Genomic DNA, 144,179 nt, shown 5'->3' with positions numbered 1-144,179 from the left:
AGGGGCAATAATCATCTTCACCAAATTAATTCTGCCCAAAAGGGACAGATTTATTTTAACCCAATTCTGCAACAGCGAACGGATGTTTTGAATCACTGGGGAAATATTTACTTTCATTATGTTGTCTAAACCAGGGGTCAATTTAATCCCCAAATAAGTCAGACCCTCGGGCTTCCACTTGAAATGCCATGAACTCCTCATAACAGGCGGACACAATTTAGAAATAGGCATAGCTTCAGACTTAGACCAATTTATAGTGTATCCAGAGATTACAGAGAAAGAATCAATAATTGAGGAAATTGCAGGAACGGCCTGTTCTGGGTTAGTTGAAATCAGTAAAATATCATCTGCATACAAAAAAGTTTTATGTTCTTCTTGACCCAAATCCACCCCTCTAATTTTCTTACATTCACGTAAAGCTATGGCTAAAGGCTCCAAAAACAGAGCAAAAATGAGAGGTGATAAGGGTGAACCTTGTCTAGTACCCCGACTTAACGAAAATGAGGGTGACATTATCCCATTGGTAATAACTGTAGCCATTGGATCTGTGTATACCACCTGAATCCACTGCCTAAAAAAGGGACCGAAACCAAATCTCTTCAAGGTATGAAACAGAAAAGGATACTCAACTTTATCAAAAGCTTTCTCTGCGTCCAAAGAGAAGGCAACGACAGGGTCTAGCTTAGTCCTGCTCTTCCAGAGTATATGCAATAACCTACGTAGATTATCCGCAGAGCTTCTATTTTTCACAAAACCGACCTGATCCCTATGCACCAAATACGGAAGAACTTTTTCAAGCCTAAAAGCTAATATCTTAGAAATAATTTTTTCATCCACATTAATTAATGAAATTGGGCGATAATTCCCACAATGCTGTGGGTCTTTCCCTTTTTTATGTAATAACGTGATCACTGCCGATCGCATACTAAACGGTAGTCTCCCTCTTTGAAACGCATCTTGATATACCGACAGTAGTCTTGGAGCTAGTTCGTCCACAAACACCTTATAAAAATCTGATGGAAATCCATCATTACCTGGAGATTTACCCACTCTAAGGCTGCCGATTGCCTGCTTAACTTCAATTAATGTAATCTTACCTTCTAATATACTTCTTTGATCTTCCGACAGGCTGGGAATTTTAATAGAAGAGAAGAAATCTGACAGCCTCTGTTCCTCCACCAGTCCATTAGAAGTGTACAGCTCCTGATAATATTTAGTAAAAATATCATTTATTTCTTTTTTACTAGTAGTCAACTTATTATTATTACTAGGATCAAAAATAGATGGTATAAGGTTACTAGATTTTATCTGCTTAACCCTGTGTGCCAACATTTTACCTGTTCTCTCCCCTTGTTCAAAGTACTTCTGATTTAGACAAAACATTGCATATTCCACTTTTTTCTCCAATATGCTATTCATCTCAAATTTAAATTTAATTAATTTGTTCCATAAGTCCCTCTCTGGGAGCAACATATGTTGTTTTTCAAGCTCCTTGATATCCTGTTCCAACTTCATCAGCTTATCCCTCTCAGCTTTTTTAATCAAGGAGCAATATTGAATAAGGCGCCCCCTTAAATAGGCCTTAAAAGCATCCCAGGTCATTCCAACGTCGTCAATAGAGCCCTCATTGTACAACCAAAACTCCTTTATCATTTCCCTTATACATTCGCAATGACCCTTATTCTTCAATATTGAGTTATTCAAGCGCCACCTAGGTGACGGTTTAATATTATCAGTGTCAGTAAGAACAAGGTCAATGGGAGCATGATCCGATATAGCAATGTTACCAATAGAGGACCCAATAGTTTGACTTGCCAAAGAACGGGACACCAAAAAGTAATCTATCCTGGAGTAGGTTGAATGAGGATGCGAAAAAAAGGTATAGTCTCTTTCTTGAGGATGAAGAAGTCTCCATATATCTACTAGACTCAGTTCCTCTGACATCACGTCCACCGCAGCATTTGTTGGGTCCTTGCTTAGTCCAGTACAAGAAGATTTATCCAATAAGACATCCCTGACCCGGTTAAAATCTCCCCCAATTACAATGTGTGTGTTACCTATAGTCCGCACCATGTTACAGACTTCATGAAAAAATTGTGGCTGAGGAGAATTAGGAGCATATATATTGACCAATGTCATTTTCCGCCCCTGTAAACATGCATCCAAAACCACCCATCTACCCTCCTGATCTGTATAATGCTTAAAGACCTGAAAATCCAAGTTTCTTCTAATCAATATGACCACCCCTCTTTTTCTAGCCGAAAATGCACTAAAATAAACTTGCGCCACCCAGTCTCTTTTAAGCTTTAATGATTCGGCCTCATCAAGATGGGTCTCCTGAATCAGGGCTATATCAGTCTTTTTCTGTTTCAGATATGTGAGGATTTTCTTCCTTTTAATAACATTATGACAACCCGCTATATTCCACGACACAATTTTACATAACTCCATCACACCATGTGAGCCGAATTATTATACAAATTTATCCAGAGGAATATCCCATTTACCCATATAACAACTCTTAGAGCCAGTAACATGAGACAACTCAATGATCCAAAAATTAGGTCTATACGGGACAGTTGGTACCATACCATCAAAACCAACAACAAAACCAAACACGAGAAAAGAAAAAAAAAAAACAAAAAAAAAAAAAAAAAAAAACAAAAGAACATGAAAACATAAAAAAAAATCGCAGGTCCGTGGCACTCAAAAAAAATTCCCAGATGGTGTCCCTCCTTACGTCTCCCCCCCCCTCAGAAGTAAACCAACCCATAGCTTATCAAATCCTCTTAATCTACATCACCCGGAATGTTAACCAAATCCAGGCCGCTTAGAAATTGCTTAGCCTCAGCTGGGTTGGAAAACTGATGATACTGGTTATCCACTGAAAAAGTCATAACAGCCGGAAAACGAAGAGAATAGCCAATCTTGTACTGTTGCAACAAGCGGCGCACCTCATCAAACTTCCTGCGTTTTTCTTGTACCTCCTGAGCGTAATCCTGGAAAAAAAGAACTCTCATGCCTTTCCAAACGATCTGCCCCTTTTTTCTGGCAGCCGCCAGCACGGACATCTTGGCTTTATCCCGTAGGAAGCGAACAATAATGTGTCTCGGTCTGGAGTCCGCCGTGGGCTTCGGAAAAGCTGGCCCCACTCGATGGATTCTATCTATTTCGTAGTAATCTCCCATCTCAATGTCCAGAGCCTCAGACAGCAGATTCTTCACGTAATCCTCAATATTACTGCCTTCGGATCCTTCTCTAATACCCGATATTCTAATATTCTGGCGCCGTGAGGAACCCTCAAGCGCCGTTACTTTTTCCTGCAGCCGCTGGTTCTGTATCTTCAAGATCTTACATATTGAGCTGGCTTTAGCCTCTTCGTCCTCCAATCGAGAAATTCTTGTCTCTGTTTCATCCACTCTCACACCCAAACTGTTCACAGCTTCCTTGAGAGACTCGATACCACCTTTCACCGCCGTCATGTCTTGTGCTACCTGCTCAAGCAGAGATCTTATAGAAGTCAGCTCGGCCGCCACACCATCTTGGGAAGGACACCTGGCATCGACTCCATCAGGTGTCTCCGCCATAGTAGTTAATGCCATTATACACACCTTAAAGTGAGAGCAGTGATTTCACTGAGATACATACGCATGTGAATTATGGAGACTTTCAATGCTGTGAAGCACTCTCTGAGTTATTTAACGGATTATGAACATTATTTCAGGTAAGGCTGTGGTATTAGAACATATCCGCAGCTGCAACACTGACCTGAAATCAACCTGAGCATGCAGTACAATAAATGACCACTAGATGCCAGTGCCAAAATATTTCTTCCATAGTCCATCTAATTGCAGATTTATGTTTTTGCTACCCATGTTAAACTGTAAACTGAAGTAAACATATTTACAGCCTTGTGCAAAACACGGTTTTTGTGTCTATATAAATGTAGCACAAAACGTTAGGAAATTTCTGTTTGGTTGACTGCTTCTTATCTCTCGTACCAATGGAAAGCCTGTTTATTTTCTCCTAAATGGTGACTGTAATGAAAATTTGTTTGTGTGTTGAGAAAAGCTTCTCTGCCACTGCCAAACAGCTCAGTCTGGTATTCAGTCTCCTGAATACCAGCAGGGATAGCCTACTCTGAGGAACCCCTGAGTAAGGTACTGTCCCAACACACTGTTCCCTAGATTGGTGGCTGCCCACTGCTTCACTGAGTGAATGGGTTAAATGCATAGAGGAATTTCCCCACGGGGATCAATAAAGTACACATTATTGTTATTTCCGTAATTTATTGGATTGGATAATTAAAGTCTAAAGAAACAAGACATTCCTGCAATGTAACAGTTTATTCGTTTAGCAAACAGAGGCCTCGGGAGTATGTGGAAGAACCATGCACAGCCACGACAGACTGGCACCTCCTCCTCATGCTGGTCACCAGCTTGGTCACACACTGCTGTGGGATGGCATCTTATTCTTCAACCAGCATCTGTTCCAAGTTTGTGTTGTTCTGTTGGTCACAAAATAGGCTGTTTGGCATTGGAAGAGATTTGGCGAGCAACCCACATCCTCAACTATGCTGCTCATTGTTTAGTTGTTTCCTGTTTTATTGTGACAGTGGTTGTTCGCTGTGTCACATGTTAAGGTTAACTTTCCCCAACTGCATATTAGGTTAATTGCCTGCGTTGTTTTCACTCAGGTGTTTTCAGTTGTTTCCTCCCCGTGCTTGTCTGGCATGCATTTATTGTCCCATGAGTGTATGTTTCCTTACCCTGAGTTCTCTGAGTTTTCTACCATTGGATTCCCTGCTTGCGGTATGAGTCGATCTTTCTCTTACCACCATTCTGGTCTACTGAGTCCTGCGTTTGGGTCCACACCCAACCTCCCACAGAGCCAATCATGACAGTTGGCTCCTTTTGGAGCATTTTAATATAATAATATGGATGCATAGTTAATTTTAAGTTTAATTTTCAAAAAATGTAAGTGCCCACCTTTTTAAAATGTAACCTGGAACTATAGATATAGTATTTAATGACTGCCTAACAGATTTGTTTTTATTTTACAACAAGAAAAACATGAAACAGGAGCAGGATTATCAGTTAAAACATATCAACCCCACATTTGAAGTAGATATTTATCCTTTATGTTAAACTGATTGTGACTGGAGGTGTTACTGTACAAACCTAAGAGTATGTCATTTATTTGCACATTTTAGTCAGGAAATATGGAGGAGTTGCTTCTTATTTCAGCAATTCCAACTATTCATGTGAGTGCAGAATAATCAAACTTCTGGTTTGACCCCCCCTCTGTGCCGCCTTTGTTCAAGCCAGACCAGTTGGAGCGTTAAGAGAGTTCACATTCTTCCATTAATGCCCAGGTGAAATTCCAGCTCTCAGTCAGCCCCTCTGCGCGTGTGCGAAGGAGAAAACCCCTCGGAAATCAAACATCTCTGCTGCTGTCTGGCAGCTTTGAGGAGGAAACTCTGCCACGTTGCCAGTTCCTCTCCACAGAGCTCGATCTGTTTACCACCGAAACCAACACAATACAGAGAAAATCACCAGCAGTACAAACAGGCTTGATTTCTAGGCTGTGTTTGAGTCGGTGCTTTTTTATTTATATCTGTGTGTGTGTGTGTGTGTGTGTGTGTCAGTCTGCATGTGGCCTGATCCGTGTGATTTCACAGCGCTACTTTTTGCGTTTGTGAAGTAAAATTGTATCTGTCACTTAATTTTTGACTAATCATCTATGAAACTAATCAATAGTCAGCACTGAATTGGTTTGTGTATTTTAATGCACTTCAGTTGTGTGCGTGTGAGTGAGTGAGTGTGTGTTTAAGTGTTAATCTAACCAGTATAGTTAATATGTTGTTCTCATACTCTATTAGCCACTGTTGACAGCTGATGATTGATCTTCTCATCATTTCTCCCTCCAACACCCTGCGGTGACTGTGTGTGTGTGTGTGTGTGTGTGTGTGTGTGTGTGTGTGTGTGTGTGTGTGTGTGTGTGTGTGTGTGGAAGTGAGAGGTGTGCAAGTGTTTGTGTGTATTAAACCTGACTTTGTGTCTGGTGTGCCTTGAATGTGCTCCTGCAGTCTGCTGGTTAAACTCATAAAAGTAGCTTATTTTTTCAGTGTTGTGTTGAAACCATGAGGTGACAACTGCTAACAGCTAAGCTAAAACACTGGACTTTAACAGTGTTAAACTTTTAAATATCTGCTGAGGTCCTTTGGTCTTTACCTGCGATATTCTTTATTAATACAGGACGCAAACAAAAAAAGATGGAGAACAGTAAGAATGTGATGCTAAGTTTTCCAAAAAGAGATATATGTAGCAAATTATAAAACAAGAACTACTGAGAGAGAGAGATGAAAATGATCAAAATGAGGTGTAAAATAACCAAATCATGTGACCCAAAAATGTTAACACACCCTCAGTGACCGTTAAAAAAAGGCACAAAATAATGCACTTTAAAACAAACACTACTGCTATCACTTAATTAATTAATTAATTAATCACTTAATCCCACAGCTATAAAAAAAAGAAGCCTCTGTCACACAGGCCTAGACACCTGACAGCAACCAGCACTAACTCGTGGTGAAAGAATATGATTCTTGGCCATTCATGCAGGTCTACAGACAACTCAGTGAGCTCCTGGTAACCACTGGTTGCTATGGTAAAAGTGTGTACTCTGCAACCGGTTGGTAAGTGGTTTCTGGCAGTGGTTGCCTGTTGCAAATATGAAACTGAGTGCAAAGTGATTACTGCAGCTGCCTGTAGCTTTTAATGGACAACAAAGAATTATCTGCAAACACTCTGTCAACTACTCGTCAAGCAGTAGTGAAACTACAAAAAGTGAAACTCAAACCAGAAACTGAGAATGTCGAGAAGCTGGTGTCTTCCATGCAAACTATGGGTAACTGTGGCAATCTGATAGCAACCAACGCATCACAAGGTTTTTGGTCCAGCACCCTCTTTACAGTTTCACCTGGCAACAACAAGCAGCCTCCAGCAACCACACACTAGCTGGTCGATGAATATTAGTGGTTGTCCGGAGGTTGCCAACTGGTCTCTTGGCCCGTGTGACTAAGACCAAAAGAGATCAAATGAGACAAAATAATCAAAATGTGAGACACAAAACTGGAACTTGATGTCGACACTGCTGGAGAAATAAAAAAAATAAAAAAATAAAAGATGAAATAACATCGAACCAGGTCGCTTTATTGCTGTCTTTATTACTGCCCCTCTTCTTACCACACACTCAAGCCCTAAACTGTACAAAAAAGTACCCTTTACTTGTCCTTGTTGGGAGGCGCAGGGAAGAATTTAAATCCTACCAACTATCTGGAAAGGTCATAATGATTTGTTAAATTATGGCATTACAAGAAGCTTTTACTACAATGCTGATGGATTTTGGCTGTGCATCTACAGGATGACTCTATTTAAGAAATAGAGTCATCCTGATGATCTTCTGGGATTTTTCCACAGGACTAGGGTTTACACAGAATGGCCCAATAAAGAGAAAGTATCCAATGAGCAGCACTTCTCTGGGTGAAAATGCCTCATTGATGTCAGAGGAAAATGAGCTGACAGGAAGGCAACAATGACTCAAATACTTGTTGACACAAGGTATTCAGAAGAGTGTCTCTGAACGCACAACACCTCAAACCTTCAAGCAGATGACCTGCAGCAGAAGACCACACTGACCACACAGCTAAGAATTGAAGCTACAGTTTGCACAGGCTCACCAAAACTGGACACAAGAAGATAGAAAAATGTTGCCTGGTCTCACGAGTCTCGATTTCTGCAACAACATTCGGATGGTAGGGTCATCCTGCCTTATGTCAACACTTCAGACTGCTGATGGTGGCATAATAGAGTGGGGGATATTTTCCTTGCACACATAGGGCCACTGAACATCATTTAAACTCCACAGGCGACCTGAGTATTGTTGCTGACCATGTCCATCCCTTTATGACCACAGTGTAGCCATCTTCTGATGGATGCTTCCAGCAGGATAACAAATCATGTGACAAACCTGAAATCATCTCAAACTGGTTTTGTGAACATCCCAGTAAGTTCACTGTACTCAGATGGGCTCCACAGTCACCAGATGTCAGTCATGTAGAGCACAACTGGGATGGAGCGAAACAGGAGACTGATAGCATGAATGAGGGTGATGCTGTTATGTCAACATGGACCAAAATCTGTGAGGATTATTTCCAGCACCTTTGTGAAGAATGTATATATGATGATTATATGAGATGATGTAGGATACAGGCAGGCTAGTGGAGACAGCTAGAAATAGCAGAAATGTGCACAAAGATGAGAAGCAGAAACACACATGAAACAAGGCATGACATACTTTCAAAATAAAACAGGAAACAGAGAATAAAGGTGTTGCTCTAAGTATTACAGCTCAGAGGAAAAATGTCCGGTATGATTTGGAGGTAAACTGTCCCTCTCAGTCTTGATCTGGGTTCAGTTTTGTTTTATGTAGTTTATATTTCCAGGTGTTTCACCTTTGAAATCCCCTGCAGCACTCCCTGAAAGAGGTAAGTGTGTGTGTGTATATTCCTCGTGTAATACGAATAAACAGGTGTTAGTGTGAGATCAGAGACTCTTTGTGATTCTCCTGCCGCACACTTGCTTTATGATTCCAGCCGATAAGACGGGCCACATTTTTTTACCTTAAAATCTCACCTGCCGCAGGTTTAACCTTCCAGCCCGCTTTGTTTTATGGAGCTCACCTTCACTGAGGCCTTGCGTGGTCTTGGGAAAGCCTTGGCAGCCTAACACAGCCAATAACTCACCGCAGCTCTTCAACAACGCCGTTAGAACTCAATTATTTTCCACCTTTGTTGAGTCCCGAGCAGCACTCGAACAACCCTCTGCAGCTCAAGAGACACGTGAAACCGCCCAAGTTTTGCAACCACGTAAAAAACGCCTTTTACATTCGACAGCTTAAAAACCCCTTCAAAGCGGATCAATCGCCAAATCCAGACTGGGGGAAAATTAAAGCAGAAACGCCTTGCGCGATGGCTTTCAAGTTGGCAACTGGAAAAAGTTTTCGGGAGGCTAACGAAGCTGTTATCTATATGAGAAAAGTTAAGCTATACATTGAAATGCATATCTGAGGCGATCGCAATTTCAAAGAGTCACTGGCGCTTATCCAATCACACAGCAGTCAGCCTCCCCCCTCCCACCCCCTTCTGTCTTTTTCCATTTTATCTATACCTCTCACACGTTCCCTCGATCCCACTCCCCTCGTCTTCTACTACTTCTTCGTCTCTGTTTCGGCTCCTTTTCTCTGAATTAGATCCATGTTTTCCTATCTCCCCCCCACCTCTCTCTCTCTCTTTATCTCTCTTAAAGAGTGTTGATCCCTTCCTCGCTCTAGAAACCTTGGCGACAAGCTCGAGAAAACACACACATAAGCACACGTGCACACACACACACGCATTTTAATTAATACATAGATTTAAATTGCGATGCCTGTGTGGTGAAGTGATATACACCCCCGCTAGTTAAAAGTCTTTTTTATTGCTTAATCAATGTTGAAATTAATATGATTTAACTCCCGACCTCTCGTTACACACACACACACACGTACGCACACACATACACATGTCTGCTGGGTTATTAATTATAACACTAATTAACCTACAACTAATGATTTGGCCTCTATGTGTGTGAGTGTGTGTGTGTGAGATGAAGATATTGCGCTTGCATTAAAAGTGTGTGAGTGTGTGTGTCCATGTAAATATATGTTAATTTGATTCCCTGATATGATGGATTACAGCGGCTTACGATAACGACAGTGAAACTTCTCTTCAAAGCTCCGGGTTCGTTTCCGTAATTCCGTTTGGCACCCGGATCAATAAAGTTTTCCGAGTCAAATTTAAAACCAGAGCCCTCGTCCAAATGCTTTTCATTCTTCCTGTGCCATTTCCCAGTCTCCCCTGTTGAATCTTTATTTATTTATTTAATTAATTATTATTATAATTTTTTTTAGGAACTGAAATCTGCAGCACCTCCTGGGGGGGACCCGGAGAGTAACCCCCCTGCCTCGGAAACAAACCAGCTTTGGTTTTGATTTTATTCGACTGAAGGTGGTTTCCTTTCAGATTTTACTCTTTAATGTTCACTTCTTAACTGGTGAACGACCGGCTCTCCTACCGCTACACTCGGGCTAAGTGCTGTCCTCGAGGGCATTGCAGAAGGAGTTTAGAATTTTCCCATCAAATACTTTTTTTTTTTTACATTTCAAAGCTGATTAAATGTTTCCCAGCTGGGATTTGAACCAGCAACAATCCAGCTGTGAGCTCTGACAGAGTTACTTTCTACCTAAAATCACAGTCAGTCATTACCGGGAACTTTTTGCAGTGTTTACATGATGACCTTTAAAAACCAGAGAAATCACAGTGTTGGTGTTGTCTTTGCATTGGGTCATCTTTTAGTATTTCTGTCAAAACAGAGTAAAAATTGTGGCACCCGCTCACACAGGAAGTGAGTAGCAGTGGAAACCGCTGACAGTGAATGACATTCAGCGATGTTACGTCCCAGATTACATGATTTAAAAAAACAGGTATGGAGGAGGGAACCCAGTACACAAAATTATGATTTGGGTCAAAAGAACATCTTTAACCAGTCATGGACGAAATAACTGCTAACCCTCTGGATCCGGAGAATCAGTTCAATGTAACTCTGAAGCTGGGTGAGAATTAGTTCATGTGCTGATTCGTTGGTAGCTCAGTGAGGCTGCGAAGCAAACTGAGGACTACCGACCCAAACTAAGGCTTTAATTCAGCTGTTTAAGAAAACATAGGTGCTCCTCACGTCACATCACGCTCACCCTACAGATACTAGAGCTTCTAGATTTTAGATTTTTAGCTCCCTTGTTGGACTGCGGGACCACTTGACGTGAACGTTTACAAGTTTAATGGCGTTTATGGAAAATTCAGTTTTACGCACTTTCTATCCATCTGCCTTTTCCTTCCTGCTTTTCCTTCCTTTGCTCACTTGCTTCATCTCCTTGCATTGCATCCTCTGTCCTTCGCCTTAGGACGAGGACTATTGATTTTACACACCTTGTTTAAATTGCGTCAAATACACACTCACAGTCTCTCACTTTCTTTATTTATCCCTCTCCTGCTGACACACACACATACACGCACACACAGAGCGGTGCAGTGTGACAGCCAGGCTGACAATAGGTGGCTGTCACAGTGATTGATGGCACTGATTATAAGTTAATAATGAAATAAACATTAAAAAACACATTCAATAAAGCTCCCCATTAATGAACCTATCTATCTATCTATCTATCTATCTATCTATCTATCTATCTATCTATCTATCTATCTATCTATCTATCTATCTATCTATCTATCTATCTATCTATCTATCTATCTATCTATCTATCTATCTATCTATCTATCTAAAGGAAAAGGTGTTCAGTGACACAGATGATATTTCAGTCGTGATGGTATTTTTTAGTGTTAATAATAATAAAAATATATGTTCTGATTGGCATCTGAGACTTTTTTCAAAGAGAAAAGACAGCATCATCTGTCATTTCACCAAATCTGTCAAAAACACATGTTTGCACTTAACTGATGAAGACCTGTAGCCTGTTGTAATTCTGACTGAGACAGACATAGAAAGTGTGGGGAGGCTGGGGTGGATGGATGGGTTAGGAAATAATTCTACTGTTACATGGAAGGTTTCTGTTTCTACCGACTGTGAGTGACTGATTTCAAAATAAAATTCAAAGAGGCGTTCAAATAAATGTTGCTGATGTCATAATTTAAAAAAAATTGAACTGATAAGATTAAAAGATAAAAGTTTGAGACTAAACATACTACTAACTCAGCTTAGATATTAAAATCTCTGCACCACTATGATGACATTAGCATGCAGATTATGCCAGCTAATGTCTCTTTACTAAAAGCTTTTTGCTAGCAGTTTTCTGTGGAAGGCACCTGGTGTGGTCTTCTGCTGCTGTAACTCATCTGCTTCAAGGTTTGCTGTGCATTCAGAAATGCTCTTCTGCATACTTTGGTTGTAACAAGTGATTATTCAAGTTAGTTTCCTTCCTATGAATTCAAAGCAGTCCGGTCAACATTCACAGTCACGTAAATCACCTTTTTCCCCCAGTCTGATGCTCAGTTTGAACTAGTTGCTGTCGTGTGGTTGGCTGATTAATACATCTACACTATTGGTGTGTAAAGCTATCACATATAGTTCAATTCTAAGAAGAATTTTATTTGGGTAAAGACTAAAAAAACAAAAAAAGGAAAACAAACTCTGCATTGCTTTGACGCACAATCATGTAAAAACATGACCCAGTAGGAGGGAGCTGACTTTCACATCAGCAGTTTCTAAATAAATAAATAAATAAATAAAGTTGAAAAGTTTTGAGAGGAGAAAGGGGGGTAGAGAGGGAGAAGTGCGCATTTTGGTAAAAACAGAAAGCAGGACACAACGGTAACCGACGGCAAGCATCATCAATCAGAGTTTGAAGACATCGCTGTTGGCAAAGACGACAAGAACAGAGAGAGAGAGGGTAGCATCAGGATGAAGGGATGTAAATGCAAAAAGAAAATGAGTTAAATATAAAAACAGAGAAAGAGGTGATGATGGAGGATGCTTTTAACCTTTATCCATGAAAATGGTGGGGATAGAGAGAGAGTAGAGAGATTGTGTGAGTATGAAAGAGACATGGGGAGAGACAGAGGCAGCTGTGTTTTTGGCCTCTTTAACTGTTTTAAAAGAAGAATTAGGACAATGAGCAGTCACCTTGAGACCTGCCCTCTCTCTCCTAATCTCCCTTTTTATGTCTCTCTTTCCGCCTCTCGTACTTGCTGCTGTTTTTTCCCTTTCTTTTATCTCCCACTGCCCAGTCGGATCAAAAAGTGGCACAGTGAAATTCCTTTGCAGATATTCCTGAGATAGGTGGTGCTGGGAGCTTACGTAGCTTGTAGTCCTGTTTTTGATCCTTTTCCGCCACTGCTGGCTGTGTGGTGCACGCATAGGCCATCAAGAGGAGGGGGTTAGACATTGTTCCCCTACGTGACACAAAAGTTCTTCAACTCTGTCAAGTTGCATGCTAAGTCAACCTAAAAAAAGCATTTCCTCTTGTTTATTCTGAGCTGCCACTGGTATTAACTACCTGACCTTGAGCCAAGACAGCGCAGAGATCCCTGTCCCAGTTAACACCACTGCAACAGGCATCTGGATTGGCGCCATTTTCATTCATTTTCATCATTAATTCTTTAACAAAAGAAACATTAAGTTAAATTGATTGGGGCAGATGAGACAAAGACACACTGTGGAAGTGAGTGGGTGAAATAGAAACACTCAGTGTATCATGGGAAGCCCCTAGCAGCCTACACCTATTACACCGTAACTAAGGGAAGATTCAGGGTCACCTGATCCAGCCCTAAATATATGCTGTATCAGAAAGGAAAGTTTTAAGCCTAATCTTAAAAGCAGAGATAGTGTCTGTTTCCTGAATCCAAACTGCGAGCTGGTTCAACAGAAGAGGGGCCTGAAAATTGAAGGCTCTGCCTCCCAATCTACTTTTAAATACTCTAGGAACAACAAGTAAGAGTGCAGTCTGAAAGCAAAGGTCTCTGTTAGGTACTTTGAGGTCTTTGAGATATGACAAGGTTTCAGTTGACCCAACAACAATAATAATAAGTTGTACTTAATTGGGAGAAAAGTTAAGCAAACTTTGTCTGGAATAAGCAAACAAGTTAAAAGTTTGAGTCCGGTCACATCAACATTTTCAACTGTGTGTGTGCACTAAATCCTCATATAAAGTTAATCTTTGCCCAGCATTTGTTAAGAGGTTGTGTAACTTTATTAAATATATCTGGCATAGTAAAACTAGCAGTACTGTAGTCCTGTGGCATTGGTGAAGACTCCCCTTTAGACACACGCCTAACCCTGTTTGTGTTTTGGTTTAAAGCCTTGTTTTAATTTATCTTATGTTAAAATCACTACATCAAACTGCAAACATAACATTTCCTGTAACCGTTTCAAATTAAAAGCCCCATGCATTTCAGTGGAAAGAAGTGCACTAATGAGCTTTAGAGATAAGCTTTCATTCATGTTTATGCTAAGCTAGGCTAATCACTTCCTGGGAAAACAAAAAAACAAAAAATTGAATCAGTGTACATCCTGACATGCTTTTTTTTAAAATTTTTTTTATTTTTTAACATACTTGATATCTTTATACAATCCACCAATTTTAGACTGTGCTGCAGCTCTCTTGTGGAGTAGTTTATACCCCAGGGAAGGAAGTTATATAAAATTAAATGGTGCGACACAGCTAAAATGATAGCTTCCTCAGTTTAGGACTCTCTGACTGTCAGTTCCTTCAGAGGTCAGTGTGGTTAAAAAGGTTTAAAATCACTCAGCAGTGCAAACTGTCTCACAATCAAGTTCACAAAAGCTGGATTTTAAACAGAACTGCAGGTTTTGAGGGCGACTCTATTGTCCCAGAACTTTGAAATTAATTAATCAGCACTGGACATTTTACTTTTTGCGGGACTGGGTCCTTAATTTTCCTTTCTCCTAAGTCTCCTCTCCCTCTGTCTTTTCATCCCTCTGTCCTCCCTCTTTCTCTATCCTTGTCTCCATCCCTCATTCATTTCTCCCTGTCTCTCTCTCCTCCATCCTCCTCTAAACTCTGTTCTTTCTGGATGAGCAGGTTTTATGAGTGGAGTGATAAAGAGAAAGGGGGGGATGAAGGGCAGAGAGGGAAGGAGAGGTGGAGGACAGAGAGGGACGGAGGTAAAAAAAAGAGAGGGGGGGGGAGAGAGAGCGAGAGAGAGAGAGAGAGAGAGAGAGAGAGGGAGATGGGGATAGAAAGAAGTAGAAACAGGAATGAGCTCAGTCTTTATTACACCAGACTGGATATTGCCCAACATTTTTTATGGCATAAAATGTCTGTCCCTTCCTGTCTCAAGGTTCATTCTGATTTGAAACTTTTAAACTCATTTGTAAAAAAAAAAAAAAAAAAAAAAAAAAATCACAGTGGTACCTGAAACGATCTCAGCATTCAGTAATACTCAGATTTCAGTAATACATTAACTCCTTCTATTTTGATTTTATTTCTTTTTGATGAAAGCTATATTTTCAGGTACAACACAAAGATTTGTAGTTAATTCTATGAACTGACTTCATAGCATATATTGCAGATTACTGCATTCGCTCTGTGATATTTGTTGATGTTTTCTGGTTACGATCAGGCTTGGTTTGAGTTCAACATGATCCAACTTGATTTGGGACAGGACAAAAGTGTGGGTTGTAAAAAGCGTCCAACAGGAAGCCAAATATCAAAGATACTGAGTTTAGTAATGTCACTTTTAGGGCTGCTGATTGGACTTCAATTCATAGATTAGCCTTATTGTCCCAAGGAGTATGTGCTTTCACAGCCTTCATTCATTCCACAAAGAAACATCTGACAACAAGTAACAACACCTTCCCAGCAACCTTACATTATGACATTATGGCCCACACATTGAGTGAAGTCATTTCAACACCTGTCTCACAAGTGACTGGAGTAAGTGAATGTTTTCACTCGTAACAAATGAGGCAGCAGACACCTGCGGACCAGCAGCAGTGCAACCTGAACTGTGCAGTTCCGGCAGATGCGATCTTTTGTTTTGTTTTGTTTTGAAACATTTTTTGGGGGCTTTTTAGTCTTATGTCAAGGACAGTGGAGAGAAGAGAGGAAAGCTGGGAGAAAGCTGAGGGGTAAGACACACAAAAAATGGCCCTGGGGCACATTCAAACCCTTATATCATTTAGGTCGATTGCTCAACCCAGTGAGCTAAACCGGCACCCCTAGCTGGGGCAGCCTAATGACTGTCTCAACTTCTAGGTTGTTTAGATCCAGCTCCTTTCTGAGCTCGAACTCCTGGTTCCAGATCCCGGATGAGCCCCCATTTGTCACAGTCCCCAGAAAATCCAAGAGATGCCTGGGAGTAATCATAAAAGTACCCAGGCTGATAAAGGAGAGAAGAAGATAAAGTTGTGAACATAATTAGAGAAGTGAGGTGGAGAAGATTTGGACATGTACAGAAGATTGTGATTGTGAATATTGTGAATATATTGACAAAGCATATTGAAGATGAAGCTGCCAGACAGGAGGAAAAGCGGAAGACCTCAAAAGAGGATCATGGAGAACATTCAGAGGGTTGGTGTAACAGAGGAGGATGGTAGAGATTGTGTGAGATGGAGGCAGAGGATTTACTATGGTGACCCCTAAAAAGAGCAGCAAAAAGAATAATAATAATTAATAATTAAACTTAAAAAACAAAACAAAAAACAAGCTGCTATTGTCAATTTAAAAAAGGAAATACAACAAAACCAGGAAGTTGGTCAAAACAAAAGGTCACATCACTCGTCACCCAAACACAAAGCAGCGTATACCAAGCACTTTAACCCTTGTGTGGTGTTCGTATTTTTGTTACTCAGCCAGTGTTCATGGGTCTGGTGGACCCGCTAGAGTTTTGGCTTTCCAAATTAACACTATCAAACAATTTTATGTTAAATTACTCAACAGATGTTTACTTCATCCCAATTACAAGACATATGAACAGCAAACATGGTTAATTTTTTCCCTTTACCTTTGTTAGATCACATTTATGAATTAATGTGCTTCTCGTTTTTCTTTTATATAAAATGTTATAAATAAATCAGTTATAATCAAGTGGAGTGAGTGGAAAGACACAACACATTTACACGTGAAAAAATAATTAATTGTTTAATTTTTCTTTTGAAAAAAACTGAACACGGGTCTCACAGACCCGAACACCATACAAGGGTTAAGCTCATTTTACATCGTACAGTCCACTTTGATCTTAAGTGGGCCAGACCAGTTAAACTCTCCTGTCATTGTAAGGAAGTTTAACTAAATATTTAATCTCAGAGATTCAATAAAAAAAAGAGCAATTTCACCAAAATGTCTAATTTTTTCAACATGATAAAGAGATGCTGCTGTAGCAAAGAAAGAAATCTGCCAGCACGACTCCTTGAGCTTAAACTGTAATAAATAAAGTGTAAGAGTAGGAAAAGTACAAGTTCTGGTAGCTCATTAAACAGACTGTCCTGTAATTATATAACAGGAAGTTCTAATTCACAGAAAATTTGTTTTTTTTCCCACTATGGAAAGTGACATTTCTATAGTAGATGATAAAAAAACGAACCTTAAGTAAGTGTAATATAAATGGCAATGGTAGCGCTGCTGATAGTTGCTGTTAGCCCCTGATAGCTGCTGTTAGTTGATTCCAACACTGTTACACTTTCTCAGTCGGAAAAGATAACCTATGAAAATACAATTAAATGTCCAAAATGTATTCCCTCCTTCACCTGTTCCAAAGTCATCCTGTGGACCGAATTAGAATCTTTGCTGGGCTGCCTTAGATTTGACACCCCTGGCCTAGAACCTAATTACTCCTTTGCCTAACCACTGAGTTAAGTCAGCTGTAGGTTCATCGCAGTAGGCCTGTAGCACTGTAACATCAAATATAACATCACTTTACTTTGTCCTTTACCCCTGCTGTTACTACAGACAGCAGAGGGCGCTTGCTAGTGTGCACACAACCTTGAGAGGTCATGTTACAATAAAATATACGTCTAAATTTTCTGGGTTGTTTTAAGGGTAAGACTGATAACTTTGTACAATTTGCCTCTTTTATTCTAAATATACAGCTCCAGAATTGAGTGTTATTTCTCCTTTAATAATGCAGTTTCCTGAATCTACACAACTTATTATCTTAAATGATGCATTGCGTTATTTTGGGAGGTTAAAGAGCTTTATTCCAAGGAGCAACAAAGCCATGTAAGTGCCAAAAAGTGACAGGTGAATACTTACTTTTTGATAAATACACCCTTTCCTATGATGTTTGTCAGGGGGGAAGAAAAAAAAAAATTTAATGCATCAAGCTTATATTGAATGGTTTCACTATCGACGGATCTATTTTCCACCTCATGTGAGCGTAAAACAAGACAGGGATTTTTATTGAGTATTTGGGCCGTCCATTGAGTTTTAATTTAGCTGATGAATGTTGCTTGTGGAAACAAAGCATCGCCGTCGCTGCGCCCCGGCCCCGAGATGCTCACACTGCAGTTTGACACTTGGTAATTGTGTTGTTGAATTAGATTATTAAAGAACACAACTTGAGCCGCCGTCGTCAACATCATTGCTGGAGGTACAGCCGAGGATGATGGGAAAAACAAATACAGACACACTCACACACATACACACTCACGTGCCATCCCGTACTTACTGTAGATCATCACAAACTTGCCTGTATGCAAGCAATGTCATCTACTGCGCACACACACACACAAACACACACACACTGTAATGGCAGCTGGGGGCTGTTGTGTGTGAGATGGATGGTTTGACTTTAAGCTTGTATAAATAAAAGCTAAATAAATCCTGATGGCCTCAAGTGATGGCTCAGATATAGCAGCAGTGTGTGTGTGTGTGTGTGTGTGTGTGTGTGTGAGTGATGCTCAAACACTTTGGTCAAAACCTGAAGTGCTTGTGTGTGTGTGTGTGTGTGTGTGTGTGTGTGTGTGTGTGTGTGTGTGTGTGTGTGTCACAGAGACAAGAGTTTGCAAAGACACACACACACTCACACAGCCCGAGGCTCTTTCTCATTCATGTTTTTGTCCCAAAGTGAAATAAAAAAAGAAAATTATAAAAAGCCGGCAGACCAATGTCACCCAGCACTGGAGTCTAAAATATTCTCCCTTCATCTTTCTCTCATGTCCTCTTTTCTTTTCTTCATCCTTTTTCTTTTCATCTCCCTCACACACACAATCTTTGTTGACTTGTCCATCCACTTTGGCCACTTTGAATTTTGCTTCATTATTTGCATGGCGAGCAAACCTATGGAGCAGTTTGAATACAGATTGTCACTACACAAAGACGTGTGCTTTAAAATGCTCTTGAAACAAAGTTTAGATGCAACCTAGGTGTTTGTTATCTGTAAAGAAGACCCCAACAACTCTTCACTCTTTCAAAGGGAAAACCTTCCAACTTTTCCCACCTAGCGAGTTATCATTTTATTAAATGCTGAGGTAATAACAATGAAGTTCAGTTCAAGTCAGCTGATACAGACAACTCAATCAAAGCAGCCCGTTCTCACTCCCGAGGCATAATATAATGACGATTTGTCGAGTCCGGCTGCTTTCCTGAGGAACGTGAAAGGTGACCGTCCGCGTTCTTATGCTACACGCCGGGTTATGAATGAAATCCAGTAGAATGATGCTCCTGCAGTAATACACGTTCCAGCCATGTATTCCAGCCCTAACCCTAACCTTATCCCTAACCCTAACCAGCCCTTTAATGACGTTAGATAGTGTTTTCCAAAGCATTTTAAGTAAAGCGAACGTACGTGTGTAGATTCATTCCAAACGGTTCTCATGTTTCCTAATTTTTCCGATCTCGTAATCTAGGCACATGTTGGGTGCCCGGAAGCGTAATATATCGACGATTTGTCACCTAGCGTAAAATGTTATGCTTTGGGAGTGACAACGTATTGGTCAAGACAGGTCTCATGGTCCTGTGCTGAGGCCAGTACTGTGAAGCAGGATTTTATCTTATTTATGTCAAGGTATGAAATCACCACCAAACTACCAAAGAACTTTTGGGAAATATTATATGCACTTCTGAAGCATCACCTGGACCTCTGTGTCTATAAGAATCAAAATATGATCATCAAACAGGACACCTACACTGTAGTCACTGACATCATGCCAAATTTGCATGTAGACCAAGAGTATGTTTCAATTCTGTTTTTAGGGCCTGAACACTATAAGTACAAAGCTCCTTGTGTATCTGCTCTGTTTATTATTATTCAGGCAAATGCAGGGATAGCGCACTTTCCCCAGAGATGGACAGCCCCAAGAGCCGGCAGCTAGTCACATTTTTGAGGGTGAAATCAGGCTCAGAAATTTTGCACACACATCAGGTCTCGTGAAAATGTACGTATTTCATTGGACTTGTACATAAGTGCTGCTTACTGGAGCCTTCAATTTTCAGGCCCCTCTTCTGTTGAACCAGCTTCCAGTTTTGATTCGAGAGACAGACAGTATCTCGACTTTTAAGATTAGGCTTAAAACTTTCCTTTTCACAAACCATATAGTTAGAGCTGGATCAGGTGACTTTGAATCCTCTCTTAGTGACGGTGCAATAGGCGTAGGCTGCTGGGGGATTCCCATGATGTTGTTGAAGTGTTTTCTTCTTCAGTCACTGTTACGGCTGCTGTCACAGGCTGAGGTTCTGAAATGTAAATTTGAGTGTGCAGGTGCACCTCCAGGAGTGGTGGATCCCGAAGATGGTGGGCCCGGATTGGATGATGACCTGGAGGCGGAGTATATGACGGCGCGGTTGAGGATGGCAATCCATCCAACCTCAGTTTAACCCAACCTGCTGGGGCTGCAACATGCTCTGTGTTGTTTTGTGAATCCAGGGGGAAGTAGGGGTGGATCGCCTTTTCTGAGTCTGTTTCTGCTGAATGGTTCTTCCTGTTAAAAGTGAGCTTTTACATCCCACTGTCGCCAAAGTGCTCATAGTGGGTCATATGATTGTTGAGGTTTTCTCTGTTTTCTGTAAAGAGCATTCAAGAAACTGTGATTTCTTTCTGCCAACTATGATTTGGCATTATATCAATAAAATTTAATTGAATGGAATTAAATTATAGTGGTACCAATAAAGTTGGAAAAGGTAAGCGCCACTGCTGTATTTCACATACAGATATGAAATTTGGTACACATATTAAACATCCCAAGATGCACAAAACATCCTCTTGGAGTTATCCCCTAAAGCCAAGAGGAAGTCTGCCATTTTGAAATTATGATGTAATTTTGGCATCGTTGTTGAGATTTCCGGTTGTTGTACTTTTTCAAACTGCTCCTAGGGTTCTAATGGGATCATTTTAATTTTGGGTCAGTAAGAACTACAGATGTGGGCCATGCTAAATTACCAAGCTTTTGAGTTTTTGTTGAAGGGTGTGTCTATGACACCATTGCGAATTTTGCTCATTCGCCTTAAAAGTTTAATTTGCTGTCATTCACACATACTTTATCCAGTCTGGACTAAACTTCTTGTGTGTGATAAGGGCCCACCCCTGAACACATCTGTGTGGAAATATTTAATGATAGTCAGAACACCACCTAGGTACAGAAGGAAATGTCATGTTTTAAACTTTGAGGTACAGATTTACCGTGGTTGAGAAGAATTAGTTAAAATTACATCAGGAAAATCTTAACGATCTTTACTTTATTTTGAAAACAAATTTCAATGCATCACCATAAAGCATGAAATGACTGTAACTCAAAGTCACATTCTTCAGTCTGGACCAAACATCACAGCATTGATAAGAGTTACGGTCCAAACTGTTCAAATGGCTCGATCAGCTTGAACCCAGTACACCCTCATTTGCACTCAGGTATGAGGGCCCTCTCATCGTTGCTTGCAGCTTTAATTATATTTATTCTTTTTCTCAAACTCTTAAACAACACTGAAGCTGCAGCTGAAAAAAAATTGTTCTTTAAACATTTATTTAATGGGATAATTAATAATAATAATAATAATAATAATAATAATAATAATAATAATAATAATAATAATAAGTAATTAGATTGATTATAATCATCACCCATCATTTAGTTAAAGTCTGTGGTACTTTGTTTATCAACAAAAACATTTTTATAATATCGTTAAATGTAAGGTAGCCAAACACGAACACAGATTCTTTTTGTAACCACAGCTGTCAAACTTTTCTGATGTCTTCTTTGGTTCAGTTAAAACCCAGCAAACTTCCCTCAAGCATACATCATTGTCAAGTGGCATCGTACGACCTGCTGCCTGCATGGGAGTTTCTCTTTTCACTGCTGCAACTCATGTGGTTAAACAGATGTTTCAAGGAACAGAGTCCTGGATGTAGGAACGCTGACTCTGCCTAATGAATCCTGACAAACTTTGGCGCAAAGATGCACCTGTTGGCTGCACTGTGTACTGTTTGTCACACTCAGAAAATATAAGACCACATTGTGTTTAAATGAAGATAATGACTGAGTGAAAAAGAAGCCTCTCATTAATAATGTTATAGTTTTTAGACTTTTAAGAAAGCACAATGATACAATAATGTCACAGCCACATAAGAGTGTAGTGTCATGCTGTGACTCAAATACTCCAATGAATATCACAGTATGAATATATTAGAATTTTGCAAATATATACATGAAACCAAGTTTTGCATTACTTACTTTCTAGCCTTAGGAAAAACAGCACCTGTTCACTTCAGATTGAATAAGGGATCCGGTAGGTTATGCTAAGAAGGTCTTCATTGTCACTTTGCAGCACAACAACATTCCCCAGTATGACAAAAAGATGTGTACGGTCTCCATGTAAAATATTTCCAATGTAATATATTTTAGATTTCATGCTTTGATGTGTAAATTATATTTTACTTTGTGCATTTACCTTATACTTCATGCACAGTCCTTAGGTCCTATATTTCCTTCCCTCCTTGTCCTGTACCTTTAATGTTGATAGTGTTGCAGAGATCTGGTGTTTCATAGTTTTTATCTTTCTCTTTGTCTTGTCTTAAATATCACACACCTTGTAAGTTTTTCCAGCTGCAAATCTATTACAATGACAATAACTTGAATTCTTGAAGTTCTTCTGAAGCCAAAAAGCGACAAGCATATCACACACGCCTCCCCTCTGTAACTTTATCAGCAATCGCCAGCTGTTGGGCTGACAATGGGCAGTTGTGAAATGTTAACATGGTGGTGTTTTTTCTCGTTGGTGGAGAGCAGTGTGACATCATCCATGAAGGTGAATGTGAGTCTTTTCCTGCAGCTGCTGCCACTTTTTCTTTACCCCACAGTAAAAACTGCACCAACACAAAAAGATGACATACAGTTAGTCAGGACGACTGATTCAATACGCAGAAAGCAGTAAAAAAAAGCCTTTTGTCACTTACATCTTCCTCTGTGTCTCCTCAGGGGATGAAGAGCATTTTGCAGACAAGTTTTTCCACTTTTGTCACTCTCCTCTCTCTTGTCACCTCCTTCATTTTGCCCTTCTGTCACTCTCCCTCCCCTCCTCATCTCTTTCTCTCGTCTGTCTCGGACTTCGCTCCTATTCCTCTTTGCCTCGCTCTCAGCATCCCAAAGTCCAACTCCAAGTTCATATCGGTCATTATAACCCCACAGAGAGATATTCACCTCCACTAAGAGCTCATCTCTCTCTGTCTTTCTCTGAGTCCAGCTTCAGTCTGATCATTATTAGTCCTGAGAGACAAATTATTGCCCTCGTGTCCCTCTGACACTCTCCTTACCTCTCTATTCTTTTCATCTCTGTCTTGTTCCGTCTCACCTTTTTCATTTTCGGCTGCTGCTCCACCTTTCCTCCTTGACCTCTCTTGCTCTTTTTTCACCTTTATACTTGTACTTTCTCTCCTAAATTCTTTAATCTTCATAGAACTACTATAGAGGTCATAAAGTCATAGATTATGGCTTTTTTAAAAATCATGCTGCATATATATTTATAAAACCCCAACAAAAAGATGACACCCTTTGATCAAGCAGAGAGTGACATATAGACGCATGGTGAGTACAGAAACAGTGCATCATGGGAAGCCTAGACCTATTGCAGCATAACTAAGGGTCACCTGGTCTAGCCCTAACTGTAAACTTTATCAAAAGGATTAAATGCAGACTGACAAGGCCCTGGGAGATGGGAGTTACTGATTCTGCCATGACCAGGTGCTGATGGTTATCCTAGAGTCACACCAGAGAGAGGTTACAGCAACATACAAACCAAGCAGGAAGTCTTGGTGGTTGAAAGTCAACCTGTGCAGACAAGCACCGTAATGTGGTTCTTGTGTCAGATTTATTTCATTGAAGCAAGTGGTCCTGCTGGAATTGACCATCCTTTTGGAAGACCGGATGGGAGAGAGGTGATAAAATAGAACCACGTATAAGGAGCTCACAGGTGACTGTCTAAGCAGGGAATAGAAGCCCGATGCTAAGGTTTTGCCAACTTTGACCTTTCAACACCGACCTTGAGAGTCAACAGGACCCTCAAGCTTCTGGGGATTAGATGATGGCACAGCAAGAGAGCCATCAGGTGTTATTAGCGTTGCTGAAAAGTTAGAAAAAGTAAAATTTCACCTCTAAATTGTGTTTTCTTACCCCTCCCGATGCAAGTGCATAATCACGTAACAGCTGCTGTTTACCTCAGCTATCAATGCTGGGTGAGAAGTGTCAACCTTTATTTGCTCTGGAGGAGGCTGTAATACTTTGAGAAACGAAACGAGGATATATCCCAAACTTTTATGTTGGTAAGTGCAACTGTTTTGCCACTGTTAGCCTCTGTTAGCTGCTGTTAGTGAAACATTCTTTCAAGAGGATCAAACAATGTTGGACTCAGACACTTAGTGAATAAACTCTCATAAAAAGTGAGAATGTCACACTGTTTATCAGAGGGTAAATTAGAGTTTTTAGGACACTTAAGCCAAATATTACCCAATGATGTTAGCTTATAACCAGCTCTTGGTGTTGTTTAACTTACTCATTGTCATCTTTCCGCAGATCCACACATGGAACAGTCACATGTCTAATATGCTGACAATAAGTAATTGTGACAATATTGAGAATAAATGAGCATGTTTATGCACATTTTCATGTGTCAGAGCTCTGACTTCAGTTCAGGAGATGAGGCTTGAGGTGAGGAGGAGGACGATGACATTTTGCTTCCCCTTCTATTCTTTAGAGAAGGTGACTGTTTCTCTGATGATAAAACATAGGCGTGATCCTTCATAACTTGAGTCTGCAGTTGTGAATTAATATTTACCTCCATAGCACGTTGACGCCTACGAGTTTTCATCTCCTAGTACTACGTATGTGGCCGTTCTTTAATCACAAGTAAAACATGACTGAGCAGTGATGCTCGTCTCATCTAAGTTTATGATGCATCAGTTACACACTAATCAGTGCATATTTTTGAGTACAATAAATTTTTTCATTAAATAAACATAAAATGAGTGTGCCTTTAAAGATGTGATGTGCTTTATGCTTGAGTTTTTGTTGCCGTCCATGCAGCATTAAGACAATTTAAAACATCCCAAACAAAAGTAAAAATAAATGCACAGAAAAATGCCTTCCTACTTTAAGTGCAGTGAGGGATGGAAGACAGAAAACAGACTTCTTGTTTCTTAAATCTAGTGTCAAGTCAGAAATAAATCATCCAAAGTTCCTTTCTTTTTTGTACTAATTTCCCTCTTTTGTTTGTTTTGTCGGTGCGACATCTCGGTCCCGACTGAAATGATTTGTCTCATCAGAGTAAAAACAGAACATATCAGACTTTCTGTCAGTCTGTGCAAAGTAAATCTGGATTTTCAAACATTATTACAAATTTTAGCGAGCTCTTCTTTCTCCCCTTCAGTATCATCATCTTCTCTCACTCTGTGTGTTTCTCTCTCTTTTCAGTCTCCCTTTCATTCAGTCAGGGTTTCTCAGTGTAATGAGATTACACGGGATTATAAAGCTCCGTCTGTCTGTAATCCACACCACTCAATCCCATTTCACTGCTTAAACACACACACACACACACACACGCGTGTGAGTCTCTTTGATGCTGCACAGTGATCTCTTTTCTTTTAGAGCTTTTGCTTTCTTAATCCCTGTCCTCTTCTTTTGTCACATAAATGATCACCATGGGTCATTTAGCTTCTGTTCTCTTCCCCAGCTTCCTTTCCTCATCCTCTTGTTTCCTTTTCTATCTCCATTTTTGGGTTTTCGATTGTTATCATTCTCCCGACAGCATCCTTCCTCTCTGTTAAACAGAAAGACTAAACCAGTTTGTTTCTTTCATGTCTCCTCTTCTTATTATATTTTAAATGTCTGTGTTTTCATCCTTTCTCCTCTTTCCTGCCTTCCTTCCCTCCTATGTCCCTTCCCTCTTTACTACCTTCTTTCCTTTCGTCATCAATGTCCTTCCTTTCATGCTTCCTTCCTTCCTTCTTTCCTTCCACTTCTGTTTTCTCAGAGCGTTCTTCCAGCCCTAAACCTAACCTTATCCCTAGCCCTGACCATAACCTTATTCCTGACCTTAACCAGGACTTTAATGATGTTAAATAGCGTGTTTCTAAGCGATTTGAAGAATAAGAGCGAACATGTGTAGGTTCAGTCCAGACGGTTCTCATATTTCCTCTTTTTCCGAGGTCGTCATTTAGGAACGTGGTGGGTAGCCGAAAACGTAATATGGTGACGATTTGTCACCTAGCGTAAAATGTTACGCTTTGGGAGTGAGAACGGGTTGGTTTTCTTTGCCTTCCTTCCTTCCTTCCTTTCTCTCATTGTTGTTCCTTCTGTCCTTTTTTGTATTGTTACCTGCTGTTCCCTTCTTTTCATTTCCTTCCTTTGCTCTTTACTTCCAAACTGTGATTTCTTTTTTCTTCCTTCAGCCCTTCTTGTTGCTACCGATTTTGTTCCCTTCATTCCTTCCTTCCTTTTGTCCTTGTTTATACTTTTTTCCACATACTTCCTTTCTCCTTCCTTCCTTCTACACACCTCTTTCTTGTCCTTACTTTTTCTCCCTTCCACTATATATTTACCCTTCCATACTTTTCATTGCCCTTCTTTCCTTATGTTTATTGTTGTTCTTTCTGTCCTGTTTTATTATTTATCTTATTCTTCCTCCCTTCCCATCCTTACCAATCTGTCTTTGTTTTCCGTACTTTTTATCATCACCTATTTTGTTCTCTTTCTTTCTTCCTTTCTTACACTGTCTTGTTTCATTCTTTCCACATCTGTCCTTCCTTCCATTTACTTTGCTGTCACCTCTTATTCCTTCTTCTTTTCTTTTCTTTACACCTTTGTTCTTTTTTTTATCATCACTTCGCCTTTGCTCAGTTTGTTTCCCTTCTTTCCTTATTTTATTTGTTTATTTCACTGCTCTCCCTCTCTCTTCCCCCTCCATTCTTCCTTTCTTGTTCCTTCCTTCCTTCTTTTCTCTTCCTGTCATTCATTGCTTCCTTTTTGCCTCTTATTCCTCTTCACTTTGTTAATTGTCACGTATGTTGTTTCTTCCATCCTTCCTTGTCTTACTTTTTGTCTTTTTCCTTTTGTTTTCCTCTACTCATGTCCTCCTTCTCCTTCCTTATCACAGTTTTATTATTTCTTCCATCTCCCCTTCCTTCCATTTCTTTTATTTTTACCTGTCCACACCTTCACCTCATCATTTGATTTTGATCTTCCTTCCTTCTTTCCTTCCTTCCTATTGTTGTTCTTTTCATTCTTCTTTACGTTTACCTACATTATTCCCTAACTTTCTTCCTTTATTTCCTCCTTTCTTCAATCCTGCCTTAAATTTCCTTTTCCTTGTTTCCTTCATTAAATATATATTCCTTTCATTTTCCGTCTTTCCTTGTTGTTATTGTGACCTGCTATTCCTTCTTCCCTCCATCCTTCCATCCTTCCTTCATTCATTCCTTCGATATTGCCACCTATGCACACTTCTTCTTTATTTGTTTTTCCTTCCTTGTTATTTCCATTCTTTTAATCGTTACCTGTGTTGTTCCCTTCTTTCATTCCTTTTCCCTTTTCACCTGTTTTTCCTTCTTTCTCCCTCCTTTCTTCCTAAACCTCAGCTGTTCGCAGGTCATCCTGCACACGCACAAACACGCAGCATGTAATTAAAAAAAAAACTCGAAGAAGAAAAATAAAAAGTTCCCGTTAGAGACTCAAGCAACTCGTGAGAAAGTTCATGAAGCCGCAAAGCGAGAGATCTGACCGATACCCTCCACACATACACACACAAACACACATCAATGGGGGGCAATAAAGTCCTCCTCTCATTTCTACACCAATCATCTTCACAGTCCTACAAAGAACCGCATCTGATTGGCCCAATGTTTAGTCAGTCACGCCTACAGGAGGCGGGGCTACGGCGAGGGCTGACCCGGACTCTGCTCCAGTCGCTTTTACGCACAGACCGGACAGTCCGCTTTCCACGCACGGATACCCGGAGCGAGAGCTCCTTCTGGATAGAACGAGAGGCGAGTGGAAGCTGAGGCGAGGAAATCAAAAATAGAAACGGAAAAAGTGAGCGGAAGCCCAACAGCAGAGACGCACAAGTGTTGTTTTTCCCTCTCCCAGCTGGACAGAGCGAGAGGACGAAAGAAAGTGCGTGTGAGAGTGTGAAAGCCTCAGTGCGTGCGCGCGTCTTCACCGCTGACCTTCCGTCATGTCGCTCCCCGGCTCCCCTCCGCTCCTCTCGCCGGGCTCGGGCGCCCCAACTCCGGTCGCGCTCTACCGCTCTGCCCCGGATGCGCTCCACACATCCGTCGCCTCCACCGGCACCTCCAGCCCGGCGCACACCAACTCCCACTCCCACTCCCTGTCCCCGTCTCCACGGCTCACCAGCAGCATGCTCAGCGCTTTCCTGCCTGGACCGGGAGGCGCACTGGCCGGCTTGGGGAACGGCGGCTCCACCGCCCCTCTGGGTCCCCTGAGCGGGTTGGGCTCGCTGAGCACAGCCGGCCTGACTCCGGGCTCCCCCAGCCTGGCGCAGACTTCGTCCGGCTCGGGTCTGTGCAGCGAGTGCAAACTGGTGGAGGTGCACGGCGTGAAGGTGGCCAGCTTCAGCGTGGACGGCCAGGAGCTGATATGCCTGCCGCAGGTGTTCGACCTCTTCCTGAAGCACCTGGTGGGCGGGCTGCACACCGTCTACACCAAGCTGAAGAGGCTGGACATCACGCCCGTGGTGTGCACCGTGGAGCAGGTGCGCGTCCTGCGGGGACTCGGCGCCATCCAACCCGGCGTGAACCGCTGCAAGCTCATCTCCAGGAAGGACTTCGAGACGCTGTACCAGGACTGCACCAGCGCCAGGTCGGTCCGCACTTTACGCACTTTTTCATATTTCAAGAAAAAAAAACAAAAAGAGTTTGTCTAATTTTCAAACTTCTTCCAGCGTGATTGAATCGCGACATTTAGAGAACTCTGAGTCAGTTTAGCGGCGGTTTCATCCCCCTTTTAGGACTACAGCCTTGGATTGGCTCTGCGTCCGCACGTTTAAACTTGTGTACAAAGTGGTCCTGCAATATGTTTTTTAATGAAATGATTAAATTTACTGTGACAAGCATGTTTTTGGTAAAACACCGAGCTGTGGGAATCCTGATCTTTTGATATGAAGTTTTTCTGCAAAATCCTCCCGAAACTTTCCTGAAATAAATCATCCAGAGTCTTTCTCTTAATTTTATCCCACTCTTGTTTCTCTTTCTGTTCACAGCTCATTCATATTTCTATTTAGACTCCTGCTTCCTTTGCATTTCTCTCTCTCTCTCTCTCTCTCTCTCTCTCTCTCTCTCTCTCTGTGTGCTTCTAGGGTGCATTTTTATGACACTCTGCAAACATTTGTTGGAGGCTCGGGACTGTTTTTGATTAATGGTTATCTTCCACACTTCCTGTTCTGTTATCAGCACTGTTCCTTATTTTACTTTGGATGATGCTTTTACTGTATCGACTTTGGAAGGTGTGTGTGTGTGTGTGTGTGTGATGCTAAATGAGCACACAGACAGACACATGTTTCATTAGTTTGGTGTTTTTTTACAGGAACAAAAAGCTTATGGCAAACAAATGCAAAGTAAACAACCCGCTGCTTTGTCCTGTTTACACATAATCCATTACCTTATATCTCACCAGCAGATCTGTGTGTGTGCGTGTGTGTGTGCGCATGTGTGTGTGTGTCAGTGAAAGGGAAAGAGCTTTTCTGTGTCTTTATGTGGTGTATGAAAGGTAATATGTGTGTGAGAGGCTTTAACGGGAATCGAGTGGATGTGTGTTGCAGAAATGCAGCATTGATGTGCGTTTGTGTGTAAATAGGCTTTTCACTGTGTGTGTGTGAATACTTGCTGTACACCTGCCACCTCACCTGTCTGAGCCCACAGCTTCTATTTAGCTGGCTTCAAGTTCAAACTCGAAAGTGTTTTTTTTTTTTTCTCCAGTGGGTTAAATTTTGATGTGAATCCACAGAACGAAGCAAAAATAGTTCACAACACACATTTCAAATGATTTCAAAATAACTAAAGAGAAGTTAGAAGCTGCAATGAACTCTTTGGACTTGCTGTTGCTTCATTGCATTCACATTTTAAAAAAAATTATTGTCACTAATATAGAAAAGATTAAATCAAGTTTTGTTCAGACAATCAAACCAAAGAAGTTAAAATATTTCTCCAGTTTAGCGCTGAGTAGAAGAGGCCTCACAGTTTTTAGAAATGTCCTTTATTTGCTCAGTTCTGTTGTTTTTAACTGTGTCGAGCCTCATTTACAGAACATATTGGAAGACGTTTAAATCAAAGTGTTTTTGGTTTTACACGATTTGTGTTTAGTTCTTCTTTTAGGCACCTCAAACTGAATTGAAGTGAATTCGTTTTGGACAGAAAAAAATGTAACTGCCACAATTTTTAAAAAACTTTTTGCAGCATCTCCTGTGAAATTTCCGATTTTCCGCACCCTCTTTAAACTCTGACGTTTACTGTTTTCCACAAAGATGACTTTAAGACTTTCTCCCCGCTTCTTTTTTCCCTCTTCATATAGATTTAAAGTATTTCGGTTTTAAATTTAAACTTTAAAGATGTCGGGGAAATTTGACATAAAGGTTAAAAAAAATTGGTAATTGGTCATGTGAGAAGGACAGATGCGTTCTGAGTTCAGAAAAGCAGGTTTAAATGAGTTCATCACTCAGACTTGGCCTTTTTACCAAAATGGTCACAGAAGTTTTTCTTTTATTATTATTATTTTTAGCTGTATTTTGCTCTGATGGTCGTCTTGGAAAGAGTCAAGTGATCCAGTACCAAAGTTTAGAAAGATCACCTTCAGTCAGTCTGCGTTCTCAGTTTAAGTAAAGTGAAATTCATTCATTACTTAGAAAAACACTGACGATTTAAAATATTTAAAACCAGCCTTGAGTTCTGGCCAAACTCGTGCCGCGATTGTCGAGTTTATTTGATCACCTCTGCCGAGGAGCTCGTGCTAATTGCTCGGTTCGCCCGTCTGTTAGCGGGAATCTTCAAACCATCTACAACTTGTTGTGGATGGAACAGGTGGTGCTTGGCCTTTCTTAGAAATTAATATTTTCTTTTACCGCTGCGAGGCGTTTCACGTCAAATCTTCACAAATACAAATCAAATTACATCCCGAGATAATCTGACAACTCGGTTCGTGCCAAGAATTACCAGCCTGGGTGGGAGGCACTCGTCCTCGGACTGCTCTTGTTCTTAATTTTACACTGATGGGCTCGTATGCATTGGGCTGTCTCATGCCATGTTTTTGTTGCTGACTCTGGTTGCATAATTTATTAAAGTTCACTGTCCCTGTGCAGGAAAAAAAACACTTGGCAGCCGATTTCTGCGCTTTGTGCCAAAATTTGCACTTCTGCTTATGATCATTACTCTGATGTTAATGTTTTCAATGTCAATCTCTTATAGACATCCATAAATCTGCTTAGAAATCAGACATAATGGCACACCTCACAAAACCTGGAACCTACCTGAGAGTCATCTATAGGTTTACGTCACTATCAGTGTGATCCACTGCGAGCTGCCTGTACAAGCAGATGGGAGCTGCTACGTCTAGCTTTAATGAGACCAAACAGGCAGGCACACTGGACCCCATCAGCAGCTTCTCTGATGGCTGCGTTATTCTGGGGGAGGAATTTTGCTGGCCCACCTTTGCTCTGACCTTTATTGTGTGATAAAGCTCTTCTCCTCTGATGGGAGCGATCCGTTCTGGGGTGACACTGCCTCCCTATCCGTGGGGCACCAGAGATGACTGAAAGGTTTAATTATGATGGAATTTAAATCCACTTTTAACAACCTAAACCAAGTGCTTCACAGCGCTCTCCACGCTCATGATTGAAATGCTAAGTGTGGGAATCTTATTTGGGATAATGGTGCTCGATTCCCTCAGGTAGACTTCCACAGACTCGGATAATCAGTGCTGAGGAGGGGTGGAGGTGTTCTGGTGGCTGAGGATTTGAGGTGGATATTTACCACTAATACTGGAAAATGTTGGGGTAACGTTTGTGATCATCTCTGGGCTGCATCTCTGTCAGTGAGTTAGTTGCTGGGGTGGCGGTAGCTCAGGAGATCAAGCAGGTTATCTAATAGTCAAAAAGTTGGTGGTTTGATCCCTGGCTGCTCCAGTCTGCATCCAACATAGCCTCAAGCAAGACAGCAAACCCTGAGTTCCTTTCTGCTGCATCCATCAGCGTGTGAATGTTGGACAGAAACCACTTAGGTAGGAACAAAACTGCTTATATGACTGGGTGTCAAAGGAGAGTAGAAAAGCACTGTATAGGAATTGATCAAGTCAAACGTGGCTTGAGGAGTCTTTTAGTTACGGCTGTTTGGCCCGTTTGTAGCTGAGGCATCATCTCGGTGAAGAAGCGGGCTGTTGGGAGAACTTGCCTTCTGTGGATTTCATCTCCATTGTCTTCTGTCTCTTTGTGTAATCCTGGGCTGGCTCCATGATGTTGAGATCAGGGTGTGTGTGGGTCAGACCATCTGTTGCAGGATGATTTGTAGCTGAAGATGGTTAGTTTTTATGACTCCTGCTGAATGTTTGAGCGTGTCATCTCGCTGCAGAATGAATTTAGTACCAGTTGCGCCCGCTTTCTGATGAGAATCCAAACCTCTCAAGCGCCTCATATATTGCTGTGTTTCCAGAAACTCCTTAACAGAGAAAGAAAGAGAGACAGTGAAAGTTCACGCGAGGGCTGCAGCTGGAAGCGCAGGATGTCGTCTGCTCAGTTATTTTTGTTGATGGATGAACGGCTTTTTGTTTGCGCTCGTTCAGTATCGGCTAATAATTAACGGCAGATCATGTTGCTGTGGAGTCGCTGGACTGGTGATGAGTGGCCTGTTTGTTTCTTGTTTTTTGTTAAAGCTGACCACACACACTAGGTTACACTCTATTAAGCATGACATGTTCAGTCCTCTAGCTATTTCATAAAGAACAGAACAGGCAAGGTTCGTTTTACGACTTTGCCTAAATTCACAGGTGTAGTTCTGTTTTGGGCTAATTTTCTCTTCTTCCCAAACCTTTCTCCTCTCAATCTCAATCACCCTGCCTCCCCTCTCTTGCCCTCTGCTTCTCTCACACACACTCACTTTACACAGCGGTACATGTCAGGGGTAATAATGGATCATGCGAATGCACATGGAACAACACGGCTGGAGATCCATTGTTGTTGAACGCACAGCGAACACACACACTCCTCTCTCTCCAATCATATTGACATTCTTCTAATGCCTCTCGCTCTCTCTGTCTCTCACCCTCTTTAATGCCCCCTCCTCCCGGCTATTCCCTCCCTCGCTTAACATTATTGTCTGGGAAAAGAAAGAAAAAATTAAACGCTCAAAAAAAAAAAAGAAAAGAAAGAGAACTCCCACTGGGCTTCTGCATAGTTTGTCTTCTCTGTAACCCGTGTGTTTGTGTTTCTCTGTGAGTGTGTGTGTGTATAAAAGCAATCACCGCTTCTATCCACTCGTACCTCTGGTGTCGGTTTTGTTAACTTATGCCTTGTTTTGTTTTAATTTAAAGTGCTCTTGATGTTGTTTTTATTAAAGATCTGCCCTTTTATTGACGTGAAAGAAAAGAAACAGGAAAAGGAGACCTGATGCGCGCGAGTAAGAAAGTGAAACAAAGTTCCCACACTTGCAGCAGCTGAAGTCTGGCAAAATGAAATATGAGTTATTTAACTCATTCACTGCCATTGACGTCTATAGCCGTCAATGGCAGTGAATGAGTCAATGGGTTTAACTCATTCACTGCCAATGGCTGGCAGTGAATGAGTTAAAGGAGGTGACATCAGCTGCTTGTAACCTGCGGACGTTAAATTGAGCTTGCAGCGCAGACCTTCAGATCATTTTATTCTTTGTTTCTGAAAGAATAGAGGGAGGGACGCATTTTTAATGTCTTCAGTGTCTTTGTTAAACTTTCCTTTAAATAACTTGAGAATCGAGCCTGGTGTCACAAACGGCGCGTGAGAAAGAGGTCAGGTCATTTTGAGTGTTATTGCGGGATCAATGTTGAGAGTGGTGCCCACCTGAGTGTCATTTTACGCCATTAAATGACATGTGAGAAGTTTAAAATGTGTTGACGTGACAAAGGCAAAACATACTACCTTTGGGTTGAACACACAAGCATATTTTGCTGCTCGTTTTATTAACTTTCCATCCAACTGATAAAGTCACAGTCTGAGATTTATTTTGTAGTGCACAATCACTGTGCTCTAATTTTGAAAGTTTAGTTGCTTATAACCGCCCAGGCCTGACCTTCCCTGTCTTATATTTCCCCACCTGCTGGTTGACCAGGTTGTATCATGAACTCCACCAATGCCACCACCCCAGACCGCAGCCAGAGGCAAAATCAGATTTCCCTAAACTGATGTTGTTGTTGTTCCTGGATCATTGTAATTAACGTCGGTCCACATTCAGCACTCCAAGGGACCAATCACACTGTTGTGATGTCATAGTTTTGCAACGTGGAAACACCCTCACACCAATTGCACAACCCTAACCCTGACCATGATCACGTCTTGACCCTGACATCACAAATCTATGACATCACAACAATGCGATCGGTCCCTTGCAGTGTTGAATGTGGACCCAAGTTTATTTCGATGATCCAGGAACAACACCAACACGGGGATATTGGGTGCATTGGATACCACAACCTGCATTGGGTGTACAACTACTAGAAATGTTCTAATGCAGCCCACTTGCCCGCTGCGAATGCGATGCAACATTAGCTGTGCTAAGCACATTAGGCATGTTCCTTATGACTAATTTGTTAGCTGTTTTTAAACAAGAGAAACCCTTATTGACTAGAAAACCCTCAAAAAACATTTAGAACATCCCTTCAACCGTCCAAGTTAAACATTAATCACGCCCCTCATTAAACAAATCAAATGTAGCTGAAATATGCAGCACATTGACCCGAGTATACTGTTGCACAAAAACACGCATTGTCAGATCAGTTTGCAGAGTTTGGCTAACCTTATCAGTGCTAGCACCAGAAGCCTTGGTTTCTTCTTTGCTAGCGTCTACACCCTGGTGCAGAACAATTTTACGCATCGGTTCAACTGCTTTTGTTATATTCTAGTTATATTTTATCCTGATGAAGCCGACAGCCAGGCGCTCATTTTTGTTTTTACATCAAAGTACAGCAAAGGAGTGCTAGCTAACACGGCTGCCATTGATTTGTTTTCAACCTCCGTTTGTTTAAAACTTACATTCAGAGGGAGCGAGAGAGGGGGCTAGTGATGTTGTAACATCTTTAAACTAGCAGCTTAGACGTTAATAAAATGATAATAACAATAATACAGTATTTCTGGTGCTAATGCGTCGATGTTAGCAGTGTTAAAGCGTCTGGTCAGCATACTTTGAACCAAAGAGTTCACAGGTTAAAGAATGGTTAACGGTCAGGTAACGTACTTAATACTTGACTCTCGTTACCACAAGTTGCACAATTTGATCTGGTTGCCACATCACTGCTAGTTTATTTGTGTTTGCGTGCTCCATTTCGATGGAGTCGAACTCTGCACTCTTGCAACAGATCATTTTAACTCAAACCATAATTTTTCCGCCCCTAAACCTAATCAAGTAGTTTCAGTGACTAAGCCTAACCAAACAGCATCTGAAAGCCGCTCCCAGATGAGACTCATCTGAGCAAAAGTCTGTGTTTTTATGGCACCCACGAAACTCCCCTGTATGCAGTTTCAGGAATGCTCACAGGGATCCTTTAAGACTGTTGATGTGGTCATGTTGTTAGAGGACTGGTTGTTTTTGTTGTATCCTTGAGAGTGTTTGTGTTGCCCTCTAACTGAACTAAAAAGGTGGAGGACTGGTGTCTTTACTGCCTCCTGAATGTAAACATTATTTTGCTTAAAAACGAAGCAGACGATCTCTATCAAACCGCAGAGCTGTTTTGGTCTGAGTGTTTTCTGCCTCCTTGTCACCTCCTTGCTTGTGTGTGTGTGTGTGTGTGTGTGTGTGTGTGTGTGCGTGTGTGTGAGTGAGAGAGAGAGAGAGAATCGATAGTGAGTGACAGGTGGGAGGGTTGCTGATGTCGGAGTGTTATTCTGGTCTCTCCTTATCACGACAGGCTGTTAGAGCCCACACACACACACACACACACACACACACACACACACACACACACACACACACACACACCGATGATGGAGGTCGCATTGTCTGCAACGCAGGGGGAGAAAAGTCGTTTTGGTTTGTTGAAGCGTTGCAGCTTCACACACTCTCGCAGAATAACATCCGCACACACTCAGCGTGAACTCCTTTCATCAATTTGCTGTTTTTCATTCTTTTACATGGGGCATTAAGTTCTTTTAATGGAGCACAGTGGTTTGTAAGACACACAGTCAAATGTGGTCAGTCGCTTTGCCTTCTGCCTGAGGTGTGTGTGTGTGTGTGTGTGTGTGTGTGTGTGTGTGTGTGTGTGTGTGTGACGGAGTAGAAAGCACAAACAGAGCTATCAGTTGTCACACTGTGTCAGGTTACATCTGTGTGTTTGTGTGTCTTGTTCTTGTCATGTGTGTCCTGCTGGTGCTTGTGTGCGTGTGTGTTGTTTCTGTTGGTGTGATGTTTCCCACGCACGCGTGCGTGCAAGTGTGTCTGGTTTCAGCTCCGCTTTGTGCTGTTGGTTAATTGATAAAGGTTAAAGCGTTGGCCGGCGGGGAGCTGAGGTCACCTCGCTGCAGTGTGACAGTGCGCGTTAGCAGCGAGGAGGTGACCAATCGGACGTAATCTTCACACATTGCATTAATCAGATTGATCCGTGACAAAGAGGTGCTTTTTTTTCCACCCGAGTTTGTTTAGAAGTCTCTTATAATCGCCACACAGTATGAGAGTTTTATTGTTGTTCATTTATTTGATTTTCTGAAAGCATCTGCTCACATTAATGCACACTGTGAGCCCGACAGGTCAGTTAGAGTGCTGCTTTTCACCTGTTTAACTGTAACTGGAGACGCCACAATACCAAACATGTGGCCGTTGGTAGTAGTCCAACTGAAAGAACGTGGTCCTCAGGTCCAAACAATCTGTAACGTGTCCCTGATAATTTGACTCGCACACAGAACAGCAACAATTAGGTCTCGTGTTTTTCTTTCCAACAATTTTGTTTCCATTTTTAAAGATGTAAAAGGAAACGGGCTACAGTATGATCTGCAAAACCTTAACTCATGAAACTAGTGTTCAACTCCAATGTGGCAGCACAGAGCTTTTCCTCCATCAGGGTTTCCAGTGTGATGAGTCCCACTGGGCAAGGAGCGACACTAAGACAGCAACTACCAACTAACCACTAACTAACCTGAACAGTTACACATATGAGTATCTGAGAAATTTTAGTTATTGTTAACACATAATTGAGAATATCAGATTTTAACTTATTGCAATCTGGATTAGAGCCTGACCGATATCTTAAAACTGATACTGATACCAATATTTGGTGGTTTTAAAATTTCCCAAACGATGTGTGTTATGTGTGGCTAATTATGAGTAAGCTAACATGCCAGTGCAGTTTAAAAATATTCTTGTTTTATTGTCACAGCAAGTTGTGGATTGCTCGTTTACGCTCCGGATCAGCTGGTTGTTGTTTTTGCAGCATTCCAAAGAGTGCCCTCTGGTGGCCAAACTGTGCAACATCAGTATTCACAACATGGTTGTTCCTCCCATCTCTTCTTTACTACCTTGATTTTCATTTATCGTTTCATTCATTTACAATATACTGGTGCTGGGTTATTAGAAATAAGGAAAGTATCAATATTTGATTTATTTCGTTCATCCGGCTGATTGACCAATAAGTTTATACCGTAGCAAGGTGTCTGTTGGTTCCTCTATCTGTCCACTATTCAAAACAATCACTACTCCTGCTATCTTCCTTATTTAGTCAGATTTGGTCACACTGATCGTGTAATTGATCTTCACTCAAACTGCAGACAAGTCACACTTGTCCTTTTATGGCAATAATGATGGATTGTTAACTGGTTGGGCCATTGTCATTTGTGTTTTGTTTGTACATTGCTTTGACTTCATGTCTAAAAACACCAAAAATGTAATTAAATGCCAGTTAAATTCAACCTAGTCTCTTACAAATTAATATCTAAATATTTCTGAAATGTTTTATATGTTGTAATTTTTTTCCAGTTATTGAGCTTGACTATAATTGCTAAAGGGCATGCAAGCCTCATCATTTTCGTATCGCAGACTCAGGGTTGTGTAGGTTCCTGTATTTTAGCGAGTGAAAGCAGTTTGCTTAAGGTTTAAAAAAATCTGGTAATTTTGATTTAACATAAGTAAACACAGTCTGTGTTTTGACTGTGGGCTTTCTCTCCTTTAACTTCTAAATACGTGCTTTAAATTACGGTGCTGATCGTGAGCTCAACAAAGATGCTTAACACCTATAATTCGTGCTGATATTTCAGGCATTAAAGAAAAAATGATCAAATGAACAACAATTAAACGACAGCAAAAGACTAAAAAGTGTTTTCTCTGCCCTTATCAAACTGCTGTTATCGTTTAAACACTGTCATGAAGAAAGAGAGCTGACATTTCGGTTGCCATCGAACATACATGTGGCTTGTCTTAATCATTAAATCGACTAGCTCGCATCATGTTGATAAAACACGTAATTATGGCCACAGTTATGTTTACTCAAAAACATCTCTGTGTCGTATCAGCAGTATATAAATATTTCTGGGAGATGGGCTTAGACAACTGCACAGCTCATCTCAGATTATCGGGTTCCTCACACCCTGTGTACAGTTTGAATGTTTATCACATTTTCTATCCAGCCGCTTGGTGGCTGAGTGTGTGCTTGTGCATCTCTGGGGCCGAGGAGGTGGTTTCATGCTTCACTTACCAACCTACCAACCGGCCAGGGCGAGCGACACTGAGGAAAGATGCTCTCTCTCTCTCCTCCTGTTTTCTGGATGAAAACAGATAGAAGAGAGTGAAGGATCACAGAGAGGGAGGGAGAGCGTGAGGGAGGGAGGAGTGAAGATCAAAGCAAGAAATATGACCCTCTGTCACCATGGAAAAGAACTGATCCTGTGTGTGTGTGTGTGTGTGTGTGTGTGTGTGTGTGTGTGTGTGTGTGTGTGTGTGTGTGTGTGTGTGTGTGGACTGAACAAAACGGCAAAAGGGGAGAGGCAGGTCAACGTGTGTGTGTTGGGAAATAGATAATGTTTCACAAAGGCTGCTTCAGTCTCCAACTTTTGAGCCAGACTCCAAAAGCAGGGGGCGAGGGACACTGATAGTTCTAAAGAGAGAGCGAGAGAGGAAGGAAGTTGATTTCAGCAGGAGAGCGGGAAGAATAACAAAAATACAAACATTTTCTATAACATTCTGACTCTTTTTGTGAAACATCATCTTTTAAAACTGCTCATCTGGCCAGCTGTGGGTCAGACATGCTAAGTCTCTGCTCCCGACTGGCAGACATCTCCTATACTTAACCATTAGTTACGTAATTAGTAGCAACAGAAAAGCAGCTCTTTTAATAGTAACCTGCCTTATAGGCTGGTACATATATGGCACTGAACACTCACAGTGCTGTTGACTACATTCACACAGTGCTTTATTGTGTGTGCCCGGGATCGAGCCACCAAACATCAGAAACACCCTAACATTTCAGTCTGTGTCTGCAGTGTAATGTATATTTATTTCTGGCCTATCAGATACTGTTGGGTTGAAATGCCTAAAGTGCCCCTTGACCTTTGGTGTTCTAGTTACCCTGCTTAGTCTCAGATACAGATAGATCCTGCACTGACTGAACAATACTAGCAGCTAATTTAGTTAATTAGTAGAACTAACTTGAATAAGTAAAAGTGAAAACACGCAAATATTATGACTGTTATCATAATTTCATTGTGATCTGGGGCGCTCCTGCTGGTACAGCCTACTTTACTTTCTCTTCATGCTGGATAAACTCCTCGCTCACTCTTTTTCCTCTTATGTGTTTCTTCTTTTAAAAGTCAAAATTTATTTTTATAGCGTCAAATCACAGCAGCAGTATGAGCAATCACTTGGCGACAGTAGGAAGGAAAAACTTCCTTTTAACAGGAAGAAATCTCCAGCAGAGAACCAGGCTCGGGGAGGAAGACAGTTTATTAAAAGTTGCCATTATTATTTATTTCTAATGTATTATTATGTTATATTTGAGATTCTTTCAGATGATGGTTCTAGGATGGTTCCCCAGGTCACACACCTCTTCACCATCCCTTTCCATAACTATTTATTATTATCATTATTATTATTGTTTTAATTTATTCTGTGGTGTGAATTATTGCTCTTTGTCAAACCTATCAGTGGTTTTGGTCCGTCACTTCCTGTTTGTACAAAGATGTGCACAGTTATTGTCTTTCTTCTGTTTACTCTCACACCTGTTGCGACAGATGGCTGGCCGCCCCTCTGTGAGCCTGGCTGTGCATAAAGTTTCTTCCTGTCAAAAGGGAGTTCTTCCTTCCCACTGTCACCGTGTATAAAACAGGCGCGACTCATAAACTAATGTGTCACAGTCTTTGTTTTCATTTTTTTCTTTTTTCTTTTTTTCCCACTGAATGTAAAAACGCTCCAGCTCGCTGTGGACAGCCGGCGAGAGCTGTAAGAAATGGAAACCATTTTTCAGATTTAGCTGCTCGGTGTGGACGCACTCCAAGTGACAGAGAGAGATCGAGGGACGGGGAGGTGAGAGAGGAGGGAGGGAGGTTGTTGTCTGCAACAAGATTATTTGATGCCTGTGAACACACACACACACACACACACACACACACACACACACACACACACACACACACACACACACACACACACACACACACACACAGTCTCTTAGGTGCACTTAGCAGATTGGTTTAGAAATCGCATTAGGGAGTGTCACAACAGCTTTTCCTCTCGTTCACCAGGTAATCTCTCCATCTCTCCTCCTCCTTTCACCTCCTCCTCTTCTTCTCTTTCTTTACCCTTCTTCTCCTCTTCTAGTTTTATCCTTTATCGGGTTTAATCTTATTTTCCATCCTGCACTTCTCTTAACTCCCTCCTTCTCATCTCTCCCGTTCTTTTCTCGATTCAAACCTTCAAATATTTCCACGTCATTTTCTTCTTTTCTTTCCTTTCCTCTGAGTCTCCTCCTTCTCTCCTTACTTCCTGTGTCTCTCCATCTGTTCATCATTTTTTGCCATCTTCCTCCTTTCTTCCTTTGATACTTCATTTTTACTTTTTTCTCCTCTTTCTTCCTCTCTTCCACCTGCCCTGGTCCCGCACCTCTTTTTCTCATGTTTTTCTTTCAGTTAATCTCACTCCTCTCTTATCCCCTTCCTTTTCCTTGCAGTCATCATTCTCCAACCCGTTCCTCCTTTTCTGTCCCTCTTTACCTTCATTCCCCTATCCCAGTGTGTCTTCTCCCATCACTCCTCCTCCTCCCTTTTTTCTTACAGCTTTCCATCTGTCGCCCCTTTCCTCCTTTCTTTCCGCATCTCCCGCCTTTTTTCTTTTCTCCTCGCTCTTCTTGTTGTTCTTCCTCCTCTCCTCCTCCTCCTCTTCTTTCTCCTCCCTCCCATTCTTTATTTTATTCAATCTTCTTGTCATTTACCCCTCCCTCCCTCCTCTTCCTCCACCTGGTCTTATCTCTCTATTTATTGTGACAGCTTGTCAGAGGTGTGCGTTTGTGTGTGTGTAGAGAGGGGAAGAAAAAGAAAAAGCGGTTGACAGATTTACAGTTTTGAGCGAGCGGCATCCGCAAACTGCAATATCAAAGCAAGGGAGAGCGAGAGAAGAGGAGGAGGAGGAGGAGGTCAGAGGCGAAGGAGGAGATGAAAGGAGAACAGAGAGGAGGAGCTGAGAGAGGGTAAAGAGAGGGCAGCTAGGGGGGATGACAGGTGATGTGTGTGTTTGTGTGTGTGCGCGCTCTCCCACAGACAACATATTATTAATAAAAACAGGAAGAAGACGTAATTACTATCCATTTTTAAAACACAGTGACGTGCAGATGAGAGAAAATAATTATAGCTGAAATCAATTAAAAACATGACAAGAGCATACATACATATCCGAGTGAGTGTGTGTGTCTGTGTGTGTGTGTCGCCCACCACTGCTCGTCATACAGAAACTTTACCAGACAGCGTGTTATTAGCAAAAACTTTGTGTAATTTGTCATGAGCAGTGTGAAAACATGTCAGGAGCATGTGAAATTCAAAGTCACTTCTTCGTCTTCTTCTTCTTATTGCGCGTATTTTCATTTTTTTCTCCCCCCCCCTTACTTTTTATGCATGTGTGCAGCTTTTGTATGAGTGTTTAAGTTTTTATTGTTGTGCCTCTGTGTGTGTGTGTGTGTGTGTGTTTGTGTGTGTGCTTCACCACCTCCCCGCGCGTCAAAAAATCCTTCCCAGACAGCGTGTTATTAATGAAAACGTATAATAATCCATTTAAAAACATGTCATCATGATTAGAATAATAACAGTGGTTAAACTGACTGAGACGTTTATGGAGGAAGAAGTTCTCATCATTCTACCGGTGTGTGTGTTTGTGTGTGAGTGTGTTTGTGTGTGTGTGAGTGTGTGTGTGTGTGAGCAAACAAACACGTTAGCGCTGCAGTTGAGTGCCAACTTCCCAAACTCCTGCCGTTTCTTCTTTTGTTTACATATAATAAAGAGATTCTGGACAAGAAAATGATGTTACAACAAGCGCTGTTCACCAAATAAAGTTTGGAATTTGACAACTTGGTCATGTAAATTATATATTTTTTCTTCTCTCGTCTCGTGAGGGGATGAAGTCTGTACCTGCAGTTTGAAGTCTAACATGTGCAAAAAATAAAACAAGATCCCGAGGATTTAGACTCGAATACTTTCTCTGTTAGTCAAAGTTTTGCTCCGTTAAGTCAGTGAGAAACTTGAGAAACTCAAGTGATGTAAAACGTAAGGAAACTGCTCATATAGTCAGGTTGCCAGACTAAATGCATCCAGATGCCTGCACTGAAGAATCTAGTATGTATTTAGGAACAGGTGACACGTAACACAGGCATTTAAGGAGCTTTTACAGGATCATATTTCATAATCATGAGCGTTAGCTTCTTATTGTCAATAAATTCTATATCTTATTCCTCGGTGACATAAACCTAATTTTTACTGTCAAAAACTGTAGATCAGCCGCACTTCCACTGTTCTGCTGCCCCGAATACTCACGACAGCATCATATTTGTATTGATCTGCAGCTGAAGCGTTACACAACATGGACAAAAGTACTGGGCTAACCCGCTTCATCTTTGAATGCAGGTGTTTTGAGTCCCTTTGCCACAGGCGTGCAGTCTGTCTTTACAAGCACTTAAAGAACGGGTCGCGCTAAAGAGCTCGCTGAGTGTGATGCTGTGATCAGATGCCACCGTGGCAACAAGTCAGTTTGTGACATTTCTTCCCTCATATATACTCCACAATCAGCTGTAAGTGATAAGATTACAAAGTGGAAGTGTTTATGAACCACAGCGGCTCAGCCTCAAAGCGTCAGACCACATAAAGTTACAGCGCGGAGCTGCAGAGTGTGTAAAAGTCACCAGCGCTCTGCCAGCTTAAAGCTCCAAACCTCCTCTGGCATTAACAGCAGCACATTAACTGTAAACCAGGAGCTTCATGCCATGGCAGCTCCTGGAGGTGTCATGTGTAGGTGTTTCAGTACTTTTTGTCCACATAGTGCAGACCCCAACAAATGTACCATTTCCTCCAGTTTGGTTAAACGCAGCTGTGCTCAGCTTTGGTAAGAAATAATTAAATCTGTATGAATTTAAATTTCATATTTTAAAGTTGTTGTGAATTTGTATCTTAAGTAAGAAATAATACGTTTAGGGTTTAACGACTTTAATGACTGTCTTCCTTCATGGGCCATGTACTATGCAGCCCAGTTGGGCAAAGCCAGTAAAACCAGTGGAAAGTACAACGAAACAGACATTTATAAAATACATGAACAACCTCAAATGTCTTAATTTTCCCGTATTTAGTTGTTTTTTTATTACAAATAAAAGCAAAGGAATGCGTTAGCACGGCTCCTTGACTGAAACCCACCAAACTGGGACAAATGAACAGTTTGATTAACAAAAACTCTGAGATGATGCTGAAGATCACCAGTGAACCACTTCGGAGTAGGTTCAGGGTTAGGTTTGTAGTTTAACTGCATGCATAGTTTCAGAAACGTAATCGCAGCTCTTTAACATCCATTTTGATCCTGGATTCTCCTGTGCGTATGGCAAACAGGTAACAATACCATGCATACATATGAACGTCCTCCCACACTTTCAAAAAATGTTTCTAACCTCCTGTCACGCTTTAAAATTCTCATTTCACTGAAGTAGTTTTCATGCTTCAGTAAAATATGTTGTATAAGTTGATATAATTAGTTCCAATTTTTTGTGCACGGCTAACACGATATTATTCTGTTTATTGTTCTGCTTACGGTGTATACTAATGTGAATGAGATATACGTTTAGGTGCTTGTTATTATGCCAAAATAACACATTTCCTATGAAACACTGCTAGTGCTACACACTTTACTTTCTAAATTAATTGTATGTGCTGTAAAGCAGCTTAGTATGTTCTGTATTTTAGTTTCAGCACAACTGCTTCATCTATCCTTTAAGATCTTTGTAGCAAGTCCTCAACCAAACCTAGGATCTTCAGTCTTCATATATGAGCTTGTTAAACTTTGCAGCACCTGCACATTAGCATTTTTTTAAAATACATTTTTACCACTTTAAGGCTTCCTCAATTCACAGCTTCACCTGCAGGGAAAAAGCTCTCATTGTGAAAACAATGTTTGTTATCCCAGCTATGAGCTTGTCATTTAGTAGCAGCGTGGTGTGTATGTGTGTTTGTATGTTAATTTATCTATGCATGCTATTGCTTATCACATGCTTTGTGGTGTGTGTGTGTGTGTGTGTGTGTGTGTGTGTGTGTGTGTGTGTGTGTGTGTGTGTGTGTGTGTGTGTGTGTGTGTGTGTGTGTGCAGGCACACATGCTGTCGTTTTGATAGCTTGTCATTGAAGCGATCCGGTCCACTGTAATTTTCTACTCCAAGAAAACAATGCAACAATACATGCTTCGCTGTCATAAAAAGACTCAGCGCTCTGTGTGTGTGTGTTTGTGTGTGTGTGTGTGTGTGTGTGTGTGTCCATGCTTGTGTCAACTGGACTTGTGCAACGTCTTTATGTCTTTCAGGCTCTGTTTTCTCTCATTTTTTCTCTTTGCTTTATGTTTTCTCTTGTATCTATTTTTTTTACCTGCTGCTTGAATGTTTGACGTATTGGTGTCACCAATAAATCATTGCACGAAAGTGGGGAAAGAGGGACAGGTAGAGCAGAATTGGACACGCAGTGGATGAAAGGAGGTTTGTCATGAGATTTTCCTGGAAAAGGTGGAATGATAAAATCAGTTTTAGAGTCAATTTTGGTCTTGGGTGTAACTTTCAAAGAAAGTTTTGTTGTTCTTTTCCAAAGCTGATCCTTCTTTTTTCTTTCTTGAATGGCTTTTTAAGTCAGCTGAGTCTTCATTGAAGTTGATGCAGTGAAGTTAATCATTAAAAAGTAGGTATCATTAAAAAGTTTAATGATTTAATGATTAAAATTCTTGTATGTGTAGAAAAAGTAACACAACTGTACATTAGCCATATTTTCTATCTGCAGCCTGGCAGGTTGATGAATTGTATGAACGTTTAGAAAAACATCCTCACAAAAGCCCATAAACACATAGTGGTAAAAACAATGACATAAAACATGAAAAACATAAATAAAAAGTTACTTTTAATGATGATGTCTGTGTGAAATCAAAGTCAACCAAACAAACATGTGAATCGCCTGCAGGAATGCAATAAAGTGAAATTAAACTGCAGCTTAAAGCCAGTAAAATCACATACTGCAACCTGACATAAAAGCACAGTGGGACCAATAAAACTACATACTGTAACATGAAAGACTGCTGAAATATAGAGCAGTCATGCATAAAGACCAATACTGTTCATTCATTAACTCAGTTTTAATTATGGTGGTGGGCAGTTTAGTGTACAATTATGGTTTTGTAGAGCGTTTATAAGTTAAAGTGGACCATTCTGGCCACTTATTTGCTCCTATAACTAGCTGGCTGTTTCCTGTTTTAACTAGACCACCTTTTAAATACAGCTCAACTCTTTCATCTTGTCTATAGTGTTGCAGGTAGAAGTTATGCTAGAAAGCCTGGTGCCAGTCCATACTGCAGTAAGTAATGGATTTCATTACTGAACTCAGTTAAACAGTTTAAATTAAGAATGTTTACAAAAGTTAGAAGATTTTCTGGCATTAATTAATTAATTCAGCCATCAACTGGTTGAACTGCACCAAAAAATTTCTTAGGATTGGTTTGGTTGCTAGCAGGTTGCCATCGTTGCCCATAGTTAACATGAAGATGTTGACTAGCCACAAATTTAATGATGATATTTACTTTCTAAGTATTGCTTGGCAAATATTGGAAAGTGTTGGCAAGTGTAGTACTTGGCATCTTAATGCAAAATATGGGTAACTATGGCGCTCTGCAAGAAATCATAGCAAATGTACAGGGATTTTTGGTAGAGCATCATACACCTATTCACAAGCAATTTCACCGAGTGACAAAAAGCAACCAATCCCCAACTGGTTTGGGAATACACTTTTCCCCTCGTGACAGAGGGACACCGACTGGTCTCTAGGCCTGTGTGGCCTGGGCCTAAGCTGGCAGTGTTGAGGTAGATCATCTAAATATGAAAATAGAAAATATTTCATTAAAAATGTTTAATTAAAGCTGGTGAAGACTAATTTTCACTGGGAACTTGGAGTGTTCGAAGGGTAACCCAAACTACACTAAAATTTTCTGCAAATTTGTCTTAATAGCATATCTCCAAAGGTTGCTTCTGTTCATCTGGACGTAGCTTTTTGTGGGAGAAACGTTTCGTCACTCATCCAAGTGACTTCTTCAGTCTCAGCTGACTGCAGGTTTCCCCAATCTTATAAACAGGACATTTGCATAATGACTGAAACCAGCCCACTGAAGGAACAAAGGGCTGGGAAGTCAGTCTGACCTGCATCCAAGTGACTGAAGAAGTCGCTTGAATGAGTGACGAAACGTTTCTCCCACAAAACGCTACGTCCAGATGAACAGAATCAACCTTTGGAGATTTACTTACCTGGATGATTGAGCATGCATCAAGACGTCTTACTAGCATACTTATTGATAACTTGTAAGTGCTCGTACTGTATTGCTCTACATCTCTATTAGGTGCTGGTATAAATGAGGGAAAACTTACATTTTAAGTCTTCTCATAAACTTTGTTTTGTAGCTTAAATACAGTTTAAATATTCCAAGATCACATCTTTAATTTGAACCCACATATACCGAGCCCTTTATTATATTCCCAAGTAATGTGTGTAGCTTCATAGCAGTGTCAGCTAACACCAAGACACAAGGTCAATAAATCAATAAATTCAAATGTTCATCTGATTAAATTAATGTATGAATTCGGTGTGTTTATTGGTTTGAAAGGTTTATTTTCATTAGGTGGTAATCAATTACGCTAGCAGGCTGTTTTTAAATTACCACAATCTGATAATAAAAGACTGAGTAATATAGATTCAGTCACTGGAAGACCACTAACCAGGCTTAGTTTAACTCTTAACCAATTTTATGAGCTCTTGTAGACATCTGACATTTTAGAGTCCAAGCAGATAGTAGCTAAGCTCAGAGTTTAGCCACAAATACAAGCTGACACAAATCAATGAATCAGGGACTGAAGGTAATCAAAATCAATTTGCTTTAAATAAAAAGCCTTCAAATCTTAATCAAATGTATAAAATCTTTAACACGGCCGACACAGCAATTTAACACCAGCAGAAAACGGTTAAGCTACGGGGCTCTGTGCTAATCTGAGGCTGCATTAATCATTGATTTGGTGTCTGCCGGTAATTGATATGTAAATAGCATGTTTAACCTTCATTTACATGTGCGTTTGTGTTTGTGCCGAAGTCGCACACAAATGAGTGTGTGTGTTTGTGAGAAAGCCGGAGCGAGTGTGGGAGTGCAAGAGGCATGTTGAAGGAGGGGCGGGGGGTCGCTTCCAAGTTACAAAAGAAGTTAATTAAAAATGAAAAAAGAGATCGAAGGGAGGGAGGAGGAGAGGGAAGACGGGAGTGGACGGAAGCAGTCGGGGGTGGATGGAGCGGGAGGGAGGGGAAAAAAGAAAAAAAAGGAGGGAGGGAAGCAGTGTTTTATTGAAAACGGGTGGACAAACAGTGTGTAATTGGCTGGGGCCGCAGGGGCTAAAGGAAAGGTTCAAAGAGAGGAGAGAGCGATAGAGAGCAAATTAACAGATAGAGGAAGAAAGATGAAGGGGAGGAAGAGGAGGAAAGGAAAGAGATGACAAGGGAGAAAGACAGGGAAAAAAGAAATTGTTGACTCAGAGAAAGATGAGATTGGTGGATAGAAGAGTGAACTATGTTGCTTGGCCAAAAGTATGTGGACAGCATAACACCATGGTTGTTAAACTTCTTATTTCTAAAGCACAGGTATAAATCCTCTGCTGGAGAACCCTCCTCTCATCTGAGAAAGTTGACCAATAGATTCTAGGAGACTTACCTCCACGAGTGTGTTGTTTCAGCTTTGAGTGAGATAATAACAGACAATCCAAGTAGTCTGGTTTGAGTTATGGATCAATGAACTTTGGAAGATTTATCCATCTTGTTATGTTGGACGTTGCACTTCATTTGGACAAAGTTATCCATTGATTTCCGGTCTTGAAGTCGCACTTAAATTTGGCCTTTCAACTCTCCCAAGGTGTGGGATGATGTTGAGGTTGGTTCTTTGTAGAAGTTAGTTGGGTTCTCAAACTCTACTTGGAAAACAGTCTCTATGGGTTTGAGTCTTTACGTAAGGCAACAAGTCCTCCAACTAAATAAGAATCTGATATCCACTAACCATCATCCCACCCGTTATCTGAAGAATAAAAGTGCAATAGTTTGAGTTCATGGAGAATAAAACACTGCATTTTCAGATTATCTCAAAAACCAGCAAACATTCACTCCTTGGCAGAACTATTTTATGCAATTAGGAATATGTAAATGGTCAGAAAGTTATAAAGCTTATGTGTTTTAATAATCATTATAGGACCTATTATTATATATTTGTTGTTAATTGACGACTCTTGATTAAAATAGCTATTAGAGTCCTTCTCTGAGGGACATTACAATGCTGTTTTCTGTCGTTTTCTAGCTCTTTCAGAGCTAAACTGAAATTTTGAGTTAGTATCTTAAAAAAATCAACTCACTAAGAGTCTGGAACTTTTGTCTTGCCGATGAGTAACTTAAAATTTTGAGATACATATTCTGAGAACCCAAAACATCTGGGGGAACAAATTGTAAAAATCAAATCTTGACTTACAGACAACAAGAACATTTTTTCCAGAGGTGGAAACAAGCGTCCACACATAGATGATAACAGCAGTCACATTTGGACAGTTTCATCCAGAATTTCTATTGATGCCTGCAAAATCTTTGGCTCCACATCTCGTCTCACACTGGGCTGTTTTGCTTCATCTCAGATAAATCTAAAAAAAAGCAAAAAAAACAGGGCAGTCCAACTACTAGTTTAAGTGTAGTGACTGCCCCTTGGGTATATAAGGTTTATTAGCATGTGGTACATGCATGTCTGTGTGCGCACGTGTGTGCTGACGAAGGTTTATCAGATTCTCAGGAGGCGAGGGGGGAAAAAGCCAGAAGAAAGAGAGGTAAGGGAAAAAGACGGGAGGACGGAGGTATTCTCTCGCTCCCTGTCTGATTGAATGGAAGCTGAAAGGTCGCGACCTCTCTCTAAACACTCCACGGTTCTCAGCATTAATCAAATAACACTCAAACACACGCACACACACTCTGAAAAACACACACACAGTCCTGCGCTGACCTTCACACACTTGCATTCACGTACACCGATCATGCATACATTTAAAAACACACACACACACACACACACACACACACACACACACACACACACACACACACACACACACACACACACACACACACAATGATACAGGCTTACGTAGGCAGATGCAAATAGCGGGGTGGCTTGCATGTGACACACACACACACACACACACACACACTCTATCAGGTGAATTTCGATGGGATTATACACGCATGTGTCACTATATAAACAGTGTGAAATATCCTGTATGTGTGTGTGTTTGTGAATATGTTTCTCTTAGTCTGCATCTTCTTTGTGTGTCTTCCTTCATGTGTGTATATATATATATATATTTGTGTGTGTGTGTTTGTGTGGTCGTAACAGTGACATCTGCACCGTTGGCTAAACAGCTTGCGAATATGCTGATAAAAACAACGCCGGCAGCCAAATTTACAACACCTATAAAACACACTCCTCTCTCCCTCACACACACAGACAGAGGCTCACACATACGTAAACACACACACGTACACTCAGAGGGCGTATTATAGTGAGATTTACGGTGTGTCTGTGTGTGTTTGGGTTTATTGCAGTTTACAGGACGGCAGGATCGTCTGTGTAAGCAACAACTACTATCTGTGTGTGTGTGTGTGTGTGGGAGAGAAGTGTGTGTTTTGTTTTAAAAGGACATCAAGACTCAGAATTTGACTGTAAGACTTTATTTTGTTTTGGTCGCAATTAAATTATATGTTCGTGTTCCTTTTTCTCTTGTCGTTCCTTTTTGTTTTGCAGTTGTTCATCACGCGCAGCATTTGTCGCCACTTCTGACCTTTGAGCTGTTTTAATATTGTGTGTTTTTCTCTGTTGGTGCTAAATTAAATGGGAACATGATAGTTTGTTATCTGTGTTGTTATATTAGTAGGAACGACTGAAGGTTTCGTGTCGTCACCTCAGTCGACAGTTGGCTGCAGTAATGTGCTGAGGACGTTAGCGATGTGGTAGTAAAGGCCAGGACATGATGACTGTAAAAACGTAGATTTACAGTGCATGCAGGCAACAACAACAACACAGCTCTGTCAGCACACCTTAAAATGAGACATTGTGTGTATATATATATATATATATATATATATATATATATATATGTAGTGCAATTTCTGTGCCCCATACACCGCACAGTTACAGGAAAACTCTTATTTATTTACTTTTAATGATATTTGAAGAATAAATCTAAACACGGTCATTGTCCTTAATCGGTGCATGAGTACTGGTCACAGTGGTTTGATAATACATTGTTCTTTACCACACAAATACACATGAATCCTAGTCTAAACATACCATAATTAATATAATGACTACATTAGTACTTTGAGGATATGAAGTTAAATGACAGTCCCATGAGTCTTTGTGTTTGCAGAAGAAGTTTACATGCACCACTTCTCGTTATGTGGGGTAAAAAGTACAGTTAAATTAATACAAGCAAGTTCAAAAAGTACTATAAATTGCAAAGCTGGTGGGTTAAATCGCAGGAAGTCGGTCATTGTTGAATGTTAATCCTTTATCCAGAGATAAGAGGGAACCAGGTCTTGTTTAAGTCTAGTCACAAATAACACTGTATATGGGTAGGAACCCAAAGCAGAGCATCTGAACAGAAGGTAAATATTAAACATTTCCTCCCCTTCCTTAATCAGGATCGCCATTGTGCCATCGGGCAAGGCACTGACCTCCCAGCTTCCAGAGCGATCTGCAGCTCAGTGTGCCTGTGAATGTGTGGGAGTGTGAGAACGTGCAACAGGAAGTCATTAGAAATGAGCGTAAACATGCTCATGAAACATTTTTGCTGGATAAATACGGCACCATTCTCAAAAAGAGTCAGTGCACTCGGAGCCGGAATAAAAGGCCACGTGTGTTTATGCAGCCCTATATCAGGAGCTCTTAGCCCTGTTTTTCCAGCATGTAACCCACACTGAGTAAATTTAGCCTCAGCCTGGGACTCGGACAGAGACAGAACACACGTGGCTGTCAGGATCGAGTGGACCAAAGCTTGTAACCTGCTGCATTTTATAAGAGACCATCAAGTGCATACCAATTAACCAAATGCTGTTTTTTTATGTCAACAATGTAAAAGGAAATAGCTGAAAATTCACCTTCCAGTGCTCATGAGTTGACAAGAATGCAACACGCAGTTTGGACACCTGGCTGAAAGCATACATGACAGGTAATCATCCCTCTACAGGCTTGAAATGTGGCTCTATAACGGTGCTAGTGGCAGCCTGTTTTTAGAGTACAAAACAAAACATAAATACATACTTTTCAGTCCACTTCTGAAGCCACATATACTGTATTTATTCTAATGTTTGTATTATGAAGGTTTTATAGAAACGAGTACCCTGGCAAGTACCTCAGCGTTTATGTCTACAGATAGTTTGTAGCACCTGTCTGTAGATACTCCTGCATCATAACAAGAAGATAAGAAAACAGGCAGTAAATGTATATGAAAAGAGCCAGTAAAAGTACTAGAAACCTATTTGATGTACCCCCACATGCTGGACTCAAGCATCCTGTCATCCACACTGTTTCTCATGCTCAAATGCATGTAACTACTCTAAATAAACGTTATTTGACATCGGAATCATTTAAATGGCATTTCCTAAAGCAGTCAAACTGTCATTGTTTAGGTCTGTTTTGTCTAAACTATAAATACATTCATGTAAACCAGGGGGTTGTAAACGTTATCCGGCATGCTCCACTATACAAGCCAAAAATAAGCTTCCCACACCCACATTTTTTTAATGGTCATTACCATTAAAGAAGAATCCAGAAAATTCATGTATGTAGTGAAGGAGGACATGCAGAGGGTTGGCGTGACAGAGGAGGATGCTGGGATAGAACAAGATGGAGGCTGATGATCTGCTAAAGGGAGCGGCCGAAACAACGAGAAGATGAAGACCAGTAAAAAAAACCCAAACATTTAGTTAAAGGTCATCAGAAAGCATCCAAAAACTATTTTTATTTATTATTCTGTATTTTCATAAACATAGTTATGTAAAGCTTCAGTTACACATGCTTGGAGATTGAAACCCTGCCAACCAGCGTGTATTCCCCAACCTGTTGGTGAGTGGTTGTGATTTTAAGTAATCTTTTATGAAATCATTTTAATTCCATTTATGTTTTATATTCATTTGAACTTTTCAGGTATTTACATTTTTTTATGAATTCATTTCAGGTTCATGAGTAAACCTTGTCGTTGCTTTACCCTCTTTTCCACAAGTACCTACAGTATTTGCCTCGGCTCGTCTTAACTCTGTTTGGATTTTAGGGTTTTCCATTAGTTGGTAGTACCTGATACTAGGTACTTGTTTTTGTACCTGCTTAGCTGGGGTTCCAAGTGAGCTGAGATGATTGGCCATTGCTGTCACTTGATGAGTCATAAGAGCAAAACTGCCATGTTTAAAACCCGTGCCCCTCGAGTCTGACAAAAAGCCATACAGCGTGTATCAGGTAACCGTCACTTCGACATCCTCCATTGCTGTGGTGTGCCTGTGCCGCATAAAAATGTATATAATTTTTTTTTAAATATATATATATATATATATATATATATATATATATATATATATATATATATATATATATATATATATTTGTGTGTGTGTGTATGTGTGTGTGTGTGTGTTTGTATATTACAACAGTGAGCTTGAATTCTGTGTCAAAGATTCAAGTTGCAGTTATTTATATGTCCTATCACCTTAAATCTTCACTCAAAGACAAGTATCTTTGACAGTGTATATATAGATGTATTATACATAAGAGACAAATGTTGTTCCTTCAGTATGTTGGCATTACTAAATTTGGCTCAATGCTTACATACATGTGTAAAAAGAAAATGTACGAGCTGTGAAAACTGTTTCTGATAGAATGAAGAGTAGACTGATATAATTAAATATTCATTTACTGGGTAATAAAATCAGACCATGTCATAACTGCTTTAAGTCATACAGAAAAGATATCAGAGCCTTAAACAGGCTGACTTCTGCTAAATGGGTCAAACTGGGCAGAAAGTATACAAACACATAACATCCTTATAAAATATGATGTAACACTATAGATCAACTTACCTCAGAATATATAAAGCATATAAACAATTACAGCAATATGATGCAACAAACACAGCAGTGCTACTAATCCAAAATACTCAAAGCTTCATAGAACTGAAACAAACATTTATTTTTAGCTCCATTCTGCTGCTGATACATACTTTAGGTTTCTGAATGTTAAACTTGTTGCTGCCTTTCATAGTGTGTAACCTGAAGGCCCTGAGTACTTTCTCCCACACTGCAAACACTGGGAGGATAAAATTATTTGAACATTACCTAATAAGGCTGAATCAGGACAGACAATTAGTTATTCTAAACTTGTCTAGCAGTCCTTCACAAACAGGGAACAGTCTGTCTATTCTCTCCATCTGTCAGCTGCTGCTGGCTCTTCCTCCTCCTCTTCCTCACACACTGCTGATTTTGTCCTGGTGGATCATCAGGGGTGCAAAGCCTCACAGATGATGTGCAGCAGTGGGTCCCTCAGTCTGTCCTCACTCTGGACACTTGCAGTTGTTACACATGGAAATCAAATGTGTGATAAGGTGCAGGATTCAAACACAAGTGTAACTTATAAATACATGTTCATACTTTTATTCCACAATCAGAGAGAAAGAAACAGAGAGAGAGAGCAGGACAGACAGGTGACAGTCTCAGGTGTATACACTGCTACAAACAGGAGGATTTAGTTTGTGTTATTACGAGTGCTAAACAAGAAGAGTTCCCAGATGGTACAGTGGACACATGTGTGATTCCTGTGATTAAAGCATCTTTCTTTCAGCTTAACGAGTAAACCGTCAGCTCGTTCAAACACACGTTAAAGTCCGTTTGGCTCGACACCACAGAACAGAGGCAGCAATATAACATAGCTAACATTAACAGTGCAGTGAATCCTGCTTGTGCCGTGATATTCAGGACTGGAGAAAAAGGAGAGTGGAAAAGTACGAGTTGTCATCGAGCAGAAACGGGAGCTGGAAGCATGTAAATATAATAATAACCACTGCAGCCAAAAAGAGTGCCTGACGAGCCCAGTTGTAAGTAAGCTATTAAGACTCAACTGTACACCGTGTTCATGTTTTCCTCTGAAACAATAAGCTCCGCTGCAGCAGCCTTTCAACACCTCTCTCTGTCTCTCGCTAGCAAACTTGACCCAGACAACAAAGTAAAGCTATTTTTCAACCAGAGGTCCCTTTACTACGGTTCGAAGCCGCGGACCTTCAGTAATAGTAATAAATCACATTCACGTAGTTGTAAACAGCATAATAATTTATTAAGTAATCCAGAGTATTCAGAATACGTTACTCTCATTGAGTAACGTAACTGAATACGTTACAGAATACATTTTGGGGCATGTATTCTGTAATCTGTAGTGGAATACATTTTAAAAGTAACCTTCCCAACACTGGATAATATATGTAAACTACCCTCACATCAGGACAACTGAAAGTAGCAAAAAATAGATTTAGAAGTTTATTTTTGGTCATTTTTCTGGAGAAAAAAAAAGCACTTAAAAGCTCATATTATCAATACAGATGTGTAATGTTGAGTCAATATTAGCTGGACTTTTACACGTTTGCTTAAATAACTATTGTGTGTTTTACTTTGGTCCTTTTAAGTGTTTCATACTCAAAAGTCTAATCTGTGGTGTGGGGTAACAGTTGAAATCCAATAGGATAAGCTGGTCTTTAAGGTGTTTACATGGCAGTTTGCAATAATAAGAGGCTTAAAGTGGCTGTAATTGAATTTTTGGAGTGAAAGTAAACAGTGATGGGAAGGTTTGGTGGGAATCGAGCTGCTCTGAAGATGAATATTTTCAGCCTCAAACTCAAGTCTGAAGTAGGAATGTTTGTGAATCTCTTAACTCGTCTCATGTTGCTACTCTTTTTTTCTCCCTTCCTCTCCGCCTCCTCCCTTCCTCCACTCCCCCGTCCGTCCATAACCATCTCCCTCTCTGTGCTTCAAATTAGACAATGAAAACAATGAATTTGGTGTCTGTTTCTTTCTCTCCCAGTCTCACCCTCCCCCATCTCGCTTGCCCTCTCTTGCTCACTCACGGTGACCCTGCTTCATACTCTCTTGCTCATGCCAACAACCAATACTTAACCCTTTTTTTATTCCTCTCTTTTTCTGTCTTTTACTTTTCCACTCTGTACTCGGACATCCTTTTTTCACCCTCTTCTTTCCTTATTGGCGTCTAGTCTTTTTCTATTTGTCTCTCTCTTTCTCTCTCTTTATTTCTATGTGATTTCATGCTCCAGCTGCCCCATTATCAGTCTGTCTGAGGTTGTGTTAACACCAACAATACTGCTGCACACACACTGATAGACGGATAGATAGTCAAGTAGTCAATGAGCAGATCTGATCCCTGCAAACTGCATGTTTTATTTTTCCACTGCGGCCGATCCAAGTCGAGTTTAGACAGAAGTTAAAGCTCAACTCGAGAGAAGACTTCTGAGTTTGTCAGCTTTCTGCTTAACTTCATAACACATTTTCAATCTCATGCAGTTTCAAAAGAATGTAATCATAAACCCGAACAAAACCCAAATTTTAACAAGTCACAGGTGTTGCGCCAAGTGGTTTCCCTTTTGTTTCCCCCCACAAGGTCAACTTCTTAAGCTGTTTATGGAAAAAGAAGTTTGGGTTTCAAGTTTAAGTTCAACCTGACCAGAAACAGAAAAGCAAATGAAGCAATGCAGAGTTAAAAAGTCTCTAACTAATTTGTTTTGTGCTCTTAAGCAGGATTTAATCAGGACAAGCTGCTGGTGTCATGTGTAACTGTGAAGCTCACAGACATGTTGTTGTCTCATCGTGTTTCTGTCCTTCTATATTTTCATTCCTGTGTTTAAGCTGCGTGTACGTGCAGCACATTTAAAAAAAGAAGTTAAAACTTAAAAACATGTAAAGAGGAAAATGCATAAAGTCTTTTTGAACATCAACAGTTTTTATAGATTTAAAAATCAGGGAGTCTTTAAGCAACAAATCTTTAGCCATCTCATTACATTTACTTACACTCAAAAGATTCTTGGCCCCCAATAAACACAAAGCAAAAACATATTAAAATGCAATTGAAACATATAAAATCAAAGCTTTACTTTTTCAAATAAAGTAAAATATATTCTGGATAAACTGAATCTATATCAGTCTTGTAAATTTCATTTGACCAGAATCCAATAAATGTAACTTTTTACATTGTAAAATTACTTACATTCAGTAATTTTACTTATCGATTGATTGGTTGTACATTTATTGGCTGCTCAGAGTGGTTCTATATTGTAGTGGTTTGCATGTGCCAAGTCAAACATGTGGCGGCTCCTTATGTTCAAGGATGAAGCTAAAAGTAGTTGTTGTTGGCAGATCTTTGAAGAAGAGGGCTTCAAATTGTATAATTGCTTGAACTCATGGGAAGAGCGTATGTGGTAGCTTTAGTCGACCCTCTGTGCGGCTGCATCGTCACAGCTAACCTCCTGATCCTCAACAAAATACTCAAAGTTTCTAAGTGTGTCCTTTGCTTCCTAAAGGATGCAAATTTAAATACGACACATGTAATTTCTGTAGTTTCTTCGGAGGCCGTCCTGGCACCTGCAGACGTCTCTGTTCTGGAGACGTTTTCCACCAACTCAACCAGAAAAGACACAAAGGACTTACTTAGTAAAAGTCCCCTTATATGTTGAATTTCTGCCTGGTGCTTAATTTTTATTTTATTTTTAGATAGATAGATAGATATAATTTTATTTCGAACATGCAAATATAATTGAAATAACAGCAGAAAAAACAACAACAACAAAAAAACTTAAAAATCATCAAGTTTTCATGTATTTTATTTTTCCTTCTCTGTACATAAATGAAGACACTTAAAGTGTTCCCAGTCCAAGTGTAACGATGTTAACAGCAGACCAGCTCAGCAGTCAGATGTTTCATCAAACTTATTAATAATAAAATGAGCATCAGATTATTTATGATTACCTAAAAATAAATTTGTTTACCTTCTGCTGGAAGTGGCTGGTTGTGATTCTTGTTGCGTGGCTTATGGTCTGAAAATAAATCTATCCATGTTACCAAAGGTCCCTCAGAGACAGGACTATTTTCTTTAGCCCAAAAGTGCTCCGTTTGAAAATAGGAGGACTCGGATGGAGTCCCAGAATTTAAAATAAATAAATAAATATATATATAAAGCTTCCTACTTTTATCAAAATGTTTGAGTTACTCTTTTTTGAGGATTTTTTTTTAAAATTTCACTCTTTTATTGTCTCTCACTTTAATTCTGCTTGTTGCTAAATATCATCCAACACAAACAAGGCAAACAATAGCTGCTACACAAATATACCAAATAGGAAAGTCTCACTACAAATAAACGTTTACACGTTACAGCTGGAAAAACGGAGTAAAACAAATTCACCAAATTAAGAAAGAGCAGAGTTTAGATTTAATCCACTCGGGTGTGACATCGTTTTCTACGCGACAGCCTGGCTGTGAGTGTAATATCAAACACATGTGTGACATGTTTCTGCAGGACAGTGGTTTTTATCGTCACTCTCTTGACCTTTGATCTTGTGAAAGAACGGAAGAGAAGGTGGGGAAAGATTGATGTTGGAATCAAATGCAAAGTTTCTTTCTCTCTTTCCATAATAGACGCACAGACAGAACGTCTTCTTCTTCTCTCTCCTCCTTCCTTCTTCATTAATCACTCCCTCCCACCGCTCCCCTCTCTCTCTTTCCTCCCTCCATTCATCTCGCCTGTCGGTCGTCTGTCTTCTTCCTCTTCTTCTTTTCTGCTTTTCTGAATGATGAGGTGCTTCAATCTCTTGTGAACCCCTTCATTCTTTCATGTTTTCCCATCTTGCATCCCTCTATTACATCCCTCTTTTTTCCTTCTTCTGCTTTTTCCCAATCCTACCTTTCCATCCTTCTTTCCTTCCTTCCTTCTCATCTTCCTTTCCTTCCTTCTTGTCCTTCCCTGCCCTCTCCCCGTCCCGTCATCCACCTCTCCTGTGTGTGAGACCCAAATCTTTTCAATGTTGTTGTTTAGATTCCTTCAGGATTTATCAAATCTCAGCCATGTTTGTAGTTTTTGTAGTTTTTGGACAGCAACCCTTTTATCTGTTTTCTTCTTCTTCTTCTTTTTTGCGCTAATGTAAAGAGAGAAGGAATGTGTATTTGTGTGTGTGTATGTGAACATCCATAACACTAACATGACTTTTACGCTTGTGTGTTTATCCTGTGCTTTCATGTGTGTTTTTGTTCAGATTCACTCCTCTGTAACACTTCCAAAATCTGACTTGTGTGTGTGTGTAAACTCATCTTTTAACTCAAACACACAGAGCTTAAAAGCAGCATTTCCTGCCTCAGAGGATGAAAGCTGCATGATTATTTGTCCTTTGTGTGTGTGTGTGTGTGTGTGTGTGTGTGTGTGTGTGTGTGTGTGTGTGTGTGTGTGTGTGACCCACTTGAGGCCAACAAATACCACAGGCCTTGCTGTTCCTGTGAACTCATTCTTGATTTTTTTTTGTCATCAGTGTGTGTTTGTGTGTGTGTGTGTGTGTGTGTGTGTGTGTGTGTGTGTGTGTTTGGGAGGAAAGGGGAGCGAGAACATATGAGCCTGAATGCGTGCACCTGTGTGTTTGTGTGTGTCTTCCTGATCGGATGGTTGTAGATTAGAAGTGGAGAGTTCAGAGAGCTCTGCCAGCCTGTAGTGTGTGTGTGTGTGTGTGTGTGTGTGTGTGTGTGTAAGGTTCATTCCCTTATGCTTTGTTTTGGGGTGACCTACAAAAGCCACATTTGCTGCCACATTCTCCTCTCCTTCTGCTTCTGTCTTTGCTTCATGTTGTAGTAACATTTTTACCATATTGTACTTTATTCACTCTTAACTTAAATTAGAAATTCCTGAAATGACCAAGAATTAAAACAGGAGGGAAGCAGTGAGAGGAAATGGTATTGGATAAAAGAATTTTAAAAGAGTCAGTGTTGACTGTGATCCAAGGTCAAGCTCAGCAAATCACGTTATGGACCTAGGAAAAGTCTTTTTAAATGGAAATGCCATTGCATCAAACATCTTACTGCTCTTATAACTGTTTTGCTTGTAGTCGTTCTGCTTGTGCCTGTTTGCAAAGAATCTAAGCCTGGTTCATTTTTGTAGCTCTAATTTACAGATGTCCCCTGAACACATCACAGAGGCAAAACAAAAACAAAATATTATTCAGCAGGTGTCAGCAGGTGTCTGACTGTATAGAAATGTTGGGAATCAGAAGCTGTCCCACAAACAGATGGGAGTCACTATGGGAGAAACTTTACCCCCAAAAATGAGAACTGCTCATCCAAATAAACTCGGCCCTGTGTTTACTCTGGCTCCCAGCAACGTGAGGATGAATAAATGCTGAGACAGGCATAGGATCAAAGGACAGAGATTTCACAAATCCACATTTTTCTTTCTTTAATGAAGTAATTGAGCAGATATGAAACTACGCTAGTTTTGATTCAGAGCAGAAGATTTTTTATAGACTTTTATGTCGGTCTGTAACTGTCTGTCAGACACATGTCTCAAACCAACTAATCATCTAAAACCTCCAGTTTTGTAATTTTCCAAGGAAAAAAAAAGAGACTGGCTACAGTATCTCCAGATTAAACGTCAGTTTTCAATGACCCAAACAGTCTATCAGCAGATATATTTTACCCTGTTGGGTGGATGGGATAGCTCCAGTGGATGGACAGAAAATAACCAACAAAGTTGTAGTTTGGTCAGAAGTTTTCATTGTGACCACAACTACAGCAAAATAAACTCAATGCTGTGCACCTGCATGCCTGTTTTCTAAGTCATTAACGATGCTGTACAGTCATCCCAGAAAAAGAACAATTGAAAGAAATCATTAAAAGATCTAAATTACCATGAGATTCAAGCCAATGAATGAGTGGATGTAAACTTCTGACCAATTTATTGCACAGTTAGACATTTTTAAAGTGTAAAGTTTCCACATCACACACAGTTAGACACTTTACAAAGGAGATGGCTATTGTGTACCTGGCAACAGTGCAATATTTGTTGCTTTTATTGTAAACTACTGGCAGCTGTTATGCAATCAGCTTCTCTAAACTTCCTCTGTTATCATAGCGTGTTATCTGACTTCCTGTTTTTTTTCTTTCTCTTTGTGGCTGCTAGTGCTTCTATTTGAAGCAGGAGTTTAACTTTAAATTGTACTTGAAGTTTTAGGGCTCAGTTTAAACAAACAACAGGCCAAATCAAATGAGTCTATTTGTCTCACAGACTGTATATAAAGTTGGATCTAACCACCGTCGCCATCATCACTCACTGGTTAGTCTCTTCAGTGAAGAGTTGAGCATTTCTTCTCCATTTTCATGTTTTGAAATTGGACAGTATGACTTAAATGAGCCACACCTTAATTTTTAATATTGCTCATCCTCCTAATGACACTAATACACCAATAATTTACAAAATCGACTTCATGGTTTATTCAGTAAAAGCCTTGAAAGTAATAGCTGAGAACATAAATTAATTGGCAAAGTATTTACTGAGGTCATACACAGCAAATCCAGCATGTCCAAATTAACACTGTCGGATTTGATTTCAACACTATTAAAGTGTCTATATGGGTCCACACCAGAGAGTGTTAATTTAACTCTTTTTGGAGAGTTGGTACGTTAACTCTGATTTAGTGTTAAACACCAAATCTGTCTGGAGTTGATAATTTAACACTTGGTGTTAAGAGTTTATATATTAACTCTCAAAGAGTATTTTAGTTTAACTACGTAAGAGTTATCTTCTAATTCATTCTAAAAAGCGGGAATTTTACTGTTCTGAACTTCTAGAAATTTTTTTTGGAAATAAACATTTACTAAAAAGATGCAATGGTTTTTGAAAAACATTTATTCTGAACTGTGCACCACAATTTCAAAACATTTTCTGAAAGATGTAACAGTATACATGTTCTCACTTTCATTAGAATTTTGTTTATCAAAAGGTCTGACATGGTAAATGCAAATAACAGCATTCTCATCACTTATTTCTTCAATACAATATGCATGTCCTTCATTCATCCCTTTGTGGAACTTCAACGCACTTCTGCTCTCCCCCATATTCCATCTTCACAAGCATATCCTGTGCGGAGATTGAATAAAAATTAGTTGACGCTAATTAATGGCACAAATAATCCAGTAAACAATTGCAGCACAGAAAAAAAAAGGAATCCTCTTTGAGCCATTACTTGTGTAAAGTATTTTCCCAAAAGACAAGGACACAGGCAACAGGTAATACTGAACTAAATGTAAAACCTCAACCTTTTTCATTTTTACCTAAACCGTGTGCACAAAACTCTGGAGGGATCTATGCTAACGTAGAATCCAGTCAGGACGTCAGCTACTGCTGTTTGCTCGTTTTTTGTTTTTTTTAGCACCATTATACCAACATTTCACATTCTAGACATTGTTTTAGGTGTATTTGACCAAATGTTTGACTGAAAATTCACATGCAAGCTTTTTTCAAGGCTGTGGTATTTGCCCGCAAACAATACCTTTCAGCTAGCTAAAACAGAATATTATGCTATCAGCGAGCAACATGGCTAATGCCTTTCACACAGCTTTGTCTCAACTCCAAAGAGCCACAGAAGTAAAAGCTCATAATAATAATTGAAACAATCGTTGAAAAAATGACTTACCAAGCATGGCAAACAACTCAAATATGTAGAGCAAAATGTTCTGAAACGGCTTCACTTCAGCTTCGATTGGAGCCGTGCTGGGGGCGGAGTCTGTGAATTTACTCTGTTGGTGTCATAGCCCCTCTAGGAGTTCAGAGTTAAGAGGTCAAGAGTTAATGTTTCCATTTTAACACCTCCAGATTTGATAGAGAAACACTCATTTTTAACACTCGATTTTAACTACTATCATTTTACACCTCAGAGTTACATTAAAAGAATGTGACTCTGCTTAGAGTAAAATTAACTCTACTTTTGCAAGAAGACTATTAACACCAAAAAATTTAACACTTTTGAATTTGCTGTGTAGAGCAAAAAGGAGGGCCCTATTCTTATAAACTTCTCTGTATTTGGACTTTTTTTAAGAACCAAAGATGCCATCCCCTGGTGGCCATTACTAAGAAACCAGGTTTGAGGCATACCTCCATAGCCTCCACCTTTCTTTAACATATGGTATAAAACTTCTCTATATTCATTTTTTATTTTTCTAACCTATAAGTCGAGTTTAAGATGATTCGTACTAAATTAATTAAGAAATTTAAGACTAAGAAAAAACCTCGAAATTAAAACGTATCTTAATCAGGAACCCTGAGGAACTCCTGCTTAAAACTATCAGTCAGAACATGTTTGAAATTTCGTTAATTCCAGCAGTTAACTGTAAGTGGAGCAAAATCCTGGGGGTGGAGTTTTGTCAACTGACTGAGAATACAGTCCTTTGACTTTGGTTCCAAGTTAAATTGACTGAACTTCTATTTAATATGTCCATTAGCAGCTGAAGTGTTTCAGGATTTACAATAAAATTTTTCTCTTCTGCATCTTCTAACTTAAAGATGTTGTAGTCTTCTCCACCACACGTCCGAAATCCCATACTTATGCTTGCCACGTGAGAAGTATGAACACAGGAAAGGCAGTAAACTAAACCAAATTAAACACGTAGTGCTGTTTATACCCCGCTGCCTTCAGGGCTTAACTACTCTCTCACTTATATTTGCTGTCACTCAGTGCTGTCCTCGGGGCATGTCCTAGAAATGCTGAACACAAGAGCACCTCAGACTGTGTGGTGATGATTCAAGCATGCCAGACAAAATGGACAGGCCCCCCTTACTGAATATTTTTGGCTTAAATGAGAAAATTGCAACTAAAATCTTTCATCCTGAGCTTATAGTAGCTTAACTTGCTGGTGGACACACAGCTGTAGGTTTCACTCTGTGTTTGGTGTTATTTAGTCCAAAATCAGCTGACTTCTTGGAAATTTGAGTCTCTGTGATCAAAAGCCATCTAATAATTATGCCATCCTGTGGTGAAATCATCATCACAGTTATATTCCATCGGGAACAGTGACTTCATCATAGTCAATGTCATCAAAGAGTCCGATGACTCAGATAAACTTCTTAAATCATAGAAATTATTAATTTAATCCCTGTCATTATAATAATATAGAAGTATATGGAAATAGAGATTGCAGTGGGGGCAGGGGAGTCTAGTCATCATTCTACTGCTCAGTGACTCGATAGTGTAGTGGTTTACACATTTGCCGGACAAGTGAAAGTTCTGAGTAGAAACAAGTTAGACTCGATATCTGCGACTGGGAGTAGGGATTATTTTGTTATAATTTATTGTTGTGGTCGATTAATGTTGAGGTTTTGCAGACATATGACCACGAACCACATGACTTAAACTTGTCTGCTATTCTGGATGTGTGAAAACCATGGTGACAGTATCAGGTCAAGTGAACAGGGCCCCAGTCACACAGGCCTAGAGACTGGTCAGTGACCCACTGGCAACCACATGATGCTTAGAAAAATATATATTCTCCAACCAATTGGCAAAAACCTCCTTGTGATTGCTTTCGTTGCTAGGATGAGCTGCAGACATAGTTTGAAATGTTAGTGATGGACTTGTCTACAAACACCGTATGGCTACTCTTTTCTTTGCAACCAGTTTCACCCACCAACAACCAGCAACCTCCAGGAACCACAGCCTACACATTTCCCTAGCAACACCACATCCAATATCGGGGACAACTCTTGAGCAATGGTTTCAGGTGAGAAACTTCCAATAGCACAGTCTAGAAAGTTAATTTATTCCCATAATTTTAGGACAGATGTGGGTAAACCTGGACCCTGTCTTTTAAGTAAAGGAAATCATATTTGTGGAATAAATAATTATTTAGCTGTTTATGAGTGTACAATGACAAACTTGAGTACATGGGTACTTTATATAGCTGCAGTTCTTCCCCCTATTTTTCCGTTTCCAGTTCCATAAACGTACTTTATTAAGTGTGAACAGAACAGAACTTCCATGAAACTATTTGTTTACTCTTGAAAACTTGGAAAAAAAATGTAAAGGTTAAACTACAACAGAACAAGTAAAAGAAAACAAAAGTGTACTAGTCACCTATGAGCAACCACATTATCAACCAAAGCCACAAGACATCCAACACTGACTGCTTCATTTGCATAGCCGTTGTCTCATGTGTTGTTAAATAAAAAAGAACAAAACAGGAAAATTATCAGTCAGCTATAATTAATAGACGACTAATGCTGACTCCATTAAAGCTTGTAGCTGGTTAAGGCTGACTCAGCAGAATGTGGAGAGCGCGGTGGCCTCCCTGAAAACAGATTAACTAGGCTACGACAGCATAATGAGGGCAATAACAAGCCAGTTTATTAAAGAAAAACAAAGTTTGGTTTGCTGTCTGTGAAATGTAGTCAAGCAGAAAGAGAGAGTCACGTTTTTACAGGCCGTTTGCTTCCAGGAAAGGGAATGAGTGTCACAGACAGAGAGAGAGGGAGAGACGATGTGTCACTCCGGGCCTGATATTTACTGGAAACACCGGTGAACTCATAAGCAGAGGCTTTGTGCTGTTTCACTGGTGAGGTTTTAGAAGCAGATACAAAGAGGGATGAACAGAAACAGACTCTATCCATTGGTAGATAAACCTAGAACGACTAACGCAGAGGGGAATGTGAATCAACATTATCCTTTAAGGTTTGGTGGGATTTTAGGTTCAAATCATTTAACTACTTAGAGGTTATGCCAGAGTCAGGCTGCATAATTTCGGCACCATCATGGGCCCATGTGACAGATGTAGCCATGGCAGTTGATGGTTTTATCTGGCGTAAACCAGTATTGCATCTTAACACCAGCTTATCTCGCCTGATATGTCAGCTTCCATAACGTGTTTGTGACGCCCAACAGGAAAGCTGATATCCAACCCAATTTCACTCTTATGTCATCACATACTGAGACTTGGTTAGGACCTGTAGGTGTCCTCTTTAGGATTATTTATTAATGTAACAGGGTCTGTAAGAGTCCCTAACCATCTGAAATGGAATCAGTGAAATCAAAGGAGGTGTAACTGTCATAATCAGAAATCTGTGTGAAGCAGGTGGGACAAGTTTGCTTTTTAAGATGTCTTTTAAAATTGTGTCTCTTTTAATAAACCTAACCAAGTAGATGTCTTATCATCCAGGTAAAGAAATCCCAAAAAAGATTGATTATGTTCATCTGGACGTAGAGTTTTCAGTGGGAGAAACGTTTCGTCACTCTTCCAAGTGACTTCTTCAGTCTTAGCTGACTGACGGTTTCCCCAACCTTATAAAGGGTGCATTTGCATAATGACTGACACTAGCACCACTGACTAACAATGGCCGTGAGCTCAGTTTCATTATCGTTAATATGCAAACTGTCATCACCATTGGTTAATGACCAATAATCATTGATCAGTGGTTTGAAGAGTAATGAAACTGAAAACGCTGCCTCCAGATGACCAGAATCAACTTTTTTGGTAGATGCTTCGATCTTGATGACTGAAAATGTTGCAAAACAACACGAAATTCAGATTTTTTCTGATCCAAAATTGTGTAACATGTTGACACACCAACGTCCTCAATAAAACACACCATGAAATGGAAGAAACAGATTTTGGGTTCAACCAATTCTCACATGAAGGCAACAACAGGGAGAATTTCATGGTTTGAACCAGGAGTTGAAGCTGTAGCTGCTTTCAAAATCATTTCAGAGAGCTGATTGACCCGGAGCAGCGTCTAGCTGTGTATCTGAGGTAAAATCGGATTATTTTACTATTTTCATAGAATGGCATAGTCACTACCGGTACACGTTTAGAGCTACAGTGCACTTGTTGCCAAATGCCGTAATCTGATTGGTCAGATCTGTTGAAAATCCAGCTTGATTTGAAAAAATAAATGCAGAAAATCTGAAAAATATTTTAAAATCAAGAAATATTTAGATGGATTTTACGCATCCAATGTGTAAAAGCCTAAAAGGTTGATATTTTCCATGTTTTTTTTTTATTTTATTTGAAGTTTACTGTAGAGATTTGCCTGTAGATTGAGGTGTGTGTTCGTCATGCTTCTAAAGCTTTAACATTGTGTCATTGGGCTCGGGCTACAATAACATTTGTCCTCTGCTTTATTGGTGTGACTTTCATTTCATTTCAGTGACTTATTTATCATATTTAGTGTTTTACTGTCTAACTGCTAATGTGGCTTGTTCTGAGAAAGCACCTGACATGTTCTGAATCTGGTGTTTACATAGCATAACATCCTGGTTTCTATTGGACTGAGGTAGCTGGTTAAAGATTTATCTGTGTTTCTGAAACAGGACGGGTGTTATATGTTTAAACAGATAAGTGTTACATATATTTAACATAAAAATAAGGAAATAGCTGGGATACTAATAACTGTTCAACTTGCAGCTCACACACCGCTTTTACATTTTCATTTCCTCACGCCACCATGCTCCAGCTCACCTGGTGTCGTTTAATGCAAAATGACAACGCTCCTGGTTTGGAGACCTGCAGAAATCCCCTGATGGTAGAAACTGTGTCATTTTGTATTAAATAGATTGTGTTTTGGAGCATAATGTTCTTGGGTGGCTGCTGAAATGAAGCATTGCGTCACTCTCAGCTAATGTACCAGCTGCAAAAAGGAGCCTGAACATGAGAAGGTCTCTTTTGAGAAATCTAGTTTTTATACAAATTAAAAGATCAATGTTGTTTCTTTTTATTTATCTTATCAACACGACATCCAAACTGTAGCTGTAAAGACTCACAGGAGTGATCCATTAAAAGTCTTCGGCTTGAAGTAATTAGAACAAGACTGTTTATCGCTGTAACCATGCAAGTCAGGTCATGAGATGTTTGTTATGAATGTTTTCTTGTGTTAAGGGTTGCTCTAGGCCCTAGTCACACAGGCCCAGCGATGGGTCAGTGGCACCCTGGCAACATCCAGTTGCTAAAAAAGCTTATTCCTTCAAGACTTGGTGAGTGGTTGTTGGAGATTGCTAGTGGTTGCTAGCACACAGTTGCCCAATCAAATCAAATCAAATCAAATCACTTTTATTGTCACATCACATGTGCAGGCACACTGGCACAGCACATGCGAGTGAAATTCTTGTGTGCGAGCCCCACAAGCAACAGAGATGTGCAAACACAACAACACAAACGAGCAAAATACAAGAATGGCCAACCTGAAACTAATAAATATATGTACAATATATAATAGTGTATGCATTTCTGGATGTGTATACTAAATATTTTCCTACGTGTGTGTGTGTGTGTGTGTGTGTATACACATTTTTACAAATTAAATAGTAAAAAAAAAAATAAAATAAAATAAAATAAAATAATAATAATAATAATAATAATAAAATATATAAAATATACAGAGTTGAATATGTGCAGAACAAGTGGCATTTATATACAGTGTGGAGTGCATAATGTTGAAGTTCCAGTAGTGAAGCTGAGGTGTCTATGACGTGTTCAGCAGTCTGATGGCCTGATGGAAAAAGCTGTCTCTCAGTCTGCTGGTACGGGACCGGATGCTGCAGAACCTCCTTCCTGATGGAAGCAGTCTGAACAGTTTATGGCTGGGGTGACTGGAGTCCTTGATGATCCTCCCCGCTTTCCTCAGGCAGCGCTTCCTGTAGATGTCTTGGAGGGAGGGAAGCTCACCTCCAATTATCCGTTCAGAGCACCGCACTACTCGCTGGAGAGCTTTGCAGTTGTAGGCGGTGCTGTTGCCATACCAGGTGGTGATGCATCCAGTGAGGATGCTCTCAATGGCACAGTGATAGAAGGTCCTGAGGATGCGGGGGCTCATGCCGAATCTTTTCAGTCTCCTGAGAAAGAAGAGGCGCTGCTGCGCCTTCTTCACTGTTTTGTTTGTGTGTACTGACCACGTAAGATCCTCAGCCAGATGTACTCCAAGGAACCGGAAGCTGCTCACTCTCTCCACAGCAGCGCCGTTGATGGTGATGGGGGTGTGTACTTCTCTGCACCTCCGGAAGTCCACTATCAACTCCTTTGTCTTTGTGACGTTGAGGGTGAGATGGTTGTCTTGACACCAGTGGGTCAGGGCGCTGACCTCCTCCCTGTAAGCCGTCTCATCACCGTTGGTGATAAGACCCACCACTGTAGTGTCGTCCGCAAACTTCACAATGATGTTGGAGCTGTTAGTGGCTGTGCAGTCGTAGGTGTAGAGTGAGTACAGGAGAGGGCTCAGTACACACCCCTGTGGAGCACCAGTGTTCAGTGTGATGGGGGATGAGGTGATGCTGCCCAGTCTGACCACCTGGCGTCTGTCAGACAGGAAGCTAAGGATCCAGCTGCAGAGGGAGCTGCTCAGTCCTAGATCCTGCAGTTTCCTGTCCAGCTTCGAGGGAACGATGGTATTGAATGCTGAGCTGTAATCTACAAACAGCATCCTCACATACGTGTCTCTCTTCTCCAGGTGTGACAGGGCAGTGTGTAGTGTCAGGGCTATGGCATCATCAGTGGACCTGTTGTGGCGGTATGCAAACTGTAGAGGGTCCAGTGAGTCGGGTAGTGCAGAGCAGATGAAGTCCCTGACCAGCTTCTCGAAGCATTTGCTTACGATGGGGGTCAGGGCTACAGGTCGCCAGTCGTTCAATGAGGAGATGGTGGAGGATTTGGGTACAGGGACGATGGTGGCCATTTTGAAGCAGGCTGGGACTACAGACAGAGAGAGGGAAAGGTTGAAGATGTGCGTGAACACTCCAGCTAGCTGAGCCGCGCATGACCTGAGGACGCGGCCGGGAATCCCGTCCGGACCAGTAGCTTTGCGTGCGTTCACCTTCCTGAAGCACTTCCGCACATCCTCCTCAGACACAGTGTGCGCACTGACGTCATCCGCGGTGCGGAGTTTGCATAGTTTGCATTAGAAGATATCGACGTGTCCAAAGCAATAACAAGAACCTTCCTGCAACCAAGTTCACCTACTAACTGCCATCAGCCTACAACAGCAACTCACCAACCCCTCGCCCACTGGGTGGGGGATGTCTAACCCTGTGACCAGAACAAAGTGACAGCATGAAGCTGTCGGTTAAAACGTTCTACACATTAAATTAAAAAATGCTAATTTATTTTTCTTTTCATGGCATTGAGATGGCTGACTTCATCGATATTCTTTGTAATTCATAAATATGAATTTAACAGAGCTTTGTACTGTGTAGGCTGTGTAGTTTTAACTAAAATCTTGCCTGTAGCTTTACTGTCAGTTCACATAGTTGTATCTATAAATATATAAATAATAATTTAGGCTGTATAACAGGCTTGGGTAGCTATTTACATCTGCTTTTGAACAAAATTTTACCTAATGAACAAATTTTGGACTATTGCACATTTTTGATGGAAACATGCTAAGTTTATTTGGGTCAAGTAACTACAAATGTATACGTTGCATCTATTTCACATAATACATTTCACGTTTTTTGAGGAAATTTTTGAATGCCTCAGAGAGATAATTAAAAAAATAGTTCTGAAGGACTAAAATCAACACAGCAAAGGTCTCAGCAGCTGCCAGTTGAACAACAGACGAACTAAGCAGATGGCGGTGAGGTTGTACTTTGAAATGTTAGCGTGACCCCACAGCAACAGTAATAATGAAGCTAGTGAACTCCCCCTCCCCTTCTTCCCATCGACTAACTGATAACAGAGTTAACAGCCTAATAAAGTGATACAGTTTGTGTGTAATCAAATACCATTGAGGGCCTTATAAAGTAGGACACTGTTAAAGCTGCAGACCGAGCCGCTCGGCTTCCTCCGACAGAGCTTGTTGACGCCACGTTTGGATCAGATTAGATTAAAATCACTCGGGCAGAAGGAGTTAAACACCACTGACAGATACATCCAGGAGAAGGTGGAAAGTCTGGTCATGTTTGTTCTTTCTTTTTGTTTTTTTTCCCCATGTTCACCTATAAGTTAACCAAGTGAACAATATGTCCATAATATCGCCATTGGAGAGTGCTGATCAATATGAGCAGGTCAATAAAGACTTCACCAGCTGCTGTTTGTGGCTTTACTTTCTGTTTTGAAGCAGGATCCTGCCCTCCCCCTCCTCCTTTTCCTCCAGCCGTTCACCACCAACAACAAACACAGCTGAATATTTAACCTACGAGGGATGAAAAGCCCCTGTTCTCATGCCAAAAAAAGCACATGACAAAGCAGTTTTATTGTTCCAGTAGTTAGTACAGTGATATATTGCCTCCTCACTGGACGTTTCTCCAGGATCTCTGCTCTAATTAGCCAGATTACTTCTCGCTCCCTCTGTTGGGAAAATTTGATTGTATTGTTTGTGTCATCTACAGGCCACCGTAGCTTGAGGGGATGTAACAGTCTGTGCCAAAGATGGGTGGTCCAGTTGGAGGTCAAGAAGGCCACAGATGATACTTGATAATAACCTTTTATTAAAGTAGGTTTATGTCAGATTTTTTACTAATTAATATAAACACAGAATTCAGCAGAGTTGAGCAATGAGAAAGGAATACATTTTTTTTGTTTTGTCCCATATATGTTGTTACAAAGGTGGATGCTCATGTTAAGCACGGCCAATTTTATAATAATGAGGTTTATATACAACGTTAAAACTTTTGTATCTAAATGATGTCATTGAGAGAAGACATGCCAAAGCAGAAGCCCCACCCACCTCCCATTGAAATCCTCTGTTGGTGAGTGACAGCCAATCAGAAGAAAGTTGTCTTAAAGGGAACTAAAGTGCTTGTTACAGATGATGAACTACACAAAGGCCCAGTATAAATGAACAGGTATTCGTTTGAAATGCGACTCATGCAAAGCTAACATACTTGAGTCCAAGAATTAAAAATATGGCACTCAAAATGAGCATGCTGAAAATTGACACTGGAGAACAGACTGGGGTGACTTGTACAGAGCACAGGATTGTGTGTGTTTTAATAGATAGGAAGTGCTTCAAGCTAGGGAAAGACTGTAGTTTGTCAAGCAATTGACTTTTTGTGTGTTAAATAATTTCTGAAATCTTTGCCTAACCTAGAAATAAAGTGAAATAAACATTACAGCACCAAAGCATGAAGATTGGGAATTCATAAAAGAACCATCTTTTATTTTGGTAAGTACTATCATTATACAGAGAATAATCATATAGAGTGTGTTCTTTACATTCAAACTCTGAAAATGTCCCCCAGATAAGAAGAAAAATAGTATTAATGTGTTATTAACGTAAAAAAGAATTGTATTTTAAAAAACTTGGAAAAAACTCTTTCCTAAGTTAAAGACCTTCTTACAGAAAGTCATTATTTGATTGGGGAGAGAAACTGGGCACTCCATATTTTTCATCTTAATTTTCTGTGCCAGAATGAATAATGAGCAATCACCCACGTGGAGCACACAGTAAATAACGACATCATCATCATCATCATCACAGAAGCAAAATCACATGGCAGAAAGCAACATAAAACCAGCGCTGGAGTCTAAAAATGAAGTTGGGATGACTTGATACCATATCTTTTTGTACAAATTCCATTTGTACAAAAAGATATGGTATGGGATTATCATTTTTATTTTGATACTCCCATGTTTGTCTGACCTGCACTGCAGTTAACAATAAACAAATAAAAATGTATGTATTGGGTGGAGCCTTCTTAAAATCAAATCAAATCACTTTTATTGTCACATCACATGTGCAGGTACATTGGTACAGCACATGCGAGTGAAATTCTTGTGTTCGAGCTTCACAAGCAACAGAGTTGTGCAAAATACAATAACATAAACAGGCAAAATATACGAATGGCTAAATCTGAAACTAATAAATATATATACAATATATAATAGTATATATATATAATATATATAATATAAATAAAATGAAAGTCTTCATATTTTCCCGCTATGGTGGGTTTTCAAAATACCTCCAAATGTTTCAGTTTTGCCGATAAGCTGTCTTCTTTGTGCGATTATCAATGGAAACTCTGACTTTGTTTCCTGGCTGGGGAGTCCTTGCTGCTGAAAGACGTCCAAGTCTGAAACTCTGCACTTAAAGTCACTTTGTCACCATAAAGCCGTTTAATGTTTCTGACTCCATATCAGCTGTTATAAAGGGGGAAAAAGGGGGAATTAAAATGGTTTAAATGGGTGTGTTAAAACCCGGCAGCAGCCTGAGAACGAGGATGGTCAGCCGTTAATAAAGTTGATATGTTAGTTCATCACTGTAAAACTTTACAACTCTTTGAATGTTTATCATTTTTTATAATAACCAGCTCTCTCTGTGTGTGTGCGTGTTTTATTACATTACAGTTATCACTTTTATAATGGCTAACCGTGTGTGTGTGTGTGTTTCCTTACATGGCCAAGCAGACCTACCACCAGGGTGTAATAGAATAAAAGCTAATCTCTGTGTGTGTGTGAATCTGCAATAATAATATATTCTGGGAGATTCAGAGTGTGTGTTTATGAAAGAACAGAGCTGTGTGTGTGTGTGTGTGTGTGTGTGTGTGTCCACTGTGACCAGTGTAAACTAATATTGATTCAGCTGTTGGTGTTATACACTAGTCATAAAACTGGACTTATTGTAGGATCTAGGCTTACCTTCTGACTCTGTGTGTGTGTGTGTGTGTGTGTGTGTGTGTGGGGGGGGGGGGGGGGGTGCTTTCTCATGTTTCTGTGTGTGTGGGTGTGGCGGGGTCCTGGGTTGGATTTAGACCATGTGCAGTTTATGTGTCAAATGCTTCACATTGCAAATCAAGAGCAAAAACAATCAAACTTTGAACGGTTCGCCGTTGCCCCCGTGTGCTAAGGCGTGCGGTTGGGTAAAAGTAGTTTTTGGGTTTTACGATGTTTCAGATTTATCTTTTCAGGTCTAAGTGTTCACAAAGACTAGCATTGTGGTTTGTTCCAGTCAAGCATTTATTAATTCATCAAATCCGTCAGTTCAGTTCTCTGTGCCTTTGTTAGTTTTAGGCTAGCTTTGTTTGTTGCCTATCTGATTGGCATTTTGTTTTTTCATTGAAAAATCATCTGGGCTTCAGTTTGTGTTGCATCATTTGCTCAAACAGGAAAATTCACTGTGAAGTTGTTGTTGGGGGGTTCTATTTTATGTGTTTGTAATTGCTCTTTGTAGCTTTGGTAACACTGAAGGTGATTTCCTGGATCTTTTTGGGCTTCATCCCTGACTCTTTTGCCTCTTTTCCACTGGTACCTACTCAGTTTGACTCAAATCTACTCTACTCTGTTTTGCTCACTTTCCATTACAATTGAATACCATCAACGTGCGTGTGGTCGTTATAGCAACATGGCCAAATGTCCCGTGATATCACTTGTATGCAACACAATAATGGAGTACGTTGAGGTGATGGTATACCTGCTGGTTCATACATGGCTTTTTGTCAAACTCGGGGCCAACAGGGTTGGTGTTTGTTTAACCATTTCCCTCGTTGTCGGGTTTCAAAAATGGTGGTTTCAGTTTTGTTAAGTAGTCGCTCTCATGAGATTGTCTGGGCTTGCTTGGAACCCCGGCTGAGAAGGTACTAAAAAAGTACCTGATATCAGATGTTAACAGAAATCTCTAAAACAGAGTTGAGTAGGTACTGGTGGAAAAGGGCTGTCTTTAGTCATTAGACTCAGTTTTCCAACACAAAAACTTGCTTCATACGGAGGCCCTGACATTATCTGTCGCTCTCTAATGGTGCGTTCAGACCAAATGCAAAGCAAATTTGTTGTGTGGCACAATTACAGACAGTAAAAAGTCAAATTTGCATATGGTGAAGTGAATTCAGATTCATATATTTAAGAGAAGTTTTGACCAACGTTTAAAAGGTTTTAGAAATTCTGGCCCAAAATGGATTCTGTTGATGTCCCAAACAATCATCATTGCAGGATGAGGTTGATTAAATTAAAGTGTTCCAGATGTATATTTAAATTTTATGCACATATTTACTTTAGGTGGGAACAATACTACTTTATAGGTACTTCCCAGACCGCAGAGTAACCAAAAATAAATAAATAAAATATGGCATCCATAAATCAAGAAAAATGGTAAATATTTTGACTTATTAACTCTAAATTTCAGGTTATTTTCCTTTTAAAAGGAAGTTCTTTTTCCCTACTCTTCCCAGGTCTTTGCTCATATGGAAACATCAGTGTAAAACACCTTGGGATAACTTTAGCAGGGAATTGTTGCTAAAAAACTACTGAACTAAATAACTGACGACTACTCAAATGATCATGTTGTGTTTATAATGGACAGTAAAAGAGTTGGAGGTTTGAAGAGATTCTAGTATAAAAGTAAAATAATGCCCCTGTTTATTTACAGAGGGCAGCATTTCCCTGAAGCCTATTTTTTAGGGCAGAAAGCGCTGCTGGTGTGGGTGAAGGAGAAAGTGAGAGTGTTTGTCTCTTGGTGTCCTTGCATGTCTGTTTGTGAACAAGAGAAAGATTCAGACTGTTTGTGTGTGTCGCTGTGCGTCCACGTGTGTGTGTGTGTGTGTGTGTGTGTGTGTGTGTGGGGACGGTGAGTAATACTGCATGTGTCATTCTGAGTCCCCAGAGTTTTCTTCTTCTCTTCTTCCTCTTCTTTCTCTCTCTCATCATGTCCCTCCTCCCTCCCTTGCTCTCTCCCTCCCATCTGTCTTCCCTTTCTTTCTCTTTCTTTATTTCTTCATCGCTCTCTTCTCTCCTTTTTCTTTTTTTTTTCTGTGACATTCCTGTCCGGCACTCAGAGTGTCATCCTAGTTTTCTGCTGACTCGGTGCTTCGCTGACACACACACACACACACACACACACACACACACACACACACACACACACACACTCCAGCTGTTGCGAGTGGGGGCGTTTATTGGATTGTCTGTGTCCTCTATTTGGATAAGGAGAAGGGAAAGAGGGAGCACGAGGAAGAAGGAAGGGAACAATGGAGGACAAGAAGGGACAAGAGAGGCAGAGGAGCAGAATTAAAGGAGGATGGAGGAAAATGGAGTAAAAAGTACAGCTGAGGGGACAAATTCAACAAGCTAGAAGCAACTGATAACAATTATTAGAACGTGATATGTTTTCCATGTACTGAATTTTTCCATTAAAGATTAACAGGAACAGAAGGTCTTAACGAAGATGCATCTAACGTGTATGTGTAATGAGCATTTTCCACTATTTTTGGGCTCCTCACAAACAAAAAAAATGTACATATAAATCAAGAAATACTATAGTGTTCAAACAATTGATACTTTCCTATTAGCAAGTGTATATTTTTATATATTTTAGGTGTTTAAGATTGTTTCATCTTAAAACATTTAGCAGGCAAAATTAAAAAAAAATCTTTTTTACACTGTACTTGTTAAATGAGGGAAGAGTTTGAACAATGGTTATTGTGCACATAATGTCTGCGTGGTGTTAAAAATCTGCATAATAACAATGAAATTTATGTCTGTCTGGTGCTAAATAAAGTGATCAATTCTCAGTGTTTTACAGTCTGATGACAGCACAAGGGGCCGACATGATCTGCATTGTGACAAACACACGTGCACGTTATGTTCGAGCCCCTCCCCAGAGAAATCGTTGAAAAGATAAAAATGGGTGTTTACTGGTCGACAGGACAGTAAAACAGATGAAGGAGCATTTATTTTCTTCGCATTATTCACAATCACATCTGCAGCTCCCACGAGTGTTTCCGTAACTGCGGCTTCTGAATTTTAAGGTGGCCACAGGGCTGACATGTACACTTATTAGTAATATGATTTTTAATGCTTTCATATTGGCATGCTTTTGCCGTATGGCAGGTGTTTGAAAATCCCATAATACTGACCTGTTTACCTGGAAACTGTAATTTATATCATAAAGATTTGTTGTAAATAAAAGAAACATAAAATAATAATGTAAGAGTCATATTTTAGAAAGTCCCAGTGGTGAATAAACCTATGTACTTAAAAAAAGAGTAGGTATTATCAGGTCATTTGACATCCCTCTTCTGAAATTTCCCTTTCACGGACATTTACCTGGACTCAAGAATGTAATGTAGAATGGCTGAATAAAGGTTCAATAAACACTGCGTTTAAAAAAAAAAAGTAATTCTTTCATGGTTCAGGTTTGAAAGAGTTACGGAAAATATGAATGCACTCCAATCAAGTATATTTCACTGATCGCGAAACATGATTGTAAATGATTATTTTTTTAAATTTAATGCAACCCTTTACATTTTATTTATGTAACAAAATTACTTTAAAAAGTTTCACATAATTTACTTAAAGCTGACATTTTAGGCTTGATTTTAATTTTTTTAGTGTGGATACTGAGTTGTTTTTGCATGTAGCACGCAGGTGGGAGACAAAACAATGACATATCATTTGTTTTGTCGCCACTACAGGTTATAGTTTAGGCAAGTGTGTTTATCTTACAGGAGGCTGAAAACAACCAGATGACCACTTGCTAGTACGGCACAGTTTTCATGCCTGTGCACATTTGGTGAGCTTTGTACCGAAAAGCTGGCAGTTTCAAGGCGGGTTAATGTCCGATTTAAGTAGGACATTTGTGTTTTCGCGTTCACCTGCATCAGGTGATGTGTAGAAAAAATCAGGGCTGCAGTTCTCATGGCTTGTGTTACTCAGGTGCCAAATACAGCCTCATCTATGGGTCTACACATTTTTCCTGCACTTCCTGTACATCTGATAGAGATCATTAACTTAGACATGTAACTATGATGTACGATAAAAGCTTTCATCTTAGCAAAAGCCCTTAGTTGCCTACACATGACCCCCATGTGGCTTAAGAACATGGCGCTGCTTACATTTTCCTTAAATCTACTGCGATAATAAATTGATATAATTTGACCAAAATTTCAGCAAAAGGCGATTTGAACTTTCCGTGGTGGTCTGTGTGTTCCTTTAAGCGAGGCCAGCGGGCAAAAGATGGACTGCGGAGACCTGAGACAGCAAAGAGAGGGAGCAAGCGGTAGAAAGACAGGAGGCGAAATGAAGAGAGGCTGAGATAAAAGATGGCATAGGTAGGAAGAGAGCGATGGAGAGAGAGCAGATGCTCTGAAAAGAACAATGGAGGAAGAGAGAGACATAAATGATGGTCGGTAAAAAAGAGAGAGGGAGCAAAATGAAGAGAGAGGGGCAGATGAAAGATGACAGGCGTGGGAGGCAGTGGACGAGTGAGAGAGATAGACTTAGAAAGGCAGCAATAGAGAGAGAGAGGAGAGATAAAAAGATATTAGGTGGAGGAAAGAGCAGCCGAGTAGAGAAAGAGTGAGGGAGGGGTGTGAAAAGGAGGGAGAGAGAGAGATGACAGGATGAAGAAGAAAAGGAGGAGGAGGAGAAGAGGTGAGCGTCCTTGCACTGTCAGGGGCGATCGATGGCACATCATTTACATTACACTGACTTAACTGCAGAGAGAGAGAGAGAGAGAGAGAGGAGGGGAGAGGAGAGAGAGATGGAGAGGGGAAGGAAGAGATTGATAGAGAGAGAGGGAGGAAGGAAAGGACAGGTAAAAAGGAAGAGGAGGAGGAGGGATGGATGTAGGGTGAGGAATGAACAGTCAGAGGAAAATTAACTACAGTTGGGGAAAGATGGAGGGATGGTGGGAAGAAGGCAAAGAAAGAGATCTGATGAAGGTTTCTCTTTCCCTTTTGACCGCGAGGCTCAAGCAGTGCTAAGGCCTTTACACAACGAGCACATCGCGAGAGAGCAACACGAAATTCTGAATTTATCAGATCCAAACATGCAGTGTAAGTTATATATGTATATGAACCTATTATATTATATTATATATTATAACTATTTTGTGGAAAAGCTTTCCTCAAAAAATTTAACTGGTCCTAGTGTTTCGAAGCAAGAACAGGAAGAAGGCAGCAGGGAGGATTTCATGGTTTGACTTAGGAGTTGACGCTGCATCCCGACATATTTCAGGATGTCAGTGGGGCAGTTTGAGCTGTTGGGACCAAATCTGAGGAGACAGATTTTAAATAACTAAAATAAAACTGGAAGCTAGACTCTTGAAAAGACATAAGATAAACACTTTCCTTATATTGGAAAACAAACTAAAAAAAAAAGTTAATTTGGTAATTTGGTAAATGTGTTCTCACAGTCTGCCTGATGAGGGTGTGATGGATGTTTTTATTGTGCCCTCGGATGTTTACAAACCCTTCATCCTTGTACTGATTTTCCAAAACCTTTCCTGAATCTAAATGAAATAAAAAGTAATAAAGACTAAAACCAAAACTAATAAACACTAACTAAACTTAAACACTTTAAATGAAAGCAAACCCCTTTGGACACTAGCAAAAAGTCAAAACAGACCACAGTACGTCAGGCTGAAGGACATCACGTCTGACACTGTGGTCAGCAGCACAGGAGCACCACAGGGAACTGTGCTGTCCCCTCTTCTCTTCACCCTGTACACCTCTGACTTCTGCTATAACTCTGAATTATGCCACATTCAGAAGTTTGCAGATGACACAGCCATCATGGGGTGTATCTGGGATGATCAGGAAGAGGAGTACAGAAGTCTGGTGAGGAACTTTGTCGCATGGAGTCACACAAACCACCTGCAACTCAACACCTCAAAGACTAAGGAACTGGTTGTGGACTTCGGGAGGTCTAGAGCAGGTCCACTGCCGGTTCAGATAGAGGGGGAGGAGGTGGAGGTGGTCAACAAGTACAAGTACCTCGGGCTGTGGGTGGACAATAAACTGGACTGGTCATGCAACACAGAGCACCTGTATAAAAAAGCCCAAAGCCGACTGTACTTCCTCAGGAGGCTGAGGTCTTTTAACATCTGCAGGAAGCTCCTGAGGATGTTTTACCAGTCGGTGGTTGCTGGAGTACTTTTCTATGCTGTGGTGTGCTGGGGGAGCAGCACAGCAAAGAAGGACTCATCCAGGCTGGAGAAACTGATCAGGAGGGCTAGCTCTGTGGTCGGCATGAAGCTGGACACTCTGGTGACAGTGGCAGAGAAAAGGACATTAAAGAAACTGATGGACATTATGGACAATGCCAGGCATCCTCTGCACACGGCCATTAACAACCAGAAGAGTCTGTTCAGTGACAGGTTGCTTCTCCCCAAGACAAGAACTAACAGACTTAAAAACTCCTTTGTCCCACACGCCATCAGACTGTTTAACTCCTCTCTGGAGGGGAGAGGGAGGGGAAACAGGAGGACAAAGGAGGGGGGAACAACTAAGCTGTAGTGCCTCTTCACCTCACTGTACAATACCTTGTGCAATACCTTTGTAAATAGTCAACAGTGCAATAGACTCAATACTTGAAATGTGCAATTCACTTGTATTTTTATTTTTTATTCCTATTTATTCTATTTATCCCCTTTGTATATTTTATTTATATTTGTTTCTGTATTTATATATGTGTGTGTGTGTGTGTGTGTGTGTGTGTGTGTGTGTGTGTGTGTGTGTGTGTGTGTGTATATATATATATTTATATATATATAACAATTCTGTAACTGTAACTTCGGTCGTTGCTGTGCTTTTTTTGGAAATCGAATTTCCCAGAGGAACCCACCCGAGGGATTAATAAAGTTCTATCTTATCTTATCTTAAAACACAGTAAAAGAAAAACTGATAAGCAAATACAAAACTACCACATCTGACCCAAAGCTGTGTGCCTGACATAAAATAGTATTATTTTAATATTTCAGCATCAGTGAGCTACAGCACACTTGTTTTTAAATGCAGTGATCTGATTGGTCAGATCTGATTATTTGCATGTGAAAAATGTGATTTCTTCTTTATTTCCATAAACAGAAGATAAACAGCACTATATCCTTTTTGGTGGGGTCCTTGACATTAGGCAGTATACATCTGCTGGTGATGATCAGCATCTTTAAACTGGCAGGTATTTGCCACCACTTCCTCACCCAATATGGGACAGTTGCCCAGTTTAACATTATAATGTGAGCAGAAGTCCCAGTATAAATGAACTGGAACCAGCCAAGAACATATGCTCCTTAACATGATAGCAACTTTCTCTTTTCACATATTAACGTCTTACTGTTACTGTGAGTTTCATAAATATGGGATAAATTAGGGATTAGCTAACCAGATACTCTGCTGCTAAATGTTTATCTAAAATCCTTTTAAGTCTCATTTGCGAGATTGTGTGGTGCTCTGTGTGATGTTGAGCAGTACAGGAACTGTCTTCTACAACTCTCAGCACAACTCCAAACCGTGCCACCTACAGGAATACTGTGAAGATTACTGCATGGTTGGATGAATTAGTGATGGTCAGGAGGAGGAGGAAAGAGCACTGGTGGAGGATTTTTGTGAAGCGGTCTGGGAGGAATCATCTGTTGCTGAATATTAATAAGACCAGAGAGACCAGGCTCGACTTCACAAGGAAGATGGGGGCTTCCTGGCCCATGTCTGTCCTTGGACAGGATATTGATGTGCAGGTGTACAAGTACCTGGGCATGAACAAGAGGCAGAGATTTTCTGTCGCTGTGGTCAGCTGAGGAGCATCATGAGAACTGGTGACACCAGTGAACTGAATGATCTGATCAGGATACCTGGTTCTCTGATTGGCTGCAAACCTGGAAACCCCTGAAGCTGAGGTCACCGAGCATGCTGTTATCCATCATGAATAGTCCTGACTCTGCACCTCCAACAGGACAGGCAGCGGAGCATCTTTTCTAACACACTGAAGCAGCACCAATGCCACAAGGGCACTTGCAGGAAGTCTTTCTTACCACATGCTAACAACCTTTTTAACACAAGATATCTGTTTGGCAGAGAGTCATCTGCCAGATGTTATTATTACAGTATACCAGTGGAAGCAGATGGTTGCCCCTCCCTGGTTCTACGGTTTCTTCCTGTTGAAAGGGAGTTTTTCCTTACCCCTGTCACCAAGTGCTTGTTTGCTTGTAGGGGCGTTGTATGACTGTTGGCTTTCTTTCTACTGTTGTAGGGTTTTTACCTTATAGTAAAAAGCACCCTCAGGCGACTGTTGTTATGATGTGGTGCTGTGAAAAAACTGAATTGCTTCCATCTTGGATAGAAAGTATCAAAAATTAACATTGCTAATGCATATGTTAATTATAGGACATTTCTTTTTAACAGTGACTTTCAAGCTGAGTGATTTAAGGATTTGTTAGCAATTAAGGAACTCTCTCTGATTTTGTCTTTTATGATTTCTGTGTAAGAATAAAGAACATTAGGGACAAATAAAGGAAAATAACAGAGGTTGAATGAGAGGAATAGAGGGTTTTCAAGACTATTCTGCAGACTAAATCTATTGATTATTGAATTGTTAGATAATCTATATTTTCTATGAAAACCACATAAGTCAGGGTCTTTGGGGAGCTTTTATATAAAGTTGCAGGTTTGCTTGAAGTGAAGGCGGCTTCCCAGCTACAGTGTAACCATCCATCCAGCTCCTCTAATCCTCCCTGTGTTTCTCCTTCCCTTGCTCCGTCCCTCCCTCGCTCATACCATATGTGACATTCCTTCTCAATGTGGCGCATTGAAAACTTCCTGTTGTTATAGTTTGTTATGGAGCACTTCAAAGAGACGGCGAGGGAGGGAAGGCAGGGGGTGGGGGGGGCGGACACACAGAAGAGGAGAGAGAGAGAACATGGAGTCTGTTATAGTTTTACCTCTTAAATGTTAACATGTGAGAGCACTGTGTATGCCTGTATGAATTATCCCTGCCTGTGTGTGTGTGTGTGTGTGTGTGTGTGTGTGTGTGTGTGTGTGTGTTTGCCCACATGCCGAGGAAGTAAGGTAATGGCGCTTAAAGCCATCACACACTCGCACACACTCACGCAGACATGCAGACACACGTTAGCCCATCGACCTGTATAACTTGTCTCGTCAGCGATTGTGTGTCGCTCAGTGTATGACTGTGTGTGTGTGTGTGTGCCATGTTTAATATTTAATAGGTGCTGGTTAAAAATGCAGGAGTGTTTTTGTCTCTTGTCCCGTTGCACACCTGTTCCACTGGAGAGAGAGAGAGCGAGAGGGGGAGATGGGTGGTGGTAGATGTAGAAAATAGAGATGGATGCAAGAATGGCAAAATGGCTGCATAGATGACTGATATGTAGATGGATTGATAGAAAAAAGAGGATACTAAGAATGGGTACGGAGGATGTGCAGATAGATATTTATAGACAGATGATAGAGAATGTGTGTTTGTGTGGATAGATGCATATACAGATAAAGGATGAATGGATGGAGAGGTAGAGGACAATGATTCCTAGAAGGATGGACTCTGATATAGATACAAAAATACGAATTGATTGGTACAGCAAAGAAAAATAGACGGTGTAGGTAGAAAAGTGGATGATTGGATAGATCCTTTGATTGTTTGATTGAGTGAATAAACAAATAAATTGTGTATAGGCGACTGGAGAGGCCACTGCTTTTTGGGTTTTGTTTTTTCAAAGTGGCCAATAATTAACATGTAAATTCCAATTGCTTTTTGAGAATTGCAGTTCATACACAGACATTAGCAGAGATATGCCTAGTGAATGACCACCGAATATAGACTTGTTGCATTGGAAGTCTTGCGGAACAAAGCGCCATTGTCGAAGCCTTTGGCTCAGAATTTTCTCTGACGTCTCTTTGTCCTAAAAAAGATTAAGTCTTAGACTGAAAACTTTGTCCGTGGTGGTCTTCAATGAAGTTTCCTTTCAGTCTGGGACTTGATACGTGTCTGGGAAAGCAGCTGTTGAACTTACAGGTCATGCAACCTGATAATTCAGTAACACAGTATCCTCTCCTTTTTGTCCATTTGGAAGAGTTTGTAAATGAACTTGTGAATAGGCGGTATCAACAATTATTGGTTGTCCAGTTGCTAAATGTTAGCATACTTGCCAAACCTATAGAGCATATGGTGGCATAGATGGAGATACAGTTGATTAAAATATGAATAGATGGATATGAGATTTGATACATGTATATACCGATCAGTCACAACATTGAAGTAAATATTTGTTTTAGATTTTAGTTTTGAAGCCATGGTATTCTGCCTACTACTGTATAGATTCATCTCAGCAGGTTTGTCCCCTTCAGGAATGGTCATAGGACCTCTGGGGGTGTCCTGTGATGCCACTTGATGGTTGAAAAAGGGTCCTTTTTGGTCCTGTAGGGCGATTACCTCCCAGGATTCGGTTTGTTCAGGGGCATGCTGTGGATTCTTGATATCATTGGGATTTGGAAAACCTTGATTCTGGGTGAACAAACTTGGGCTCTTCGTCTTCAGAGAAGGAAGATGCAGTAGTTGGGGAGCACCATTGCCATAAAGAGTGTGCTTGGTTTGCAGCAATCTTCAGGTTTATTAGTACTTATCAGAGTATATCCACATGAATCCCAGAGCCGAGTGCAAAGACTGCATTATAAAAAGATGGTAAGCGCTACTTGACCAATCAGTGGCTTTAATGTTAGGTTGCAGATAAAGGATGGATGGAAAAGCTGGATGGATTGTACATGTGATAGATAGACTGCTAAATGGACAAATGAATAGAAAAATAAGATGGGCAGAAGGATAGATTAAGATTTGAGCAGATGTGAGAAAATAAGTATAGGATAAAAGACAGGAAGTGGTAAGATAAATAGTAAGTAAGCAGAAATGGATAAATAGGGGTGAAAAAGAAGCGAGGGATGAGAAGAAGGAGAGAGGTGTCATCAGTTAATCAATACAGGATCCCTGTTTCCCTCCACTCTGTGTTTTAGGGTGATTTTTTTTCCTCCTTTATTATTTTCGCTCTACTTCCCTTATCAGTCAATACTTATTATTGCTTACCTTACTCCAGTGCTCTCTCGCTCTCATTCTCTCCCTGTCTTTCTTTCTCTTTTTTCCCCACCTCTTCCTCTGGCTCTTTTTTCTCCATGTCGAAAACGAAAGACAGAAAAAGAGAGAAGGAAACACACACACAATGAAGTCATTCATCTGTCCAATCAAAGAGGCGGAAGCCCAGAAGAAAGTAAACATCCATCTCTCTCTCTTTCTCCCTCTCTCTTGTGAGTCCGTGAGCGTCCATGATTATGATGCCTTTCCTTGTGAGTGAGTGTGTGTCTGTGTGTGTGTGTGTGTGCGTGGACAGACATGTATCCCATTTCTCTGGTGTCTCTTTAAAAAGAATGGATTGTTGTTCTGCTACAAACAAAGAGTAAAGACACACAGAGAGGGACAGAGAGGATGTAAGTCAGTGACACGATTTATGATGGTTGAGAGGTGCAGGGAGACAGAAAACGGAGAGGGAGCAAGAGGAAAATAAGGAGGAAAAAGATGGATGGAAAGAAGGAAATGTATAAGTGTCCACCAACCGGCGGTTCTGAGACAAAGAAAATAAACGATTAGCAGAGGTTGTGACATAATTTGACCTGAAGTTGTGAACGAGAGAAAGTACGTGTGGGGACGAAGTCTAAGACACTGCTGAGTAGAATGAAGTGTGAGATGCAGAATAACCAAAAATGTAATGTCCCTGTATGAGGACACAGGGTCTCAGGAGGCTATGCAACTGTAGCCCTGCAATGTATGCTAGCAGGCAGCTATCAGTTAAATGGGGACAAGGCTTCAGTGTGCAGAAACACAAAAAAGTGCCACAATCGAGAAACCAAACACATTTTCAGTAAGACTTGGAAATAGTGACCAAGCCCAAACTTACCAGACAAAACAACCAAAAGGGTGACTTTTTTTTTCTCAGATTTTCTGTACTTAGTCTAAGGAGCTTGGAAAGAAAAGACCTGGATGACTGCGAACCTTCACAGACATCTTCCTGTACTTAGCATTGCAGCAACAAGAATCACCCCCTGCTGATCATTAGCAAACATGTAGTTTGAAAACACCTTATCACTGGCTTCACTTTTCAGACCCAGAAGTCCCCCACAGGTGTGTTAGCCAGACTGGCGACCTATCCAGGGTGTACTCTGCCTTTTGCCCTATGGCAACTGGGATGGGCTCCACCTACCCATGCGACCCTGAATAAGCAGAAGATGGGTGTTAGCGTGTCCCAACAGTCGGCCTCAACAGCTGGGGATCAGATCGCCAGGCCCTCCACCCTAGACATACGACACACTGGAGAGAAGATTACGTCTCCTGAATGGCCTGGGAACACCTCTGTGTCTTTTAAAAGAACTGGAGAAAGTTGCTGGGCTTCTTAGGGTGTTGCCCCCGTAATCCATCCCTGGATAAGCAGAAAAAATGTTAGAATTTGTAAGTGCTGTATTTGGAGCATTCCTACAACAGACAGATGAAAGAAATATCCAAACAATACCAAAAATATATAAAAATAACTGAGTAACATTTCAGGATTATAACATTTTGGACTGTGACTATAAAGCTAAAAACTGACACATAAACAACAATAAGGCAAAGAATGCATCTGTAATCCTAAAAAAATATACTTGTGAAATATTTAGTTAATGTAAAAAAAAAAAGGAGTAAAAATGTTGAATAGATTTTTTCAAGGGATTCAACATTTGAAAGAAAATCTTGACAAAAAAGAAAACTCTAATAACAGATAAAGTAAAAGATAATGAATCTATCTAAAACTCACTGAGAACCCATTTTATCCTGACACCAAAAATACAGAAGTTACAAAAACGTTTTACTTATTTGATGAGGGGAAAAAAAGGAAACAAAATCCAAGAACAAAGCCAAATTTGGAGGGCCGAGAGAGAAAACCAATAAATGAACAAGAAGAGGAAAAACCAAAAGAAAATGAGGAGGGGGAAAGATTAGCATGCTGATGGTGAGATGGGAGAAAGGAAAGAGTGAAGATGAAAGATTTTAGTTAAAGAGGGTTGACCCCTCGCTCAGCCCCACGTATTGACCGCACTAGGCTTTGATAAACTACACTGTGTGTGTGTGTGTGTGTGTGTTTGTGTGTGTGTGTGTGTGTGTGTGTGTGTGTGTGTGTGTGTGACCTCTGCACGTTCTGAGCTAAATCAATCTGTCAAACGTGTTAGCGAATCCGTGCTTATTCACCGCCATGCCTGTTTGTGCGTGTGTTATTTGAGTGTGTGTGCAGGCATCGGTGTGTGTGTGTGTGACCGACCCTGACCGGCCATCAGAGCCAATGACGGAGTATTGATCAAGGCTCCGTCACCATAGAAACGGCCATTTGGGAGGACAGGCGATGGGGCGCGTGTGTCAAAGTGGGAAGACTTACTTCAAGGTGGCTCATCAGATCGTTGGGGGTGTGGGCGTGAGTGTGTGAGTGCGTGTGTAAAATGTCACCTTCGTGTTTTCCATTCGTGGCGTGTTCTGGTGTTCTCGGCCAATTAAAAGGTCATCAAATAACCAAAAAACATCAGTGGCAAACATTTGGAAGCTACTGTGTGTCTTACTTTAATTAACCTCCATAAATCATTACCTGTGTAATTATGAGACAATATTATAATTACTGTAAACAAACAGGAGCAGACTGTGTCTCCTGTATAATTTTTCAGCCACATAGTTCGTTTCAGTCATGATTTACCCCAGCTCGTGTTTTATTCTGAGAGCTCACTTTAGCTCCACTAACACTCATTAGACTGACCAAAGTACTTTTTTATCTGTAGGAACACAATAGCAATCAATGAATCAGATCTAGTATAATGCCACATGCATGTGTGCAGCAGCATCATTAAACACACTGATTAACAAAGCTCTAAATCTCTCCATAGGGGAATGAAGGACTCTAGTTTGGACTTTATTCCTTTTTAACGATGCATAATGTCTGAAAGAAGTTCTAGGTTCAAGGTTGGCTTAAACAGAACGAATATCTGTAGTAACGTTTACTCAACTGTGAAGTGATGTTACAGGATTTAAACCGGAGATGTGGGTAACTTGAGATGGCTGTTTCTTCTTGATCGTAATGAAGCCCATCCAGTGTTTTCAGACAGAGACCAGTGATGAGTTACTGCTGTAGTGTTTGGGCACTGTGACAACACAGAATATCTCCATAGCCAAGAACATACATGTACCATACCATGCTATGGTTTAAAAGATGAATGTAGCTTCTAGTTCTGAAAAATTAAGCCAACCCTCAAGCACCTTGAGCCTGTATTATTTCTTATGGCCAGCAGGGGGTGAATCCGGGTCTTCTGATTATATAAAAGTCTATGGCAGGGGTGCCCAATCCTGGTCCTCGAGAGCTACTGTCCTGTAGCTTTTAGATGCGTCCTTGTTCTGACACACCTGAATCAAATGAATGGCTTGTTATCAGGCCTTTGCCAAACTTGATGGCATACTGAAGAGGTAATCAAACCATTTGATTCAGTTGTGTTGCAGTAGAGATGCATCTAAAAGCTGCAGGACAGTAGCTCTCGAAGACTGAGATTGGGCACCCCTGGTCTATGGGAATGTGACCACATGGCTTCCTCTCTCTGTCGCCGCTTTAAAGGCCTTTATGTTCACTTTATGGGCTCAATTGTGAGTCCACTTTGTACATTATGGTCATTTTAACAGGCAAAGAAGAGTCTAGGGTTTGGTCATTGTCTAACTATTTATCAATCACAAGTCAATTTCTCAATCAGATCCGCCACTCGCTCATCGCATCAGGCATCAAAACACGGAAAGAAAAGCTTAACTTCAGGATTCTGAACTGGACTTAACTAACTAGTGGCTGACATCACGGTGGCTACATCCATCGGTTTTTCTAACCACGAGGAAGTCGGACATTCTGTAATCCTTTATACAAAAAGTCTAGTTAAATTTTTGAGACTGTTATTGATTATGAGTCTTAAAGTATAACATTTGGACAACAGGGGGTAACTTTATCTTTCACTTTTCTTTTGTCTTCCACTCCTTTCACAGTGGAAGTGATTCATTTTATTTATACTTCTACTGACCCTTTCAATCTTCTTTCTATTAGTAAAAACTGAATAATAGGAACAGTTAGGTAATAGGATCATTGACGAGCTTAACATTTGTAGCTTATGTTTCTAAAGTTGTCTCATGCATAGACCTGTTGGGGCCAAAGTTCTAATATCCTCCATGCATGCATTCTTCTTTTGCTTATCTAATCCAGAGTCACGGGGTGGGGAGGCTGAAGCCTGTCCAAGAGGCAGGATAAAGGGTTAGGGTTTGGCCAGTCTGTCGCAGGGCTAACAGGGAGAGACAACCATTCACACCTATGGGCAATTTACAATCTACTAACCCCACTAACTACATGTCTTTAGAGCGCTGGAGCTGGAGTATCCACAAAGAACCCACGCAGACACAAGGACAACATGCAGAGAGAGACCCGTCCATTTGAAATAACCACAAATATATCTCAGTTGGGCTTTGATGAAGCCATTTCCACTTGTTCCATCTGAGACATTACACTATAGATTCGCTGTGGTCATCATCCTGTCGAGGGGTCCTTTAACATTTCAACTTCATCTTTCAGACAGATGGACTTGCTCTATCCTCAAGCACTCTGTGTTATGATCCTCAGCCCTCAAATCAGCAAAGCCCAAGGCATAGCATTTCACCACCAAAAGCTCAACAATTATTCTCAACAAAAGCTGTCTTTGGTCTGTGCCAAGCATATCTGCTTCTGCTATGGCCAAATAACTCTTCTGACTCACCTCTCCAGAGCACATTTTGCAATAGTTACACCTGCAGACCAGGCAGGATGAACGGCGCCGATTCTACTGGATCATTCGTCACACATTAATTAGAGTTGGGCATTGTTTGGAATTCTATGATAAAGATGTCCGCAATTATAGGAAAACTTTGACTCAAGGTCTAGCTGGGACTTGCAGCATTCCCCATGGAGCAGTTGGCAACATTTATCTGCATCGCACATGAAAATTACAGGAGACTACAAGGACAGTCTTCCTGTATTTGGGATGAAAAATTCCACAAAAAGAAGGCTGGTTGTGTTGATCCACATCCACACACATGCACACGCCAAAAGGGTCTGATTGGAACCAGGCTAAGAGAGGCCTAAACCTTGGTTGAAATGGAAATGAGAGATAAATGTGGACAGGTACAGAGGTTAAGGGTGAAAGGTCACCGGCATAACTATCCCACATCTTCAGTGCAGAAACAGGAACCTGTGGACAAGAAGTGGTCTTGTTGCTGTTTGCAGTTGAGGTTAAGGGTTAACAGATGAATGTAGGTCAATGGACTGGCTCTGAAGTTTCTGTGTGTGTGTGTGTGTGTGTGTGTGTGTGTGTGTGTGTGTGTGTGTGTGTGTGTGTGTGTGTGTGTGCATATATGTAGCATGTATGAGCATATGTGGTTCCATTTTTTTCCAGCTCATGTCTATGTGATGTGTATGTGTGTGTGACCTGCTCTTTGTTCCTGTGCTCGGTGCAGTAAGGAGAGTGGACCGTTGACGAGGATTAATGCCCAACATATGGCAACCCTACGGGACACACACACACACACACACACACACACACACACACTGCAGTCATTACTCTGAACAAAGAACTGTAAGGCTAATGAGAAGGCGATATCATGTGTCCTCTATACACTCACACACACACACACACTGCATGAATTCATGTGGATGCGCACAAACACACTCTAATGTTGCTTACACATGGATGGATGCAGATGAGCACACACACACACACACCTGGTACTGTAACATGTATCCATTGTGTGTATGTGGGAGTTGAAAGGTAGCAGAGGGTTGTTGATGGAAAGGTTTTAAGGTTTGAATGCAAACACCTGCGCGCGTGTGTGTGTATCTGTAAAAGAGAGAGAACAGGGAGTTTATTGCAAAGATGAGTGTGTGTGTGTGATTGAAGGAGGACGAGGTGAAGCAGAGTTCAGAGGAAAAGTGAAGGTTCATGTTTTCATTTCTTCATGCTCCTCTGCCTCTCTCTCTCTTTTTTTCGGTTTTTGTATGTGTGTTTGTGTGTGTGTGTGTTTGTGTGTGCACGTCTTTTTTCTCACATACAGATCACACCCAAAAACATTTGCAGACGTTTTCTCTCTTTTAGCACACTTTCTCTTTTCTCTCTTGCTCCGCACCTCCCAGTGGGATTTGACCGATATTCAGTACTTGACACGTTCCTGGAAAACCGCACAGCCACTCTGTAGTCTCTGCTGTTGTAGTAGCTGACCCGTCTGTAAGCCCACACCCTTGTTAGGTGCTTTTCAGACTTGCACCCACTTTCCATTTATCTGATGGCTTCATGTTTGAATAACAGCCCTGATGACTTTTATGTAAAAGTCATGATGACAGTCGTACTAATTGGAGAAGGTGTGTTACCTGTAAAACTGTATCTCCAAAATGAGGTTAATTCTGTATTCATATATGGACACTATGAATGATATCTACGCTAGGGCCTAAAGACCATTTACTAGGGAAAAACAAAGCTGTTTCTCAGTATATCACTAGAAACACAACTTAATGCACTGAGGGCCACAATTAAACATACAAAATTATGATTTCATAAGTTGGAAAAGCATGTGCATATGTTTCACTTTTCTATATCAACAGCTGGTATGAATAAAAACAGTAATATTTGTTTTTTCTTTTATTGATGTACAATTAAAAACCAAATACATTGCTGTCATGTGTAGATCTTATCCTTTTAAGGCATTATTCTTAGTGTTTTCAAGGTCTTTGCAAATGACATTAACATAACAGAGCAGTGCTGCTTTTGTTGGGACAGTGTTGGTATAAAGACTATAAAATCCAACTAAAAGGATTATTTAAGAACACTTTTACAATCACAAAACAGTGCGTTAGTTATCTGTGTATTGCCCCCAGGTGGAGATACAAGACTAGTGTCCCATCTAAAAATGATGACAGAAACTTATAAGCTGGATGCATAAATTTCAGATTTTGTTTAAAAAAAAAAGTTTTATTAGAAGTTTGACCCTCCAGGTTTTTTCAAATGACTTTGTTAAACTGTGGTTGCACGACAGCTACAACACAAGTGGCTCAGTATTTCTTGGTTTAACTGTCAGCAAGCAGATGAGCTCCATTCTACTTATTTATTTAATAAATTTTTGACGGGGTAGATTGTGTACCACACATTTGCCATATTTAGCACTGAAGTCGTTTCCCTTTGTTTCAAAGTCAAGTAATAAAAAGCTAGTTAGCTATACAAGCTAACGTTAGTGCCTTCTGTTAGCACAGGGAAAGTCACACTTTTGTACTTTCATTACAGAAATCTTAGGTTTGGAAAATAAAGTAGAGTGTACCTGCTTCTATTTTTTCTAATCTCATGCAGTGGCACTATGTCGAAGTCTTGAACAGGTTTTATTTTTTGGCCTCTCGCTCTCTCTCTCTCTCTAGGTGTAAATGACTTTGGATGGCCATCTGTTACTTAGCTACCCTGCAGAGAGTTGGCCTGCATGCGCACCTCCTCTGTGTGTGTGTGTGCGTGTGTTTGTGTGTGTGTGGCTTCCTTTATGTTTAGCCGCATGTGTTCAGTTACAGTATTCTTGTTTGAGTGTGTTTATTTATGCCTACGTGCACATGCATAATACAGTAGGTTGTGTGTGTGTGTGTGTGACAGAAATAGGGGGGTTGAGAGAGATGCTGGAGTGTGTTGAGTGTTTATTCAGGTTCACTTGCTCATGTAGAACATGTATCCCAGCTTATGTATGTAAAAAGAATGCTGTTTTACATGAGTGTTAGCATATTTGTTCCTCCTCTGTCTCTCCGTGAAGACTGTAAACTCCTTAAAGTCCATCGGCAGCAATAACAATCTGCATATCTAAACAACATTTAAGTTTTCTGCTGAGTTTCCTTCCAGGAGCTTCTTCACAGGAAAAAGTCTGTCAGCCATACTCAGGATTTCAGAAACACTTGGTGGACATGAGACTTTGTACTTCATAGTCTTTCAGTTGCTCAAAGGGCAGGATGAAATATGTCGGTGAGGCAGCTTTTACTTTTTTGCTCGGAGTCCTTGGAAACTTGTCTGCCCGACACAGCTGACAGTGTTGATATCTTTATATGGAAAACAAAGACCTCAGATGTGAAACTGATATACATGAACCTAAGTGCTTTGAATGATACCGTATTGTATCATGTTTGATGCAGATGGTCTGAGAGGCGTGCACAGATTATAATGGCTTCATTTTTCTGCACTCAACCCTGGAAAATCTTACAAACTAATCTCCTTTTCTCTCTCTCCCCCTCCAGCTCTCGCCCAGGCCGTCCTCCCAAGCGTTGTTCTGGTGCAGGGATCCAGGAAAGCCCCAGGCTGCTTCACCCAGGCCTCCCCGGCCTGCTGTCCCCCAGCCTGCTGTCCCACACTGGTAAGAGAAAGAGACCGAGACATGAATGATTTTCTCGTTTTTAATGCATCTTATTACCTTATTGGGATTTATTTTGAGTCCTTTTTTTGTTGTTCCAGCAGCTTCTGAGGACTCTGTGATAGTGCCCTCTACTGGTCAAAGTAATTATGACAGAAAACAGAGAGGAAGTTGTGTAGGGAGGAGGTAGGGGTGGATGGATGGGTCAACAACTGCTGTTTGATGCAAATTACTTTCAATAAATACTCATCTAACCCAACCAAACACAGGTGGAAAAATCTGGGATTGCATGCAAGCATAAACTGTGTTGATTTTTAGATTATTTCCAGACTGAAGAATTTCAGATTCAGTGACTTGTAGGGACTGAAATCGTCTCTTTGATGCTTAATTTAAACATACAATGCTTTTCATGCTAACATGTCCCGCGACCTGATGTTGTAAGTCTTGTATATGGTTTAGGACCAAAATACATCAATGACCTCCTGACCCAGTATGAACCTTCCAGATCCCTCAGGTCATCTGGATCCGGTCTTTTATCAGTTCCCAGAGTCAGAACCAGACACGGAGAAGCTGCATTCAGCTTTTATGCTCCTTATATCTGGAACAAACTCCCAGAAAGCCTCAGATCAGCTGAAACACTCAGTTTATTTAAATCCAGGTTGAAGACTCACTTATTCTCAGCTGCATTTGAATAAAGCACCAAATCCACACTTTTAAGCTTAAATTTCAAAACTTACACTAACTACTGATCTTATCTATTTCTGATTTTATCTGTTTTGATTTTATATACTGTTTTGTTTGTTTGTTTGTTTGTTAAGTGGGCTTAGAGCTCTGGGTAGCTCCCCAGCTGGGTCTAGACTGGGTCTAGAGAGTATTTTAAATTCAGGGAATTTAAAATAGAAAGTAGCTCGTCCACAGAAGGACTGGTAGCTCCCCTTACGATAAGGGTTCAGATCGCGCGAACAGGTGTGAAATGTGTGTGTTTAGTTAGTTTGTTTGTTTGCTTGTTTTAATCAATTTTAAATCATGCTTTTTATTTGTTTTTGTTTCTAATGTCTCTGTAAAGCACTTTGAATCACCTTGTTGTTGAATTGTGCTATACAAATAAATTTGCCTTGCCTTGCCTTGACTTGCCTTTCCATGAAAATGGAGAGCACAGGTAATGAGGCGGGTTTTGCAGATGACAGGTCACATACAATGCAACGTAAGGAGGATATTTTCTTCCTTTCATACAAGATGCAGTGATGAGTGACGACTTCATCACCTCTACCACCTGTGGTAAAGCACAGCGATACACTGGATTGCTTCCATACCAGCGGTGTAAGAGCAAACAGGAAGATAACTGAAAGATTGTGGGGAAATCTGTGGGAAAAGTTGTTTTTGTGCCTAAAACTGCAAAGATCTCTAAAGTGATCAATGGTTAGTAGGAAATGAATGTTCCTGTTAGCTTGGGCTGTGTAATTAGCTGGTGAGGGCTGTAGATTTTACGAATGCTGTGGGCATTTTTGCACTGAACTGGAAGAGAAAATTCAACTTTTAACCAATTTAAGCTCCTTTACAGCACTTAAAGTATTGGCTGAACACAGATTTTTGTTCACATATTTTTTCAGTCATTAGTCAAGGACATGCACTCAATGACCAGATGGACTTGAGTATGAGCAATAAAGGATTTTCTGGTGCATTTTCAGGAAGAACTAATGAAAAGCTCGGTGACCATTAGTTTCCATGAATTTCTAATTGGGTTTATGAGTATACCTAAAATTTGATTAAGAAATGACTTGTGTTCCCTTTTGTGTCATTAAGTTTGCACATGTTTATGAATACGTGGTCACAGGAACTTCAGTCGTGTTTTTTAATGTGAAATATTATTTATGCATAGTCTTTACTTTGTTAATACTGCACAACAGTTGTCATATCAAAGTTCGTGTTTCCCCCTCGACCGCTCTAAATTTCGCTGCTGGTCGGTCCTGAACGGCTCGCGCTGGTCGGCTCACTCTGTTACTGCGTTTCCGTGTCTGTTTAATGGACCTAATGTGTTTCCCGCTCTGTGTTTGACACGTGTTTCAGTTTGCGAATTGGTGACAGCTGGTAGAGGAGCCAACTGCTGGCCTTTAATGGAAAAAAGTATCACATTGTTATGCTTATAACCTCCAGAGAAAATGACCAGTAATCCTCATAAAGCTGCGCACTGACACATTTCACTAATTTTGAGCTTTCACATTAACATCTACCATGAATCCCGAGCGGGCTGTATTTTAAGGAAACACTCATATGTTTTTTAAATTTTTTTGATCAAATGTGTAAACATCTCTGTAGTGCCTGTAGTGCTGTTTAAGCATCTAGATTGTGTGGATGCAAGTTGCCGAGTTGTAGAGATACGGACGTTGCTCTGAGTACTCACAATATGTTGCTCAGAGCACCATAAAATATATTTGTACGCTCAATAGGAATGTCTCCTTCCAGAAATCATGAGGTGTTTTTATGCGTACCCTGTTGTGAGCAGTTTCATGTAGAAACAGTTTTCTCCGTACCTTTTGCATCTGCCAACCAAAGAAGCGTGCAGATGGGTCACTCCGTTATCAGAGCAACCAAAAACGAAGGAGGTCCCCACTCGACCTCCTCAGAATCAGCTATTACAAGCATATTTAATGAAGCCATGTAAAATATAAAACAAGAAAAAAACACAGTGTGTCAGAGTATAGTAAATAATGTGGATCCATAAAAGAGAGCATCTGGGCAGGGCTGCAGCCCACCTTTTGGTGATCTGTGATGTGAAGTAACCAACACGCATCGGTACTCCGAATGTTGGAGCTCTTTTCCTCTATCCTCATCCTTTCTTTCTGAGCAATCGAGATGGCAAAGAAAACAAAATGAAAGGCTCCCTCTTTTTTCCCCCTCCTGTAGCCACAGAAAGTGGAAATGGAGGGAACGCAAAGGATAGAGGAGGGGGAGAAATGGAGAGAAGAAAGGAGGGATGTCGCCAGAGGAGGTAATGAAACCTAAAAATGACTGCCAAAGTACTGAGGAAAACATGGTTGGAGGGACCAAAGAGTGGGAAAAAAAGACGGAACCGAGGAAGAGGCAAGGAGTGTGACAAAAATGGCGCGATGGAAGATGGATAAACGAGTGGATGACACAACGAAAGAAAAAAACGGGTAAAGCGAAGGAGACGAGGAGGAGGAAAAAGACCTGCAGAGAAAGAGAAAGGGAGAGTGAACGAGTGCAGATTGCATGGTGGTGTGATGAATGACACGTCTCTGGGGTCCCACTCCTCCATCTGTCCATCCTCCCCCCTCCTTCCCTTGCTGTGTCCCTCTTTTCTTCCCTTTCCCTTCTTCCTCAACTCGTCTCCCTCCCTCCTTCCTGCTCTGTCATCCAGGTTTTCATGTTCTTCATTTTTTAAGTCTCTTCTTTTCCTCCTGCCTGCATCTTCCTTACTTTATTACTTCCTACTTCTTTCACTCCCTTCTCTTCCCCCCCATGTCTGCCACCTTTCTCACTTTATTCTTTGCTTCCTTTATTTTGTCACTTTATCCTCTTCAATCTCCACTTCTTGTCTCTCCTACTCCTCTCCTTTACTTATTCTGCTATTCTACTTCCTGCTTTCCTTCTTTCCCCTCCTCCTTCTTTCTTCCTTCCTCCCTCCCCTTTTATTTCCTTCTCTATCTCCTCTCTATTTTCTTCCCTCCTCTTTTGTCTACTCATTTTTGTAATTGCTTTCCTGTGCCTCCTCTTTCTTCCTTTTTGTTTCTCCCCCTCCTCATGCTTTAATTTCCTTATATCCTTTACTTTCTTCTGCTTAATTTGTTCTTGTAACCTTTCTATCTTCCTTGCCTTATTTTCCATCTTCTTCCATCCTGCTTCCTTCATCTTACTGTCCCCTACTTGCCCTCCATTTTCCTAACCTTTGTTTTCTTCTTTTCCTTCCTTAAACTTGCTCCTAACTCCTAACACACTTCCTATCCTCCCTTCTCATTTCCCTTCATTCCTTCACTCTTCCCTCCTTTTTCCTATAAGTTTTCCTCCATTTTCTTCCTTTCTCTTCTTGTTTTTTGTATCCTGCTTGATTGTCTCTTGCCTTGCTTCCCTGCTCTGTTCACATTTTTATTCCTAAACTCATTCCATTCATCTTGACTCTTCTTGTAAACTTTTCTATCCTTCACTCTTCCTTCTTTTTCTTAGTTCCACCATCCATACCTTGTCTTCCCCCCTTTCCTTTGTCTTCATATTCCATGATTTTCTTTCCATGTGCCACTCATTTGCTGCAGTTGTCTTCTTTCTTTCTCCATCATTCCTTTTTGCTTTCCTGCTCCCTACCCCATCCCTTCGTCATGCCCTCAGCGTCATTCTCCTCACCTTCTTTTTCCCGTCTTTGTATTCCTCCTTCATCCCCTCACAAGCTCTTAATTTTTCCTCACTTTCCTTTTTTCGTGTGCTGTTTTTGTATCCTCCTTGCTTCTTTCGTTCTCTCCTTCCCCCTGTTCCCTCTCCCCCAATTATGTCCTTTATTTAAAAGAAATCCAAGCATCTTTCTTTCCCTCCTGCTCCCTCTATCAGCTTTCTTCTCTCTCCTTTGTCCTTTCTGCTTTTTTGGGGTCACTACCCTTCCTTCTCTTCTTCTGCTTTCTTTCCCTTCATTTCCTTTTTTCTTTAATTTGTCCTTTCCTCTTTTATTTCCAGCCTTTCTTTCCTTTCCCTTTCTTTCCTCCTTCCTTTCATTTTCCAGATCTTCCTCCTCCACCTCTTTTTCCTTCCTGTTGTTTCTTCTGTCATTTCTTCAACCCTGAATTCCCCCACGCTTTCCCTTTCTCTTCCTCTGCTCTTGCCTCCTTGACTGTCTCCTTCCATCTTTCCCCTCTCACCTCATCGTGGTCCCACACTAAACTTTCCTTCTCTCCTTCCTACCCTCATTTCAATCATCTCCTCTTTCCTTTCCTTCCACATTGTGAACCTCCTCACTTCTCTTCCTCTGATCTTCATTTTGCTTCCTCTTCATTCTCCACATATTTGCGTTTCGTTCTTGCCGCTCTCGTTCCTTCAGATCTTTCCCCTCCATCACCTCGCCAGTTTTTCTCCTCCATCCTTCCCTCCATCCCCCTTGACAGTGACTGTTGGCCTCCTTCTCTCCTCCCTCTCCCTCTACAGGATAAATAAAACATGGTTTTGTTTAGTGACATATGGACACAGCTCACTGTGGCATACTAATGACACACACACACACCTGATATATGTGTGTGTGTGTGTGTGTGTGTTTGTTAAACATTAGTGGAACCCAGAGACAACATTTGCTCACTTATGATCGCTCATTAGCTCACACACACACACATACACACACACACACACACACACACACACACACACACTCACGCACATGCATGCACAACATATATAAAACACACACACACACACTTGGCAGTTGTCAGATGTCGCATTCTGTCTCAGTCACACACACATGCAGAGTCTGTCGTCTTAGTGGCCCTGCGTCCATGGAGACACCACGTTGCTGGGGGAGACGGGCTGTTGTTTACGACCTCGCGGGCGCCACAGCAATGGGGGGCATCGGCCAATCGCAGATGGACATTTATCACACGGTTAGGAAACGCAGAGAGAGGAGGAGGAGGAGAGAGTTTGGAGGAAATGGTGAGAGAAAGGCAGAGGACATGAGGGCGGAAAATGAAGAAGAAGAAGAAGACGACGGGACAATGAGGAGGGCAGAGAAGAAGGGAGATGTTGGAAGAAATCATGGATGAGGGAGGAGGTGGAAAATGTGGATGGAGTACTTTAAAGAAAAAAGTAAAGAAACCAGCCGACGAAGACGAGAGAAAAAAAAGAGTGAAGAAGGAAAAAAGGTTCAAAACTGAGAAACAGAGAGGAAGGAGACAAAAACAGGAGGATGGAACGTAAAGATGAGAGAGAAGAAGGGAGGGCAGGAGGCGTCAACAACAGCGAGAGAGTGATATCAGTTTAATTGGCCTCATCTTCCTTAACAAAGACGCTGCGATGATAAGCGTGGGAGTGTGTTTGTGTGTGTGTGTGGTAACCTATGCAGGGTGCTGCGGCACTCATTTGACTTGTTAATTCACTTCAAAAACAGCTCAATGGTTCGCCTTGTCTTCAAACACACACACACACACACACACACACACACACACACACACACACACACACACACACACACACACACACACACACGCACACACACACACTTACAGGGATGCACAAGTGTGCCATTTTTTTTCTTTTTTAAACACACACCTATAACGGACTTTGTATCCATGCACAATTGGTGCGTAAACACCTTTCTTTAGCACAGTCTTGTGCAAATACATCCAATTTGAAGTGATGAACACATCTGGCTGTATGAAAACACACACACGCACGCACGCACGCACGCACGCACGCGTGCACACACACACACGCACACTCTGTGTAGGTTACAGATGAAGTGCTTTCAATCTTGTCCTAAAAAGAATACACTTGTCTGAGGACTCTTATGTGCACCTGCAGAGAGAGAGGGAGAGAGATGAAGGAGGTGGAGTGGGAGAGTGAGAGGGAGGGAGTCTGAGGAGGACTGAGGTGACATTAAGTTTTTTCTTTTTAATCCTTCCCCTCCTGCTGCATCACTTTTTAATCACTCTTTCTTCATAAAAGCCAGTGACGTTGGCCAGCGCCTCTGACAAAGGAGCCTATTATGCCCTGTCTTATTTTCAGGCAGATATACAGTTACAGTGGTGATGCTGATATTAGCCATATCCAAAAGTTTGCAGTAATAAGGTCAGTGTGTGGCGTACACTCAGTTTCAGGCTTTCATGGAGGGAAAATATCCTTAATATGGGCATCTCAGGCACAGTGAGAACAGAAGCCCCACCCACATCTGCTGTTTGCATGGATCAGCCAATCAGAAGAAAGTTTGCTTACGGAAAGGATGGCTTATTTCAGATCAAGGTTAAACTGAGGAGCCACGCATACACCCAACATAAGATAAATGAGGATTATTTTTGAAGTGTGACTTTTGAACTTTAATCTGTAACTACAGACATGACTATGAAAATGAGATCATAACTACTGACTTTTAACAGGAAAGTGAACCCACAAACGTCAGGCAGTAAAAAATACAAATCAATCACACCAACACACAGACATCAACTTGAACAGTTAACAGAACATTAATAGTTAATGGAAACTATAATAGCCATCACTAATAGGCGATGTATCTTCTTAAACATTCGTTTTTTGGGTATAAAGAGCCTCTCATCATTGCTAATGACTTTTAAACGTTCAGCTTTGATTTGGTTTTGGCATGTAATCAAGTACTAAAAGCTCTAACTGGTGGCTTTATGAAGCATTAAATCGCTTAAATTGTTCATCTAATTAGACAGTAAAGTCCCAACAAATATTTATGAGGCCGACAGAACCCATAATCATTGATTTTTACTTCTGACCTTTAACCACTAAACTGAGAACTACCATTGAGCAGTTGACCGAATAGGCAATAACTTTTGACTGAATATGATGGTAAATCTTAGTAGGCAACAGAACCCCAAACTCTAATAGTCTAAACTAAATAATAAGTATATATCATAGTGAATAGAGCCCTAATACTGGATTTCATTATATTACCCAAAGTTTACATCAAACATTGTCTTCAACGGGCTTTCAAATCTTGTTTCTATTTGACTCAAGTCCCTGACCTACAAACCCAGTTGTTATAGCAGTTCATAAAGAAACCTAATGGAAAAGTTTGTATTGATTCGGGAGAACAAATGCAATCCCCAAGCCTTCTAGTTTGAACTGTTCAAAGTCAAAGACTTTGCAAAAACAATCACTCTCCAGCTAGTGTCTATTTCCATTTGAAATAGCACAAAATGGCGGCTGCAAAATGGCTGCAAATGGGCATCGTGAACATTCAGTAAGAGCTAAAGATGGGCGACCTAAGTGCCAGAGTACTGAGCTGAAATCTATTTGACTCAGCACAAGAGCAATCGACTGCATTTGTAAATTGGCACTCTCGAGTGCTCGCCGGAAGAAAGCGAAGGGGAAAAACAAAAAAAAAGCCAGAACAGTGTGTTTCTAAATTCAGAACACAAAGAGCAATTTCTCTGTTTTCCTGTTTGTTTTATTCAAAGTGTCACTCCATCTCTGAGAGCACGTTCAGAGCACTTCGTCAGAGATGTAGGTGCAGTGGATTAAATATTTACAACCGCAGCCAAATGGGGTGGGTTTCACGCGAGCTCGGGAGGGGGGTTCAGGACTGTTGAATATCACCCAACGGCCTCCACCAACAAACTCAAAGCTATTAAAGACTATCCAGACCCACTGTGGAGGACACTGTCAGATCTCATTTAGGATATCGCCTGCCATGTGGTGGATGCTTTTATCAAGAAAGGCCTTTCAGTAGCTAAAGAAGGTACATGTTTGTGATGCTAAGGAATTAGTCCAACTATTGTATTATGTAGGACATGGACTTAAAGTTTTGTGTTTAGAAGTAGGTTTTGGGTGTAGCATGTGAAATGTAGCATGACGTTGAAATTAAAATCAAATAAAAACCACCCACTCCTGGTTACCCAATTGATGAGTATTAAGTCTTTATTGAACTTTGTCTTGCAAAAAGTTTCAAGTCTGGATTTTTGGATTTTCTGCTTGTGCTTTTTCAATAAGTAAAGATTAAACAACTAATGACAACAAGGCCTTTTTTTATTTTTTACTTTTTTAAAATACCAAATCAGATTTTATTCAGAATTAACAATCCTCATCTTTGCATGCAACAAACCCAAATCCCAACCTGCTATTGGCACTTCAGGGTATATTTAGGAAATATTCAGCAAATATGAACGTCTGTAATTTACAATTTCACAGACCTTGCAGTTGGAGGAAAGTTATGATACCATAAATTTGATTCTTGATGCTAAATAAAAGAATACATATACACACAGATCTGTCCTAACATTAAGACTCCATGTTAAATACTGTCTAGGTTTTCCTTTTGCTGCCATGATAATTACTTGAATAATGAGGTTTTCATTTACTAATATGTGCAAATGTTCTTACCCTGTGCAAGAAAAAAGCACTTAAGCAGAATTGTTGTTGGATTTATGACGTGTGTACTGGCCTGTCTTGTTCTTACCACCATGCATATATTAGCAGGTATCATCAGACTGCTTCTTATGTCAGTTTTCTACTTGAGTAGAGTCAAGGCACATATATAACATGTCATATTTACCCATTCACACACACTCAATACAAGCGTTTTTACCTAACGTGCACACTCTGAATGCATTAGGAGTAACTTGGGTTTCAGTATCTTACCCAAGGATACTTCAGCATGCCAGGAATCGAACCACCAGCCTTCCGGTTAGTAGATGATCTACTGTACACAATCGCCTCAAGCTTACAGCAGCTAGTATTCCCAGGTGGTCTCCCATCCAAGTACTAACCCAACTGTGCTTTGATTCTGAGATCTGATGAGATCAGGTGTGCTCAGGGTGGTATGGCTGAAAGCCAGTGAGCGTACCAGGTGCCACAATTTGCAGCCAATCTGCATGCTCCCTGAACACTGCCAGAGAGTGCGATCTGACTGTGAAACCACACGCTCATTGGCTACTAACTTGTCAGTCCCAAGTTATTAAACTCATTTGGAAAGTGTTTACTTAGGTCAACTTTGGTTACGTTCACGTTGCAGGTCTTAATGCTCAATTCAGATTTTTTTGATCAAGTCCGATTTTTTTGTCTCCTTGTTCACACTATAAATAAAATGCGACAGCAAACGCGCTCTAGTGTGAACGCTCAAAGCGGCCCGCATGCGCAAAAGAAGACGTCACACACAACGCGCTCTGTTTAGACTCAGACCAAACAGTATTGTTGGACTGGTGGCCCTTAATATAAAGACTTGTTTCGGACTTTACGTTTCCCAATTTTGCTTTAAGTTTTAAAGTTATTTTGTTATTTACATATGGCCCAATAATGATCCTTATTGCTGTTTTAGAGGAGCAGTGCTTCAAAGGATAGTTGCAGATTTCTGTCAGAATCTGCAGATTATACAGTACAAATAAAATGTTCACGTTTCTCCAACATTGTCTTCCCAACAGTTTCACTGACATCTACACGGGATGACCAGGAAGCGGCCGCGATGTCTTCTCGGGCGCTTCTCCGGCGCTGATAATTGGCGTCTGTCTTGTGTCAGTGACGTAAAAGACAGATTTAATGCGACTTGACCGTTCAAACAGCAGTCGCTTTCTAAAACATCGGATATGTATCAGATTCAGTACCACATACGAAAGTGACCCAGGTCGGATTTGAAAATATCGGATTTGTGCCGTTCACACTGTCACACCATGAACGGATATGGGTCACATAGGGTCAAAGAAAACCGGATTTGATGCGCTTTCGCCTGCAGTGTGAACGTAGCCTAAGAGAGCCGTTCTTCCCATTGACATATATCAGACCGGAAATCTTATTGGCACCACAGGTAACGCCCTCTGGTGGCTATTAAAAATGAATGCAAGTTCTAGAAACTTCCCGTTTGTCTTTATTTTTCAGACTCAGTAGCTATATCCATCTTCGACATTGTCTGACACTGGACATATCAGCGTGATTCATATTACCTCCCTGTGGTTTCATTGCTGTAGCCAATTGGTGTAAGTGACTCAAATAATTGGATTTTGTAACATAGGATAAACTTTATTTATTTAAAAATGAGATCTAAAAGCACAATGGTATATTTCCACATACTGAACAGTAGCCTATTAATATTACAGGCCAAACAGGCTAATAATAGCCTTTATGAATGTCATGCATGGAGTATTGCTGTAACAGATCCCGTTTTAGCAACTTTCAAACAGTAACGTTAACAGATTATTAATATTAAGTCACTTTATTTCTGGACACTAGTTTTTAAAAAGTGTAACACCATCTCAGTGCTGGTGGGAAAATCCTTGCACTTTCTTACAATCTAGTCCTGACTTTTGCCAAGTTATGCTGATGATTCTCTGTTTTCTCTATTGAGATCTGCTCTGTACTCCTTGTTTTTTCACTCCTCCTTTATCACTTCTCCTCTTCTCCTTTCCACCGTATGTCCTTCGGAAAGCATTACAATGCACAAGATGGAAAAAAGAGATGGGTAAACGATGTGCAGACAACCCACAGGGGGATGCTGAAACACACGCACTTGAAGACAAACTGGAAAATATATATATTCCCTCTCTCTGTCCTACACACACACAGACACACACGGAGGCTATATGATGCGTGTGCCTTTGAAGCAGTCTGTCAATCAATCACACACTAATTCCCAAGGTTTCGTGGTCGCCATTAGGGACGGGGGTCGATGCTCGGTAACCGTGGACACAGCGGACAGCCATTGATCTGAGATAGGAAGAGAGAGAGCTGTGTGTGTGTGTGTGTGCGTGCATGTGCGTGTTTGATAGTCATGATGGAGAACAGTATTGTGGCTCTGGCTTTGCTATTGATCGTCTTCTGGTTGCATTGAGGCGGAGCGGGCGTTCTGACTCTGTATCTGAGTGTGTGTGTACATGGAGATCAAATGTGTGTACGTGTCCACCCATGTGTGTTTCCTGTATCTGTAAATGCAACTCTGTGTGTGTGTGTGTGTGTCAAGGTGTTCCTCAGAGTAATCAATGTGTAAATGCAGTCCTGACCCCACAGAGGGACTCCATTTTCTATTTTAACCCCATCCCCTTGTACCTCTCTTTGTTTTCTATTCCCAAGCGTTCATTCTCAAATTTGAAAAACTTGAATGGAACATCTTGACTTCAACTTTCAACGCAACAAAATGAAAGTGACTTATTTATGTTCTGCACTTGTGCCCACAAGTACAGGACAAAATATCTCAACAACTTTTTTTCAGATGAAAACTATTAATGAATAATAAGTCTGTCATTCAGACGACAACAAATACAGATACCATCCATCCATTTTCTTCCATTTGTCCAATTAAGGGTGAAAGTGGGTTTGATGTGGGATACACCCTGGACAGGTTGCCACTCAGGGCTAACACAGAGAGACAGACAACCATTCACACCTATGAGCAATCCAGATGGTGAATTCAAAGTGTTTAAAGTGGGTTTAACTGACTGTCACTGTTTCTGCATGGGTTCTGTCCGGGTACTGGTGCTTTCTCTACAGTCCAAAGACATACATGTTAGGTTAATTAGCCATTCTTAATTGCCACTAAGTGTCTCTTTCTTTGTTAGCCCTTTGTCCCATTGGCAACCTGATCAGGGTGTACCCTGCCTCTTGCCCTGTTGTGGCTGGGATAGGCTCCCTGCACCCCTGAATTGGATAATTAAAGGAGCTTCTTTGATATGTAGTAAAAACATCTATGATAGCATCACTTTGAAACCAGGTTGCTTTTAAAAAACTGTTCACAGATATCCAGTAAGATGTTTACCTGTTGAAAAAAGGTAAGGAAGAAATAATAGATTAGATTGGAGTTCATTTGTATTCAAAGAAAAGCAGCAACATTTTTGATGAATTATGAATATATATATTTTACCTTCTTTACAGTTACTCTTTTACTCAAAGACATTTGATACATTAAATCATGACATTCTCATCCATCAACATGGCAAACGTTCAAATCTTTCCTTTCTAATCAGAAAAATGATTTTAAAAAACTTAGTCCTTTCCAACAGGTGTTCCACAGGGATCTATTCTCAGCCCACTTGTTTTTCTTCATGTATAAAAGACTTCCCTCAGCTCTGGAGCAGGTTTTCAGATGTATGCTGATTACATGGAGATGTATGAATGAGGTAAAAATCATGCAGAATTTGGTGAGTGCCATGTTAACAGCTCTGTAGCTTTAAAAATAAATGCTTTTCTCAGTGTGCCAACATCAGCATGCTAACGAGCTATATTGTTAGTGTTATACTACAGCATTAGATGAGGTTAATCAAAATTACGTTTTTGCTGACATTTTGAAGTAGGACCCAGGTTGAAGTGTAAACCTGATCGTGATGTTGGACAAAAACTTAGCTGTTATGAAGGGAACATTTGTTTCAATCCAGTAATTTTGAGGTTCTCTCAGTCACAGTTTTCCAGCTAGCATTTACTACTGTTCCTCGGGGGGGAAATTAATGGCATTCAGTCTCATCAAAATATTCAACTTAAAGGTACAAACCTAAATTTGTTGTTGCATTGGTCTAAAGTGAAGCATCAGAATATACACAATTTTATAGTTCTCGATCCAGTAGTTGTTGAAACCATGAAGCCTGAGAAAAGTCAGTTCATTCATTGATTAGTATATAATTTTAAGGATTCATCCTCAGAGAGACACAAGTACATGTGCAAACTTTTATGTCAGTCCAGCTAACTCAAAGCAACAAATGCTAAATTCATTGTTGCAATAGAAGAAAAGTCAGAGGTTTTGACCTGTTTCATTTGGGAATATTAACACAGTGTCACACATATTCACCTAACAATTGTACACTCCTGAATGAACCGTAGTGGTATGAATTTCGTTGACACATTGACACTGTCCTGGGTAAAGAGCCACATATTTTCTTCAAATCTTTCCCATAATATAGTTTTGTTTCATGCTTCTTCGTTCTTTCCCTTTTCCCCATAAAACAGCAAGTTTTTCCTTTCACTTTTTTTTTAATCTATCTGACCTTCTTTCCTTTATCAGTCCCACTTTTTCCCATGCCATTCCCCTTTTTTCCGTTTTCAAACTCCCTTTCTATGTTTGGGCCTTCCTTCATATCGTCTTGTCTGAATGTTTTTCTTCATTCTTCCTAATAGAAGACTTGTCTTCACTTTTTTCCCCTTGAACTATCACTAAGGTATTTCACCCATTAAATGAAAGATTAATAATACAAACATGTCAGTTGTGTATATTAAATTACAAAAGCTATTTCTTGAATTTATACAGAATAATTTTAAAAAATCATGGAAAATTACGTGACATGATTTAATTTAGAATCATGTGCTTTCTTTAGCGTTTTTGGGCAGCAGTTCGATGGCGTCGACTCAAGAAAAAAAAATTATTTTTGCCCTCTTTTTTTCCATCATCTTTCTTCATTTCATCCTCCTCCTCCTCTCTCAGCAGGCAGCAGACAATACGTCTGGTCACTCTCCCTCAGGCTCTCTGAATAGACCTCTGTCTTTCTTTCGGTCGCTCTTTCTTTCTGCTCGATCTGTTGTTTTTGCCATTCGTGGACTGATTAACAGTCCGAGTCATTGTGTGCTGAAGAGGAATTTCAGTTTTGGCTTTGCCCAAGTTTTCTTTTTTTTGATGTGCAATGTTTTTTAAAAACTGGAACTGACAAATATGTAAGTGTGTAAATGTTTTGTCATATCACCTGGTCCAAAAGTAGGTATGATGTCCAGTCTGTACAGCTTTCGCCCCGAACTCAGGGATGTTTTTATTTATTTTATTTGCTACATTTCTCGTATTTGCTACATTTGCATAAGAGAAAAGTCACATTTTCATAATTTTTGATAATTAAAAATCCATTTAATTTTCTGTCAGAGAATATTTCCCTTCACAAGTGTTACTTTATATTATAAATTATAAAAAGTGTGAAAACCTATGAGTCAAAATTGATCTAAAGCTAATGGTTATTTTCCATATTACAGTTTTTTACAGACGCTAGGACACATTTCTCAATACTTAGGTCACTTTTGCAAAACTCCTCACACAGTGAGCACAACAGAAGTCTATGTGGGCTAAACTGAGGATCAGTTATCATTGTTTTGGCACAAAATGCATTCAATGACTACATCTCTCAAATTTCATGAATTATTTTCTCACTCAGACACAACAACTGCCAAAAATCTTTGTACGTACAGGACATTTTGCATGTGCTTACATACTGTTTTCAAAACTGTTAAACTTATGGTCAAAACAATAACACAATGCAAAACTTAAAAAGACAGCAAAATTCAACAACAATATTTTATTGAAACATATTTTAAATCTAAAAATGCAGTTTAACCAGCCACAGCTGATTCTCATTGTAGATGAACATCTACACAGGTGTTACTCCTTCAATTTTTCAACTCCTTCAATTCTGGCAGCCAGAAGATTATTTCCTAGGTGTATTGCCCTAGATGACATAAGCTGTGATGTGGATGAGAACCTGTGGCCAAATGGAGGAGACCGAGTAGAATAGCATTACTATTGTATGTCTATCAGTGGATGGTGTGTATACAAATTCTTGTATTTTGGGATTACTCAGTGCAAAAAATTAAAAATACATAAACAAATATTAACAAATTCTGCATGATGTCTGATTCATTCCAGTAACATATATTGAAATTATAAACAGAGATGTGTCTTTGTTTTACACAAGAAAACACTGTGTAATGCTACATGTTGTTAGTGTTTTTTAGGTCATTGTTTTGTGGGTGACAAAGTGTGTTTGTCGGCTGTCAACCTTTGCTAGTGTTCTGGAAGAATGAGTTTATTTGAGACCTGAATAAAGTGTTTTGGTAGTTGTAGTGCATTTTGAATGTGAAATGAACTGCTTTGCCAAGCTGAAGGTCAGTTAGGAGAATTGTGTGAAGAGTTTTGCAAAAGTGACCTAAGTATAGTGAAATGTGTCCTAGCGGCTGTAAAAAAAACTGTATTTCAATATTGTACTGCATTCTGCTATTATAGTATATTATTATTATTATTATTATTATTATTATTATTATTATTATTATATATTTTCTTAAATGATCCTATATTTTTTCTTTTGGTATGAAAATTGTATAAAACTGCCTCCTCATCCACAGGATAAGATGAAATGCACTGTATTGATCTAAAAGTGGATAAACTCTTGGGTTAAAGCAGCCAAACCATAAGCATTAGCAGAATAGCTCAATGAAATGAAATAAAATAAAATAACACAAAACCAAAATAGCTCCATAAAGTTTCTGCCTTTTTCAGCTTATTGTGTTCAGTGTTTTGGTAATGTTTTATACAGTTAGCATTTTACACCTAATGTTTTTGATAATAAAGTAAAATTAAGTAAAAAGATAAAGAGATAGACACAGTAAAATAAACAGGCCGTTTTAAAATAACAGAACCAGAAAGCCTGTTTAAATACACAAGTTTCTAACTGCCGTATTTTCACGACCATAAGGCGCACTGTGCTAAAAGGCGCAGTCTCAGTTATGTGTGCCCTTACTGTATTTAACACACACATAAGGCGCACTGGACCATAGGGCGCATACAAGTACCGTATGCGTATTTAAAAATAAAGCGGGAGCAAACCTGAATTCGGTACCTTACTCACATTTCTATTGCCGGTAATCGTCATCATCAACAACACACAAGCATACAAGTGTGCATATTTAAAAATAAAGCAGGAGCAAAACTGAGTTTGGTACTCACATTTTTATTACCAATAATCGTCATCATCAACAACACACAAGCATACAAGTGTGCGTATTTAAAAATAAAGCAGGAGCAAAACAAAGTTTGGTACTCACATTTTATCATCAATCAAACCCATCGAAGTCCTCATCCTCTGTGTCTGAATTGAACAGCTGCGCTAAATCTTCATCAAACATGCCAGGTTCACTGTCTTCACTGTCAGAGTCACTTTCCGTGCCGTGCGGCTCCTCGGAAACGATGCCGGCTTTTGCGAAAGCTCGAACAACAGTGCCAGCAGACATGTTAGCCCAAGCATCTACAATCCATTGGCAAATTGTGGCGTAACTCGCCCGGCGCTGCCTTCCACTCTTAGTGAAACTGCGTGGAAAAAACCACCTGGTCTCCTTACATACACCTCCCTCAGCCAGTCTTTCATCATTTCCTCATCCATCCAGCCCTTTTCATTTGCCTTAATGATGATTTCTGCTGGAAACTTCTCTTTAGGCAAAGTCTTTCGCTTAAAAATCACCATAGGCGGCAGTTTCTGTCCATTAGCATGGCAGCCAAGCACAACAGTAAAAGAAGACTTTTCGTGCCCCGTTGTGCGTATCGCTACCGTGCTGGTCCCCTTCTTCTCCACAGTGTGACTCACCGGGATGTCAAAAGTGAGCGGGACCTCGTCCATGTTTGTGATGTGGCTGGGCTGGATGTTTTTGTCGCCGATGTGTTTGCTGCAGTAGGAGCGGAAGATGGCCAGCTTTTCCTTATAATCCGCTGGAAGTTGCTGCGCTACCGTAGTCCTGGTCCGGATGGAAAAATGGCACCGTTTCATAAAACGAAAGCACCAAGACGGACCTCCTTGGAAATGTTCAATGTTCATCTCTTCAGCTAGTGAAACTGCTTTTAGCTGAATGGTGACTGTCGAAACGCTTCTCCCGCTCGCTCTTTGCTCGATGATCCACCGCTCGAGTCTTTCCTCCAACTCGGGCCACCTCGCCTTATGTCCGTGGAAACTCAGCTGCGTTTTCTTGACCTGCCGGAGCTTGTTTTCCAGCTTCCTCCATTTGCGAACCATCGATTCGTTAATCTTAAATTCTCTCGCCGCTGCTCGATTTCCATGTTCCTCCGCGTAGCTGATGGCCTTCAGTTTAAACTGTGCTTCGTAAGCGTGTCTCTTTGCCATTTTCAGGGTTGTTAAAACAACGATGTCCTGCATAATGCACATACCTGTTCTTTTATACAGGTATGTGCGATTGTCCCGGTATATACGATCAACGCCCACACTTCACCCTTTAACGTTCTCATGGTGTTCTCTACTACGTCCTCCTTACAACACATAGGGCGCACCGCGCTATAGGGCGCGCCGCACTTTTTGAAGAAAATCTAAAACTTTTAAGTGCGCCTTATGGTCGTGAAAATACGGTACTTTTTAAGAGTCCCAGCGGAGGTCATTAAATAAGAATCTAAATAAATAATAGAGCAAAAAAAGTGAATGTAATACAAAAAGGAACTTACTAAGTTAAAAACTGAAAAAAAAAAGTTACGAGATATATCTAAAAAATCCAGTTGATGAGTTTTGTGCTTATTAATAACTGCAATAACTGCAAATTTAACGAATCTAAACATCACAATAACCTTGAAGGTGATAGGACTCACAGTGCTCACCCTTTCTATCTATTAATCAATATAACAATCATGGGTTCACTCCAATACCCTGTGAGGGAAATGTACTTTTTTATTGTACATTTGCTGGCTTATAGGGCATTCAATTAAAATATTTTGATAAGTATTTCTTTTCACTTCTGAATTATGGAGATAAATATTTGTATATTAAAGCATTACATATACACATCCACACAATGTTAAGCTGGTAGAGACAGTTATAACTGCTTCATGTGCTGCTGGGGAGCTTAACTTTGGAAAACAAATCCACCTGTTACGAGTACATAAATGTGCTTAGTTACTATTACTACTGATTAAAGATCAGGTCTAGTTTAACCTGCACACAACTTCCTCTCCTCCACACCTCCCCCTCCTCCCTCATCCATCCCTCCATCCTACTTTAAATTAAATTTCAAACAACCCCCTTTTCCCTTCCCCCTTTTCCTCCTCCATCCCTCTATCTTATTTTCTTTATCGCGTACAGACAACTGTACTGTGTGTAATGGACATTCCTCCAAAGCCATCAACCGTGACCGGGGCAAAGCCAACTGACCTCCACACACACACACACACACACACACACACACACACACACACACACACACACACACACACACACACACACACACGCACGGATAGCAGTGATAAGCATGCATGCATTCCCTCACATTCACATTTATACATGAAAGCAAACTGTACAGACACACTCAGCACAATGCAAAAGCTCACGTGCACACTCACACACATAATAGGGGTTTTACACAATAAGACACACACACACGCACGCACACACAGGGTCATCTCTCTCACTCTGCTGGTTGTTGTGTATAGAAGTCAGTTCCAGGTCAGTGCACAGAGCCAGGGATCTTAGTTCATACAAAAGGGTGTGTGTGTGCGTGTGTGTGTGTGTGTGGGGGGGGGGGGGGTCAGTGTGTGTGTGTGTGTGTGTGTGTGTGTGTGTGTGGGGGGGGGGGGGGGGGGGGTATCTCCCTGTATGCGTGTCACATTCTGCATGTGTATCAGCGAATACACATCAGGCCCAAGGCTCCTGAAACTGCGCTCACAACCTGAAACATTTCAGCAAAACACTGGCACTGAAAAGAAAATTTGACAGCGACAGCCCAGTGCAAGCATCTGTGTGTGTGTGTGTGTGTGTCCCAGCTTCCTGCAAGTCATCATGGGTAAAGGCAGGTAGGACTTGGGAGGTCCAGGGACGCTGTAACAAGTGTTGTGATTGGTTATTCATGAGAAATGGTTGAACTTGAGAGCAGCAAATGCTTTAATTTGAATTTTGATTGACTGGCATGACGGTGAGCCTGAAGAGCTATGCCATGATGAAACTAACCGTGTGTGTGTGTGTTTGTGTGTTTCAGGCCTGACAGCTGCAGCCATGGCCGAGCTCCAGAAGCTTCAGAAGATGAAGATGATGATGAGCCTCCAGAACGGTAATGAGTCAGACAACGAGGACTTACACTCCAATACAGGTAAGACAAACACACACACAAACAAACACACACTTACATTAGCATCCAAAGTTATTGGGTACATTTCAAGTCTAGTTAGTCAACTGTTTCTGGAAAGTTCCTGTGAATATCGGTGCTAAATCGGTGGCAAATTTGAGTTTTTAAGCCCAGTTTCTTTTATTATGCAGCATAATGAACACTAGCCTGTTTATTTTGCAGATGTTAACATCATTTAGCAGCTTATGATATAGAAAGAGGGAGCTCATTGCTTTAGAATTCTTTTGCTTTTCTGCAATTCCATGGAGCGATTATTGTATTTTAAACCAGGCTAAACTGGCAAGCTGGAGACCTAAATGAATAAGCCTGACCACTTAACCGTTTACAGTAAAGTGACAAACATGAAGCAAAAAATTAACAACCAGCGACGGACTCGGCCATTTGCAGACAGCTACAAACAGAAACTGCTAAAAGCTAATTCAGCATACTTTAAAAGGTTATGTTTGCCCAAGTCTAAACAAATAATTAACTGTATCCATGGCACCATTAATGCACACCCCCACTGCTACACTCTCTGTCGCACACACACATACTCCCTTTTGTAAGGTCTAAGATCCATGGCTCCGTGCACTACAGAAAAAAAGGGCTTGTGATGTAGCGCACAGCCAAGTACTGTAATTAAATCCATGGCACATTAAACTTGTAATCTCTAAATAATAAGTGCGATGAAATCAATTAATATCAACTCTTTAGCTTTTTAAAATACTAAGGCACACACACACACACACACTTTTCCATCTATAAATGAATAATTATTAAACCCAGCAGCTTTGAAAGCAATAAACTGTTTAGTTAATCAACAAAAAAAAGGAAAGAGCAAAGTAAAATGCAATGTAAGTGTAAAAATATTACGATATGTGTGAAAGTGAGCCAGTCTTCAACAATGACCTGAAAAGACTTTAGTTCTTGCTAATCATTCAGCCTGCTCGCCTCACTTTTTCAAAAACTGAAGTGTAAACCGACACGGATCAGTAAATGTAAGAGTGGACTGTCAGAACACAGATGTTGTGTGGAAGTCTCCAGGGACACAAGTACATGGTCATAAGAGGTGTTTAAAGACTCCAGGAGCCAGTTTTAATGAAAGTTGGTCACAGATGGTGTTATTTTATATAAATTAGTTATTTTGCGTTTATTTCTGAGTATGTTCAGTCACTTGAAATTCATAGGTGCTCACAAGCCAGACAAGAACTGTATAGGTACAACATAAAATATACAACGTAATGTGAAGACAAAGAGCTGAATTCATGAAACTTAATGGTTGAAAATAAAGTAAAAAGGTTTCTAATTAATGCTAACAGTGCTTGATAAAGTTATTTTCAAAGGAATTCATTTTTCTTTTAAAGAAATGTGGTAAAAAAAATACTCAAGTAAAAAAAACCTGCTTATTGTATTATATACAGGAAAAGGAAAGTATACCCTCTTTCTAAGGTTGTATTAAAAATTATAAAACCTAAGCTGAAGACCAACATGACATATTACACTGTGTCAAAATTATTTCATAGAAACGAAGCCATTCTGTTGTAGATTTGCTGCTGTGCTTGGGATCATTGTCCCGTTGCAGTTTAAACCTAAGTTAAACCAAACTTTAGCCATCAGACCGACCCATAAGGGCCTTACGTTTGACCCCAGAGTCAATGAGTTCATGTCAACTCAGTGACTGCAAAGAGCCTGGGTCCTGTGGCTGCAAAACAAGCACAAATCATCACCTCTCTAACTACCATGCTTTACAGTTGGTGTGAAGTCTTTGTGGCAAATATGTTGCTGTGCATTATTGTTAAAGAACTCCACTTTGGTCTCCACCGTCTAACCAACTTAGAAGTCTTGAAGTTTGTTCACATGAAACCAAAGCCACACTGTCATTTTGTTTTTAGAGATTAAAATTGTTTGGAAATGTCCTTTAACCCTTCCCAGATGGTTGGACAGCAAATTTGCTTCTCTAAGATCATTACTGATATCGTTCCTTCTTGATTTTGTGTTAACACACACCTGAATGCTTCCGACCAGCAGTTTGCCAAAACTTCAGCTTTCATAGAAGTGCTCTATACTGACGATCAGTCAATCCAGAGGGTGAGTAGCAGCCGTGTGTTGCCAGGTTCTGTTCTTAATGGGGTAAGCCTTGGTAAATATGCCCAACCTTACTGTGGAGTGGTGGTATTTATTTAAAAAAAAGACAAATCAATTGCACATCTAAAACAACATAAATTAATGAAGAAACGTTACAGATATAACAATGATTTAAAAAAAACCAATAATAATAACAGTCAAGTTGTGCTTTGGTAGTGTAGTCTGTAACTCTCGTCTTATTTGAATTTCAGTACACCACAAACAAAATTTGGGATCAGGGGAAATCCTTAAATTGCAACTCTTTGAGATTTCTGCCTTTTTGTTAATGTAAAACCTCCATTTACTTTCATTTTGAGGTCCCTGAAGATCGATTAACACCATTTAAAGTTTCTTGTCTGCCTGATGACTGCAGGGTAAAGCAAAAAAAGACAGAAGACAGGAAGGAAATAAAAGACAGACAAAAGAAAAAGAATACTTCAGACAAAAGTAATGAAACTAAACCTGAGTGCCTGAATTCCATGGAAATTTGCTCATCTCTTATGTAAGTTCTGGTCAGATTACAGCCTGACAATAGCTGAAACATTAAACAAATGTATTAATCAGTCCTTTTTTTTTTAAATTTATAAGTATTATGTTTTAGTCCTTTTTCATAGGTAACTTAGGCACACACGTGTTTTCCGGCTCAGTCAATCTCTGCTGTGTTTGCTTCTCTGAATTATTAAAAAGACAGAAAACAAAAAGCAAAAGGAAAAGAAAGGAGAGAGCGTGGGGTCCTTCCTTCTGTTTCCACCCAGACTCTCCTGTTTCTATTTTTCTTTCTCTTCCTTTTCTTCAGCTGACCTGGCAAATGGGCCGATAGAGTTACTCTATTCTCTCATTTTCTTCTGTCGTTTTTTATTTATTCCTTCCTGCTCGTCTCTGTGTTCTTCTCCTTCTTTTATTTCATTCAGAGTGATTTTTTTCTTCTTTGTTTTGTTTCGTGAGTGCGTGGAAAGCCTTCTTTTCATTGTCCGACCTTGTTTTCTTTGTAAGGGACACTCACACCGGCCTGGGAAACTGTGGCGGACAATAGCGCAGAGGAACGAAATGAAAAAGAAAATAAAGCGAGAGGAAAAATGGACTCATGAGGAAAGAAAGGGATATTTAGGGCGAGAGGAAAAGGGGAGAAAAAGAAGAGATATTTTGCTGTTTTGATGGGTGAAAGTCGATCGCTCGGGCTTGTCCAGATCATGGTGACAGTCACGTTTTTTAAAATGTATTTATTTGTATTTCCTCTCATTAAAAATGAGAAAAACACAGATTGGAATGATGGAAAAATGAGAAGGACCAATTTATGTGTGAATAGAAAATATATCTTCTTTTTTTTCAATGGAAGAACGAGGAAGAGGAAGTTTAGGAAACAATGGCAGACATGGGAGGAGAGGAAGTGCAATAGAAAGGACAGAAGAAACAAGAACTTGAAATAACGTGTTCGTGAGGAGTTGCGCAATTCATATTTTTGTATTAATCGCAGGTTTATTCATAAATACAACGCAACTTTTTATATTTTTTTAAGCCTACTGTCGACACCAGCAGGCAGAAGGATAAGAAAATAATTACAGAAGCGTTTTGCACATGAGGACAAATGCATTAAAACAGAGAGTGCTGGATGGTAGGATGAACCTGTTTACGACCCTGAGCCACATTCTTTATAAGCTCGGGGTCTTGATATCTCCGTGCTTCCCATTCCTGTCCACTCAAAGACATTACATGTAATATAGCAAGTAAACATAAAATATAGAAAATATAAAAATTGTGATTCTCCTTATTTTTACTCATAAGGTTAATTTTTAGATGTTGCCTTCAACTTCGAAATCAAAAATCCTCCCTTGGACAAGATATCAAAATGGCAGATAATTATTGGTGCGAGTTGTTTGAAAGACCATCAACCAGCAAGCAGAACCTAACAGTGAGTACCTCAGAGGGACAAAGTTAGAGACGCAAGGCTTGGATGGTTTGAAAAGGAGGGATAGTTGATATATTGGACAAAGGATGTTGAAGAGGAAGAGCTCAAACGAGTTACATGGATGTAGCAAAGGAGGACATGCAGAGGAGGATGCTAGAAGTGGGGTGATATGGAGGAAGGTGATCCACTGTGGTGACCTCTGAAGGGAGAAACCAAAGGAAGTGGAAGACAGTTCTTGGCGTTAAAAGCATGTCACACGTGTACAACAATTAAAGAACAAATGCTATAAGTGTACACAAATGGTGTAAACTGTCCATGGTTCAAGAGACCACCCCTCTGATTGCTCACCTGAATCTTCTTTTTCTGCCGCCTTCTTGAGGAGAGAGGACAGTTGACATGCTGCTGCAGAGTTAAACCTTTGCATCGTCGGCCCGCAGTTATTTCTGTATCATTAACCAACATGAAACCTGACATTTAAATCATAGCGCAACACTTTTTGTGCCATTCTGTGAGTCACATCAGCACATTTAAAGTCTTCTTTTTTAAATGTCATTTCACATCACGCCATTTGTTTGTCCACACCGATGTTTTGTGTGACGGTGTGATTTGGTGTGTAGATGCAGATGTTCCACAGTGTCACACTGGAAATAAAACACTGTAGGTGGAGGTGAGAAAGAAGATGGAGTTAATAAAACCTATGAGGAGGAAAAAACTGCAAATACTTCATAGCAACATGGTGATTTCATATAGAGCAACTTTGTGGCAGCAGCTTTGGTTATAAAGTGCTTGTAACATGACATATGTCTCCATGGCAGCTTCTAACCATTGAACAGTGAGAACATGTGAGACGCTGGGCCAAAGCATGTCAGCAAAATTACTCACGTGTCAGGTTTTTGTGTCGAGTTAGAAAAGCAAACAAGTGTTTTTTCTGTATAGAAACGTGGATAAATACTAAATAACAAATCAATAAATATGTTGAATCCTGGATATGGATTTGTAAGCAATGAAATTTGAAGTAAGGGGGTAGGAACAGGAAAACTGTAAACTTCATCCTACTCCTTTTCGAGCACACACATTCTGTAGACATCGATATATACATGATGATTTTTAAGTTTTGTTTTTTTCTCTTGTTATTTCAATTATATTTGCATGTTCGAAATAAATCGTATCTATCTAATATAAATGAATGAAATCAAAATGAATTTTTGAACAAGAGCAGTGTTATTTCAGTGAGGATTACTCAAATTAAAAGGGCCATAAACTCAAGAGTGAGAGATGAACACATGGGTAATTACTATTAAACCACATTGAGATGATATTTTCTTGGTATTCACAAAGGAAGGTAACGCCATATCTCATTATTTTTCAAATCTGCCTCTAATTGCTTTATTAATGGAGAAAGAGCTACATTACTCGAACTCCTGCTGATTATTATAGAGCTGCTGTGATAGGAGACAAAATCACTAATTAGATTATGTTTGCAAACGTTCACTGTAGTGAAGGAAGCAGTTAATGTATAAACAGTACATTTGCATAATGACTGAAACTACTTGCACTGACGGTGAAAGTTTAACCTTTTAAAGCACAACTTTTCCTTTGAAGGTGACTAGTGCCTGCAGACCAGCACAGTCTCTGGGCCTGTGTGACTGATGCCTAAATAAGCTGTAGGAGAAGAGAAGTTTTGTAGCAAACTTAATTTGACACCATAGTTAGTGGCATATAAACCTAAAACAGGTTCGATCCATCCTGTCTTCTGCTTACACTTATTAGGGTTGTGGGTGGGCTGGAGCCTATCCCAGTTACCATAGGTTGATGTTTTAAAAAGTGAATAGGTGGAGCGATGACTTTAACCAAAACATATTTCTTCCTGTTCATGCTGGTTGTCCTTTTGTAGTTTAGCATCAGAGGAAATGATAGGGGTCATGCAGTCCTTATTGTGTGTGTCAACTATATCTGAAGCTAATGAGGGTTTAGGAATCTGAATTCATCTATCCAAGTGGATATCCTCTGGAGTGGAGTGGATAGAGGGCAAGTAACAAAAACAGCAAATTCTTTTTCCTAAAAAGACCATAAGGTCAGAAGATAAAGTCTCACAACCCTCTTATTAGCTTTAAATAACTTGCTTTGGGTTTAGTCCCCACTCCCTCACACTAAAAGCCTGTTAAGACTGGATTTTATTTTACCCTAATGTTATGAACAAGAGGAATGATTACTGACCCCAAAATAAAGGAAACAAGAGCCACAACTTTGCAGCAGCTAAGTTGAAATCCAGGTGTCAGAGCTGCAAGCTGTAGCCTCAGAGCAAAGGTGTAAGTTTCTAAGAAAGTTGGAGAGAAAAAGGAGGAAGAGACACACAGAAGACTCACACGGAAATGCAAAAAAGGCCCAAAAAAGTGAAAGACAGAGAAACATGGAGGAGAGGCAAAGAGAAAAAAAGAGGCTGGGAGGTAGAGGACAAGGCCAAGGAAAAAATGAGAAGAGAGAGAGAGAACATCTGCCCATCTGTTTATACTTCTTTTCTTCCCCGGTGTAAATGGCAGAGGGGATGAGGCCCAGCTGTCATCCACACACACACACTCTCACACAGACACACACTCACAGAGCGCAGGGAATTCAGTAGGCAATAATAGAGAGAGACGGTTGCTAATTCAAACTAATGGAGGGAGATGAAGATGGATGAGAGAGGGAACAGGGGAGCAGAGAGAGAACTGTGCAGAGCGAGAGAGGCAGCACTATACAGAGAGAGAGAGAGGGAATGAAGGTGTGACGTGAGAAAGTGATTAAATTCATTTTGGATCCAAACAACGGAAAAAAGTTGTGGTGATCATCATTTTATCACAATAATAATGCTTCAGTCAGTCATTTACACGCGTGTGATTGTTTACAAGCTAAATGTATTTCATTTATCATTTTTAATTATAAGAAACAGGATTTTGGACACTTTCTTTATTCCCTTTTAATTTCACAGACAACCAAATGTTTCCTGCTGTTTGAAGAAGCTTTGAAAATGTACCAGGATTTTTAGATCAATTCTATCGATCGATATATCCATCAGTAGTGGTCTGAGTTGCTCCACAGAGACCTCGGCCTTTCTGAGAAAACATGTAAAATTAAATTTGGCTTCTTTTTTTTAACCTGATTTATGTGCACTTCGCTCTTTTCATATTTCCACTGTGAGAGTGTCTTTTACATTTTGACATCATCTATAGTCACGCTAATCTCTCTCCTTTGCTCTGGGTTTTTGCCATGTGCTTAACTCCTGTGCTCCCCGCATACAGAGCAGAGCTACATTATGCTTCAGTCACTTGCTTTAAAACAGAAATTCAGAAACTCATCAACAAATAGTGACGTAGTTGCTGCAGGATGGTAGTTTAACTGCAAAATTATACAGGTGCTCTGCATTATTCCTTTTATATAGGAATATAACCAGAATGCAACCAGTCAGCGTCAAGATGAGTCGAGTCCTGTGCTGTAAAGAAACGTGTCAGAGACGAGCTGCAGTCATCGGCGCAGACTCGCTCAAGTTGATTGCAACTTGTTGGCAATCTGTCTAAGAGTGATTACAAGTAGAGTTGGACCACCAGTCACTTCTGATCTAAAGTGGTGGACGAGTTGGTCACTGCAACTACTTGCAATCAGTGAACAAAAGCAAAACAAATCACTGGGCAACCAAACATTTTTCCTGGTTCCTGTCATATTATACTATAGTGAGCCATTAAGTGCAGGGTACCACTAGCTGGTTGAGCTGGTGATCTATATATTGAAAGAGTACTTGCTGCACAGGCTTTAGATAAAACAACCATACTACCTATTTAATTCATGGCCTTGGTAAACATTTCCTTGAGAGTTCAGGGTCTCAGTAGCTAATTTTAAGTCTAACTAAACAGGAAGTGACGTTCAGTTTGTACATTATTGTCCACCTTAGGGTAAAAAAGGATGATAAAGCAGGGCATGCTTTACAATAGGCAGGTTATTGAGATCTACAGCCTACTTGCTGGTTTCACAACAGTAAGATGGCAACAACAAAAATGCTCAACTCAAGATTTGTAATGCCTTGCTAGCCAGTGGGTGGCTTGATAGTAACTACATCTTTTATTTACAGTCTATGCTGAACACAGTTTTGTAACAGGTGTCGTTATGAAATGTCAGCTTTTCTGTTTAAAGGTTTAAAGGCTGTGGTTACAATTTTGGAGGGCTCTAAAATAGTGGTACCCTGTCCGACGCTGTTGTAAGACTGTAACAGAAATTAACTTTTAGCCACAGTACTTTATAGGGTCCTTCTTTCCCCAGAAATGTACCCAGAAATGGATGAACCGATGAACTGTTGTTTAAAAACGAGGGAAAAAAGACACACAAACATGTATTTGTTTGTTATTTTTGGACCATTTGGAATAAAAATATCTCCATCTCTACCCAGGAGGAAGTGAGTGTTCCTGGGATAAGGAGCGTCTGACCAGCCCCCCTGCTGGTGCCCACAGCGGAGGGCCGGGAGGAGGAGGAGGTGGTGGTGGTGGAGGAGCACCACCAGTGGGAGGAGGAGGAGTAGCTGGTACTGGTGGTGCAGCGGGAGGTGCCGGGAGGGGGCCCGCCTTAGGAGCTGTCAATCAGCAACAGCAACTCCAGCAGCAACAGCTACTGGCAAACAGTGAGTGCACACATCCACGCCACGAGAGACAAACCACAAGGAAAAAAAGGACAACACACACACACACACACACACACACACACACACACACACACACTGAAGGTGTGTGAGTTTGTGTGTTTAAAGGGTGGCAATATTTGTTAATGTACGCCATTTAATCTGTTCCCATCTCCTGTATTAACACTCTGCCGGGATTAATCAGCACACACTCTACTAAATGACTCAATTCATCAACACCACACACACACACACACACACACACACACACACACACACACACACACACACACACACACATAAACAGAGACACACTCATACTCCTTTTCTAACTGCAGAAGTAATATATTTACACACAAACAAACACACACACACAAAAAGAACAGCGGCGGCAACAAACACTCACATTGATTATTCTATCACTTCAATCGTCACGACAACAGCAATCAGTGTTATTGTTTCATTGGAATGAAAGCAGCCGCTGCACATTTGTGTGTGTGTGTGTGTGTGTGTGTGTGTGTGTGTGTGTGTGTGTGTGTGTGTGGGACAGCTGAGGCGTCTGCTCAAGTGTGTACATCTAGCTGGGAGCTCGTCTTGGAAAATAAGTGGCCTATCTGAGGGTCAAGGGGGGGGGGGGGGGGGGGGGTCACTGAGGTTGGAGGTCAGAGGTCAAGGTTGGACTTCTAAGAGGTTTTGGAAGGGGGGTTTTAAAGGATGAATCGAAGCTAATGGATAGTCCTAACAAACACGGTGAAATGTGTGGTTGGTGATGTGCATCTGTGCATGAGGTAAAGAGAGGAAGACGAGGGGGAGGGAAAGAGGGCAAACTGAGAGGTGGATAAGAGGAGGATAAAAAGGAGAGCTGGGCAAATAAACGTAAAAGTGTTGCTAGAGATAAAGCACAAAACCTGGAGACAGGACATGCACCAGTACAGGATGTATTCAAAGAGCGCAGGCAGAGAATAAAACAGAAAAAAACCTACAAAACTGACCTTCTCTTTTTCCCTTCTTTCACCTCATCACCCTTCAAACCTCTGACCTCCGTGTTTTATTGGTCTTCCTGTCTTTCTTTCTCTCTGTCCTCCTCTGCTTGGTTAACTTTTGTTAGCGAGACATTCGACACTGAAATGACACCTCTCCTTCTCCCTCTCTCCTCAAGGTTAAGTTCAACCTGAGTTCACAGACACAATCTCAGACTGTGTTACTGTCTCGTTTTCACCATCAAGCTTCAAGTAACCAAATGTAAAAAAAAAGAGAGAGAGAAAAAGATCTCGTATGTAATATTTTACTTGGGTTAAAAAGAAAACATATTCGCATTTTCTTCATTTCATGTCATATTTCTGCTGTTACACTAGTGGATGCTCCTCTTAAGTTAAGCTGCTTTAAAGCAATGGTTTGCAAGCTTTTTCTGGGAGGCCGCACTTGTGTTGTGCCTCACCACCTTTATAATTTTTTTAATTTTCTCATTTGTTTTTATTCTTATTTTATTTTCACTTTATGTTTTTAATCCTGTTTGATTTCAGTTCTTTGCCAGGGTGGATTTCCTTGTTTTAGTTTGCTTTTTATTGCTTAAAAAATGTTTAGTTTTGCTTTAGTTTTTATTAGTCTCACTGTTAGTTTTAGTCTTTTTTTAATTATTATTGCATGGCGGACAAATGTCAGATGAACACTCAAATAAAAAAAAAAGACTACCCTCAATAAACGTGAAATTAATTTTAAGTGAATATGCACCTGAAATATATAAAACCAAAGGCTTATTTATGTATTTTAGTTATTAACCATTCAGGAAAATGTGTAAAAAGGCAAATAAATGTGCTTTTACAGATTTTTGTGTGTATTTTTTAACAACTTTTTCAAAGCAGTGATTCAGTTTTTTTAGACTACTAACTTCTCATTAAACAGTCATCAGTGCCTCATCAGACAAGTTGTAATTAAATTTTTACCAGTTTTATTTTCATATTTATTTTAGTTATGTTTTCCAAGTTCACAAAATCATTTCAGTTAGGTTTTTTTTAAGTCTGTTTTTTGCCTTTGTTAAAAGTTTTTTTCACATATAGCTTTAAGTTTTGTGTTTAGCTTTGGTTAACTATAATAATCTTCTGCTCCACAGCCAACAACTCTTACCAATCACTATTTGCAAAAAAAATTCTCAGTTTCATTTAACTGAAATCAACGTCAGCACAATAGCATCAGCAAGAACTTTTCTCTGAAAATTTAAATAAATGATATGGACTCATCTTGGTTTCACTTCCTGTCTTTCACCTAGTTATTATCCACGTCCCACCAGTGGGGTCCACCTCACAGTTTGAGACCCCCTGCCTTAATGTCAGGTTGCCTCAGAGTGAGGAGAGTTTATCCTCTTTTTGTCTCTCAGGGTTGGATCTGCCTTTTATGATGATGCCCCACCCTCTGCTGCCCATGGGGCTGCCGCCTGCGTCTGTTGCCATGGCGATGTCACAGATGAACCACCTAAGCACCATTGCCAACATGGCCGCTGCAGCCCAGCAGATACACACTCACGTACACCGTGCACCTGTCATCAAGGTAACACGACACGCAACTGCAGAGGATCCGACTGGGATCCATGAGGAACTCCTGTGTGAAAAATCTTTTACATCTTTACATAAATCTTTTATTCGAGAGTTTGTTTGCCATTACAGTGCTCTTTAGTCTTATGTGGCTACTGCAGCCCACCAGATGATTACCATATACCCTACTTTTCTAAATATTTAGGCTGCGCAATAACACAGTAGACCCAAATATAAAGATTAAAGCCTTTTATAGAAGCAGATTGAGTCCTTAAATTGTTAAGAAAAGCTCATTTGGTTTAAATTGCAGTGCAATCAGTATCAGCTTTAATTGACCAAGTATGTGTACACATGCAGGAGTTATTTTTCTTTTGCTCTAAATGTACTTCACATTACACAGACAATAACAACACGTACGTCATGTTTATACACATACATGCAGTGGTGCAGACTGTGAAGATGTTGGAATAGATGTTAAAGTTTCTAAAGATGTGTAATGATGTATTGTTTCATAATAATAAATACATATTTTAAGTGAAAATAAATACATGCAATAATTAAATACATTTTTCAAGCAAAATATCCGGAGGGAATTTGGATTTGGGAAGCTTGGCTGTGTTGTTGTCAGTTTGATATCTTTAAGTTTTGGATTTTATTTTATTTAATCAAATTTCTGACAAAATATGAATTAGTTGTATTTCTACAACAAATACACATTCATTTAATCATCTCACGTAAACATCTGTGCAGCGGACCATCCAAAGCCAGTCTTACTCAACTTTGTAATTATCAATGAAAAATTTAATAAAGTTTATCTTTATGACATGTTGAGAATGATTATAGAGAGAGAGAGCTTTAATCACTGGCAGCCAGTTATAAGCCAGTGTAACATGTTTGAATCTCTCCACTTACTTTCATTCATTGCCTCTCCTCCTGCAGGAGAGAGTGTGCGACAGCCCCTCGCTCTCCCCGTCTGTTGACGAAACCAATACTCCTCTGCAGTCGCAGCCCAGCAGCTCAGCCTCCAGCTCGCCTGAAAGACTGGGTACACACACACACACACACATACTCATCACACACACAGCAAAGAGGCAGATTAAATGCAAAAATCTGAGAAACCATGCAAAGTACTCACATTTCCGCCTCTTGAATCAGAGGATTTGCTGCTTTCTTTGTCACATCAATGTAAACTGTGTACTTTGAGCTTTTTTTAAGTGATTTGCTGACTGGTTATCATGAAAGTAAGTTTTTAAACATAAAAATAAATCTTTAATGGTTTTAAGCGTCTTAAATATGTCTAATTTGGTTATGCTGTCTTTCATTCTTGAACACAGGCAAAACATACGTTTTTAGTAATTGTCTTACATTTTTTTAAACAAAGCAGCATGTATAGTAAAGATCTTACACACTAGACAACACACAAGTAGGAAGATGTACATGTATGCAAACACATGCGTCCACACTGTAATGCCCACACATAACCAGAGCATGCTTTCGTTCAACAGGACTGGTGTCAGCTGATGCAGATGTTGCGCTGACCAACTCTACGCCACCCATCAAGAAAATAACAAAGGACAAAGGTTGGACCACACACTCGCACACACACTTAAATATAAGTGAGGATATTCCATTACTCGCCTTAATCTAAGCCCTCTCCCGGTTACTTCTGACATCTGATAAATTTCCTCACTTAGGAGGGCTTTCCTCATCTACTGTATTCACACGCACACATGCAGAGACAAACACACACTGAGAAACAGAAGAGTCAGGATGTTCTGCCCCTCCTATTGATCACCTGTCTCCAAACCATCAATCAGATGAGCAAGGGAGGGAGAGATGGATAAAAGATGGATAGATGGATGTGGGGTGGGGGTGAGCGAGGAAAGCTAAGTGAAGGAAGCGTGGCTAAAAGGGGTCAGGAGGTCACGCACTAAAAGCAAGCAGGGCCTCTCCTTCCTCCTTCACACTCTTTCTTCTCCACCCCCCGTCCGCTGTATTTTCCATTCTTATAACACATTATTCTTGTAATTCCTCTTTCTCCATCCTCACCCCCTCCCCCCACCTCCACCTTTCACGCTCCTGAAGCTCCACTGCAGACATCAGCAGGAGTGCTACTTCCTTTAAAATCAATAAGGGCTAAAGAAAAATAGATAACTCGGTCTCGAAGATTGTCTTCTTAATCCGATATCTGCGGTGGAGTCAGGCCACGTGACCCCCCCGCGCCAGCCCTCCTTCATAAATGTGATGGTGTGTTGCCTTTTATAGTAGGCTCTGTGAACCAATCAGAACTGAGGCTTTTTAGACTGTGTTGATGTTAGCTAGTGAAAGCATCAGAATTACTTTAAGAGCTTTAAGGTTCACAAACACAATTTGTTTCACATAATTCAGTTGTTGCTTTTTATCTATCAGAGGAACTATCTAACACATAAACACTCTGCCATGTATGGATGAATATGAAAGTTTTCCCAGATGGAGGTTCCTAATACAGTTAGAAAAGTGTTGATTACAGGTGGCAGATTTCTCATAATCTTTAAAATGATTCATTTAAAAAACGCTTTTTACCACTCGGCCATTAAAGGTTGATGTTGTCGACACCTGCCTTTGTGAATACGATAATTGACCGGTTCTTATATAGAGCTTCTCTACCTGAGTTCTCAAAGCACTTTGTCCAACTTGCCTCATTCACCCATATAAGCACTTTTTTTCCTGTGCTTAAGTGTTTTCTATCTAACATTCACACTCCGGAGACCAACTTGACTTAATATTTTCTCCAAGGATGTTTAGACTGAATGAGCCCGGGATTGACGCGCCAGCCTTCCAATTATTAGATGACCTGCTCTACCCCCTAAGCCAGGGGTGGGCAATTCCAGGCCCCGAGGGCCGGTGTCCCTGCAGGTTTTAAATGTGTCCTCCTCAACATGTCTTGAAGTTCTCCAGAGGCCTGGTAACAAACTAATCATGTGATTCAGGTGTGTTGACCCAAGGTGAGATTGCCCACCCCTGACTTATACCATAGATGAATCCACTAAAAATCACAGATTTCACTAGCTGGGCCCATGTCCTCGTTTTAGGATTGACAACGTTTTAGTAGGTAAAGGTGAATGCTTGGACATGAATTGGCCTCGAAGGGGACTGGCGACGGCTCCTGGGCCTGGCAGATCCCCATGTACTAAATAGAAGTGAAGAAGTTAAAGAATTGAGTACAAGGAGGGAGGGAGGGTGGGGCACGTAAGCGAGAATGAACAGTTGCAGAACTGGTGAAACCTATATAGATGGCAACCGGAAGGAGCGTGTTTAGAGGCGTGGTCCCGCTCCTGAAATTCAGATACATAATCTCCAAAAGTTTGAATCTTGGGTCAGAGATCAATTTTTTTGAAAATCTTGAACATGAAAATCTTCAAGAACATGATCATTCGAAAGATGTCATGTAGGATTTTCAAACTGATACAACAGGTGTATACACTAAGAACCTTGGATGAGTTTGAATCTTGGTGAGTTTAAACTCGAGGTCAGTGATGAAGTTTTATCAAACTATTAATGAAACGGAAATTAAATGTAATTTATTCAACTTCCGCTGCATTTTGTGTCCGTTTGCAGCGTTTTTCTATTTGCTGGTGTTTTCTTAAGTTACAGTCCGTTTGACCTCTCAGGACCACCGTAAGAAAAACCTAACTTTGTGAACATGATAACTCCAGAACAAGGCGACGTAGGATTTCCAAATTGTTACCATAGGTGCTTGTAGTAGAAACTAAAAGGGAAGCACTGACGGCCACCTTTCATTTTTGGAAAATAATGGGTGGGAATAAACCAGGTGCATTAAGTTCTAGCTACAGTGTCGCTACCAGAGATGATCTCGGCGACTCAAGACAGTGATTGTGATTCCAGAAGAGTGATTCCAGAAGAGTCTACTCTTTTACGGAGGCCGCATCAAGCTGCTTGCTATGAAGTTTGTCTGTGAAGAAATTTTTTTGAATGATGGAGCAGCCACACTCCTGCGTGTGAAAGGATGAACCCTAACCTGAGCGTCATTCTGCAGAACGCTTTACAGAACCGGGTCATTTACGCATATTTACTCGACTCTGAAACTCCCAAAGGCTGCTTTTGATGTCGGTAAATGAACGGGGTCGTCTCCTTTCCTGTCTGGAGATTTTCAGATGTGGGTGAAAGAGGGGTGACGCACTGCAGAGGACGCTGGAAAGCACAAAAAGTCCATCAAGCAGACTGTTTTTTGTTTGTTTTTTTAACAGCTTGTTGTGCTGTCGCATTTTGACATTCTAAAAAAGGACATGTTACAAATCAAGTTGTTGAGTATGGTTGGATCTACTAATTGGAAGGATGGTGGTTTGGTTCTGGTTCCTCCAACCTGCATGTCAAAAAGTCTATGGGCAAGATCCCGTGAACGTTAGATTCAAAGTTCTTGGTATGGAAAAAATGTGGCTGAATGAGCCTTTTGTAAGAAGCTGCTTTAAATTTAAGTACATTTACCATTTAATTGATGTTTAGAATTATTCTATATACGTTCTTTATACATTAGTTATAAATAATAAACAGACCTACATTTTTCCATGTATATAATGCATTCTTTGCCTTCCAGGTAAATTTAAGATTGTTAAATGCCACAAAAATCAAATATTGTACAAATGATTCACTCTAGAACAAAATACATATGTTAGGATAATTTGACTCCTAAGTCTTAAGGAGTTTATGTGCTAAAAGGATTTTATGTTTTATTTTCAGATAGACAGGAAAGTAACCTACAATATTTACTGTGTCTGTAGTGTAGTTGGTATTGTTGGAGAGTGATTCAACAAAAATTATGTATTGAGTAAAAAAACTTTTAAAAGCCACAAAAAGACACAGGAAGTGCTGCCGCTCCTCTCTGGGGTGTTAACAGACCACAATGTTCCCTGTGGCCTCACTCCATCTGGACGGTGTAGTGCAGTAATTACTGTAGCAGAGCAACATAATAAACCAAACTTGTTATCAAAAATGACCTGACAGCGCTTCAAATCCTTGGTTGTATTTTTATTGTGTCTTTTCTTTAAATGGAAACTTGGAAGTTGACATGAAATTTCATTCATAGTGTTTTTTATTCTTTCTTTAGTAGTATGAGCTGTAGTATGGATGGTATGAACTTCAAATTGTAGCCAGCCAACAATGAATCTATTGATTTTTCAAAATAAAAGCTCAAATATGTCTAACACTGATGAACATTTCCTCCAGCTCCTGTTTTTGTTCCTTTACTATCTCCTTGTTTGTTCTCCTTATTTAATCTACCTTTTTTTCTTAAATCATTCTCTGCTCTTCCACCTCTTCACCGTCTCTACCCTTTATTTATTCATTATTTATTTTTTGGCCAAACATATTTTAGTGAAAGAAATCAGGGTAAATATATGAAAAGCCTGGCCGTTTTCAGTGTTTGATCATGAAAGGGGTGGCAGGGGTCTGAGTGAAAAGCAGAGGAATAAAAAAAATGGAGGTGATGAATCAGTGAAGATGGAAACATAATAAGGAGATAAAGCAGAAAAAGAAGCATTTTGAGGCTCAAAGCAGCTATAAATGAGAAATAACAAATATTGTAGTTAGTGTAAAAGGGCTTGCTCATAGTGGCAAACTTGCAGAGAATTATGAGTCGATCATTCAGAAGTGACAAAAATGTTCGTAGGGACCAAAAACAGAGCTAAAGGTGTGTTAGTACTGGACCTGCAACTGGAAGATGGTCAGTTTCTTTTTTTTTTTTTTTTTCTAAATGATTCTAATTGCAGAGAAATAAGGAAAGGAGCAGGGAAGACAAAAAGGGTTGAAACGATAGAAAGGATAACCTGACATGGATTTAAGGAAATGGGGAAAAGAGTAACAGAGGGAAAAAAGAAGCATGAAAAGATGAAGATGAAGAAAAGAGATGAGCTGAGGTGGAGAAATAAATGATGAAGGAAGATCTGGGAACGATGGGAAAGGTAGTCGAGGGATGTGTGGATGAAGTGGCAGATAGGGGATGGAGATTTTGTGTGTGTGTGTGTGTGTGTGTGTGTGTGTTAGAGTGCATCTTAATCAGCGTTAATTTCACAGCAGAGTTAACCCAGTTGTCAGTGTGTTAGGCATTAAGGGCTGAGCAGACACTGTGACGCACTCACAATGAACACACACGCATACACACACAAATCAAGGATGTCTTTAATCCTTGCCAATTAGTACCCCACATGATTGTCTGAATACTAACGACCTCAGAGTGTGTGTGTGTGTGTGTGTGTGTGTGTGTGTGTGTGTGTGTGTGTGTGTGTGTGTGTGTGTGTGTGTGTGTGTGCGTGTGGGTTTGGTGTAATTGATTTCTGTGACGCTGCTTCGTTGCCTTTTATACCTTAGTAAACATTTCATAAACTTCACTCTGACTTCGTGACAAGTACTGTCGAAGGAACCTTTCTTCTTTTTTTGAATTTGTGGAGCAGGGTCCTCACAAATTAAGACAGCGTCTTAAATGAACCAGGCAGATAAACCATTTCATCAGGTCCAAAATATTTAAAGTTGCCTGCTCTGTTCACTGTTTCTCACAGAGGAGTCTCCGCTCGGACAAACCCTGCCGCCCGGGTTTCCTGCTCCGTTCCTGTTCGCTGACGGCCTGTCGTCAGTGGAGACCCTCCTCACCAACATACAGGTGTGATGCTGTTCTCACTGTCACTGTCGCTTTAACAGCCGCTGGGAAAAGGCAGCAGATGGACTCCAGGAGTACGAGGGACTTATTGCACTTTTTTAATGCTACTGCAAAGAACACTACAGCAATATTACATTAGGTCATATAATTCTTATGGTTGCATATGTTTGGAATGAGAAGCAAGACAGAATACGTGTGTGTGAATGAGAGGGAAGCAGGTGGAAAGGAGACGAGGTAGTGAGGGTGGATGAGTTTGAATACCCGGGGTCAACAAAGACAGGTGACGAACAGAGTGGGTGACGAGGAGTGATCTGAGAGAGAAAGATGAAGAGGATGTAGATGGTGGTGCTGTTAAAAAGACAAGGTGGACACGATTAGAAATGAGGGACAGCTCAGGTTGAGTGGTTTGAAGACAAAGTTTGGACATGTGCAGAGACAGTGGGTTAATGAGTTAAACAGTCACTTGAACATGATGTAACAGAGCTGATGCTTTTGTAATGAGCATGTGTATTAGCTAACTAAAGTAAGGAAACAAACACGTATGGTCACAGTCTGTAATCGTGACATTTCTCTCCTCATCTCTCTGTTTCACTAAAGAAGTCCTTGAAAAAATTAAAAATCGGTAAAAATAATATAATTTGGCAGATGCACTTTAACTTATACAAAAGAAAAATTCATATATACAAATTGGGATTTAATTTCTTTTCTTTTTTTTCTAAGTACTCCTAATTTAAACACTGACGACACGGCAGGTCTCTGTCTCATCTGCACGTCCTGAACAGTGTTAGAGGTTATAAACTCCAATCTGTGCACTCAGGGCCTGCTGAAGGTGGCTGTGGAGAACGCCCGGGCACAGGACAAACAGATCCAGGCGGAGAAGAGGGAGCTGAAGATGGAGCTCTACAGGGAACGGGAGATGAGAGAGAGTCTGGAACGACAGCTCACCTCTGAACTACAGAGCAGAGGTTAGAGGAGGAGGAGGAGGGGGGGGGCATTTGACAAGTTCTTTGAAGATGAGCCTCAAAAGCAATGTTAGAACATAAAGGGGCCGTTAGAAAGAATGGAAATTTGCCAGTGAGTTACATGGTAGATACAAGACGAGCTATCTTCTTCCTCCAGCCTCCATCCAGAAGCGGCTGAAGAAGGAGAAGAAGGCCAAGAGGAAGCTGCAGGAGGCGCTGGAGTTCGAGTCGAAGAGGAGGGAGAGAGTGGAGGACGCTCTGAAACACTCGTCCTCGTCCTCCCCTTCTCCTGAGCCGCTGCACGCTGCCAACAACAACAACAACAAAAAGAACGGTTTGTTTTCTCGCCGCCTCCTACTTCTTCTTCTTTCGTCTTTTTAAATTCTTCCCTTTGTCGCTTTAGCTCGAACTGCCTGCGTTTAAAACTGCTTAAATGTTTGCCTGTTAGATGAATGATTTCCCCCCCCTTCAGCCTCTTGTTTACCCTAACAAGCAGCTTTAAAAGCAGAGTTATAGGCTGCTGCTGTTTTTCTGTCGTCCTTCCATAAAATTCGGAATAATCACCAGCAGTAGTAAACGTGCAGTTAATCTGTCTGCGTGGCACCGCTGCAGAAAAACAACGCCAGCGCAGTTTGCAGCACTACGTCTCGTAGAAGCAGCTCCACGTTTGCTTCAGGTTGGTGCTCCTGTGCAGGCCGATGGCAGTGACTATGCCTGTTTATCATTAATAAGGAGAAAAGAAGCATAGCAACGCCCACCGATGTGATTCTCACGAAGAAAAAAGTAAAAAAAAAAAACACTGTCTGGGGCTGGACCCTCTGTGGATCCGGTTTGTCTTTCACCTGCACGCAGTTACAAGGTGCTGTTTGTTTTTTATTGGCCGACCCACTGAGACTCTGTCTTGTCTTTGTGTTACAAACCAGACGCTGCTGTAGCCGAGGACAAACCTGAAGTTAATGGGAACCAGCAAGACAACGGCGCTGTACAAGGTATCCACACACACACACACACAAGCGCGTGCTCATTCAGACACAGTCACGCCGATACACACACGCGCAAACAACATGACGCAAAGTGCCATACGTTAACAGACACACACATGGCAGGCACATGTGTGTGTTGGGGCCCATTTGAGATCAGTGGAGACGTTAAGCAGGCGCAGTGGCCTCCCTTTGATGTGCACCTCAACAGACACGCATGTGACGACGAATGTAAATATTTCACAGAGCTCATGTTTAAGTGTGTGACGGCTGTGTGTCAGTACGCAGGGCTTTAAGCTCTCCGTGCTGGAATTCCAGCGTGTCTTAGATTTGACAGTAAATAATATTCATGGGAACTAATCCTGCTTTTTTTTTAGCTGTCCTGTAGAAACACATTTTTCTATAAAAAGACTAAAAGAACATGTCATTGAGATACCAACAACAAGAAGAACAGAGTGACTGAGCTACTTGGCAAAAGCGACTTTGTATCAAGGCTACTTGTTTGGTTATTGGCCCATTACTCTGCATAAACACTGTTGGGAAACCAACTGAGCAACAAACACTGAAAATTATACTTGCCAGCCACTTCTACTAGCAGGCTGGAGCTCCTTGTACCTTCAGAACTGCCTTCATTCTTCATGGCGCACATTTGACAAGGTTCTGGAAACATTCCTCAGAGATTTTGGTCCATTGACACGACAGCATCACACAGCTGCTGCAGATTTGTCAGCCACGATGTGAATCTCCCACTCCGTTTAAAAACTTCTTCACCTTAACTTTATTTCAAAGTTCTAAAGCCTACCCTGACCTTAATGGCTGAGAACTTGCAGGCTTTCAGCAGGTCATCTTGACTATGTCTGCATACCTGGTATGCGATTGGCTGATTAGAGTTCTGCATTAGCAAGCAACTGACCAGGTGTATCCAGAGCCATTAAATGGAAGAGTTACGTCATCTCCGTTCATTCCAGTGGAGTTTTGTTTTTGTTTTTTTTTTACAGCAATGGCAGATCCTGAAGCCTTGCAGTAGTTCTGAAAGTTATCAAAAGATGCTAGGTGCGCGATAAAGATATAATAGCACAGAGGTTTCATATGCAATGTTTCAACTGCCTTCTGCGCACCCGTACATGACCCACGTGACAACCCTGAATTCTGAACCCCAGCTGACACAACTCTGACTTACTTACGGGCTCTGGGTGTACCTGACAAAGTAGCTGGTGAGTGTACTAAGTGTATTTGTGTGCACATCTTCTTGTACTTCCATCTTTGTCTGGACCAGTTTAAGGTTTTTAAGAAATGTATAAAGTTTTAGAACAAGATAAACAATATTTATGGATTATTTTAAAATCAAACTAAAGGTTGAACAATTAAGAAAATAGGGACATGCTTATTAAAAAGCCTGTCATAGCAGAAGGTAGCTTCTGGCTGGGCCCGGTTCTTCCACATGGCTCTTCCTGTCATTGGGGACTTCTTTCTCCCCACCATCACAAAGAGCTTACTCGGGGAGGCGGGGTAAATACAGAAAGTAAGAGGAAAGAGAGCAACAACATTAGAAACATCCTTGACGATCTTTTGGAAATTGTTTCAATTTTCAAAGACAAAGGACATTATTTAACAAAGATTTTGCAAAGTGAAGCAAAGAGAAAGATCAATCTTTAAGTCAAAACTTGCATTTATTCGAGTTTGCATTTCTTCAAAAGTAGTGAGCTGTTCAGTGGAAGACATTTTAATAGAGTGCAGACTTTCTTAAAAGCTTAGTCATTTAGAAAATTCTTTGTTATTACTCACAGCAAACACATTTTAAAAGGACTGTAGTAAGGTTAATCAGCATATTTTGAGACTTGCAGAGACTAAACATATGGCGAGTTATTTTTAGATGCCAGCAGCACTTGGTTAAAGAAAAGATCCAAGTCTGGTTTAAAGACAAATTCCAGAGTGAGTTTATTTATATTTCACTAAAACCACAGTCGTGTCTAACCCGAGCAAAACTGATTTCGTGACCTGCGTTTAACTCCAGCCTGGGCTCAAATGAGAGAGTCGCAAGCTCTGCACTCCTCCTGACAACTTCAGTTCAAGCTGCCTGAAAGTGAGACGACAGTTTAGTCAAATAGAAGGTTAAAGTGGGATTTGGCAGTTTAGGAAAAAGTGACATGCCTGTTTTCTGACCAGTGCTACTGCTGCCGCTCTGGGGGTTACTACACTTTGTGGATTTAGCCAGCTCCGTTCTGTGTTGTATGGTGGGAAAGCTTGTTTGCACCACTGTAATTACCCATCCACAAGTCAAAATTTCAGGTTATTATCTCAAAGTTTTAACTTCCTCACTCTAAATTTTGAGATAATAACCTAAATTTTCAGCTTATCTATGCAAACAAGAAACAAGCTTCCATAACTGTCATACTGTCACTGGACTGTCGTAGTTTCATGGCTGCTTTCCGGCTTAAAATGAATAAGCAAATGCCATGTAAAAGAGCCAAAATGGAACTTTAACAACACATTATATAGCCTGTCTGATTAATGTAACTCGTAAATAAATGGCAATACTCGTGTGGGCTTTAAATTTCTTCCACTTTGTTAGATTAAGTTGATGAGCAGACTTTATCCTTAAAAGCACCAGGACATCCTCTGCTGCCCTGTCCTTCTGGCAGCTCTCTCCATCTTTAAAAGTAAAGTTTACATCCAGTAATGTTGTAAACTCTCTGTAAATACAGCTACAGTGCCGCTGTGTAGCAGAACAGATGGACACACATTTGTTTGGTGATGTTTGTTGAGTAGATTAGATTTTTTTCCCATTGAATTAAGGCCTCTGCACATCAGGCGCATAACAATTAGGCAAGCTAAAAATGTTTTAGACTCACCTGTTAATCACACGAACCACGTGATGTCACCGGACAAATTCAGAATAAACAGATATGGCCAATCAGACCACTGCATTAGGCAACAGGTGTGCTCGTAGCTCAAAACATGCAACAGTACTGATTATACCTCTCAAATCGCTCTCTGCCTCCTGAAATGTGATCCCAACTCTGAGCTCAAAGTGCTCCACTGACATCCTGAAATATGTACGAAAGCTTCAACTGCTGGATCAAGCCATCAGATTCTCCCTGCTGCTGCCTTCTCCTGGGAACTGGATGAACCCAGAATCTCAATTTCTTAATTTTCTTGTCTAGAACCATCAGGACCATCTCATTAATGCTTGATGTCGATTTCATTTTTTTATTTGTGTGCATTTTTGATGATGAATTTTTAACAAAAACTAACACTTTTGAACAACTTCGGATCCGAAAAGTTCAGAATTTAATATTCTTGTTTTTTTCACAATGCGCTTGGTGTGTAACAGCCGTTGACGCTGAGGTGGTGGCGGTAAGACATGCGAGCAGCCACACCCAAAATTTAAAGAAAAATACATAGTACCACCTTCTTGGACTGATGGTGCTCCTGAGTGTCGCTCACTAAAGCTGCAAAGCAGAATAAGTACCACCACCATCTCCAGCTGTGGTCCAGGATGAGAGACTATAACGGCGACCTGATCAGATGACCTTAAGGAAAAACACAAGACAGGAAGGCCTGGAGCTAGGTTGTTAAGTCTAGGCTCTTTCAAAATAAGAGCATGGCTACTGTTGGGATTAAAGAGGCGATAGTAAATCGGTGATATCTTTGGCACACACAGATGAAAATGGATAAAACGAGTGCCGACTGTTAAAAGGACGTGTGTTGGTTGCGGGGTGGGACTGTGGGGTGACATTAGTTTCTGATTTGTTGAGCATCTCCGTGGCCTTGGGTGGAAAGAACGGCAGGCTGTAGCGCATGAAAAATGAACTTGCTTTACTTTGTTTGGCAGTTTCATAAATAATAGACTTATTTACTTATTAATCAAAGGTGCACCTCTGCGGATGGGTCCGGCCCACTTTAACCTCCGGCCGCAGATGAACATAACCTGAAGGAAGCGGCGCTGGAGTCTGACTGTTTTCAGGTGGAGGGGGTTGAAAAGTTGAGCTGAAGTGGAGGAAAGGTCCAAGTCCGAGTTATTGGTTTGGAAGTGCATTATGCCAATGAGGGTCCTCACAAGTACAGCGCCGGTGTGTGCGTCTGTGTTAGTATGCATGTGTTGTCCTCTTTCCACCAGCTGTGCTCAGTCCTCCCTGACATTGAAAACCTTCACTTGAAACTCTGCGTGTGTATAAATGAATATCTACAGGCGCACACCGTGTGTGTGTGTGTGTGTGTGTGTGTGCTCTGTACCTGTAGTTGTGCATTTCTGTGTGTGTTTGATCCACACTCTTGTGAGACAGGGAACTCTAATTAGCTCTCACTCCTCTTTAGACCCCTTTTAGATCCCCTCTCTTCTGCAAGCCAAGCACTCCGACAAACAAACACACACACACACACACACACACACACACACACACACACACACACACACACACACACACACACACACACACACACACACCCCCACCTGATTTCATTAATGTTGATTGGCCCAGTAGGACCTCTTTGCACACACACACATAGACAAATACACACTCATCCCTCCTGCCATAAAAGCATTTTGCACCTATGGTGGTTTACTTACACACACAAACACACACACACCTCTCCCCTGCCTCTCTCACCTTCCACACTCTTAATTAACGAGTGAGGAAGAAAAGTGCTGAATACAAAGAAAGACATCGCATTACAATCAAAAAGAGAGAGAACGAAGGGAGGGAAAAACGATAAGCAAGGGAGGGAAAGCAAGAGAGGGTTAAAAAGAAAGGAAGTGAGATCCGTTTCATTTGGTTGTTAAAAGCTGACCAGGCTAATTGGCCATGTAAAAAAAAAAGAATTGAGGGAAATTAAGACAGAGAAAAGGAAGTTAGAAAGGGGGAGAGGGCGAAGAAAGTGGAGAAGATTTAGAGGTTGTGGGAGGCTCTGAAGGAGGAAGTTAAAAGATTGAGATGGTGAAAGGGGAAAACTGAAGGAATATAGAATAGAAACATGGCCAAAAGTAGGAAGAGAAATGGGAGAGAAAGGGAGATTTGGGAAAAAGAGAGATGCGAAAAGGGAAGGATTTGAGAGGGAAAAGGCAAATATGGGCTGGAAGGAGGGTGTGGAGTGAAAACAAACAAGAGAAGGGACAAATAGGATGGAGGATGGAGAAAAAGGAGAAAGGTTTGACTGAGATGGAGAAAGAGAAGAGGAAAATGATGTCAGAATGAATGAAAAGAAAGGACAGGGAAAAGTAAGCAGAAGAAAGGAAGAGGATGATGAGTTAAAAGCAGTAAAATGAAGCAGGGAGAAAAGGTTGATGGAGCGAGGGGAAAAAAAGCAAAGGAAGACAGGGATAAGAGTAAATGTGTGGAAAAAGAAGAGGGAAAAAATCAAAGGATACCAGATGTTAGGTGGAAAGAGCAGGATGAGAGGGTGTCCGTGCGTATATGGACATCGTTTTTATATGGAGTCCCAGACACGTGAAGGGGGAGCAGAGGAAGGGTTAGAGAAGAAATGAAACAGTGAGGATTAAAAAAGATGAACAAACCAGGGAGGAAAAGTGGGGTGCAGTAGAGGAAGAGGTGGGAAAGGAGGACAGCAGGAGGAGGAGGAGGAGTGGAGAAGGTGGAGGAAGACTAAGCAGGTTCCTTGGGATGGAGTTGAAAAATGTGACCTTGTTCCGAGACCTGGTGACATTTTCTCCACCCTGCTGATAGACTTTTAACAAGGCAGGTCAGCGTCATTTTTAACTACGACAGCAAACACACACGCACACACACACACACACACGCGCACACACACACACACACACACACACACACACACACACACACACACACACACGCGTGGGCTGGAGGTGTATTTTATAGTGACAGATAGAGGTGAGAGGGAAATGTACCGAAGCAGTTACAAAAAGGCAAGACTCAGACTCACAAAGACTCAGCTGCTTCATGTTTTGTTATTTATTTTAGCAGATAATAATTTGAAGAAAAGAAATCAGTAATAAAACATCAGAGAAGAAAAAGGAAACCCGAGTGCTAAAAAGCGAGTTATTCTTAGTCTGTAAATGAATGTTTGGAGCAGAAACAGCCAGTAATTCACAGCTTCCTGGTTTTCTTTTGTCTTCTTTGACACTGAACTGAATATTTGGGCGTTTCGTGAACAAAACAAGTGATTTGTTGATTTGGGCTTTGGGAAAAATGCGATGGACACATTTGGTGCTATTTTGTAAGAATGATTAAGTACTAGACAATTCATTAAGGGCTTCAAGTAACAATTACTTTTATTACAGATGTATTTTTGTTGATTATTTGTTTTTTCTTTCCTCGAGGAAAATATTGGAAAGCATTTTTGCCCAGCACGATGTCGTTGGCCTAAGGTTTCATTTGGTTCCACCCAACAGTCTAAAACTCAAAATACATACTTGTCATTAAGGGTACAGGGAGGATCATCATGTGGCATTAAATACACATTTTATACTTTATGGGGGAAAGACTTAAGCTGCGTTAATTTTATTAATAATAACTAAATGTAAATTTGATCATCAGAAAATGAGCTTGAGGGTCTGTGCGGACGTCCTAACTGTTTTTTCGTGACTCTGCAAACTGAGACCTGTGCCGTGGACTTCAAAGTAGTCTACCAGGAATGAGTGCCTGGCCGTTGGGTCTCCAACTCCATGACCCACAAATATCCCTGGAACATGGACTGATTTTCCTGACCGTGGGCCTCTTGTGCTCTTCCTAGACACACACAGTTCAGTCAAACAGTAATACATCACGTATGACTTTGAACTTACATTTGCTATTGTGAATGTATATACTCTTACATTATTTACATTCTTAAGTGGTCTGTAATCTAAATAAATGAACAGTGAGTAAAGTGCTACCTAAGGTCTCAGTCACGCAGGCCTAGAGACTGGTTGGCAACCCCCCGACAACCTCTGAGGATGTTGGCATTTGCTGAGTGTTGATAGATAAAATCGGTCACCAAGGGAGTGCTTACCAAAAGTCTCCTTAAGATTGCTTTGGTTGGAAGCAGATTGTCGCTTCGATAGATCACGTCTGCAAACACTCGCTGAGTGGGAGCAAAACTGGGAAAAATGGGTAATAGAATGGAGACTGTTGCATCGAATAACGCACAACTTTTAGTTTGAAGCCAAAGTCACAAAGAGGTTGCGCAACACAGTTTACTTCTTTGCAACCAATTTCATATAGTGACTACCAGCAACCTCCAAGAATACACATTTTAGGGTAGTTGTCAGTTGGGTGTGTGTGTGTGTGACCAAAACAAAGTAGTGTTTCAGGAATGTCCTACTGGGAGGAGGCCCCGGGGTAGACCTGTTTCTCAGCTGGTGCAGACATGCTCATGTGTTTCCCCACATGAGCAGGAGAAGGTGGGGCGAGTGTGGTCTGGGCTTGTTCTGGACCCAGACCCAGATAAGTGTCAGAAGCTGGATGGATGTACGAATGGATGGACATCGAATTTACCAAACACTATTATACTTTCAAAAAAGCCCTTTACTTCAATGATACCGTACATAAAAAACAAATGCCTGCTTTTGCCCTTGTGGGCCACAAATGCAGGCGAATCTAGGCTCGTTTGGTATGAATTTGCCTGCGGGGCCAATAATTTTGCACTTCCTTATGCAGAATCTTTACACATAAGTTCAATATTCAGGCAAAATCTCAAATTACGCTCTGGGTGCAGCTGCTCAAACGTGAGGCTCTGCTGCTTTGTCTGTTTTTTTGTCTTTTGGACCGCTAGATGCACAAAACAAGACATTTATAGAGATTTCCTGGAACTGTGGGAGCCTGGAATTGACATTTTCAAAATTTCCACCAAACAAAGAATAAATAACAGGTCAAAAATAAAACAGATTAGTTCCAGTGGACAGTGGAAAAATGAGCGCAGCCATAGAAAAGCAAGCTGATGTGAAAGTTTTTGATATTTTAACTGGAAGAAGTTACAGGTTTGAGTTTTAAGGACAGCACTGTCGGAGGGGATCAGCGCGGCTCTCCACTCTTTAAGTTGCAGGACAATTTTTAAGCACCGGGCCAAACCTGCTGCCTAAAGGAGAAAAAGAAAGGACAGGAGAGGACAGAGAGAAGAATGGGGCGGGATAAAAATAATATGAGAGTAACAGATAGAGGACAGGAGGGAGCAGAGGGGAGGTGAGGAGGAGGAGGGGATGCATGTAGAATAGAGGGATGAAAGAGGAGGAGAGGAGGGGGTTTGAGTGGATTGTGGAGTGATAAAAATAGGGAAGGGCAGGAGATGAGAGGGATGAAAAGGAGGGAAGGCAGGGAATATGAAGGAGGAAACGAGGGGCGAGCGCGAGATGAAAGAGAAAATTTAAGAAAGTTTCTTTTTTTTAAGTCCAACACAGAGACCATGGGTCTGTTTCATATCCAAATAACAAAGAATCATGAGCAGAGGACAAAACGAGAGGGCAGGAAGATGACTAAGAGCTTAAAAAAAGTAGTAAGGTAGTAGAGGGCAGGAGAAAGAGAAGTGCAGGGTGGAAAGAGGAGGGAGGGCAGGTTTATGGTTGCTGTTATGCAGAAATGTAAACACTTTGCAACGTTCGCAGAAAACAATGACACCGCAGGGAGAGGAAGGTTTGCACACGTGTGTGTGTTCCTGTTGTATGCATGCGTGTGTTCAGGGTTTTAGTGTGCGCACGTGCTCCTGTGTGGGTGGGTGCAGCAACAGCACTACGGGGAGCGGAAGGAGAACGACGGAGGTGAAATGAGAGGGAGAGAAAAAAGAGAGGAGGGAGAGTCGACCCTGGCAAAATTGGAGAGACGAGATTTCTGTCGTAAACGGCATAAAGGGAGAACAAGTGAAGAAAAAATACTTCCTGCTTTAATGATCATAAAGAAAGGGTGAAGTTCCTGTGCAAACGTCTCATTAGACTTTAAACTCTGCATTTTTAATGCGCTTAAAGACACTTTAGCTCAATTTTAGTTGCTACAAGTGGAAATTTTAATTCATATGGCCAATTTTTGGAGGAAAATGTTTACTGAGTTAGCCTTCAGGGAGTATAAATATGACAGCGGAGGAAGGAAAGAAGCAGGGATAATGTGTCACCACCTTCTGGATTTCTGTTTTAGGTTAGTGCAGTCGTTCCCAAGCTTAATATTAGCCAATTTCTCAATCTGGAAATAAAAACAACAAAAACAAGTTTTTGGCCATACCAGCTCCCCATTTTTACCTGCTGATGATTTACATACTGAGGTTGATTCCCAGCTTTATTGTCAGCAGTTCTTAGCCTCTCCTCCCTTTAGTTAATTATAGTGTTCAGTCTTTGTTATTGTCATCACCCTGCTGGCATCACCAAGATTGTGAACACACTAACTCAAGAATGAGGATTTTCAAATTAATAGCATAGATGCATCTACTGAAAATCACAGAAGAGTTCAAACCTCGTTGACCTTGAGTTCAAGTCAAGCTCAAGTTTTCTCAAAATCTTGTGAAAATGATGACTCGAGAAAGATTTTTAAGCTGATACCATGGGTGCATCTACTAGAACCATGTTTGAACCATGATCATAGTGCATCATATACACACTGTACAGCTTACCTGTTGCTCAGTAAAGAATGTTCAGCTCCTTGAGCAGTTTTGCAGTAGCTGGACGGGCGGATTTGCAGTATGTAAAATCACTCCATTGGCACATTTGGCGGTCAGACAAACTAGCTCAAGGTATTGCATTAAGAAGGTAAAAAAACATCATTACAATTTAAAACTGGCTAACCTTTTAGCATTCATCTGCTCTGTAGCAATGCATTTAGAGTTAGGAAATGGGTTACGTCCAAGTCACACAGACCCCTAAGTGATGCCATAACAGCCAAGAATCCTCACAGACTTCAGCAACTGGTGAACAAAAAAAATCGAAACTTTCATTCACGTGGGTGGTTGGTGTCAGGGGATACACATTTCCCCCCAATGACTGGTGGTTTCCAGGAGGTCACAGACTGGTCCCTAGGCCTGTGTAACAGCGGCCTTAGCTTCACATCTACCCCTTTATAAGGATTTTTTCCCCCATTTGGCAGACTTAAATGGAAATTTCATCGCAGAAGAACTCTAGTCAAGAAGAAGAACTCGTTATTTTCCAAAACAAGTTTTGGAAAATAACTTTGACCTTAAAGAGCAACTTATCTCCAACGTTATCCCTAAGTGTTTGGCCTGGTAGATGTTAAGGGGTTAATATTTTGCCAGTTGTGTGTGAAGCTGTTTTTTTCCTCATTAAATTATTCCATTAATGTCATTTTAAAGGTCTGGCAAACAAATTATTGTTCTACCATCTAAATGTATAACCTGGGCTTTTTGCAGTCTGCTGACCTAGGACTGAAACATTACTAAGGAGACAGACACAAGATGCACATAGATCTTCTTCTTTATGATCTGCATGTTTGGTTTTGCATACGTTTTATGCCAGATCCCCTTTGTGATGCAGCCTTCCCCTTTTATCTGGGTTTGGGATCAGCACCATCACTGGCTTGTGGCTGGGTTACAAGATACAAATAGATAATGAAAATAATTAAAAAAAATAAAATAGTTGCCTAGTTTGATACAATCACTTCCATAACTTTATCAATGTTTTACCAAAGAAACAAGTTCTTCAGTTATTTTAAGGTAGTATCTAAATTTATTATCACTGGGATATAGGGATTGCTGGAATCACCAGTCAAATATGATGGAAGCTGAGAGTTTTCTGACTTTGTGCCAAAGGATCCCCCCCCCCCCCCACACACACACACACACTCAGTTTTATACTTTTACCAAGATATTTGCTGTTCTAGCATTTTCCCAAACATTTTGGTTGTGGCAGGCCTGGAGACTTTCCCAGCAGTCAAAGGACGACACATGGGTTACACCCTGGGCAGGTCGCCAGTCCATTGCACCCATGAATTCTAATAATTGTTGATTCAGGAATCTTTGAGTGCTATGCTAGCTGCATGTGCTACCTTTTTTTTCTTTTTCTTTTTTAAATGACATGTTTATGTTTTTGCCTAGAATCGCGGCCGTTTCTGAAGACTCCCATGATGTTCTAGAGGGAGACTCCGCCTCCAGAATCCCGGCCCTGCACAGAAGAACTCCACCAGCCCACTTCCACGGCAGCCTGGATCACCACAGATATGACCTCCCCAGGCGGGACTCTATCTTTGCTGCAGAGCGACCTTTTTTTGACGTTGCTATGATAAAAATGGGACTACTAAGAGACAAACTCCCTATCTGGACGTACTTTGGGGCCTGTCTCTCTACCTTCTCTTTCTCCTTCTTCTTCTTTTTAGACAAACTTCACTCCATTCATTCCTCTTTATCTGTCCTTGCAGCAGAACTTGTTCCTCATTTGTTTCCGAAACTGAAAACTGAAAGTCATTCCCAAGGATTTGAAAAAAAAAAAAAAAAAAAAAGAGGCAGCAAGATGTGACTGGGCTGGATGACGTCAACATACTCTCAAATTCGGACAGATGAGAATCAACATGGTTGGACATAATTTAGAAAAATCAGTTAAAAGAAAAAATTCCAAGGCTGTTGATGATTTGCAGGAGCTAAAAAGTTTCAACTCTCACTCTCTAAGTGTGTCGCTGGACAAGAGAAACAAAAAACACACAAATAAATAAATAAATGAATAAAAGGGAGGCATGTATAAAATAT

General features: G+C 40.6%; 1 protein-coding gene across 1 annotated transcript; it reads left to right on the top strand.

Moving 5' to 3' along the window:
* Positions 1-28,042: 28,042 nt before the first annotated feature.
* dachb (dachshund b) lies at positions 28,043-143,842 on the top strand. Its single transcript, XM_085349075.1, has 12 exons — positions 28,043-28,925; positions 93,169-93,284; positions 112,635-112,745; positions 121,208-121,435; positions 123,807-123,976; positions 124,900-125,005; positions 125,466-125,540; positions 130,512-130,612; positions 131,427-131,574; positions 131,729-131,905; positions 132,495-132,560; positions 143,535-143,842. The coding sequence occupies exons 1-12, from the start codon at positions 28,282-28,284 to the stop codon at positions 143,570-143,572; spliced, it is 1,980 nt and encodes a 659-aa protein (XP_085205201.1). The 5' UTR covers positions 28,043-28,281; the 3' UTR covers positions 143,573-143,842.
* Positions 143,843-144,179: the final 337 nt, after the last annotated feature.

This window comes from Diplotaxodon limnothrissa, linkage group LG3 (genome assembly GCF_057381915.1).
Source record: "Diplotaxodon limnothrissa isolate DT_005_m linkage group LG3, D_limnothrissa_male_GT1.1, whole genome shotgun sequence".
Lineage (NCBI taxonomy): Eukaryota > Metazoa > Chordata > Actinopteri > Cichliformes > Cichlidae > Diplotaxodon > Diplotaxodon limnothrissa.
This window is presented reverse-complemented; position numbering and strand designations above follow the sequence as displayed.

Coding starts and splice junctions, on each gene's coding strand:
- dachb (XM_085349075.1), top strand. CDS start 28,282: ATGTCGCTCCCCGGCTCCCCTCCGCTCCTCTCGCCGGGCTCGGGCGCC. Junction 121,436..123,806: donor GCAACAGCTACTGGCAAACA/GTGAGTGCACAC, acceptor TTTGTCTCTCAG/GGTTGGATCTGCCTTTTATG. Junction 125,541..130,511: donor GAAAATAACAAAGGACAAAG/GTTGGACCACAC, acceptor TGTTTCTCACAG/AGGAGTCTCCGCTCGGACAA.